Source organism: Thunnus albacares, chromosome 3 (genome assembly GCF_914725855.1).
Source record: "Thunnus albacares chromosome 3, fThuAlb1.1, whole genome shotgun sequence".
In the NCBI taxonomy this organism is placed as follows: domain Eukaryota; kingdom Metazoa; phylum Chordata; class Actinopteri; order Scombriformes; family Scombridae; genus Thunnus; species Thunnus albacares.
In genome coordinates, this window is record NC_058108.1 from 28637056 (window position 1) to 28780172 (window position 143117).

At 40.2% G+C, this 143117-nt stretch overlaps 7 protein-coding genes and 1 long non-coding RNA gene across 17 annotated transcripts; 3 read left to right on the forward strand and 5 right to left on the reverse strand.

Annotated features, from left to right (window-relative positions):
- Positions 1–7037: 7037 nt before the first annotated feature.
- On the reverse strand, positions 7038–42491 carry LOC122979779 (noelin-2-like). 6 transcript variants are annotated; one of them, XM_044347508.1, is made up of 10 exons: positions 42066–42491; positions 40523–40871; positions 36197–36341; positions 30261–30410; positions 27850–28005; positions 22168–22387; positions 19483–19589; positions 11766–11942; positions 11496–11669; positions 7038–7916 (listed from the first exon to the last, which is right to left on the reverse strand). In XM_044347508.1, exons 3-10 carry the CDS (start codon positions 36338–36340, stop codon positions 7596–7598), a joined length of 1449 nt encoding a protein of 482 aa, XP_044203443.1. In that variant the 5' UTR covers position 36341; positions 40523–40871; positions 42066–42491; the 3' UTR covers positions 7038–7595. The 6 variants fall into 6 exon arrangements, with proteins under 6 accessions (XP_044203443.1, XP_044203441.1, XP_044203442.1 ...); XM_044347506.1 differs by having other exon boundaries at positions 40523–40934; XM_044347507.1 differs by having other exon boundaries at positions 42062–42491.
- A 1799-nt stretch (positions 42492–44290) lies between these two features.
- On the reverse strand, positions 44291–90031 carry LOC122979780 (collagen alpha-1(XI) chain-like). 3 transcript variants are annotated; one of them, XM_044347511.1, is made up of 67 exons: positions 89944–90031; positions 87349–87499; positions 72558–72725; positions 72085–72176; positions 71552–71673; positions 71243–71405; positions 69990–70115; positions 68743–68862; positions 68508–68636; positions 68316–68363; positions 67298–67339; positions 67068–67130; positions 66903–66977; positions 66247–66330; positions 66075–66131; positions 65851–65904; positions 65619–65672; positions 65397–65450; positions 65254–65307; positions 65115–65168; positions 64984–65028; positions 64157–64210; positions 63411–63455; positions 63279–63332; positions 63160–63204; positions 63031–63084; positions 62849–62893; positions 62557–62610; positions 62121–62165; positions 61820–61981; positions 61667–61720; positions 61509–61562; positions 61376–61420; positions 60160–60213; positions 59985–60029; positions 59832–59885; positions 58746–58799; positions 58502–58555; positions 58289–58396; positions 58106–58195; positions 57967–58020; positions 57528–57635; positions 57187–57294; positions 57033–57086; positions 56878–56931; positions 54709–54816; positions 54544–54597; positions 54400–54453; positions 54252–54305; positions 54107–54160; positions 53853–53960; positions 53587–53640; positions 52147–52200; positions 51965–52018; positions 51686–51739; positions 51494–51601; positions 51337–51390; positions 51124–51177; positions 50932–51039; positions 48745–48798; positions 48597–48632; positions 48423–48476; positions 47826–48144; positions 47495–47607; positions 47226–47294; positions 45886–46119; positions 44291–45793 (listed from the first exon to the last, which is right to left on the reverse strand). In XM_044347511.1, the coding sequence occupies exons 2-67, from the start codon at positions 87425–87427 to the stop codon at positions 45647–45649; spliced, it is 5229 nt and encodes a 1742-aa protein (XP_044203446.1). In that variant the 5' UTR covers positions 87428–87499; positions 89944–90031; the 3' UTR covers positions 44291–45646. The 3 variants fall into 3 exon arrangements, with proteins under 3 accessions (XP_044203446.1, XP_044203448.1, XP_044203447.1); XM_044347513.1 differs by having other exon boundaries at positions 89956–90024; XM_044347512.1 differs by lacking the exon at positions 89944–90031 and having other exon boundaries at positions 87349–88122.
- On the forward strand, positions 53977–54702 carry LOC122979782. Its single transcript, XR_006402917.1, has 3 exons — positions 53977–54073; positions 54414–54463; positions 54586–54702. It is a non-coding gene; the product is annotated as an uncharacterized LOC122979782 (long non-coding RNA).
- A 4-nt stretch (positions 90032–90035) lies between the features above and the next one.
- LOC122979781 (retinol dehydrogenase 8-like) lies at positions 90036–98728 on the forward strand. The gene is made up of 6 exons (XM_044347514.1): positions 90036–90144; positions 95739–95900; positions 96007–96186; positions 96462–96555; positions 97557–97740; positions 97828–98728. Exons 1-6 carry the CDS (start codon positions 90039–90041, stop codon positions 98053–98055), a joined length of 954 nt encoding a protein of 317 aa, XP_044203449.1. The 5' UTR covers positions 90036–90038; the 3' UTR covers positions 98056–98728.
- Positions 98729–101666: 2938 nt separating this feature from the next.
- Positions 101667–111307, forward strand: palb2 (partner and localizer of BRCA2). 2 transcript variants are annotated; one of them, XM_044347515.1, is made up of 13 exons: positions 101667–101765; positions 102063–102146; positions 102232–102291; positions 102383–102569; positions 103610–104983; positions 105982–107414; positions 107570–107722; positions 108397–108479; positions 108691–108840; positions 108938–109054; positions 110116–110203; positions 110294–110508; positions 110595–111307. In XM_044347515.1, the coding sequence occupies exons 2-13, from the start codon at positions 102078–102080 to the stop codon at positions 110824–110826; spliced, it is 4161 nt and encodes a 1386-aa protein (XP_044203450.1). In that variant the 5' UTR covers positions 101667–101765; positions 102063–102077; the 3' UTR covers positions 110827–111307. The 2 variants fall into 2 exon arrangements, with proteins under 2 accessions (XP_044203450.1, XP_044203451.1); XM_044347516.1 differs by having other exon boundaries at positions 101709–101765; positions 102041–102146.
- Positions 111308–112585: 1278 nt separating this feature from the next.
- plk1 (polo-like kinase 1 (Drosophila)) lies at positions 112586–117366 on the reverse strand. 2 transcript variants are annotated; one of them, XM_044347518.1, is made up of 11 exons: positions 116619–117366; positions 116041–116209; positions 115464–115608; positions 115261–115354; positions 114891–115116; positions 114694–114733; positions 114441–114538; positions 114241–114318; positions 113974–114128; positions 113655–113837; positions 112586–113563 (listed from the first exon to the last, which is right to left on the reverse strand). In XM_044347518.1, the coding sequence occupies exons 1-11, from the start codon at positions 116979–116981 to the stop codon at positions 113369–113371; spliced, it is 1746 nt and encodes a 581-aa protein (XP_044203453.1). In that variant the 5' UTR covers positions 116982–117366; the 3' UTR covers positions 112586–113368. The 2 variants fall into 2 exon arrangements, with proteins under 2 accessions (XP_044203453.1, XP_044203452.1); XM_044347517.1 differs by having other exon boundaries at positions 114694–114736; positions 116619–117364.
- Positions 117367–121404: 4038 nt separating this feature from the next.
- rasd3 (RASD family member 3) lies at positions 121405–122611 on the reverse strand. Its single transcript, XM_044345504.1, has one exon. It carries the CDS (start codon positions 122290–122292, stop codon positions 121657–121659), a length of 636 nt encoding a protein of 211 aa, XP_044201439.1. The 5' UTR covers positions 122293–122611; the 3' UTR covers positions 121405–121656.
- Positions 122612–129119: 6508 nt separating this feature from the next.
- LOC122979785 (fascin-like) lies at positions 129120–138517 on the reverse strand. Its single transcript, XM_044347519.1, has 5 exons — positions 137452–138517; positions 134130–134286; positions 133436–133557; positions 132285–132455; positions 129120–130646 (listed from the first exon to the last, which is right to left on the reverse strand). The coding sequence occupies exons 1-5, from the start codon at positions 138281–138283 to the stop codon at positions 130441–130443; spliced, it is 1488 nt and encodes a 495-aa protein (XP_044203454.1). The 5' UTR covers positions 138284–138517; the 3' UTR covers positions 129120–130440.
- Positions 138518–143117: the final 4600 nt, after the last annotated feature.

The following is a 143117-nucleotide window of genomic DNA, read 5'->3' on the forward strand; positions in this document are numbered from 1 at the left end:
TTTATGTTTCACCAGCCATTTTGCAGTGCAAGCTGTGTGTAGTTAATTTTAAGTATGCATACTGTTTACATTTATACACTGTCATTTATACACTGTCACTGTCATTTAGGTTTAATTGCTTCTCAGATTCAAACGTCATCACAGGTAACTAATATGCCAAAGATGTGAATTTTGTTTGAGTGATTCAGTCGATTTCACTGAATTTTGTGGACAAAACCTTGACAAAACTCACATAAAGGGTTCTGTGTTTATTGTAATATTTTATGCAACCCTGGCAGCTTTCACATTAGTATGTTGCTTTTACTGATCAGAACCAAATGGCAGTGTTTCATTTCTTTTGAACATAGGAAAACAAGCTTTTATGCCTCTGACTTTGCTGACTTTGAAAAGATACTGTGAGAAACAATGCAGATGGCATCCAACAATAATTTGCAAAAACTGAGAAGACAAAAAGACATCAGTGATGGCCTTGTTAGAGGCTATTTCTTTAAAGTGTTCTTGACCAGATGTCTCAATGGTGTGCCGGAGCACTGAAGGAGCTCATTTTGATCTCTTGTACACTGAGTGCTGTATATGGAGAGAATGGCAATAAATTTGAATTATTACTTTGACTTTGACTTGTTGTAAACTTCTGAATTTTGATATCCTCACATGTTCAGAAAGTTCAACAGTCTTGAATCTGTCTAACAGGTACAGAGAGGCGAAAAACGAATGCAGATGTTTTATACTGTACAGAGCACGAGGGCTCACTGAAAGGTTTAATGAGTGTGAAAATGATGTGAATCAGATGCTATGAACCTCACAGGCATCAGAGATCAACTAAATTGAATGGCCACAGAGTGAGAGGTTTTGTACCGATGTGACAGACACAGACTGCAGATAAAGATGGACGTAGCGAGGTGTGACATCACTCATTGGTTTTCATTGGAGCCAGTTTGAAGCCCACAATTGCTGCTTATGCTCTGTGTCATCTTTTTCCATTTGGAGCCAGGACCTTCCAAGTAAAGACTGTTGTTTTTCAGGCCCTGGAAACTCACTACCTTGGACTGAAGTGAACACTAGTTCACTGGGAACACTGGGCGTTGCACATTTTAGCTGACGTTGGCTACTCTAGCTTAATTGTGCTAACCAAGTAACATTAAACTTACCAAAATGTTTGACAATAGTCTGACTCAGTGTGAGTCCCAGAGCCGGGGAGAGCAGCAGGCGAGCCAACTGTCAATCACAGCTGTCAATCAACGCCCACATGGCAGACATCAAAGCTGCGATAAGTCTTCAAATCTTATTATAGAAGCAATAATTTCCTAAATGACCACCAGCACACTTATTACAGAGCCCAAATTTAGCAATTGAGACCATAACGACTTGTTGAAAAAAAATATTGACTTAGCATTTCCAGAGAGAAATTCACAGGTTTTTTTGGAGTCATTTGGAGCCAGCATCTAGTGGCATCAAACTTTAAGGTACCTCAGCCTCAAGCTGGGTCAGACATCAGACTCTCAGAATCATCAAAACACCAAACGGTAGAATATCTTTTAAAACCATGGTGTTCGTCCGTCCAGTAGAGACTTGGAGAATCTATGCCCAGGAGCATTGAAGCTGCTGTGGAGACACATGATTTTTTTTCCTTTAATTAAATGGTAGGCGAGAAACAGACGTAATCTGCAATGCTGAGTGTTGTGTACCAATTTGTTACTTAATTGCTAAGAACACTGCTGCTTTGCATCACCTCTACCACAAAATCCCCAAGTGCATCGCAGCTTCTTAAGCTCAGCTGGGGGAACTTTTGCAGCAACGTTCCTGCGCAGAGCTTGGCCGACCTGAACAGCGACGAGGGCTGTTATCAGTTTTCCAAGGAGGACCCTGAAGAGATGATCCAGGTGACAATAAGTGACAAAGACAACAGCGAGCCTGACAGTTCTGTGAATGTGTGTCTGTGTGAGTGTATGAGTGAGTGAGAGTTTACCATTGGGAGTGCAGCTTGATTCTAATTGGTTGGTTTCCCCTCCCCAATGTGCTCTGACTGCTAATAATAGCACAGCAGACAAGCCCCGGTGGAACCTGATGCCTCTGTTTCTCTCTCAGACCCCCACATCCTTTCTCATTTACACTACTTTTTTTTCTCTCTCCACGTTCAACAAAGGAGAGCTGAGCAAACTATCAGCCACCTCCCTGGCTTGCTCCTACCACCCGCCCGTGTTTCCCTCCCAGGCTAGTCTTTCAGCCTGTGTCCTTGTTTAATTCCCTGATCACTCCACCATTAATTAAACATGATCACAGGCCATGTGTTTCCCACTGCACTCAGCTCTGCATCGACGTGCGATTACGCTACGCATCACTCTCTTCCTCTTTTCTCTCTCTCCCATCAACCAAAGGTCCTAACCTCTTTTTTTTAATCTGTCCTCCTTCACTTTCCGTCTCCTCTTTCTGTTTCCTCCTCTCCCTAAGGTGATCTCTTTTAACGGCAGTAAATTATTCATCAGGCTGATATCCGCCTCGGAGAAAAAAACCAATGGATAGACGGACAGATAGAGATGAATAAATAAAAAGGTAAAAATGATCTATCCGGTGTCTATTTCACGGCAAGCAACATTTTGTGCACAGCGTGTGTGTGTGCGTGACAGCGTATCCCCGTGTGGAATTCCGGCGGGCCTTCCGGAGGAGTGTTTCCACGATGCAGAAAATCAGAGCCAATGATGGTGATAGATGGAGTGAAGGGAACCTTGCAGCAGGGACTGTGCCAAACAGACTGGGGCCTCGCCAAGAGACAGCAGGGAGGTGAGCAAATAAAGAAGACCGAGAGACAGAAAAAGAGAGATAAAGGCGGAGAAGGATGAAGGGAAATCGCTGTAAATTCTCAGGGAGTCTATAGCGTTTGTGTTTGTGTAAGTAAATCGAACAATATGCTCACTTGTGTTAGAAAGCAAGAATCAAAATGTGTGCCAACTTGTTATGTAACTTGTCTGCAAGGATAACATCACAAGCTGCAATACTAGAAACGGACTATTAGAAACGGACTGATTGACTGTGTGCAATATGCTGCAATGAGATGCTACTGAAAGCAGAATCCATCAGTAAAAACACTAAAAAAGTGGATGGATGGACTAATTTGGCTGTTTGTTGGACTTTTAGGTACCACAAAATTACAAAAAAAAAGGCTTGTGGTTGACTGTGTGCAATATGCTGCAATGAGATGCTACTGAAAGCAGAATCCATCAGTAAAAACACCAGAAAAAAGGTGGCTGAATGGGCTAATTTGGCTGTTTGTTGGACTCTTAGGTAACACAAAATTACAGGTCGGTAATTTCTTAGTAATTCCTTGAGAGGTTTCCTGGAAAGAGCCACGCAATTACATGGAAAATGGACACTGTGTAGTTGGTGTAGTTGCTAATCTAGAGTGTATTTTAGTAACAAGATAGACAAGCATTCAATAAAACATATATGAAGTATCAGATATTAAATAATGAATATTTACTTGGGTTTAAATGGAGCAGCTCTTTCAAGGAAATTCCTCTTGATAAACCCAACATGACTAACTAATAAGATAAAGATAAACAAGATAAAATGTGTCCATTTTCCTTATAATTAGTAACTAATTACATGGTGCTTTCTTCCTCCGAAATTAGCTTTTTTTCTAAGGGTTACTGCAAGGCACACAAATAACTCCACACATTTAAGGTAATAGTTTAGAGCAAAGGTGTGTGTCCCCCACAAAAAAACAAAAACAACAACAGTTATTTTCATTCAGGAAGTCAGGGATATAATAGGACAATGGTGGAACACTGAGTGCATTATTATCCTGGTTTGGAGCCTTATCCTGTTTTGATTATATTCGGGATATGGTGTTAACATCAAATATGAAAACCCAGTTATTCATATCTTTGTATACATCATCATAACAGTATCCAGGTTTCTGACCGTCTGCCTGCAGGTGTGTCTTTATTTTTCACCATCTCAGCCACTATGAGATGGTTCAGAAACCTGGATAAGGTGTTTACATGCCACAGTATCCTGGTTTCTATTGAAGTACTCCAGGTAGCATATCCAGGTTTCTCAAAACCGGGATCATAACTAGGATACTAGTGTGCATGTAAGCATACTCGTTGTTCTTTATTTTTCTCCTTGATGATTGATTACCTTGTTAGTTCTATCTTGAAAGCTGTTTTAATGGTGCACTAAGAAATGTATTTTATTTTTCGATTAAGATGCCTGAACCCCCTGAAAGGAATCTGTAATGATGCTGAAAACATTACATGAGCAAGAGCTGCTAGAACCAATATATTTATAATAACAATGGAAGAATAAACAATTATATTAACTATGGATCACATACATTTACATTTTTAATGAACCACAAAAAATTATCACCTGACTCTGAAGTTAACTTTAGTTTAGGGCTGGGCGATATGGCCATAAAATAAAATCTATTTTTTTTATATGAGATGGGTAGACCTTAAGTCACCACAGTCTCCAGAGCATGGATGTATTATAAGAGCTGCATATTGGACTGAAAATGGTGCTTATTCAGTCCATTAAGAATTGCTCGCCTGGTGCATACACCGAAAAAAGTTTCTAGCTTCCAGGTTTACTTCTGAGGGTGTGTGGCCCACTGAGTACGTACAGTAGTGTTTCTCCCGCTGGCCACACTTGCAAGTTCCTGCTCAGCCCACAGACTTTACATTGTGGCGATGTCACAGATTTTTAAATTGCTTTTCTTGGCTCAAGGAAAGTTTTACAAATATAAAACCTCCATGGATCAAAAATTCATAATAGGAAGAGTCATAATTGACCTCGTTTACAGTCTGTGGTGTCCTGTCAACAGTTTTGCACATGTCTCTTTTACAATGGTGCTCCATGGGGAAAAGGATTTTTGGGCCGTAATAAGATGTTTCACTGCAATATCGCAAGTGGCCACTGGTAAAAATTGGCAGGAAGGCTGAGCAGCATCCATGCTCCAGAGTCCTGTAGACTGCAGCAGGTGTTCATGCAGTCACCGTCACGGTTTACGAGACTGTCGTGACTCAAATGCTGACAACCATCTGTTAATTTTCTGGCTAAAAATAACCTGATAACTTGAATTTCACGATTTAGACATTTTACACATCATGCAAATACAAAAATTTGAATGAATCACATGAATTCTATATATTGCCGAGCCCTACCTCTATGACGCACAGTATTCTACCTGCCCATCATGAAACAGCAGACGGAGAAGTTAGCAATTAGCTTGTGAACATACTGGAATTAGTAGCTGAAGAGCCAGATGTTTCCCTCAGGAGTTGATCCAAAACAGATTTAAGAGGAGAGTGAATACTGGACTTACATTCATCATTGTGTACAGAAACAGGAATCTAAACGTTGCTTCCTGTCTCCTGGTTGTGTAAACCAGCTTGTTTCTGCTGCCCCAAAGTTACCAAAACATGAGTCAATGCATTTTTAAGGTACAGTGATATTACATCTCCATCCTGTGAATATTTGCTTTGTCTTCCGTTCGCTTTAATTTAAGTCCGTACAACTGACATAATCAAACATGCATTTCCTGTTTCTGTGTGATCTAGCGGTTCCGGGGGACTTCAAATTGCGCGTTTGACCAATAGAATCAGTGAAAATTGTGTTTGGAAATGGAAAAGTACTTACTCACCTTGTTTTGTTCAATTTCACTCCACCAGACTATAAACTGCAGCATCACTCTCATACACTTTTTACTTTCAGTTATCAATCTGCTCAATATTAATTTATATCCCACATCAGAACCGTGACGTCACATACTTTTCTTTCAAGGTAAGGAGCAACGTTATTGAACAGAAAGCTGATGTGACTGTACCTTGATGCTTTGAAGTAGTTCTGTAAATCAAATTATGCTTCCTTTCGTTATGACCTTAATGCAAGAAAAAAAACTTAAGATGTTTATATAACAGTTGTAATCAACGGAGCATTACGTTATTCTGGTTATAATCAACTAATTAGTGTGTGTGTGTGTGTGTGTGTGTGTGTGTGTGTGTGTAGAGGAAATGAACGGGTGCAGCAGGTTCACACCTGCTCTATCTAATGGCTGTTGCTGGAAATCACACACAGTCTGTTTGCCTCAACAAGGCAGGCTGAGGAAAGCGTTAAAATGCCCTAAAATATTGTGAACTTCACAGATTATTGACATATTAAAGTTAATTGTTCCCTGAGGTATACAGTTTATGATGTGTCTGTGAATAGGAGTTATGTTTGCTTTCATTTTTGTGTAAAACAAGCTGTGTATAAATATTTCATCATTCTATTAATTAAATGTCACAAATGAAGAAAAATAGGTGGAGGATGAGGAGTTATATCTGGTTTTCTAAGCAGTGACCCATACTTGAGGCAGTTAGACACAACATCATCACAGTCACCATGGCAACACAATAGCCATTTGTGATGTTTCCACAATTAGATCCATACATAGCCAAGCTTCTTTATCATCCTCAATCGCTTTCTATCGATTCAGTGTTTTTCTTCATCTCATCAGCCTTGACACCTTGTTACAACCTCTTCTTCTTCTTTATATCTATACATCTTTTGTGTGTTTGTACAGTATGTATTGTGCGTATCTGTGAACTTAAATCTCAGCATTGATTGTCTGTGTGTGTGTGTGTGTTTTTGTGAGTTTGTCGGTCTCTTTATCGACTCTTCTCTGGGGATGTTACCCTCCATTTTCAGCTCATAATAGCCACTTAAGTAATAATGAGCAGGTTAAACTGTGCAGCTGCGCTTGACTCAAAACAACAGTCTCTCCTGAACTCCGTTCATCCATAGCACTGCTGAGATCAATCAGAGCCCATGAAAAAAACATTATTACACAAAGAAAGCTCACAATTAACACAGATCCATTTAATGATATAAAGAGATCTCTCAATCTTTAGCGTTAAATATTGTTTACTTTGAATAACTTTTTATGTTATGTCTCTGTTTTAGCCACTGTTGTGCAGAACACACATGCATGGACGAACACAGACACGCAGGTTTGTATTAAAAACACCTTTCCACTTTCCAAGACAGCAGAGTCTTAGTAAAGTTTGACAGTAAGTTTTATTGAATGAACAACCATGCTGACTGAACACGTCCACGATCACATCACAAACCCAGAATATCTCCCGTCAGGTCTCCACTGTCGTCGAGTTTTGAAGAGTTGAAATTCAGTTCACGTGCTGCGTTTTTCGACAATTCAACCTCAGCTTCCAAAAAATCACTTCTGAGACACGAGTGGAATGAAATGCAACAGAATATGGATGAGCTCAAACTGTCTTGACTTCCTTCTTTCAGCGTCCCTGTAGCAGAGGCAGTTAATTTTCATCTCTGCCGTGATGAATACTCTTGTCTGTGACCTTTAGACTTATGTTCGACAGCTGTGTATTGTGTCTAGTTATTAGCTCTGTGAGCTCTAGCAGTCCAGAAAACATTCAAATTCAAACACAGACAGTGCTCATTTTCTTGTTGATGTGAATGGTTATTTTTGTGTTTGTATGTGTGTGTGTGTGTTGTAAGATGCAGTACCCTTATACAACTTATCTCCTCCATCTCTACTTTAACTCTCTCTTTTTTTTTTCTACCACTCTCTACGTGTCGATCTATCCGTCACTCCGGATGACGTGAAACAGTGTGACATTGTAGAGGACCTGGTGTCCGTTGTTCCAGGTGTACAGCGCTCTCTCTCTGGGGTTGTAGTCCATCATGCTGATATGGGAGTACTGGTTGTGGAAGGGGATGTCGGTGTATTCGTACGTGGAGGAGTTGGTGTGGTAAGCGAAGTGGACCTTGGCTCCAGCCAGGTGAGAGTTGGTGACGTACAGGGTGCCACAGATCATGAAGGCTTCCCCTGCGCTGCGTTTAGGAAACCCCGTATCCCAGCTCCGGAGCACTTCCAGCGAGTGAGGGTCCAGACGACTCACCTGCAGACAGAGAGGGAGAGACGGTCACCGAGAATCCTTTTCAACGCATGTTATATAAAACTGCTTGCAGAGGTGAGCTGCTATCATGTGAGATTACTGGTGATATTTTTTGTCTTTTTTAATCCCACAATGTTTGTTTAATTGAATGTAAACAGGTTGCTGGTGTCTAACTACGTGTTGCCTACAACTATAGACAGTAACAAAGTGCATTTAATCAAAAACTGTGCTTAAAGGGGACATAACATGCACATTTCCAGGTCTATATTTATATTCTGGGGCTCTGCTGGAATATCTTTGCAAGATTTACAGTTAAAAAAAACTCCTTATTTATCTAATACTGGCCCTCTATGCAGCCCCTCACTTCAGCCTCTGTTTGAAACAGGCCGTTTTAGCTCCTGTCTCTTTAAGACCCGCCCTTAGTGAGCCTACTCTGTTCTGATTGGTTATCTTCCAGCAGACTTCCAGTGACTCCGGAGGCTACATAAACAAACAGATTTCACTTATTTTTCTCATTCTTTACCCAAATGGAAGCATCTCAAATACATCTGTACATGCCCGAGTTTGAATCTGATCCAAAATATGCAAGTGGACAGCACAAACAACCCAGTAAACAACCTGAAGTACCAATAACCTAAAACAACAAATCCTACAGGACAGACAGTGGTTTGTGTACATTGCTGATGTCATTACAAGGAGGAAGTAGAGGTAACTTTGCAAACAAAGTGTTCAGAGCAGGCAGAAGTCTGGGATTTTGACTTTCAGGGAACATTTTTGCATACGTTCACGTCAAGTTTTGAAACTTTGACCATGTTTAACATGGACATCCGACATTATCACAGTTTAAAAATAACAGAAAATGTTCCCCCTTTAAGTACAATTTTGATGTAAATTGTTGTTTCTGCTCTATACTTCATTCAAACACTACCTTTTTAAGAGTGAAATATTGTTCTAGTTATTTTGCAGATTCTGATTTTACATTCAAAACATCTGATCAGCTTGTAAAATATGAGGTACTGTCACATATTAAACTCCACAGCAGTACATAAAGTAGAGCCTGATAAATCTGCCAGGCGATATATTAGCCCTGCAACATAAACATAAACCATATATCCCAGCCAACAAGTAGCAAGAAAATGCAAAACAAAAATGCCAAAGATATGTTTAAGGTCATTTAGAAACATTGCCTCTGTTGGATGGCTTGTCCTCAGAACTTGAACAATTTTACTTTTATAATGTGTTTCTATATAAAAAAAAATCTTAATCTTATCTTTAAAAAAGGTGTCCTTGACAAACATGTTTGTTTATGTTTATGTAAAAAACCAATATTATGGAAAATCCAGTATTGTTCGGGCCACAATATAGAAATTACTGTAATTTTTTCTCTCCATTTCTTCTTTTTTTTGTCCTGTAACTGTGTTTCCGTCCCTCACTATTCTTTTTTAAAGAATAAGGTAAAGAGCCTTCTTCCACCTCTGGTTTTCTCTCACTGTGTTGTAAATTTCATACTGCCAGCACCACCAGGAAAAGGTTTTATTGTTGTGAGCATGTATAAAGGTGTTTTTTCTCTCTTTTAGTCTGCAGATTGAAGGTCAGAATAGATCAGTAAATGGAGTGCTGGAGCACCAGGGAAGAACTGCTGATCAGCTTATTCTAGTTTATGTTTAGGAAGAAGCTTTTTGGTCTCCTGTGTTCTCCCCCTGCTGTTGTAGCTTTGTGGTGTACTTTTTGTGGTTAACATATCTTTCTCAAGGCAGACATTTTGTCAGAAATGTGTGCAGATAAAAACATTAAAGGGGACATTACTATTTTTGTGATTTTCTGTGATTCATATATTGTTTCGGCTGATTTATCATTTTAAATGAAGTTGTTTTTGAAATAATGGGTCCTTGGCTCTCCATTTCCAACCGACTACAGTTGATTTTTCTGTCGGAAAGGAAGAATTTGATCTATCACAAACTACCATCAGTTGGTTGAAAATGTTTTTGCCGACTGCCTTTTAAATGTTTAAAGCTGACTGGTTTTAAAATAAGAGCCCTGTAAAAGGCATCTTAAACATGCACTTAATGGCTTCGTACAACGTATTGTGCTAAAAGGCCAAGGACAAAGCTACTAAAGCTGCATGACCCTGATAAAAACTCAACACTGTCACAAGTTGAGGATCCATGTAGAAGACACTGAAATAAACAACATTGTTCTTGTATTGCTGTGTAGAGCTAGTAGGTCTTACAGTAGTATTGTAAGGAAACATATAAGATCAGACTGTTATTTTGCTCTAACGTAACCTTGTTTGGCTGCTTATAGGTTACATATGTGTTTTTATTTTCAAACTACTAGAGAATCAACTTTTAGGGTGGGAACTAACTGATGAATTTGTCAAATGTAATACTGTCTCAAGCTGGGTTTCTGGAGTGTAAACTAACGATAAAGAGATGGACAGAACTGCTAATGCATAATGGACTGGCCTCCACACGGTGGATGTGCTGGGGTTTTTTGTTTGTTTGTTTGTTTGTTTTTGTTTTGTGTGTCTGTAACCTGTAACCCCACAAACTAATCGCCAAGTGCTCACTCATGGGGGGATGTTGGGTCTCTGTAGATTAAAGAATACGGTCTAAACCTGCTCTATATTAAAAGTGCCCTGAGATAACTTCTGTTGTGATTTGGCGCCATATAAATAAAATTGACTTGACTTGACTAATGTAGTCAGTTAATGAATGATAAGCTTCTTGGCCTTGGAAGTAATGCTCGATTAATACTTTAGGTAGTAAGCTACTTAGCTGGACTTGTTATTGATTGCAGCTTATGTTAGAGCAAATAAAAACACTGTTTAATCTATTCCTTAGAATTTTGCTCTAAGGGCTGGGAAAAAAGACACCACCCTCTTCTTTAAATGCAGAGAATCACTCTTACCACTGCCCCCAAACACACCACATCAGCAGGGATGCTGACGGTCAATTACATTATATAGTCGGCTTCCTGTTATTGTAAGCAGAAGTTGCGTAGGGATCGGCCTCCATTTTTACTTCGTTCTGCATTTCTTTTCTCCTGTGTTTGTTGAATTAAGGGATTTTGTATTTAAAATTCTGTTTGGGTGTAGTTTAGTTTTTTGTTTTGATGAATTGGGTTTTGTTTTTTTATTTCAGGCGATGTTTTGCTTCCGACTGAATTTTTAAAAGCTATGCATCAATCTTTTGATTTATGCCCCCCCCATGACAACTCCACTTGTCATCTAGGTGTAGGCAGCTGGTTGTAAAGTACACAGTAATACAGAAAATTAGCTGCATACTCATCATGTTATGAAAAACTGCAATACACATGATAGATTACATTATTCGATGGAGCAATGTGTCTCTGTCAACTTTTTAAATGGATTTTCTAAAAACTGTGGGAGTTTATGACTTCTGGAAGGCAAAGCAAAGCTGCTGACAGCTGCAGCTTCAGAGTGCAACAAATACATCACTGGGTTTGTATTTTTCCTGTTTATGTAAATGTCCCATATTCAAATACAGCGAGAAAACTTTTATTTCATGATCTCTGCCTGTTTTTTTTTAATTACAAAAAGAGCACACACGCAGACTTTACCATTATGTTTCCAGCATTTTGGATGGAGGTGTAGACGGCCCAGAGTCCTGTCTCATCAGCCATGAGATCAATGTCAGAGGATCCTCCCCAGCTGTAGGGGAAGGTGTTGTTGTATCCCGCTCCACTCAGGCTGCGCTGGACCATCACGCTACGAGAGCGGAAATGGTACTGAACCTGGAAAGACAAACGCACAAACATCTCTTGCTCCAGTCATCTGATTATCAAACTGTTTTTTTTTCTCCCATACTCGTATTCTAGCCGATCTCCTACCAGGATGTTGCTCTGGTGCTTGTTGTAGTAGAGTGACCCATTATAGACCACGTGGCCGGTTCCTGCCCAGGGGTGGGGCAACAGATGCTGCACGAAGTTCTGCCCCTTGGTGAAATCCCCCATGGTTCTGTACTCCAACACACGTCTGCCCTTATAGTAGCCATCCATCGACCACACCTGATGGAGAGAGGAGAGGAAAACAAAGGGTTTAAAGGTATAGTTCAACATTTTGGGAAATACGCTGATTCGAGAGTTAAGATGAGAAGAGTGATACAACTCTCATGTCTGAACAATAAATATGAAGCTTCATCCAGAAGAACAAACAAAATTGTGGATTAAACAAACAGATAACGTGTTAATTAGTGAACCTTAGAGGTGTTTGTTGTAGCCAGGCTAGTCGTTCCTTCTGTTTCCAGTCTTTGTGCTGAGCTAAGCTAACCAGCTGATGGGTCTTGCTTTACATCCATAAATTACATAAACGAGAGTAGTATCAATTTTCTCACTCAACTCTGCTAACTGCTTTTTCCAAAATTTCAACAACTTCCCTTGCAGGATCCAAAATGAACACCCACCAGAGAGAGCTTCCTTATAGTCAACTACTATGTTCACCAGCAACTTGATTAGATAATGACATGGTGTTTGGCTTTTGGCTGGTCAAATTTTCTCCCTGGTGGCCACCATACTTCAGCCAATCAAATCAAGGCAAGTCCAATAGTCAATCTGCTTTTAGCTCTGTTTTGGTCTCCACCAACTCCTGAAGGAAATATTTGGCTCTTAAGCTGCTAAACTCTCCACTATGTTCACAAGCTAGTCCCTTACTTTGTCTGTCTGCAGTTTGGTGTTGAATAAGTAGTGAATGAAGGATGAAAAGCTTCACTGAAAACAGCTGCCTGCTAAAGCCAAAAAACAATGCTATGAGAGAGATAGAGTGACCTGAAATAATAAAGTTGTGGGATAGACAGCTAAATGAGCTGAAACTCTCAATAAAGCTCCCCAGAGCTATGGGGAAGTGCAGAGTTGGGTGATAATTATGTACAGTCCAGACAGCAAGTATTTGGACAGTTACACATTTTTCAATCCTTTGGATTTTCCGAAAAATATTAAATATGATGATTTTGTTTGACTTCATGTGTATCTTTCCAATTACATTTTAACCTCGGAGCTTAGCGGTTTCTAGTGTTTCAGGCTTTTCTCAACATTTCAGCACACAGATTGGTCCATAATGAAAACTGCAGAGAGCACAAATTGTGCATCTTTAATTAGCAGAGGTGCACACAAACAGAGCTATCCACAATCACAAACCAACTTCCACGTATTTTGCTTCTTTTACTTAGTATTTCACATCTATAACATGATCTACTGAAATGTCCATCAGAATAGGCCACAGCTATTAATGTGACTCAGGCAGGTCTGAAATGTGTTAGATTAATGTCTGAATCTTACAATAATGTCGTTCAGGTCTCACTGAATGTATCAGGGATGCTGCAGAAACATTGACTGTATATAAAGAGGTCAGCTGTTACGCAGAGATTCCTGATTTATACAGTGGAATTGTTTGTAATAAAACAGCCTTTATGGATGAATCCTGCGCTCCATCAGAGCTGTCAGGACATTTTTATTTTTAAGTGGCTGAAAGTCCAAGATAAGTCTACCACCCCATATCACTTGATCCCCCCCCAATGTCTGACTGAAGATTTCGCCCTTGATATCATTCAATATCAATTCAATATCATTCAAGCCTCACAAGCTTGAAGAATTGAAGAGAGAGAGAGGGACAGAGAGAGGGAGTGAGTAAAGAGTGAGCGTACATGCAGATAACACCAACTAACCAACGCCGACGCTAATAACTCCACCCTAATTGCATCTGGCAATTAGTGCTGGTCTTTGAGGCTTATTTGCATATAAAGGGGCCAATTTTGCGCTGAATGTATGAATATTACCTAATTTACATGCATGCAAATGGAACATGCACACTATGACGCTATTTGCTTGGCAGCACAGTATGCGGTGCATTTCACCCTTTGCGGGTGATTTGTAAATGACACTTTTTACAATCCTTTTATGGATTTGGCTCTATGTGTTCAAAGGGCTATATCTCCCATGTTGGTCTTTTGATATCGACTAAAATGACTTAGTGTAGTATTCATTAACTTTATTTCAAATTGAATGTGATGAAGCACAGAGTCTGAGGAACAAAATACCTGTCCAAATACTTGGGACTGTATCTGTGGGTTAATCACTAAAAAAACATTCACATACAAGTCGCCATGTTGTGTGTGTGTGTCTGTGTCCATTGTCAATATAAAAATATTGATTGTACAAGAAGTGTTTTGATTTCGAAATAATGATTGTTTCTCTTGTGATGATAGCACGTATGATGGTGATGCTGCTGCTGAAAATGGAGGACTTTTCTGCTTGGTAATGCAAGGCTACATTTTTGTAATAAATATAGGTAATAAATTCAAATTTACCCCAGGTACGGAGAATTGATGTCCACCCTCCCCCACCTCCTAAATCAACCCGACCTAAATGGAAATAGCTGCCTGATGAAAAGTAAAACCAGATAATCTGAGAGTAATGAGAAGAGGTGTAAATATAGGACAGAGGAAGAGGGGGGAGGGGTGACCGTGGAAGAGAAAACCACCACCGCAGTAGCAAACGGACGACACAGAACGAAAAAAGACGAGGGGGAAAAAGAAACGAGAGAAGAGGAAAATTGAGCATCGACAGCGTGGAGCATTAATTACCCAAAGAGAGACAAGAGGTGAAACAGATGAAAGAAAGCAAAGAGTGCAGGTAAGAGAGAGCATTGTTGGCGGGAAAGATGCTCATTATTCCCTTGGCAATTACAGAGGGCAGGAATGAGGAAGCACATGAAAAGGATCTTTTTTTTCATGGGTCAAAGAAAAGAAGATCTCTCCTGCCGTGACAGTACCATTTTTTAAATTACAGTAAATTTGTAGTTGCAATACTTAAAATCCCCACTGAATGAGAGACTTCCAGACAAAGGTAAGTGATTGCAGTGATTCTGAAGTTCTTTAATTGAGACACAGCTTGTGGTTTGCAAAGACAATGAAACAGCCTGATTACTCTCTCTCTACCTCTAACACTCTCTTCTCTCCCTCATTTCTCCTCTAAATACTTCCCTTTCCTCCCTATTTTTCCCTGCTTCACCAGCTGATCTGATGAGGCTTTCTCTGTCTTAATTCCCTATAAAGTGGTGTTTCAAAGGAACACGAGTCCCTTTGTTTTCTGGCAGTTGTAATCTTCTCGCACTTGAGTGCACTATTTGCTTTATATAAACAAGCTCCAGACGCTGATTATAAAACAAACGGTGCATGCAAGAAAGTGACATTTTGCTTTATCTTGGACTTGCACCTTAGTTTTAGAGATTGTTACACTGTTTTCTTTCTGCTCCTTCCCCGATGGCCTAATCTATCATAATACAATACTCGCATGCTTTGAAACAGTCCCTTCCAAGTTTGACTACCCTGTAAAACATTAAAAAAAATCCACAGTCCTCATTATGTGCAAATATTTATTCGTAAAATAAATCAGTATCTCTAAATCAACAATGGATAACAAAACCTTTTCAGTTCACTCACTGCTCTTGTCCAGCCACATCAGGCAACTGTTTTCAGTAAAAACTTGTCAGTTAATCGACTGACAGACACCTAATCGATTTTTTTTTTAATGTGAAATGATTGATTAGTTATTTTTTAAGCAAAAATGCCAAATATTTGCTGATTCCAGCCTCTCAAATGTGAGGATATGAAGCTTTTCTGTGTCATACATCAGTAAAATATCTTTGGATCTTGGACTGCTAGTTAAACAGAACAAGGAAATGTCACTATGAGCTCTAAAAAAAATGATAACAGGCATTTTATAGTCAAAATGATTAATTGATTAATCAAGAAAATAATTGTTAGTTGCATTCCTAAACCCATTGTACACTACCTGTCCAGTGCCAAACAGAAAACTGATGAAATTAGCAACTAGCTGGTGAATGCAGTAGAGCGTTTAGCAGCTAAAGAGTCAGGAGTTGATGGAGACTAAAATAGGACTAAAATGTGACTGAATGTTGGACGTACAATCATCAGATGGCCAGAAATACAACTGTAAATGAATGCTAATGTTGCTTCATGTCTACTGGATGTGTAAATAGGCAACTGTTTGCTAATCTGGGGGCTGAATAATCAAGTAATACTGCTTTAACCTCAACCTAACTTTAAAACTAAGGCTGTGTTCAGAAAGATGATTGGACTCTGTGAACAAATGCAGCCGCCTCATTCATTCCAATGAGACCGTTATCTCATGTTGTCCAATCAAATATATAAAAGGCAAACTCCTGCTAGATTGCTTTTGTAATATGAACGGGGTAATTCTACTGTTTACCCGGCGATTGTCACTATGGAGGATAAAATTATTGCTGTTAAAACTTCTGAGTTGTATTATACATCACTGTGCAGTGTTTTGGCATCTGATTAACCTTTAAACACATGGATTTATTAATCAAACCAGCCTACCTTGATTGTATTTTAATGTCTCACCTGTACCTGAAGCAACACGCCCACACTGATGCAACCTCTTGCGTATTTTTTTTTAACTCAGTGCTGTTTTTTTGGTAACCCAAACCTCTTACCTCTGAAACAGCTAACCATAACCTAAATCTAACCCCAACCACAGCGGGCAGAGCTACAGGAAACACAATTTGAAGTGGAAACCGTCTTTGACACAAGACTGGCTGAGCGAGGAAATGAGGTCTGTGGACATAGAGAGAGGGAATTTCATGGTAAAAGGTCTTTGAACATATCCACTTGATTTGTCTAACTCAGCCTGTCAAAGCCTCGTAGTATTAGCTTTGTCTGAACTTAATGTATTTTTCACAGAATAGTGAGTAGACTACTGTGAATTTTTCCCCTCATTTCTGACAGTGTGTCCCTTCATGGCAAACGTGGGTAGAAGGGTTCATTGTAGTGACTCATTACTTAATGTACACATGTAGCCTTTAACGGCTCTGCTGACCTGTCTTATCTTCTTTATCTTTTTTCCCCATCTCCCCTTTTCAGTCTTCTTTTTCCATCGCCTCCTTTGCTTCTTTCATCCCATCCTGCTTGTCCTCCCCAACTATTGTCCTTTTGATCAACCTTCTCCCATTTCCGCCCTTCTCTCTTTGTTTCTTTCACTTCCTGTCCAACCCCCTCTTTCGTTTTTCTTGTTTCTCATCCCTGCTTCTCACCTTTTCACCAACATTCTTGCCCCATTCTTTCCCTCTCTCTTTTCTTATTTGCTGGGTCTCTCTCATCCTCTCTCTCTTTCTCACCCTATCAGTAGAGACATCTTGACAGATCAGGGGATATCCACACCTCAGCAGCTGTTCTCAAATACAGCGACAGGTGTGTGAATGCGTGTGCATGAGTGTGTGAAACATAATGCACGCACAAACACACATATTCACACACTAATGAGCTAATGAAGAATTCATAAATGCCAAACTGGGACCCTGTGAAGACACTGCAGTCATGGATACCGGAGGATGTATAAGAATGACTTTACATGTAGTGCTGGTGTTCTGTATATGTGGCACACTGATGGATTTATATGATTTATCTGACTTCATTTTCATTTACGGAGTTAAATATTTACAATAAAAAAAACAGATAAAAAGATGTAATTTTTTATCAGGTGGTAGATGATGTTTCTGATGGTCAATATCAGCTCTCCGACCAGACAAAACCTTATAATCATGAGTTTATAACATGTAAAATGCATCCAAGATCATCTGCACGTATGCACATACTAGAGATGTTCCAAGAAATCACTGTTCGTATCTGAATCTGTATTTACTGAGAGAAAAAAAAAAACTGCTGTTGTTGGAATATTAATGCGATAAGTTAATTGTTCTACAATCATCTAGTATAATAATGAAGTATAACAAAAGTAACAATAACGCAACAGCTGGCAAAGTCTCACAGTCTTTTTTAGCACCATCACCATGCAAATATATTACCACATTCTGAAAAAACAACAGAAAATATATTCTCTGTAATGGATTATCTGACTTAAACTCATTTACATGCAGGGATGTTCATTGTTATATTTATATACTGGATTAACTGAAAACCAGAAGTGATCCACAAACACCAACACTGTTGTGTGTTTTGGAAAATGTTCAGCAGTAAAGTGAAAAATATGTTCTGTTTATGCCTAGAATAGGCAAAAAACTTTAAACCTGCATTCAGTGATATATTTGATGTTAACACTAAAATAAATTAAAGTTCTTCAAACCCACTTTTTGCTCACTGTTTTGTCTCCAGTCCAGCAGCTAAAACATTATTTCTTAGAAGCTAAAAGAGAGACCTACAAGCAGAGTGACTATTGGACATTCATCAGGTGTAATCATGACTGTGATGGGTGTTGTTCTGTGTCTGCTGGATTTGTAACCACGAGCAGTGGCAACACATTAGCCACAACAACTGTATCTCTACAGTCTATATAGAGTCCAGACAGTAAGTATTTGTACAGTTACACATCGTTTGTTCTTCAGGTTCTGTGCATCAGCACATTCAATGTGAGATACAATAACAGATGCTACATTAAATTACCAAGTCTCAGCTTTAATTTAAGTAGGTTTACATCAATATAGAAAGAACTGTGTGGAAGATATAGCCCTTTTAACACATGGAGCCCAAAGTTTAGGGGTTCAAACTTAATTGGATTAGGGCTGCTAATGATTATTTTCATTATTGATTAATCTGTCGATCTGTTGTTTGATCTATACCACCACACAGGGACTCATACAGACACCTGTGTCATACAGTAACAGGATGAAGAGAGGTGACAGTAGCTGGAATTAATGTGTTAAAATTGCTGCTATTCTAGAGAATTGACACATCAATGCTGGGATATAGGGCAGTGGTGTGTAACAAGTTGGCGTGCATCACCAAGCAGGCTTTCATAAAAAAACAAAGTGTTTTGACAAGCATCATATCCTGCTGGTGCGTTTTGCCCTTTAGGTCTCATGGATACAAACAGTGCATTTTGCTTTTGAAACACAAAATATAAATATAAAAAGTCCACAGGGTTCCCTTAAGCTTGAAGAAAAGCAAAATAAAAGTGTTTTTAGTGGATTACAGAGTTTTATAGTTTCACTGGTTTAAATGCAGGAAGAACAGATACTGTTCTGTATTTAAATAAAATGCATTACTTTGCTGAGTGCTATACTTCTGATTCAGTAACATCTTGCATGCATCATGAATACAGAAAAGCTTCCTATTATTGGGACAAAGATGTAAACAGACACAGGTATCAGGAAAGCGCCACCAACCATAACCCCATAAGTGTAACAACAGTCACACTGGTTACTGGGAAACAGGCAGCAATAACTAGGATACTGCTGGTGGGTATAGCTCCCTCTCATCATCACGGAGAAGCTCTAATAGGGAACAGGCAAGGGTCACCATGGCGATATAAATCACACCTGGCAACTGGGAGACAGTCGCCTTGACAACTAACTTAATATGCGCTCCCTGAACAGAGAGGGTGTGTGTGTGTGTGTGTTGGAAATGGGCGAAACTGTTAAAAGCCAGAAAGAGACAGAAAAAATATATTAAGAAAAAATATAGAGCTTGGCTACTTTGTGACCACATTCACAACACCTGCTTCACTTGTCATACACACATACACACACACACACACACATACACTGTACACCTACCCTGCTATCAGAGCTGGGAATCATGGCGTCAGTCATCCAGGAGCCAAAACGGGACCCCGAGGCTCTCACGGTGATCGGGTTGCTAACTACTGTCAGACGCCCACAACCTGTTAACAAATGATGAACATATCCTAGAATGAGGATGCAAAAAAATGTGACTTTTATATATGTAAGTGAAGAAACAGTGTGTGTTTATGTTTTGTGGTTTGGACCGAGTGATGCTGGTTGTTGAGGTCACCTGCCAACTTGCTTACGATCACTTATCACCTTTCACCAGTCTCAACCGATGTTCAGGATTTTTTTTATCTAGATATATTTGTGTCCCAAGCATGAACTGTGAAAGAAATGTGTTTGGAGGAGACATGACTAGAAAAAGGATTTGAGATTGAAATAGTGTGTCAGAGTGGTTGGGTATGCATGTATCTTCCACTCTGACCACTCATATAACTGTCTTTATAAAATGAATCCTTTTTGACGGTACGTTTTCATTTTTAGTGAAAGGCTCTTTTTTGATGCATCAGCCGCTCCTTACCAACACCTTGACCTTGAAGTGTTTTAGCTGCGTAACTTTGACTAAACATTTGGTTTACTACACGCAACTGTTCCTTCACTGAGAACTGGAAGAGTGGCTGCAGTTACCCTACATATGGATTTCAATAGTCACACATGTTTACTGGAAAAATAGTATCAAAACATCTGCAGGTATATCTTGAACCGCTCCCCCCCAGCATAATCCACTTCTTCACTCTCCATCCATAAGCTCAGTGTGTCCCAACTATACATGGTTAAATAACACTGCTTTTGTTTTTATCCTCATGCATGACCCTGTCAAACTGATGTTAGAGCACCTGCCTCCTGCTTCTAACCCTAAACATAACCCTGTTAATTAAATCAGTTTGATACCTTTATACATAACCATTATCTGACCTTTCCATGTGCTTGAAAAGAAAAAACAGTCTAATTTGAGGCTATTGTCATAATCCATTCCTATTCAAGGAGCATGTTATTTGTGGTTATTTCACAAAATGTTATAAGATTGTGTCTCACTGGTTATCTAAAATGAATAAGATGTTTCTCCTTTTTTACTTCTAGTTTAGAGTTTGTATTATCAGTAGTGAGTTGTTTCTGTCATGTTTACTGTTTGAGAACCATCCATGACTTGACTGGAAATTTTCAGTTCACAAGTTGTTGTGACACACTGTACTATATGCTGATGTTTTTAAAAACGTTGGTTCCCCATAGACGTTACTTTGACATTATTTTATTAATTGCTTGTGTTGTCAACACTGCTCTTGTTCCTAGAAAGACACTGAATCATTGACTATTTTTACAAGGAAAAGTCTGTTTATCTTGTCAGTTATGAATCATCATTGTTCTCACAAAGGGATAAAACAGTGATTTAGTACTGCACAACATACATTTTGAGAGACAGATTTTTAATTTTTTTTTAAAAGGTCCAATTTGGCAAAGCAGTAGCTGAGATATCTCAACCCAGTTTCCAAAACATTGGATCCTACAACTCCTACCGGGATACAACTCAATAGTGCCTTCTGTTATGCAGCGTTCATATCATATCTGATTTACCTTACAGTTATTATGAGTTTCCGACTTGTAAATATAGCTCTGATATATCCGACTTGGTACTTATTAATACAGAAGTGCCTGCAAACCAGGAAAACATGGATGCCTCATGGCAGCCAAAGTCAGTCGTTCAAAGTAATTAAACCCAAGCTTAATGGATATATTGTAATTTGGTCAAATGCACAGCATTTTAGCCCTCATACTACCAACTCAGTTATCATAGAACCTTCCCGAGGCCTCGATCAGACAGAGTGCTTTTTAGCAGCCTAGGGAGGCTTTTTGCAATTGTTTTCAGTGAGAGTGAAGCTTTTTGATCGCAGCTTTTGTGTTGCTGAGTGCCTCACGTTTTTCTGCTCTATGTGCCTTGTGTTTTCGCAGGAACGCCCTGAACGCCTCTAGTTGAAAAAACTTAGAACTCAGAACAGAACAACACTCGATGTCATTTGCATTTTTTCCCATTGCCCAGTAGGATGAATTGAAAGGTGGGTGGTTGCCTAGCGAAAAAAAAAAAGATGCAGCAAGCTGCTCTTTTTTTTTAAATTGTAGGCTACAACAAAGAAGGCAGTGCAGTGCAATCTGCAAAAAGCGTTCTGTGTTATTGGGGCCTGAGTTGTCACATGACGTAAATGCCTACAACGTCCTTAACATGGAAATCTAACCAATCCTTCCCATCCATCCAACATAATGTGAACACAGCATTAGACCATCTCTGCCAGGTGAATTCCTGTGTGTTTTAAAACTTCACTGCCCTAGATCTTGACGCAGGTTTTCTGATAAAAATTTAAGGGCTCAAGTCCAGTTCATGATGACCTTGGTGACATCATCAGGGTTATTTTTCTTGGATTTTAAAAAGCTCCCTAAGAACCACAGAGGCCATTATACAACTGTTTTTTACTCAATAAGATTGAGTTGTACTTATTGTGACAAGTAAACTCATCTTCTTGTGTATAATTGGTAGAGTGCCTCTTTAAACCACTTGAATGTCATGCAGGCATTTTGTTTACTTGACTAGAAAACACAACCTCATGAGTTCCATTTGAAGGCAGTGTAAGTAACACGTTTACATTTATAACCGAGTATTACTGCCCATGCAGCAGCACGTACCCAGTTTGTTCATGCAGCTGTGTAGCCGGGTCTCCAGCAGTAAAACCCTCTGTTGAAGCTCCTCGTAGTCGTATGCTCCGATCTCTTCCTGAATAGCTGTCAGGATGATTGACAGGTTGAGCAGCTCCAGTCGAAGGGTGGCCAACGTCTGCAGGTCCAATCTGTACTGCTCCACCACTGACAGAAGAGGCCGTAGCTGAGACATCTGACCCTTTAACTCCTGAGAGAGAAAAAAATGAGTCAGAGAGAAGAGGGAGCGCACACTAATGTGGTTAAATCTGAAAACACATCTATCTTTGTCTCTCCTTCGGGTGAGGTAGCTTAGAGTAGAGCCATTGCTCCTTCTCAGCCATGTGAGGTAGTGCATCTGGTCAGGAGTGTGACTGCTTCCCTGTGGACGGATTCTGGGCTTGTCTGACTGGGAGAAGACCCCAGAGTAGACTCAGAGTGCTTTCTATCTAGCTAATTATGCTTTTTCCCATCCTCACTCGTCTGTCCTTTAGCCAGTGACACGGAAATTGATCGCCATCATCAAAGATGTTCCAATCCCTTAAATGCATCTCAGAGGAGATGAGGAGTGAGGAGAGAGAAGGCTCCCAGAGGAGCTTAGAGAGAGGAACCACAGGTGTGAACGAAGCATCCCGTTAATATGAATTTGTTTAGTGATTGTTCTGTTGATATAATGAGACTGTAAAAGGAAGGGCTGTTGTCTGTTGTGGAATCGGCGTTACTATAATATTAATTCTACAGCATTATTGCAGTAATTGTATACTGTGTACTGGGGCGGCTGTGGCTCAGGAGGTAGAGCAGTTCCTCCACTAATCAGACGGTTGGTGGTTCCATCCTCGTCTCCTTCAGTCTGCATGTCAAAGTGTCCTTGGGCAAGATACTGAATGCCAAATTGCTCCCAAAGGCTGTGCCATCAGTGTGTGAGTGTGTGAGTGTGTGTGTGTGTGTGAATAAGCGAACGAGAACTCTACTAGAAATTAGATCTCCTGATGAGCAGGTTGGCACCTTGCATGGCAGCCTCTGCCATCAGTTTATGAATGTGTGTGTGGATGGGTGAATGCTGGCATGTAGTGTAAAAGCACTAAAAGCACGGAAGACTGGAAAGGTGCTATATAAATGCAGCCTATTTATATATATTTATTTCAATTAGACAAATTCCCCTTTTGAAACAAGAATAATAGCACCAACAACAGCTCTAACGTTATCCATTATTCATAAAATAAAAATGATTCAATGAGGTTATTATCTGAATGATGAATGAATCATAAAAATCTTCATCAGCCAAAAGGCTTCTTTTCTTCTTTTTTTCTTATTTTTCATCTTAAGTGCATCTCAGCTCATTCAGGAAAAATATACAGCTATACAGTCCTATACAGTCACAGTTATTATTGTCCTGTAATATTAGCCTGAGCCAGCAGAGTATCCTACTTATTGTACCTGTGGTCTTTCACAGACAAATTATAGTTTTTATTTAAAACATTTATTGTAGGTTTTTTGCTTCCCTTATGTCTGTTCTGTTCTTTTAATACTAAACAAACTAAGTAACAAGTGAGGAATGACTCAGGAACGACCTGATAATTGAAAACTATATAGTAGATAATGATGAGTTATGTGACAACAGACTGGGAGATACTATATTAATGAATCATTAGGAAATTATTGGATATCTATGAATTGATCATACTAATCACTTTCTTGTAATGGGTAGTGAGTATCTATCACTTACATTCTGAATGCCTGTAATCACTACTGGAGTAGCGCTCATCAATTAATGTATTAATTATTATTAATTATTCCTACGCATTTGATGCTTGAGATGCTGTTCGTCATGAGTAATTGCCTTCTTCTAAAAATGATGCTGCAGTGAGCGAGGATGTCCCATTTGGTAAATATAATTACTCCATGCTTGCGTCTCTCTCTCTCTCTCGCATCTCGGCTTGGAGGAGCTAGGATGCGAGGACAACACAAAAGCGAGGGAGACCGAGAGCCTTGTTAGGCAAATGGAAAGCACCCCCAGAACTTGCCTGAGGGACAACATATCCCATCTGGCCTGGGAATGCCTCATAATCCCACAGGAGGAGATGGAAGATGTGGCCAGAGGAAAGTACGCCTGCATCATTTGCTACCAACGTGACCCAGTTAAACAACATAAAATTGGAGGAGCGATCTTTTTTCTGCATTTTGGCCTCCCAACCGCAGTAACAGACAGCTTTTTTTATGACTGAGAATTGATCTGTTGAAAAGTGCTCTCATACTGGATAAATTTGAGCCAGTGTGGAGAGAACAGGACTTTTTTCTGCGATCAATCTGAAGGAAGATCAATATGGTGTAAGAATTATGTGTATGACATAGCTGTGTGTTGCAGTGGGAGGTTAAAGGGTTGTTCTTATATGCTCGTTTTATCTTTGACACTTAAGATGTCTTTTCACCTTAAAATCCCGTCAAAAAACTCTATACTGGGTAGGGATAGGAGTTGGATTTGATATGGAAAAAAGGGATTAAGCAGAGTGTCAAAAGCGAATACAAAAACCTTATAATCTCCTCAGAACATCTCATACCCCCGCATACAACACAACAACACATCCAGGAAACCAGGGCTTGGCAAACAGTCAAACATTTTATGTGTCTAATCCCACCCCTGCTATCTTGAAATCAGGACCTAAATACATCTCTGACATCAGTTCATCTGTTTCCAGAACTGGTTCAGCATCACATTTTACATAAGAGCACAGCGATTCTTTTCTAATTGCTTGGTTTGAGATCTGACCGCTTCATTGTCATCATTATTTGTGTACAGTTGTTTTACTGTGACATTAAATAAGCTTTTAAAACGATCTCGACAAAATACCGTAAATGTCATGGCCTGTTGGACTGTAAACACTTTACCTGGCTAATCCCTCCCCTGACATGTCTGCTCCTTCATCTTCATCTCACTCTAATCTCTCCCCTCCTGGTTCACTCTTTTATCTCTCCCCTCTCTCCGCCCCAACCTTTTACCTCCTCACTTATTTCACTTTGCTCATTCCTCTCATCCACCCCACCCACGGGGAAAAATGGTAATATACAATAAGACCTCTCTTCTTTCTTTTATCCTCCATCTCTCCCAAGTCCTCTATCTGTGTCTGTCTGTCTGCCTTAATCTCTCTGTTTGACCCCATCTTCTCCATCTCCCTTGTTTCCTTCCCCCCAGGGGGCAAAAATGCTGTTAAGTTATTGATAAACTTACTGTAGTTGCACATAAATATTCACTAGCTCTGCCTCTGCCTCTCAGTGCAAAGGCAAAAGCCTATGACTGTGAAAACCCCAAAGGTGCAACACGCACACACACGCACACACACGCACACACACACACACACACGCATAAACTAACAGAATAAAAACTTAAAAACAGACCCCAAAGCCCTGTGATGTTGTTAAGAAGATGCTCGGCAAAAGATGAAAGGCAGAATGGATTTATGAGGAGGCGGTAACACTCTCTATTTGGGGAAGTAAGGGGTAATGTGTAGGGATGGGAATCGAGAACCGGTTACAGTCGAGAACTGGTTCCAAATTGTCCGATCTATCGTATGCCTCCGAGCTTATCAATTCCTTTAATCAATGCCGGCATGTTTTTCTGACAAACCCATGCATCTGTGCTGCTGGAAACTTGCAACAAGAGGGAGTCATGGCACAGAGGAAGAAAGGGTCCAAAGCGTGGTTTCATTTCACGAAGATGACAACAGTGTTTATTGTAATGTCTGTAATTGATCATTTCGAGTAAGGATGGAAAGACCAGCAATATGATGAAACATCTTTCTACGCAACATGGGCTTAAATTCAAGGAACGCCATGTATTTGATACTCTATGCATGAGTACCACAGCTTTCCATCCGAGCAGCTCGTCCATTGGGTAAATATCTTATGTTATAATAACATTAGCGCCATGCAGGCAGGCTTAGCAGATTTTCCCTTTGACCGAGAAAACCTAAATGAAAACGAATGCTGTACAAATATTCTCTCATTTCATCCGTTGTAGAAGATGACAGACTGTTGCTACAGCTAGCTCAACTCGCCCATCATCTCACCAGCCAGCAAAACCTTTCACGCTTGCTGCACAGGGAGGGAAAATTAGCTTTTGCACACCTGAGTCACATGCATGCCTTTTTTTCTACTCTGTTGCAACACTGTGTTCAGACTCAGAGGAAATAAAACAGTTGCACTGACGCTGAAAACCTGGCCTTGTCTTTGTCCATACAGAAAATTGATCATGAATCAATGAGGGAATCTATGAAGAATCAGACCGATAAGCAGAATCAATACTGACATTGGTATCAATAAAATCTCATCAATTCCCATCCCTAGTGATGTGAGTGTGTGTGTGTGTGTGTGTGTGTGTGTGTGTGTTCCTTGGGTACCACCTATGGCTCCTCTGTCTGTGTCATACAGCATCTCATGCATTTAAATAGTGGATATAATATTCTATACTGCTGGGACTACACGCCTCCAATGAATTATACAGCTTCATCTCAGAAACTTTATTTTCACTACCTGATATCATTGTCCTGACACTTAATGATATAAACAATCAATACTTCCCCAACAAGAGGTCAGTCCTACCCTCTTTCTCAAATTGGCTGGACACTGGGGAGCCTCGCTATTTCACAGGTCAAAGTTCAGTCAGAATGAGCTCTTATGTCAGTTGAAACAGGCGGGATCAATTCATGACCGGGCACAAACGGGAGGTGAATTTCAGTAAACCTGTGTCCCTTTAGCTGTGCACTCGTTACTAAGAATATTGTTTGATGTCTTTGTGTTGTCTGATTCTTGCCTGATGAAGGTCTTATGACCAAAAGTTTTTTATCAACCCAGTAAGAGCTGACTGGACGATTTGTGTGTGAAAATGTGTCTTGGTTAAAACTGGGCTAAATTTGGTTAAAAAAAAAAAAAAAAGAAAAAAATAGAAAAAGACTGTATCTCACTGTGAAGCAGATTCTAACTGCAGGCTGAAATAAAGTGACATGACAGTTACATGTAACCTAAATGTCTAAAAAACTTTCACTTTTCATCTCAATTTAGCTCAGTCTTCACCTACACAGCCACCAAGGCATAAATCCCCAAATCAGTGCTTACTGGCAAAATTACCAGTGACAGAGTACAGGATTTTATTACATTTAGGTCAGTGTCATTAGGAGTCTTGAGCTGCCAACTGCAGACATTTAAGACATTTCCCTCAATAAAAGGCAAGACTTATCCAGTGAGTTATCTTCTCTCCTGCAAATTTTAAAGCACCAACAACTAAAAAAACGAAGTTGCAAATGAGCTCCCTCTGCTTTTCTGTGCCAATATTATGTAAATTTCATCGTTAATCATCATCAGTCATATCAGACTCATTCAAGATTTTCGGACAGCTCTAAGTCTTAATATGTGCAGTGATGCTACAGCTTTGCTGGCACCTTCTGCACAAGGCTGTGTGACGCTTTTACACAGTGGACATGAAGCCAGCAAATTGACAGCTTCAAGACAATTTTTGTCCCCTTTCAGAAAGATGCTCGCGTGTCTGAGTGCAGGCAAGAAACTTCAGCTTGGCATGCGTGAAATCAATGTTTTCACACCAAAGGTTATGTGTTCCCTACAGCGACCGTCTTACACTGTGTCTATGTGTGTGTGTGTGTGTGTGTGTGTGTGTGTGTGTACCTGCAGGCCCTTAGCCGTCAGAGTGCGGGGGTTGGCCACATAAGTGTGTAAACGTCCATCCACTCCTCTCAGCAGGGGCTCAGAGTCTCGGACGTACTGCAGGTCTCTGGATGTCCTCAGGTCTACCACCTCCATGGACTGACTCACGTTCTGAACCTGACACACACACACACACACACACACACACACACACACACACACACACACATACACACACACACACACACGATTAATATTATGAGTGATTATTGTTAGTATCCTGCGTTGCCAGAAATGCTTATGATTTGTTTTGGATGCCACCTGTTATTTGTTTCCAAACACCTGTTGTGGTTTGGAATGGTATTAGATGAGAAACTTAAAGGGATAGTTCACCAGAATTACATAAAATATATTTTCTTACGTATACCTCATGGTATCTAGCCATGCAGATAAATTTGGGATCAATCTGACTGGGAGATATCCATCTTTCTGGCTCCACCCCGTTCCAGTGGAGATTACAGTTGCTACTTACAGCATTAAAAAAATGACATTTACTGTAGAAATTTCAACAGCAAAGTGTCCAGGAACGCTGTCCCAGTTACTCTACACTAACCTGCTTTTTGTGTGTGCATTCAAGATATGAATAACCAGGTGTCTCATGTTTCAAGTAAATGCTGTATCCAGAATGTGATTAAAACGCTGATAAGAGTAAAAACCAGGACACTCTTGTGCATGTAAATGCACTCAATGACAATGCCAACATGCTGATGTTTAGCAGGTCATATTTGCCAGGTTCACCATCTTATTATTGCGTGTTAGCATGCTAATATTTGCTAAGCTGAAACTGGTGGAAATGTAGTAAGTTTAGCAGGTATTGGTCATAAACCAAAGTACAGGTGAAGTAAAATTTTGACCTGAAGGAGGTGCCAGATGAAAAGTCAGGGGATCATCAAAGTCATTTGGATTCATCCTCGGGGGACCATGAATGTCTGTACAAAATCCCTGCCATAGCTGTTTCAGTGTGGACCAAAATGGTGAACAACCAACAGACATTGCCACCCATAGAGCGTGGCTAATACATATCACAAAAAACAAACTGTGTTCTTATAGGGACTATTTCTTTGGCAGAAAGTGGTTCCAGTCTAACCTGTTCACAGAGAGGTCTGTGGATGATCCAGAATAGAGACATTGATTCTGGAAAGACATGTGGCACCATAAACCTCAGATACTGATATCTCAAAATGGACTAATAAAGACAAAATACACACAATGATGATATTTCTCTTTGAAGGAAGTTCTCATTAGATCCATTTAAACAAGAAATTCTCACCTACACTATGTTGAGCTCTAAAGAAACTAACACTCCCACACTTCTTCTCATTAACCTTCCTGAATTGCTACCAGATACTTTGAATCTCTTTTGATATTGAACGGAAAAACAAATGTGAAAAAAAAAAATCCATCATAAAAATGACCCAGATATCCAGAAGTGATATGCAAGCAAACAAACAAACAAACAAACACTCAGGCAAAAACCCACCCACACATCCTCCTGCTGTAACACATGCTGGGGAGGACTGAGACGCGTGGAAAAATCAGAGCACAACACATGTAAACACACACACGCGCACACACGCACACACACACACACATACACGCACAGCAAGATCTACATGTCACTTCTAGAGACACGCTGAGTTAAATAATTTAAATAATTTATTTCTGATTGTGTTCATGTACATTTTCCTCACTCTTTATGTGTGAAGAGAATAGATTATGTAAAAAGAGTTGTATGTTATCATCAGTGTGCTGTGCTGGACTTGTACTTTGATGCCAATACAGGATATATATATATATGTCTCATGTGTGAGCCTTGCTGTAGTACCATGCTCAGAAAAATGTTTGCTGGCCTGAGGGTGTTCAATAATTCATCAACTTTTGTCATAAATCACTTTTATTTACCTCTGAGGACACATACATTACATTATGAGAAATGTGCTTACGCAATCGATGCATATCCTTACATAAACACACACACACACACATATATGCATATAAACATATATAAGAACACATGGACGTTCAAGCATACAAATAGTCATATAGAGAGCTGCGCTCTGCAATATGTAACAAAGTATTTCTTTCCCTCCCATCTGTCAGTATTTCCTTTGAGTTTAAACTCTTTTGGCATGTTGAATGACTGGGAGTCTGTAGAGGATACAGCTACTGATGTATCAGGAATACATCTGTCAGTGAAACCTGAGTGTGTGTGCGTGTGTATGTGTCTGTTCATGTGTGTTTCTGCAAGTGTCAAAACAAAGAGACAGTCCAGTGAATATTTCATTCCAGTACGCTGCCTTTCCCCTGCCACATTGTCATGCTGACCACTAAAACATGCAGGGATGCACTCACAAACACACACAAACACACACCTGTTCAGTCAGCAAGCGTAGTTGTCGACTCCGAGGGTCTCGTTTGCAGAGGTTCCGTGCAGGGGCGACCACCGTGCAAACACACCTGCCGTCAGGATCTGAAGCTGTGCTGTACACCTGCCAGCCCTCCTCTGAGCCCGGGTACAAACCCTGCACACAAACAGACTCTCTGTTAATGATATTACTGCATGAATATCATGAACGGATGAAGGTATTTACGCTATCAGTGAAATTCAAAGTAAATCATGTTTTTCTGTTTTGTTTTTCGCTGTAGCTCAAGGTTCAAGTTTTACACTGAATTGTGTGTTTTATACTGAATATATATTTGGCAGCGACTAATAATTCTTTTCTTTTTTTTCATTATTAATCTGTCTATCATCATTCCTGTCACAAATTTAAGAATCCAAGATAAGATAACGTCTTCAAATGTCTCATTTTATTCAATCAACAGTACAAAACCCAAAGATCAGCAGAGATATAAAACTGAGAAAAGCAGCAGATGCTCACATTTGAGAAGCTGGAGCGAGAGAATATTTTTTGGCATTTTTGTTTGATCAGTGATTTAAACGATTAATCGATTATCTAAATTGTTGCAGATTATTTTTCTGTTGACTGACTAATCAATCAATCATTTCAGCTCTAAATTTATATTACACTTCTTAAATGAATACTTAAATTCACATACGATTTTTATTGAACATAATCTGCGATTGCTCCAGCCACCCCTTATGACTTTTAAGGCATTTTTGTATATAAAAAAATCCACTCAATAATATAAAATTTTAAGGGTTTTTTGGGGGGTGTTTTTGCCTTTATTGGGCAGTCAACAGTGAAGTGGCAGGCAGGAAACAAGGGGAGGGAGCTGATATGACATGCAACAAATGTAGCATGCACAATATCCATTCAGCTACCAGGGTTTTAATGAGCCTGTAAAATCTATCTAGTACCCTCTTAATGTCCAAATTGCGCATTCTGTTGTGCATTTTCTAAATGTAACAAAAACATTTTTATAGGGAGCATTATATCGTTGGGACTCCTTGGGAAACAGAAACAAGACCTGGACAAGAATGATGAATGCACACACTTACTGTATGTTTCTATGTCTGTATGTATCACACACACGTTTTTATTAAGTTCCATGAACACTTGCAAGGATGTTATGGAATCCCTCAGGAAGTGCTTACCCTCAGGCTGCATACTAATCCTGCCTCCCACATACAGTATATGTTTTTAAAAAAAGATCCAGGAGTACAGTATATTCACTTTCATCATTTTATGTATATTGATATGAGGGTGAGATTGTAAAAATTGTAAGAATTAACATTAACATAGCAGTAAAGCATACTGTGCTTTTTTCACACATAATACAGTCACTGCTAAAACTACATTATATAACCCTTGAGGGTTTGCATGTTGCATTTTATCTTATTTTATTGTGTTTGCTTTGTTTTTGTTATTTTGTGTGAATCTGTTTTTCAAAGTGTAAAATGTGTGCTTCAAAGGGACCCAGTGACTCATACTACTGAAGCTGTTTCTTTTGTGCATTCTCTCAGCATGTTATTCAGGTCAGGCTTTAGTCAGAACGGTGGACACATATTTTCCTTAAAAACTGTTGCTGTCTAATTCTGTCATGCTGGTAAATCTCAGCAAGGTTTCATGATCTCTCAACTGGACAGGTATTGTGATTTAACTGTCCATTTACGTTTGCAAAAAGGACAGTGCACGCTCTTTGCACTTTATTGTACTTGAGTGCACCATAGATATCTGTGTGTAAATTGGATATTTCTTATTTGCAGCTGAAATCGGCTTTGACATCTCCCACATGTCTGTGTCCAGGAAAGCTAGCAGCATAACTGGAGAATTTCCACCCTCTGTATCAACAGCCGGAGCTGCTGTTCTCTCTGGCAAAAGTCACCGGCTCCCTAGAGCTCCCACAATTCTGCACACAAAATGATATCTACCCTATTCAAAGTCCAGAATTAATGAAGGACTTCTATTCTTGCTGCTACCATTTTATTTACATATTAAAAACGTGTCCAACTGACAGACAAGTTAATTTTTTTTAACCTTCATCATTTGATTTAAATGAAACAAAACATTTCTAAAATTAACTTTTTCTTCTTGAATATTATGTACGATTATCACTGACTCTGCACTTCACCTCAGGTCTGTGGAGCATTTTAGTGTCTTTGAGCTCATTGTTTTGGTTTCCTGGCCTGCAACTTTACTGTTTTGATTTACGCTAACTGCTCTCATTGCGTCGTTTTTGGCTGCAGCAGGAAGCTAAAAAAAAGCTAAAAGGTGTTTAAAAAAAAGACGGTATGCAGCATCATATGGTAAACATGGTGAACATGGTGGAGCCAGATATTTCTCCATACAGGTGGAGACCAAAAACAGCTACAAGAAATTAATGGATGGAAACACCAGAAACAAGACTTAAGATTAATGCTAATGTTGCTCCCTAGATGTGTTTGCTAACAAGTTTCCCATATTAACCTACTGGATGTCAGTGTTGTGTTTACAGCTTGTTTCTTCTGCCGCCAAGTGACCAAAAGTCAGTTATCGCTGGTGTTTAATCAAGGTGGATCGAGGTGATTTTTGGTCATTTTCACAATTTTTTATTAACATGCTTCTGATATTTAATTCTTATGGCCATGATTTTCATTTTTAAAATGTTTTGTTGCGTAAGCAATAATGCAAACACTTTTGAATAAGAGCAACATGGATTTGTTGAGGTGATTTTCAAGGCTGCAGCACACAGCAAGACACATGCATTTATGAGGTACTTATTAATTGTTCTAAAATACCACCTAGGTTGTTATATAATGACACGTGCGGAGGAACATTTTCTTTTTTAATTTTTTTCTTTTTTGGGGGGTTATTTGGGACCTCATTAAGTAGCACTGAGGCAAGTGCATTTTTTCCCTAGGGTGTGAGCGTCGGACCCAAGTCACAACACATTAAATTAGAGAACAAGTGGAATCATGAGCTAATTTCCGTGAGTTTTAACCAGGTCTCCAGTTTGACCTACTTGGTGTTAACATTTCAGAACAATGCAAAGGCACAGCTGAGCTCAATCTGACACACACCAACCTGCCACAGTAATCTGTCTGAGAAACGCCAGTAGACGAGCTGCCCTACAAACCCTGAAAAAGAATAACGACAAAGGAGGAATCTGGGAGGATGGAGGGAAGGGGAGGTGGAGGCCTGGAGGGAAACATCTGATAAATCAATCAGCTGGGTTTGGTGTGGTAACCTTGAAGTCTTGTTCACTATGAAGCTAATAGAGGAGGGGGGGGGGGGGGGGGGGGGGGGTTAAAGAAGAGGACATGCATGGGATGAGAATATAAGCATCGTTTGTGCCTACTGCTCGATGTAATTAAACACAGGAGGACATACGGCACCTAAGGGCTCATTTCACACAAGGGAAAAATAATAAAAATCTACTCAACTGATCGAGATCAGTGTAAATAGAGCGAGAGTACAGAGCTAAATTCCTGCGAAAGTTATTCAATTAGAGGCAGTAGGCAAAGGAAAACATACTATAGCCTACAAAAAATGTGCATAACAGCAATTTCATACACAAAAACCTAAATGTCTGTTTAAATGTTGTCATCTAGCTCAGTGATTTCCAACCAGGAGTACTTATAATTTGCCAGGAGGGACATGGAAAGATTGTGGAGTAGCTCAGCTAACTTGAAAAACTAAATCTACATAATGAGTCAGATGTAACACCTGAACACTACAGTACATTGTGTGTGATTGTAAGTGTGTTGCCAAGCAAGCAGGGAAATCTAAGCAATTAGCTAAAAGTAATAGAAAAACACTTAAAATAGTTAGCTCCAAGTAATGGATAAAAGGTTAAAAGACAGATCAAAGTAATGGATAAATAGTTCAAACATATAGCTAAAAGAAATGCATAAATAGCTCAAATAGGTAGCCAAAAGTAAAGAATAAATAGCTAAAATAGATGAGCTAAAAGTCATGGATAATGGTTAAAAGATAGGTACAGTAAAAGTAATGGATAAATAGTTGAAACATCCGGTTTCTGCCACGCCAAGTGCAGTTCAGTTTAAAACTGCGGTAGTAGTATGAACGCACACTTGACCAAACCAACCCAAATACTGACAGTTCAATTGTATGAAATGAATATTGTAACAATATACACTTTTAGTTAATCAATAGTGTTAAATAACATCCAGTTTAAAATCAGTTTGAATGAACACATTTTGAACTTGATGGGTGGTGTCAATGAAAGGGAGGAACTGTGTTTGTGAACCACAACTGTGAATAAAATCATACTTTTATTCACACGACATCAAACTGATGCACAATGTAACAGCTTCAGAACTGTGAGATTTTCATTCTATTAACTGTCAATCATCTCCTGAAATAGCAACACTGCATCTTTGACTACTCCATCTGTCCTCAGCTAGTTCTTGTGTGTGTGTGTGTGTCTTTGTGTGTGTGTGTGTGTGTGAGTGCGCCTGTTGTTGTGTGTAGGCGTCTACTTGCATGAGACTGCATGCACTTTGCTGAACTTGCAAAGTATTGCCACACAGCAGCTGTGAGTTGCCTCTCGAGCCAGAAAGCTAAATCATGCAAAGCCTGAGAAGGGACAAATACAAAAGCATTCACTCACACACCTATAGACCCTAGACCTGAGCAATTAATAGAAATTTTATTGAAATCGTAGTATAGCCTACTAAAATTTCGAAATTGCAGGAGGCACAATCTCTGTTCAAGTCAAAATACCATTTTAAATTAAATATTGTCATGTTGTAGTGTTGTCCTGACCTACACATTATATTCTACAGACTTAAGAAAACATCTTTGTTTGGTACAGATCTCAAATCAAAATCATACCATTTTAAAATGTTTTTCAATGAAAATGAGAATAATGATGTAAAAAGGATCATTCCCTCTAATATTGCAAATCATATCGCAATTGCAATATCAGTCTAAATAATCGCACTTAGATATTTTTTCAAAATCGTTCAGCCCTAATACACACACACACTCACACACACATATATATACAGAGTTAAGAGACCTGTGTGTGTATTGGTCCAGCATCTACATGTCTAGGGTTGCCAGGGTGTTGCTAGGGCAACAAATCGCTGGCTGTCCCATGGGTGAGTCAGCCTTCCCCAGGAGAAATATCACCCCAGTAAGTCAGAGAGAGAGCAATCCTATTACCCCTGGATGTGTGTGTGTGTGTGTGTGTGTGTGTGTGTGTGTGGGTATATACTATACATGTGTACTCTATGACTCATATTAACAGAAACAGTTATTTATTTATTTATTAGTACTATTTATTCTTCACATTAGCGACACACTGCTTTTTTTTCCAGCTTTGTTCTAAATCTGTTCCTCTGTGCATCTTTTCTTTTCTGTGCCTTCTGTGCTTTTCTGCACCAGTGAACAGATCAAATATCTGCTGCATGTAGGCTAAATGTTCCTCAATGTGTTGATCCCTAAATTTGACTCTTTTTCCTTCTAATTCTCGATCTTCTGTGCGTTTTCTTGCAACCACAAGCAGCAAATTTCTCAATATCAAATGCATTGCATGTCACATTAGAGAGATTATTCGATATGCACTGAGAGTGGGTGTTGATGTGTGCAAAACAGCTGACAGAAGCATGTGAGGGAACATTAAAAGAATAACTTCAGATGCGGGTTGCCAAAAAATCTGTGCTATTTAACTCACTGACTACAGATTTTAAAGAGTGTGAAAGATGAACTTCTGATGACAAAAAATATGTCCAAAACACATTTGTTCCATTTGTTTTGAAAATAAATAAATTATATATATATATATATATATATATATATATATATATATATATATATATATATATATATATGTGTGTGTGTGTGTGTGTGTGCGTGTGTGTGTGTGTGTGTTTGTATATATATATAGAGAGAATACATACACTGACGATCCGCTCATGTGTGCCGTCAGGGGAGATTACGGTTCCATTGAGTCCAACCAGGGATGGCAGAGTCTGGGACATCCAGTTAGTTACCATAGCCATAGTGCTGAGCACCGCGCCAATCTTTAACATGGGAACACTCATCCTGACACACACACATTCAGACACCACACACACACAAACAGAAACTGTGCCTGGCCCTCTCACACACAGTTCAAACTGTTGACAGCGGTCATGCTAAAAACGGCAGGTAGACAACATGATGCTACAGGTAAAACGTTGTATACAGTACATGCTCAACAGTTTTTCAGCTCAAAAATCCAAAATTCAGCGTTTTCTGATAAAAACCACAGCTTGGGTCGTCCCACTGCTGAAGTCTCTGCTCCTACACTGCCACAGGTTAAAGGATAAATCCTGGAGCACAAGACACTCCAGATGCCTCCATGTGAAGAGTCCAAACATCCAAAGCACAGCTCAGTCTGCAGGAGATGCTCCTGGAAACAGCTGGGTAGGTCCTTCTGAGCTGGAGCCTATGTGTGTGTGTGTGTGTGTGTCCTGGACTCCCTCCTCCGCCTGGCAGTAAGACGCTGAGGCTGAGCCAGAGCTGCTCTCTTATTTATCCACTAACTCTCTGGCGCTTCCTCCCTCCACCCTCCCTCTCTCTTTCTCCCTCTCTCAGACACACTCCTCCATCCCTCCCTCTCACTCATGCTCTCATCTATTCTCTCAACTTCTTAATAAAATGTGCACACTCTCCTCTTGAAAATATTTGCTTAAATGAACAAGCGCATAACATGAAATATGAAGTAATATCACAAAATCCCACACAACATTTATCCTGTTTTCTCGCTGTTACTCCTTTCCTCCTCATTTCCTTTCATCTAATTTTCCGTTTCACCTTCATTGCAGTCAGCCCCTCCCTTTCTTTTTCCTCCCTGTCCATTTTTCCCTTCCTTTCTTTGATATTGATTACATGCAAACGCCTACATGAAAGCACAATGCTGTGGATTGACCTGTCCCTGGTCTGTGTGTAGTTGTGCTTTACGCACATTGCAAATTGATGTAACACTGCCACCATGTGGCTCCCACCATCAAACTCTTCAAAGTCTGCAAGCTGATTCACACTAAATTTGATCAAAACTTGAGAGGAAGATGCTTTATTTGATCTGCAGCTGCAGCGTTTCCATGGAAGCAACACACTCCCAAAATAAAATAAAGACAGTGTTGACAGTTTTGAGAGGAATGTGTTTATGTTCCCAGAAAAATAAATTAAAATATTTTCTACCTGACAGAAAACTAGTTAGGAAGTATTTTGATAATCAATTAATGGCCAACCATTCTCTGGTTCCAGCTTCTCAGTTGTGAGGATTTGCTGCTCTTTTTTAATGAATATCTTTGGGTTTTATTGGGTGTTATTTGGACAAAGCAAAACATTTGATGACATCAATTGATCATGAAAAAATCGTTATTTGCAGCCCTAATAAATTATATTAAACAATTTTTTAAAATTGGGTTGCTGTGTAACTATAACATTGTTTTTCGGTTCCCACAGACCTGCTGTATATGCAAATATGTTATAATATATAATATAATATATAATCATAGTTTTTTGAATATTTCTTCTTCTGACCTCATTAAAACAGAATATGTTCAGTTTTCAATCAATCAATTTTTATTTATATAGCACCAAATCACAACTAAAGTCATCTCAGGGCACTTTTCACATAGAGCAGGTCGAGACCGTACTCTTTAATTTACAGAGACCCAACAATTCCCCCATGAGCAGCACTTGGCGACAGCAGTAAGGAAAAACTCCCCTTTAACGGATAGAAACCTCAAGCAGAACCTGGCTCTTGGTGGGCGGCCATCTGCTTTGACCGGTTGGGTTGAGAGAGAGATAGAAAGAGGGGGGAGGGAGAGAGGGAGGGGACAGACGGACAGAATAACAACAATCATAACAATAACAATAACAGCAGCAATAGCAGTAGCAATAGCCAGGGAGGGATGCCAACAGGACTTGCCCTTCCTTTTGCCACAAACTGAGTTTGTACTTTTGATGAAAGTGACAAAGTAATTAAATGTGCTAAAAGCATTGCTATAGAACTGCAGCAATTAGTCAAAATTAGTCGCCAGAATCAATTAATCGTCAACAATTTTCATAATTGAATCACCATTATAAGGACTAGTGTGTAGGATTTAGTGGAATCCTGGGTGAGGTTGTACATTGCAACCAATTGAATACCCCTGGTCTCACCCTCCCCTTCCAAGCGTGTAGGAGAACCTACTAATTAAAATATATGAACATTATATTCCATTTCTGCCAATAGAGCTCCCTAAATCTTACACACTGGTCCGTTCAGCTTTTTTAAAAGCAAAAATGGCAAAAATTCACTGGGTCCAGCTTCTGAAATGTGATTATTTGCTTGTTTTCTTCGTCTTCAATGACAGTAAACTGGTTGTTTGGGGTTTTGACTGTTGGTCAGAAAAACTAAGACATTTGAGGACATTAATTTGGACTCTGGGAACTTGTAATAGACTTTTTGACTATTAACTGATATTTTATAGAGCAAATGATGAACCAATTAATTAAGCAAATAATTGGCAGTGTGAGGTCCCTCTCTTTGCCTTCTGCTTGTGAGATTGGTTTGGCTTCCTGGCTTAGGAGCCGATAGGAAGTGTTAGAGAGGAATGTACCCAGGTGTAGGTAATATCAGGAAACTACCTACACCTGGGTAGTTTAGCCTTCAGCCAACTTAAGTGGCTTCCTTTCCAACCTTTTTCTCTTCTCTTCCTCCCAGGCCTCCACCAGCCATCTGGGTTAGGGTTTTGTGTTTTCTTTGCACACTACACTCATCCATACACTGCAGTCATTACTGACCTGGCTGACTAAGATTATTATTATGATATAATTTTATCTTAAGTTGACAATAATTGTCATTTTAGAGGCTTATGTGTGATTCCTGTTTTTATCACTGACTCTAAGCCAGTTCATTAAGTGATAATAAATGTACAATATGATAGACAGATATTGAGCATATGAAAATCACTGTGTTTTACAGCTGGGGTCTCATGAGACCCAGAACAGAAGTAATGAGTCATTTTCCACATCAGACTTGTGAAACATGTCATCAGGTCAAAATAATGTTCGTAAGCAGTTCTCCTACAATTAGGGAAAATAGTATCAAGCTTATAAAAAGTATGCTAAGTACAGTTTTTGAGCTGTTAAAGAAGGCCCTGGGTGTCCATGACCCAAAACAGAACATTAATTGCTGTGGCAAGATGAACAACTACAAAAGAACATGCCTGTTCTCTGCTTTACGCCTGAAGCGATTATGTGTCGACAATTTAACTAGCCAGTACTAAATGTTTTATTGTGCCTTTGTTCTCATCAGCGGTTACATGCACATGCCTTCTTGTTTCAGTAAAGAGCCCCCAGGATACACATGGATTATACATAAAACGCCCCTCAGCGAGTACGTTGAACTAACATGAATATTTCAATCAGCAGCACTTAGGGATAACACAGTCATCCAGAGATGGAGGGGCACAATAGAGGCGACATGACAACCTAGCTGTGTGAAACACCTTCAGGATATTTATGGTCACTAATTCAGGTAGTACCCTTTCTGTATTTCTATTTAAAATATATAATAATGATAATAAAAATAATAAGAAGAAGAAGACATTTTTAGAGAGCAAAACAGCAAAGCAAAGTTGTAAAATACACCATAGAACATAACTAAAAGAAAATAATCAACCATAACAATAAGCCATAAGAAGGCGCAGTAAAACCAACAATAAAAAACAAAAATGATGGTGATTTCTCTAAACACAGTTAAGAGGAACTGGAGGGAAGACTCTGAAGATGTCGGTCTGAAATATTATCTAGTCCTTTTTATGCTGTGGACCCATGAAGCATTTCATTTCTTTAGACATGCTGTAGTAGAGGCTCATATTTTCACCCTGGAAAGCCAAATTTCTATTTACTTTCCAGGGTGACAGTAAATGGAAATTTTAAACAAGACATGTTTTTTGAGAGATACAAATATCTTGCCCATGCAACAAAAAGGCATGCCTTAAATAAGAGAGAAGCTTTTTCTATGCTTTGAATTCCAGCACAGTTTAAAAATTGTCATCTGACAGAGAGCACTTTATCTCTCCATAGGGTAAGATTACAAATTAGTCTCCAAGAACTTTTTCCCTGGACATATGATGTAAAGTTGGACAACTGCAATCATTTTGGGAGGTCTGACATCAACAAGAGTCACACTCCATGCCTCAAGACAGGGATAAAGAGTTGGAGGTAGGGGCACAGTGTCTTCTTACCTTACATGAGCAGACAGTGAACAGCAGCTGGAGGAGCCAAAGGGCTTCAGGTGGACCCATCACCATCCTTCTCTCGCCTTCAGGTCTCCCTGATCTTTACCCAGGTTTGGCTCACACCAGGCATAAAAAATGAAGCACACACTTTGACCCCACAGAGCACTTCAGAGAGACTCCAGCGTCTACTTCAGGTACCACTGGGGCTGCACCCCTCCCTTGCTTAGCCTTGGGGTTGTGGACTACTGTAGTGCCTGGGCTGAAGTGACTGAATCCCCTCTGGCTGTGGAGGAACACAGTCCTGTTGTTGGATGCATGCTGAGGAGAGTCACTCTGGCGCTGACTGAAAGGACAACTGTCTCGGAGAAGGTGAAAGAGGGGGCGTAGGGGAGGAGGAGTTGCCAAAAAGGATGATTATCTGTTACGTCAACACAGGCAGTGGATATACAGTTAGTTAATGGGTGTGTGCATGCATTTGTGAGTGACAGATTACATGTGAGGTAGTGCTGTTGGTTTTGGCCTCATGAAGCTACACTATAGAACTAGTGTGGAAATAGATTATTGAAGATAAGTTTTAACAGTTTTGTTTAGAGTTCAGTGTTATACAGTGTAACAATAGGGCTTACTTATAATTTTTTGGAGCTGAAACAATCTGTCGAGTAATCGTTTAGTTGACTGACAGACAATAAATTGGCAACTACTTTAATAATCAATAATGTAAGTAATTTTTAAGGCAAAAATATCAAACATTCCCTAGTTCCACCGTCTATTTTATATTGTTTTCAATTATTTTTAGGTTTTGGACTGTTAACTTAAATTTTAAGAAATCGTATTGTATTTTTCACGATTTTTTTAACGACTAATCAATTAATCAAGTGAATAATTGACTCATAAAACAACAATGGAAGTAATCTTTAGTTGCAGTCTGATGGTTGTGCCTTCGTAAGCTGCTGGGCAATAACATTAAATCATTATATATTTAATGCAATATTTATTGTCTTTCAGTGGCATTATATCTTAATGATATGATTGTTGTGATATTGTTGTTGTTTTTTTTATTTCAGAAGTCCAAATTTGTAATTTCAAGCACATTGTAGCAACAAAATTTGAAATGTTGAAAAATCTAACAAAATTGAAAACTGCCTCCAAAAAAAAAAAAATTACAATAAGTGGACCTTATGCTAAGTTTTTTTGACAAAATAATTCAATATTGTTTTACACATGTTAAGAGTTTTGCCTGAAGTAAAGCTTGTCTGAACCCAACTCATCACACAGAACATCAGTTTGATTATTTTACATGACTTTTTAATACATTTAACATGCATGATATCATTATCAGGAAAAACATTGCTAAATATATTATTATCAATATCACAATATTAGTTGCAACCATATTGTTTTGTCCTAAATCCCTGTAACATAAGATGTGCATTAAGCTAATGCTAGCACCAGCATCTTAGGAGAGGACACTAACTTTCCCAGTAAACTAGTGAACATGCAGATCTTTCACATGTAACATTTAACATGTTTAAGTGAATTTTTTACCTACTGGTTGAAGTCAGGGAACCGCCAAGGTTATTCTTTCATCCTTTAAAGACTAGAAGTTTATGCTGCACTGTTCCCATCAAATTGACCGTTAGCTATGCCACGCCCCCTAGTTACTGTTGCTAGGCTTGCCAGGCTCATATGCAGTTAAAAATGATAATGGGTAGTTTTACCGTTAACATTTTGTTTATAATTTTTAGAATTATGAGTCCTTAATTTTAGACAGGGGTAGACAAATAGATGCTAATCATTTCTAGCTAGCCACTGTTAATTTGTTGGCTAAAGTGACAATTTTATTAGCTGTAGGTTAGCTTAAGACAGGGATTAGAGTGATGCTTTATTGTTTGTATCTTCAAATAGTATGCCTCACTTTTAACACTAGAAGAGCAAAAGCTTTTAGTATGAGGAGGACTAATATAACTACCTTTCATTTTTATATTTTCCCTGTGGGGATTGTCTTCTATTTTTCATACATAGACTGAAAAGGATAAAATTGAGTACTGCTGCAACAATTAATTGATTAGTTGCCAATTATTAACTATTTTGATAATTGATTAATAGTTTTGAATCATTTTTTACAAAAGAAATGTCCAAAAGCCTCTCAAATGTGAACATTTTCTTGTTTCTTTAGTCATCTGTGACAGTAAACTGAATATCTCTGAGTTGTGGACAAAACAAGACATTTGAAGACGTCACTTGGGCTTTGAGAAACCGTGATCGTCTTTTTTCACCATTTTCTGACATTTTATGGACCAAACAACTGATCGATCGAGAAAATAATCAAAAGATTAATTGACAATGAAAATCATTGTTAGTTGTTGCTCTAAAACTGAGTGATGTAGAACTTCCTCATGAAAGGTATAGGGTTAGCTGAAAGAGTAAAAATATGCTTGCTCCCACTCTGGGTGTAGTTAAAAATGATGGGACTGACTTTCATGTCATTCTATCTATATTTCATGGCTGAAAATTAGCGGCTAAACAATCCAGGATCAGCTGTGTTCATCTGCTCCCCCTCATTAAAGTTTTAGTATCATTGGAAATGTCCCTGTTAGATGTACTGCAGATGTCACGGCAGACAGCAGAACAGAGAGAGAGAGATATAAGGGTCACCAAATAGGGTGAATGAAGGAAGAGTGAGGCAGGGAGAGAGAAGTATTAATGATGTATGCTCAAGCTGCAGCGCACAATGAATACAGAATACTTGCACACTTCACACACACACACACACACATACACACACACACAGCCCCATACAATTCTACTTTGCGGAAACTAATGACAAACCTGGCTTCATGCCAACCAAAAGTCAGTCCTTTGCCCAAAATCTGGAGATCCTCTTTGACTCAATTTTTTTTTTTAATAATACCAATATCAAAAAGATCTCTGGTCCTGGTGACCTGGAAAAAAAGTTATTCATAGCTTAAATTAAACCTATCCTGACAATTTTAACTCCCCATATTGTACAAAAGCACTTTGGAGTTGGTTCAAAAAAGCAGTTGCTGGGCTTTTAGCTGAAAGTAAGAGCACATTGCAACCATTTTTTATCATCCCGCCACTGGCTTCCAGATGCTTTAAAAATATCATTTAAGATTAACTGATCAATTACAAGGCATTAAATGGATTGGCCCTAACCTTTTCCTGACCTTCAAGGATAAGGGTGCTTAAGAAGCCATCTGGTGCGGTCATATATCACTCTACTTACATCTTTTAAAAAATGCTTTTAATTGACATGCATTAATATGTGGTCATCAATCACCCTGTAACCATGTTAAGAATAGTGTAATTTAAATATTTGTAAAAACAGATCAAAGTGCAGACCTAACAAGACTAGAGTCTAGTGCCATACCAGCTCTGTGAGGCTGTAATGCGCAAAGTGGTGCTTTGAAGTAAATGCTAATGCCAGCATACTTACATGCTCACAATGACAACAAGAATCACCATCTTCGTTTAGCGTGTGTAGGGTTACAACTAACAGTTATTTTCATTATGGATTAATCCGCTGATCTTTTTTTTTGTGTATAAAATGTCAGAAAATAGACAAAATGTCTGATATGATTTCCCAGATTCTTCAGATGTCTTGTTTTGTCTGACCAACAGTCCAAACCCCAAAGATAATCATTTTTACAAAGAAAAGCATTACATTGTCACATTTGAAAAACTGAAACCAGGACATTTTTGGCATTTTTGTTAAAAAAAAACCAAACAAACAAACAGATTCTTCGATTATCAAAATTACATTTTTGATGGTGCTAGATGAAAAGTCAAGGAATCACCGGAGTCAGAAGGATTCATCCTCTGAGGGGCATGAATGTTTCAGTCTAGTTGATGTTGAGATATTTCATTGGGTAAGTGATATTTAGACTTGCTGGTGGTGCTAGATAAAAAGTCAGGGTATCACCAAAGTCATCAGGATTCATCCTCTGGACACCTTTGATATCTGTACCAAGTTTCATGGAAATACAGCCAAGATATTGAGACGTTTCACTAAAAAACAAAGTCAGTCTCATGGTGGCGCTAGAGAAAAAGTCAGGGGAATACAGTATGTAGAATCAGTGAACTTCATCCTCTGGGGACACTGAAAATTTGAACCAAATGTCATGGCAGTCCATCCAATAATGGTTAAGATATTTCAGTCTGTAGCAAAGTGGTGGACCGAGTGAGCAAACGACCAACATTCCCATCCAAACAGCGAAAGAAAGCTAATAAATAGAGCACACTCCCTGGGTGGAGAGCGTTAGCAGCTGTGTCTGTCTGCTCCTCAAACCTCTTTGTTGGCTTTGCTCAACAAATGCATTCAATAAAACTAAATCTCATCATATTAACTTAAATGTACATTATGTACTTTTATTAAAATATGTTACTCAGTCACTTGCCAATACAAATATGCATAGAAAGACCTTGAGGCAATCACATACCACAGTTTGGTTTATGTTGAAAAAATATAAAACACAGCTTCACAATATAAAAAAAATGCACTGCCCCAGTTCCCTTTTACAAAGAAATGCACTCTGCAAGGAGCTACATAATAGCACCGTGATGAATTACACTCCAATATACATCACATAACAGATAATTATAACAACAAAATGACAACAACAAACAAAAAAGTTAACAACACAACAAAATGAGGTTTGATAACACAGAACAACATGTTGCTGAAATATGGTGTATTTCTTAAGATGATTCACTTGTGTGTGATTATGTAAAAATGTGAACTAAGTGCATAGATCAACAAATGTGTAACCAGACATGGATGCTACCACTCACTCCTTCAAAGAGGAATGACAGAAAGAAAAAAACATGTGTAACTGAGGATATGGTTGACAGTCAATACATTTATGCACTGCTCTTGAAAACACAGTATGTGTGTCAGTGGTGAGAGGTGAATGTACCAGACAGTCTGAGTGAATCAATGTGTGTATGAAAGAATCAATGTTTAGATGAAGGAACACTGTTGTAGGTAAATCGACTTATAAATATGTGGCACCAGGTAAGTCTTGAATGTAGTTTTCTCCCTGCATGTAAAAAGTGTCCGTGGCTCTTTTTCCTATTAAATTACTCCTGTTGTTGGCTCCCATGGTTTGATTAACCGTTGTAGCAGACTGGGCCAACTTGGAAACCAAATTTCTGGTTCCCCTTTCCAAAATCGGATACAGCCACGTCGATGATGGGGAGCGTGGTGGACAGCGGAGCATCAAACTCCAACACCGTCCTCTCCTGCCCTGAGCGTGTCTACAGCAGAGAAACACAATTGAACAATCAAAAAAGACAAACAAAAGGCGTGTGTATGTTCACACTCAGACATATATATCCGTGTCACTCACCTGACACCCGTCGTACAGTGCACTAATGTAATGTGTGTTCTCGTGTGTCAGCTCCTCCCCGTTGCTGCCTCTGAAGCGCAGCGCGTGTTCGTGGCTGAATGTGGCAGCGTGCAGCCAGGCGGCGGAGTTGAGGCAGTGGTAGGTGAAGGTCTGCTTGGCTGTCGCGCTCAGCAGCTTCAGGAAGGTCAGCTGGACAATGTGGATTGGAACGCCGTCCGACCCAGAGTAGGAAAACTGGAGGGGAACACACACATACACAATAGTATAATGTCAAGTCCAAATTCAGTAAACAAGATTAAAAAAGTAAAAAAAGATATTTATTTATATTAAAACATGCAAGATTCAATCGGCCCCACTGACTACAAATAATGGTAAACAGAGGAAAAATCTCCCACAATTGCAACAAGGGTTTCAATGTAGCCCAGAATGGACCAGCACCTTTCTTCCTTCAGGCTTTGCTGGAGCAACACCCTTCCAATCTAACCTTGCCTGGAGCGTCTTTATAACATGTTTCCTGTTCTGGAGGCACCTGCCAACCCTTTGTTTTGTTGTTTTGTTTTACATAATAAGTAGTACTTATTATTATTTTAATTTGTGTCCCTCAGCTAACCAGTAACACTTCTTTCTCTCGCTTTAAAAAAATCTATTTATTTAGCAGTGGAGCAACAAGGATGAGAACCCTGACCCGCTTCCTACTCTTACATCACCTGTGTGTCCCGCGTTCTTCATTAAGTACTGTATGGCTTTCACGTGGATCTCAAATTTTGCAAATTTCACAAAAGTTTCACAAATGTTTGTCACTTGTTAACTACAGATAAATTTGTGAGTCTGAAGAAGTAAGGTGTTTCTTTTGACTAGTAAAACGTGTCCAAATTAACTCGAGAGGAGATCATCTCATGTTGCAAGTCGCTGCTTGTATTTTGCAAATTTGGTGAAACGAGCCTGTGTTCTACAACAGGGGGAGGTCTGTCTTTCCCAATATGGAAATCTGCATGAGGAAATTAGCTGAGGCTTGTGAGTAAATCAGAAAACGAGTCCCTGTAGCAGCTCCTGTACATCATCACTGACATGATCTGATTGCCACCAAATGTCTGTCTAGGTCTGTCATAATCATAAAAACTGAACAGCACTTTAAAAAACTCTGGATAGAAGCATCTGCCAAATGTTGTAAATGCTGCTTTGAAAACTCACACTATAAAGTGAAGAGCGCTTTTTTGATAATTCTACTCCTAATAGATAATTAAACTCCTAACTGTAATTAAGTTTTTTCACATATTAAGTCCTTTTTCATGAAGTATTCTATAAAAACACACTTACACACACTGAGAATCACACTATACCTGTTTTCCTTTCCTGAATTTACTGTACCAGGTGCCAGATTTTTCCCCTTTCCAGGCTGCTAGCTTCACCTGATGGCAAACAAACATGAATATCAGTGACACATTCATTGAATCAACACAAAGACGATGATTAAATAATGTTTAGTCTCTTTCTGAGAAATCATTGTAGCTTTTGGCAAAGGCTCCTGTTGGATTTGAACAGTTTATCAGATGGTCAACAATTGTGTGTGTATCTGTGTGTAAGTGTGTGTGTGGGCACGTATACTAACCGACTGGAACTTCTTGTCAGGGGACAGACACGTCTCTCCCTGTGCTGTGAAGTTACAAAACACCTTGAAGGAGTCTCTATGGCAACCCTGGTTGGGATCTATCCAATATTCACCTAGAGAGAGAGAGAGAGAAAGGAGAGGAGGGCAGAAGGGTCAAAAAACTCAAGGTTAAAAACACAGTCGACACCAAACACAACATACAAAGAAAAATCAAACAGATGCAGATATTAAAAGGAGAAGCAGACAGCTGGGAAGAGAGAGACGGGGAGAAAAAATGAATAATGCAGGCAGACAGCTAACAGATGGCCAGAGTCACAAGCTGATAAAGTACCGTTGGGGAGCTCTGGGTGGAGGAGCCAGAGCTCCTTGCAGGTGCGGGCGGGGCTGTGGTATGTTCCAAGAGGGTTACGCAGACCCTCCACCTCTACTTTCATAGAGGACAGAGATGCAAACACCTCCTCCATGCCTTGGCCCTCTTTCTCCTTCATCCATCCGTCCCGCTCCGCCTGATCCCCCTGCATCCATTCCTCCTCTCCTCCATCTATCGCCTCCTCCTCCTCTTCTTCAAGTGCAGCACCATCCACCAAGTTGTGGTTTCTCCTTCTTCGTCCTCGCTCTGGCAGAGGGGACATCCCAACCGCTGCCGATCCCTGAGGAAAGGAGAGGAGAGGAGGGGAGAGGAGAGGAGAGGAGAGGAGAGGAGAGGAGAGGAGAGGAGAGGAGAGGAGAGGAGAGGAGAGGAGAGGAGAGGAGAGGAGGAAAAAAGTGAAGGGAAGGAAGAGCAGACAGATACAGGTGGTTGAAAAGGTGAGAAAGAGAGAGGTGAAGTCAAACCGACAAAACACAGATGATGATGTTATAGCTTTTAGAGAGTAAATAGTGATTATATAGTGGTTGAATGTTTTATATTTCAGTATGCAGAACTCACTGGTGGTCCTGGAGGTCCTGCAGGTCCAATGTCTCCTCTGGGACCAATTGGACCCTACATACAAACAGACAGAAAGCAAGATGATCAGTTGAGGGTTGTAGTGGAGAGGTATGAAGCTCCAATGTGATAGCACTGAATGATTCAAATCAATAAAACAGTGAACATCACAGTTACCTGGTTTCCTTTAGAACCCTTTGAACCCATAGCACCCTGTGAGAGAGGAAACAGAGAGAGGATGAAAGATGTCCAAGTAATCTTCATGTTAACAGTGGTGTCATGTGTTTGTTCTACATCTAATACAAGGACTATCCTTTATACTTACAGATAGACCGGTGGGGCCAGGGGGGCCGGAAGGACCTGCTGGGCCAACTGGACCCTGATATTAAACACAAAAGACACAAAACTGTCAGATGAAGAGAATATCTGCTGGAAGTAACAAGGCATTAGTTGTTAGAATGAGATGGTGAAGATATGATGATGACAGCATTATTCAATATTTTCTTAATATCAACAGATGACCAAGAGCAAAACAAACAATATGTGTGTTAATGCGTCTCTCAAAACTTTCCAACTTCTTTTCCCTGCAAGTGGCATTCAGCCCCAACACCTAAGGCAATACATGTTGGAAAGATAAATTTATTGTTGTTTTCAACCGTTTCATGGGATTTTATGACAGAAAATAAGGAACACTGCCAACCTTATCCTTTAAAGATGTGCATGCGTGGTTTTAATTAACCTGCAAGACCCCCCCCCAAAAAAACAACAATCTACCACTTGTACATTATGCATAATGTGCACATGTCTCAAAGTTATTGTAACTTTCTGTAAAGTATCTGAAGCCTTTAATTGGATGATACCAAGGTGGGATCATTCCCAATTTATATAATCTCAGTAGCCTTATGATGGAATACTTGGCACCATGTTTATCGCGTGTCAAGCTGCTGTGCTTGTTTTTATTAACTTATTGATCTGAAATATGTTGAAATATGCATTATATAAACACAAACTTTCAGTAAGCTCTATTAATTAAATGATTACTTATTACCTTAATAAACTCTAATTACAGTCTACATGTCAGCATCTGTAAAAGCTTTGACAAATTGTCAGTTGTCTGTTAGCTAAACCATGCTGGTCAGTTAGCCCAGCCGCCTGCATATACTGTAGTCAGAGCTGGAAGAGCCTCTTATAACACCCCCTGTACGAGGACTGAGGGATCAGAACTGACACTATGTGTAGATATTGTCCATCCCAAAGAAGATAACATTAGGTCTGGAAACAGCTAAATGATATCAAACATGCTAATTATAAGGTTCTATGAAATTGAAGACATAAAGACAAATTGCCTTTTTTAAATTGCTGTAAAATTATTTTATTTTTGCAAGAATTACTGCCCATGAGCCAATTTTGTATTTATGCTCTGTTTACATTAATGTAGTTAAAGTGGCAATCTCGAAGATCTCCGGGGATTTTCATTAAATAAATGTCTGTTAAGTCACTGTCTATCACCGAATAAGGTAAAACAATGGTGATTGAGCCTCTAGCACACTGATGAAAGCCCTTGTATTTGCAGTATTATTAAAGAGTGTGATTATTACAAACCGGGTGTCGGTGGTGACTTTCCTGCCATGCATTCAAATCAGTGGATCTGATTAAACAAACTCGCTCTTCATTTGCTTGTGTGTGAATTGGCTTATTTTTTTAAAAGCTTACTCTTATTGACTTTTACTCACAAAGCTTTTATTGCATGTACAGTAACTGTCTCTCTTGTGCTGCGCTGTGTGTGCAGCACACACATGGAGGCCTGAGCCCCACCCCTCAGTGCTCCTCAGAGCAGAGGAGAAGAGACAATGTAGCGCGGCCATAAATGACAACAAAACATAGTAGAGACTCTCACACTGAGCTGAAATGAAACGGGTACACATACATTAGGTAAATAACAAAATAAACAGTCTCCGCTGCATTTTGCTGTCATTTATGGTCACGCTATATCCTCTCTATACTGCTCTCTTGTGTTTCAGTTCCTGCATACACAGCGGAGCAGAGGACAGTGAACCAGGTGAGTTGACAACAACTACACTTTTTACATTACTGTAAGTGCAATAAAAGGTTTGTGAGTAAAAAGCCAACAAGAGTAATTTGTTAACGTTATCCGCGCAAAAGAACGACACACCTGCAATTACCGATTATCGCCATATGGTGTCGCCAAAGAGAGTAAAACAGAGATCTTCAAGATTGCCACCACTGTACGTAAAACATACTGAACCATGACTCTAAAACCACAGTATGTAGCTAACTGTGAACTTTGCATACTGATACACACCTAACGTAATGACGGAGTCCTCTTAAGCCCCATGGTTTGATTTTGTGTTTCCATGGTGCATCATATCATATTACCACAGACAACTAATGAGGAAATCTGGGAACAGGTTGCCTACTTTGCCTGGTTGGTTGTGCAGGCTTGTGTGCATGTGTGTGTGTGTGTGTTTGTGCATGTGTATGTTTTCAGCACCTCATCTCCTTTTGGACCTGGTAGTCCCTGGTTTCCTGGAAGTCCTCTGTCGCCCTTCTCTCCGATGTCTCCTGGTGGCCCTATCAGACCTATCAGACCACCATGACCCTGCACAGGTGTCACAAATGAGATCAAACTCAAAGCTATGTCAACATCAGAGTGAGTGGTTATGTCTGTCTAGTATGAACGCACCTTGTCTCCTTTCTTGCCTGGGTCTCCCTTTAGTCCTGGTATTCCCGGTGGACCCTGAGAAAATGAGGATTATGACGAGATCAAACATAAATTCAAATGTGGCCAGTGCATAAAAAATCCACCAATTTCCTGCTCTCAGAGAAATAATTTAGAGATATTTATGCATTATATCATATATATTATGTAGAACTGATATTTGATGTATCATCTCACCATGGGACCTGGTGGTCCCGTCTGGCCAGGTGGTCCATTTAATCCCTGCTCACCCTAAGAGACAAACACAGAGATAGAAATTACTTTTTAAACTCCATCTTTTCATTTATGTTGCACTTCTATCAGTTAATTCTTCATTCTTGTTAAACTGTCTTACTGCAGGGCCTGGGATCCCTCTTAGACCCTGGAGGCCAGGCTTCCCAGGGTGTCCCTGGGCACCTACAGGCCCTGTCTTCCCTATGGGACCCTCCAATCCGGAAGCACCCTGAAATGGAAAGAAAAGAGTGTGACCTTCAGAAGCTGTGAGCTTTCAGAAGTTATTATTCAAAGAGTTGTTTCTAACTCTCACCTTTGCGCCTTTCAGGCCAGCCTTTCCTTCCTTCCCCGCTTTCCCCAAGTGGCCCTGAAGAACCGCATTTTAAAACATTTCAACCCAAATCTGTCATACAGATGCACTGATGCATAAACACACAATGTGAGAATCCACTGAAAAAACACCCCTACTTCATCCTAACAAGGGATGAGGTCTCAATATTGTTGTTAATTAAACAGGAATTATAAAATTCGGATTCTGAGTGCATCATAGCAACATGCAGGGACTGACACATGTACATAATAACACACATACCCTTCGCCCAGGAGCACCAGATGGTCCTGGTTCCCCTGCTGCTCCTGGTGGTCCCTAAAAATATCAAGCAACTGATTAAATTGTGAGCCAAGAATTATGATGAGAGCATCTTTAATGTTGAGTTTTATCAACGTCATTGGTGTCACAGTGTATGATGTGTGATGTAGAAGAGAGGAACTCACAGAGTTTCCAGGCTCTCCTGCGTCTCCTTTAGACCCAGGCAGACCATCCACACCCTGATGATGAGGAGAGAAAAAATGGTGGGCAAAGGAAAACTAAACTTCTTTTGTACCAGAAAATAAAGTTGAAGAGGTCTATTAATGATGCATTAAATTTATTAAGCATGACATCAACTGGTATTGATATTGATGATTCTGGCCCTAATTTCTTTTATTGCGAAGCGGTCGCAGGAAATGTAACATATTTGTCACCAATGTTAGAAAAATACAAAGATTTTTCATCATAAATACATCAACCAAGAAAGAAAAACATAATTTTCTGCACTTTTTCACAATTTTACATATTGCAATGTAACGGAACAAGAGCTGTTTGATGAGGAGTGGCAGGCGACAGGTTGCACATCTCCAATAACATGACACACCAGATGGTTTGTTACACAGAACCATCTGAGAAGTCGTCCTTGCTAACTGTTTGGAAAAGGGCAGGGACTTTAAAAAAATACAATGAACCATCTGTCTATCACAGTCTCACCTTGTGAGGCAGCTTGATTCGTGAGATCAAGAGATCACTTAAGAATCCTCATAGGATGCTGATTGGTCCGAACCACCGGTGGTTCAGACACAAGTGCATAACTTAAAGCCTCGTTGTCTCATTGTATCAACATTTGATACAATGAGACAACAAACCCAACATGTTACTTCAAATCAGCAGAAAATCCGTATAGTATAAAATATGTGTAGGATTTAGTGGCATCTAGTGGTGAGGTTGCAGATTGCAACCAACTGAATACCCCTCCCCTCAACCCCTGGTCCTCTCTAAAGCCAGTGTTTGGTTTGTCCATCCTGGGCTACTGTAGAAACATGGCGGTGCAACATGGTGGGCTCCGTGGAGGGGGACCCGCTCACTATGTAGATATAAAGGGCTCATTCTAAGGTAACTAAAACGCAACAATTCTTATTTTCATAGGATTATAAGCTAATTAAAACATACTTATGAATATTATATTCCGTTTCTGTCAAGTCTGTTCCGCTAGATGCCACTAAACTCTTTCTTAAAACATCCTACTTTAACTCTGAGAGGCAAAGCACCAGCTATTAAATGAGCACAAGAGAATGTTAAATGTCAGGTTCTGTGTATTTATCTTTGATTTATGTAATTGCATATTCCATCTTCACTCCTATCATTGTTTCTAATAAGTCTTCTTTACTAATTTTTGTTTGACTATGTTTATATTACACAGGAAATTGTTCCTGTAAATACAATACAGGTCAAAATAATACAATGCATGACATCCTTAGACCAAGAAAAATCACACGCTCTATCTCCTTGATCTCTTTGTTTTAGCCTCTCCTCTGGTAAATGGCAAGACATTTCCACAACTGCCAAAGGTATTTGAATTAGAGATGAAAATGATGAGGAAGGTAGTAGAAAGGCACACTTACATTGGGTCCAGCCTCTCCTTGCTGTCCAAGGTCCCCAGTGAGACCTATAGGACCCTGTGGAGAGACAGAGAGAGTGAGCTTGTATAGTCCTGTATTCTAATGTATTTTGAATCATATACTACTGTGCTGTGCGCTACGTAAAAACATGATAAGGTACCACATAATGCATATTGTACAGTATCATATAAATTCATATTGTATTAGAGTGCAGTACAGTATTGAAGAGTATTATGGTTTTTAGTATGAGTGTTTCTGATGCTCCTCACAGAGTTGCCCTTGGCTCCATCCTCCCCTGGGGCACCCCTAGCTCCTGGAGGACCAGCAGCTCCTGAAGGGCCCGTGTCTCCCTTCTCCCCCTGGTCGCCCTTGTCTCCCTAAAGCAGCAACAGATCAGAGCGAAACATAAAGAACAGTGAGGAAGTGAAGAACAAGAGAAGCTTAAAAATGGAAGATGGTGGGAGCAAGTCTGAGGATATCTTCGATTAAGGTGCGCCCAAAAATAGAAAACAGACAAACTTACTAGCTTTCCTGGAAAACCGACTAATCCAGGGTCACCAGACTCGCCATCCTCCCCCTAAAAGAGAAGGAAATTATGTGTCAGAAGTACAGAAAGAGATAAATTATTTAAGAACACATCTAAAAAGTGTTATTATTGGTTTATTTACCTTCTCACCGACAACACCAGGCTGTCCTATCATCCCTGGTCGACCTGTCTGCCCCTGCGCAGCACAGAAGAGATCACAGTATTACCTCAGAATATCAAAACAGATGCTCGACTGAATGAGGAGGCATAAATATGTCTGTGGAACTTACCTGTCCCCCAATAGGTCCTTGAGAACCAGTCGGGCCTTGTTGCCCAGGTGGACCCTAAAACCATGTAAGACATCAATTTATTAATTTGTGTAACTGAAGGAAAAATGTGATGTAAATAAATCTTTAAACAGGACATGAGCTCACCATTAGTCCCACGTGTCCACTCTCACCCTTTTCTCCTGGTAGGCCGGGCATGCCCTTGGAAAAGTCAACACACATGCGGGATTAGAGGATTAGAGTGTACAACACAATGTTCTCCCTTCCTTTTCACTTCAATGATCTGCAACCTGACCGGTGTCCAAATCTCACCTGTAATCCTATTGGTCCCCTGGCACCCTTGAAGCCACGTAGTCCCTCATCTCCTTTTGGACCGTACATGCCCTGCTGGCCTGGGGGGCCCAGCAATCCATCTGCACCCTACAACACAGTAGAGGAGGATGAAAAGACAAAGAGTGAGAGATTCTTTGTAATTTTAAAATGATTTAAGGTCACATGAAATGATATCTTTACTTAATGGTCTGTTAATTCCTGAGGTTTGTGGGAGCTGACCATGACCATCCCCAGTTCAAGTCCAGCCGCAGACCTTTGTTTACATGTCATTCCTAATCTCTCTTTACCCTTGTTTCATCCCTCAACTGTAAAAATATCTAATAAATTGCCCCAAAAATACTAAAAAAAAGACATTGGGCCTCATGCATGAACCACTTGTACGAACAGATTTGCTCTTAAATTGCATGTATAATGTTTTCGTTGGGTGAAGACACCTGTTTGACCGTTTGAAGGCCTTAAGGAAATGAAATGACATATTTTTGACAGAAAAAAGTGTCACTCGACACTTTTCTTTCATGTTGTGCACCTGGAGAATTTTATTATGCCGTGTGCACCGTCAATTTTGTTGCACAATGTGATTGGGTAGTGTCACTATCATCGTCATGGAGATTGTAATTTTTACTGAACTTCCTTATTGATATTTTGGTTTGTAAGTTTAGATAACTTGTAACATCTTTGTTTAATTAGTTTAATTAGTTAGCTAGCTTGCTGAAGCATACATTGAAAACAACGTGCAACTTTTTAATTTCTGTTGAGCGACACTTATCATGTGTCAAGTGATCAACCACAAATCAGCCTCTAAATTACCAAAAATAAATAACAAAAATAAACTGTTTACCATATAATCATAATTATAGTTTGATCAATTTGTGAGCTTCACTTTAGCAAAGTGTAATAGTTTAGCTGAAAGTTTATTTATAACAAGTTATTTACAAAAAGTTAGTGCAGTTAAGAGAGTTCGGTGAATCTGACTTGGATTACTTTTATGAGCAAACATCTCAGACAAAGCAAGAGAGAGATTTAGGATTAGAATACGGACATTTTCTTGCATTAAGCTCACTATAATTTGATATGATGATGCAGAGAAAGGCAATTAAACAATTTGTGATGTCATTTTTGATCAGACTTTTTTGATTAAACCTAGTTGGGAAGCATAAGGTCACATTATACTACTGTCCTGCTGCATCAAGTTGCTTCCTCTCCCATTCATTTCATTTGAATCTCACATAACTGCCAGAGTTGCGTGCCAATGTTTTCCTCTGTTCAACAAATTTGAATATTTCGAAATACTGAGGCACTAGTTCAGTTCAGTTCAGATCTTTATTGCCCCTCGAGGGGAAATTTGATTTGCAGTGGAGGGCAACAACACAAACACATCATACAAGAGGACATGGGACATTAATCACAACAGTTACAGAAAACAACCAAAAAAAAAGTATCTATTCCTTAAAACTATCAAACCACTATGTTTGGAAATCAAGAAGTCATTACTCTAGCAACGTGCCATCACAATATCACCAGACTACAAAAAGCAGCATAACAGTTATACACTGTTTAGAGATTGTGACTATTCTGTTCAATGTTTATTTAATACCCACATGGGAACCATGATTTCACTTCCTTTTTTGGGACTGAGTGCATTTTTGTTGAACAGAAGGCTAATATGACCGAACATTTGGATGTACAGTGTTCCAGGAAGTTACTGTTTTACAGGAAGTTCAAGTACCCGATGGGGTCTTTAAATGCACGTATACAAAAGATTACTAATATCCAATGAATTCTAGGTTTTTTTTTTTTCATTTTTGGGGTATTTTATGCCTTTAGTTGTGAGCCACTGTAGAGTGATAAGAGGAAATTAGGGGAAAGAGAGAAAGGAATGAAATGTGAACTGCGGATGTTCATGTTTGCCACGTTAACCCCTAAGCCACCAGTACTTCTCAAAGTTAAAGTTAAGTTAAATTCATTTGTAAGTCCTAGTGCATAATTCAAGACTGTATACTCAAAAAATACATGGCAAAGTAAAAAAACAGAATTTTTACTTTTGGGATTTAGATGTTTCTCATGATATTTGTGCTATAGGGTGATTTGAGGTCTTTCAGTTCTCAAGACACTGAACAAAAATAAACAGAATACAAAGAGCTGACTCACCGGAAGTCCTGGCTGACCGACAGGCCCTTGAGTGCCAGTTGGACCTGGGGGGCCCTGCAGAGAGAAAGAGAGAGAGAGAGATTGAGACATGATCAGAGCTGCTCTGGTTATGGAGCACTGGCCATGTTGATGTACTTCTCCAGCTCCAGACTCACTGCTTCCCCTTTGTCTCCTTTGCTGCCTTTCTGCCCGGGTCCTCCTTGCTCTCCCTGCAGACAAACGCACACAGAGAGGACAAACAATTTATCGCCACAGTACAAATGCCCACTCATACCCAGCCTCTCTGACTCACAGACACACACAGATTACCTTGTCCCCGTCATCTCCTGGAGGTCCCGCAGGGCCCGTAGCCCCAGGCATGCCTCCAGGTCCCTGCTCTCCATCCTGACCTGCAGGTCCAATTGGACCCTTATCTCCCTGGAACACACACACACATTTAACACCTGTCATTGTGTGCACAACCTACTAACACAAACACAATAAAAATCTAAAGAAAATAACTTAACATGGTTTTCTTTCCATCTGTACTTGCTTTTAATGGAATAATAAAGGGATGTCAATGTATTCTGATGTCACAGAAAATGAATCAAGTCTAATGGAAAGCAGACAAACTGCCAAGAAACAAAGAAATATGAGCTAGATGTAATTACAGGCTCGCCCTTCTCTCCCATCGGTCCCGGTCCTCCAATCAATCCAGCCCTCCCAGGCTGTCCAATGGCACCAGCCGATCCTGGAGGACCTCTCTCACCTGTCGGCCCCTACAAACAGGAAGTATACCCTATTAAACTTCTCCACAAATAAAAGTACTGAGGCAGTGAAGATTAAATATGGATGCATTAAAACTGCTGGAATCATTATAGTGTCTAACACTGGTTTCAATTTTAAGATCAATCAGAAAATGTTTTTGAAAAATGTAATTTTTTAATGTGGATTTCTTCAGAGGAAATTAGTTGATCATGGTTTAACTGGACTTGTTACAAAATTTATACACAGCTGTAGAAATATGCTTTCACTTCACAAATAAAAAACAGATTTTTGAAACATACTGGACATGAACTGCAGAAACAAAGGAGGTGTACAGTAACTCACTATGGCTCCTGGGGCTCCATTAGGTCCTGATCCACCTTTCAGACCAGGAGGTCCCTGCAAAGATCACACATTACTTGTGCTATCTTATATTATTGAGAATATTAAGAAGTCAAGTCATTTCTATGGAGTTTGGTGTTACCATAATTCCAGGCGCTCCTCTGCTCCCTCTGAACCCTTTCAGTCCTGCAGGACCGTTCTTCCCAGATGTGCCGGGTAAACCTGGATCACCCTGAGGAGAAAAGAAAAACAACATGTACCATCAAAACACAAAAGATGACTTTGTGATGATGATGATCAGTGGAAACAGTGTGTGCAGACCCACCTTTCCACCTTCCTTCCCAGCAGATCCAGGTAAACCGTGCTCCCCAGGTCCACCTGGTGCCCCCGGGTGGCCTCGGTCCCCTGTTGGGCCAGGCTCACCTGATTTGCCCTGAAACACACACACAAGTGATCAGGTCAAATAGATCAATATAAATATGAAGAACAATGCAAGAGAAATATTACATTACAGAACATATTCACATGTTGTGCTCACCTGTGGCCCAACAACACCTGCAGGTCCTGGAGGTCCCGTCTTCCCTTGGAATCCCTGCAGGTACAGAGAGAAAATGTATGCTGATGTGAGTCTGTTTGTGTATTGAAGACCATTTCTCTAAGCAAAAACGCAGTAAGACACTGATGACATGAAAGGTCACTGAGGCAAATTAGTGATTTCAAGCTATATAAATACACTTGACTTGACTTGACCTCTTATGAATTATGAATTTCTCCTCACTCACCGGCTCTCCTCTTTGACCTGGGTGACCTGGAAGTCCATCCTTCCCAGCTTGACCCTACATAAACATACATGCATGCACACGCACACACACACACACACGCCAAGATCAAGAGAGAAATTAATGGGAGCTCAGGATAAAAACTGGCATTGAAAGCTCATGTTATGCCTGAGAAGTTAAAAATGAGGGAGTAAAAAAATGGCTGAATAATCACAAGTTTTTTTTTGACATTTCACCCTGCTTTTTTCATTGAGCTGTCAAATATTCACACATGACTGCAGAAATTGTCCCCTGCAGGCCACTGTAGGTGATTCTCAACATATTATTACATTTTTTTCCAGTGGATTCACAGCCAGGAAAATGTAACAATGCTGTCCAGAAACTGACAAGGTGTGACAGTTGATGGAGCACAAAATGTCAGCAGCACAACAGAACATCACCAAGTTATCAACAATAATCAATATTTAATTTCCCTCTCACTCCGCCTTTTAGACATAGGGTCATGGACTTGTTACCTTCTCCGGAAAAGGAGAGAATCAAATACTCGCTCAGTGGTCAATATCATCTGTTCACTAAGGTTTGAAATGTTTAAAAATGTAAGATTGTGTTTTCACTGTGAAGGCTTGTAGATGATGCTTTTGCTTTTTTCTGTATACAATGGTAACATTTTATATCCATGGACTTGATTTGTTTTTGTTTTGTTCCTTTCTTTACTGAGTTTATGGAAAAGTAATAATTTTGAAAAATAAATCAATTGATCAATGGAAGATGGAATAGCTCATTTTCCAGCAGTGAGAAAGATGCATGGTCTATTAAAAATATCTTACAATATACTTATTTATCTGAAAAAATATATTTAGTGGTACAATACAACTGTAATCTTTTACATTTCAATGATTTTACTAAGAAAAAGAACAATTATCACATTAGGTGAGAACTGAGTTATTTATTTATTATTTACACAGTATATGTGGTCACAAATACAGATTATGACTAATGAATCAAATCTAAATTTGTGTGTACGTATGTGTGTGTGTGTGTGTGTGTGTGTGTGTGTGTGTGTCTGTGAATTTATATTTTGTCACTCACAACTGATCCTTTAGGTCCTGGTTCTCCATTCCTTCCTTGCGGCCCTTGAGGTCCCTAAAAAAAACATAACTGGCCAATGTAACAGGGGAACAATCTGCCAATCAACTGATCAATCAATGAATTCACTGAATATTGTTACAGTGTCTACCTTACCCTATCTCCAGGAGATCCTGGGGGGCCATCATGTCCTGAGGTGCCCTAAGAAAAAAGGGAAGGAGAACATAGAGGCAGTGATGAGTAGAAACTGTTGAAGCACAGCTAGGGGGTTAATCTTATTCGCCCATCAGTAATGACCGACAACTATTCGGTGAGAGGAGAGTCAGCTGACCTTTTCTCCTGGTTTCCCTGTAGGCCCTCTTGCCCCTCTGCCACCTCGTGCACCCTGATGTAGAGGAAACATGAGTGAGACCAAAACCAGGACAGCAATGAACTTTTACTGACCTGAGACAGCAGGTGTGGATCAATAGGAAGTTACTCTCAGTACAGTGAACGTACAGGCATTGATTAGGTTACTGGTGTGATAAATGCAGGGAAATTCATGAGCCAATGACCTGCAACATTGTGATTTTGCAGCTAACATCAACAACATATCTCCCTGAACTCAAGTAAACTGTGAAAAGTCTTATAAAATGCCTTCACAATCACTACAATCATTATATTTGTAGGTGTAGTGATGCTAAAGTGTAGTTACACTACATATTTCATATACTTATATATACTTATGTATATATATATATATATATATATATATATACATATACATTTCACACACACTCCATATTTCACACATTCATATTTCAAAAAAATATCTAAAAAGCTATCTACTCCTCTACTGGCCAGTAAAATTTTGAGTACTGCATCATTTAAACTGGATAAAATTACAGTCATCATTTGACAATAGGGCTGGAACTAACAATTGTTTTTATTATTGATTCATCTGTTGATTGATCTGTTTCCTAAAGCTCAAGGTGATGTCCTTAAATGTCTTCTTTTGTCCTGACCAACAGTCCTTACCCCATAGATATTTAGTTCATTATCATAGAGGACTAAAGAAACCAGAAAATGTTCACATTTGAGGAGTAAGAATCAGAGAATTTGGACATTTTTTCTTTTCTTTTCTCAAAATGATTAATCGATAATCAAAGTAGTAGACGATTAATTTGTCAACTAATGGATTAATCGTTGCAGCTCTATTTGACAACAACATATCACACAAGTCCTTACTACACTGCCAAAGCCTCGTGGAAGCTGTGGCTGAATGCTGACAAAATGATCCTTTTATCTTTTTTAACATGGCATGGTGGTAAAATTTTACTTGTCAGTACAGTTAAAGTGCAATTTAGCTCACAATATGGTCAGGCAAAATGTTGCAGATTTTAAGAAATATCAATGAAAGAGTCTCTACAAGAAAACCATTGAGTTAAAAACACTAACGGATGGTTACAGTCAAACAATTTTGTCATTGTTACGCTATTGAATGATCAGACTCACTGTGCAGTCTGTTACCTACTGTACTAGGAAATGTTTTGAGACACAGTACTCACATTTGGACCCCTCTGGCCTGCACTTCCTGGTTGTCCTGCAGGACCCTGAGTAAGAGCACACAAGAAAGGGCATTACAGGAAAAATCCTGATTTCCAAATGTAACATCATCATGATTTTAAATCATATACTCACTTTCTTCCCTTTCTCTCCTGCAGTTCCCAGTGCACCAGTGAAGCCATCAGAGCCCTGGGAAAGAGGAAGGCACATACATTCACTTCATATTAATAAAGTATCTACAACATGTCTTTTTTTAACATTAATTAATTAATACAATCATTTATTTCTTTTACCTTTGGCCCTTGTCGCCCAGGATATCCTGGCAGCCCGGGAACTCCCAGTTTCCCCTGAAAAAGAGAGACAGTGTGACTCTTCTTGTAAAAGTTCACCATTTCTGATATTTTTTATAATTTTTTTGTACTTTACATGTTAACTCAGCGCTGTACCTTTTCTCCAGCAATGCCAGCAGGGCCAGTGTCTCCTTGAGGCCCCGTCTGGCCTTTGGGCCCCTCAGGCCCATCTTCTCCTCGGCCACCTGGAGCTCCGTTGTCCCCAAGGTCCCCCTTCCCTCCCATCTCCCCCTTGGCCCCTGGAAACCCGTCTTCTCCCTGCAGACAGGCGCAGAAAATCCAGTTTTATAGACAACATAAAAACACAGGTGGTAGTAAAAACACATAGCATGCATACTGTAGTTGATCTCCAGGGTAACATGACAGCCTGGATCTTGACGTTTTCTTCCTCTCTCACCTTCTCGCCTTTGCTTCCCTTTAATCCCCTGATTCCATCCGCTCCCTGTCACACAGGAAGAGAGACACAGCAAAACAGGAAGTCAACAACAAAATAGAACGAACAATACTACTTAGTATTCATGGCGTCTTCATGAGGTTGCACACATTTCAAACTGTTCATTTGTTTTGCCATTAAACCCGACTGTTGGCAGTGTAAAACAAACATCAGCTCAATACTTTGGCAAGAAGAAGGCTAGGTGGCGATGTCTGGGGAAAAAGTACACTTTTTACAAGGCATGGACAAAAACGTTATTCTTTTACTTTATTGAACTGGGTTTAAAAAGATTCCCTAAAACAATAGAGGACCACAAAATCCATTCCAGAAGAATGAATGCTCCAGAAGAACAAGTTGTGAGGTTATTACATAATTGCAAGAATATTTTTGCATTTCCTACCTTAACTCCTCGTTGTCCGGGGTATCCAACAGGCCCCTGCACTCCTGGTGGTCCCTACAAATTAACACACACACACACACATTAAAGGAATTATTACCTAAGGAACTAATTAACATATTATATTTTGCTTGAAAAATTACAAGTATATATGTGTTGGACTTTTTCTTGGCCGGTAGCACTCTTGGCAAGACAGGGAATAAGTGTATTTATTTAAGATGACTCATCCCTTATAGTTAACTATAACAAACGAAACACAGACACAGACAAAGACAGATCAATGAAACACACTCACCGGCAGTCCTTTTTCACCTGGAGCTCCTTCTCTTCCGGGGTGACCCTGTTGACAAGAGGGCATGTTGATATCAGCTGTTAGGCATGTAGTTGTGATGTTAAGGTAAGGATTAGGTGCTAGGGAATGCATTATGTCAATAAGAGTTCTCAGAAGTATTAAAGTACAAACATGCATTTGCTTACCGGAGGCCCGTCGTTTCCAGGTAAGCCCTGCATCCCTTTCTTCCCTTGAGGCCCCTATGAGACAAAAATCAGTGAATCAATCAAGCCTCCTTTACTCTAAGGTGTTAAATTCGACTAAAACTCTCTTACCTTCTCTCCTGGCAGCCCTACTAATCCCTGAGGACCAGGGAAACCCTGTAGGAGAGATGGAGCGTTAGTATTTCTCTGTGTGCATTTATGCTGTTGTGTTATTTTTATGTGTTTCGTACCAGGATTCCAGGGTTGCCTTGCTGTCCAGGTGCTCCAACATCTCCCGGGGGTCCCTGTTACAAACATAAAATTATGTCATGGTAACTAAACTGTCATCAGGCTCTGTTTTCTGCTTTCTGCACTATACTTACTATGTTTCCCTTAGAACCTTGGACACCATCAATTCCTCGAATGCCCTGTAGGTAAAGAGTGGAAGACGGTTATTGTATGACACACATCCTTTCTTCTGAGTACGTGACCGCACTCGTGTGGTTTTACATTTCCTGTCTGACTGAAGGGAAAAACAAAAAGTGGTGTGTATTACAGACTGTCTTTAAGGTTATAGAAAATTTCCTGAGGCATGTTACAGGAGACTTGTGGGACAACCGCTAAATGAAACTAAAAAATGATGAGCTACCCCGTGGATTTTGGCTATATCATCTCCATGCTTGAGGCGTTTAATGCTTAATTAACCAACAGCAAGCATTAATATGTAATTTAAACAAATGAACAAGTGCTTCCTCAGTGTGTTAACAGATGCTAACAAGTGTTAACTTGTGCTTCTACAATGTTATGTAAACTAGAAAGAAATCGCTTCAGGTGTTGATGTTGTATTTGGCAGAGTGACAAGTGACACAGAGAGATGAAAAATTACATTACATCATGTTGACAAATGGAGAACTATAATAACATTATAAGGCATTGTTATGCAGCATAATCTGATAGTGACACCACAGCTGGATTTATGTTGGTGGGGGAAAAAAACTCATTTTTGCTGCATGAATAAACACAGAGACGAGATAGCAGCATAATTACTTCTATCTTATGCCTTTTACTGTTGTAATGTGAGTTAAGCGGGAATGTTTCTGTGTGTAGAAAGTGGAAAGTTCACACTCACAGGCTGGCCTGGGGGTCCAGGACGACCTCTGGGGCCATTTAGACCTCTGGAACCCTGAAATACACATCACAGTTACATATAATGAAATATGATAACATGCAATTGACTGTTTTTGCTGTTATATTTTTGGGTTTCAGATCCTAAGAGTGAGGACATTTTTTGGAAAGTCTGAACATTTTGGCCAGTCCTCACTTCTTTAAAGAGTTGTTTGAGGATCAAGACTTAGTTTTAGGGTTAAGGTTATAATTTGGGTTTAGGTTAGAGGCTATGAGAGACCTCATAAATATAGAAGTATAGTATGTGCATATTTCTCTTTGATAGGGTATAAGACATAATTAAACAGAAAGCTGAATATATTTTGGACTCTATGAACATTAAAAGACATGTGAGCTATTAAATTTTAACTCTTACTTGTTAATATAATAGTAGTGGATTTAAAGGGGTACTCCAGCAATTTAATATTATACTGTAAATTGGGGAACTTACAAGAGACAGATTAAAACAAGAATGGTCAAAATCTGTGCAGCAGAGGCTGAGATACCCTGACCTTTAGCCCCTGGCTCACACTCAAAAAATATAAAAATAAGAATAATAATAATAATGCCTTTTGATAAAATTTTAAATTAGATTTACATGACTGTGAAACATCCACGTCATTAAAACTTCACAATCCCAGTTTGTAAAAGGTGCTTTCTGTTGTAAATTTGAAGTTTCAAGTCAAATCTGAGATATATTCAGACTCCTTTCCGGCTGAGTTGTACTTAACATGACCAGTAAACTGACTTTCATGTAAAATCAGAGGAGTACTTTTAATAGGTAACACTCACAGCATCGCCTGGTTGTCCTCTTGGTCCAGGTGGCCCCTCAGAGCCCTGTGCAAAACACATACATTAAAAGCTACAATCAGAAACACAAACCTGCATCAAAATGAAAACCCACAACAAAAGTGACTTCTCACCTTTTCTCCTAGCTCTCCTGGCGGACCTACAGGGCCCGGCTTCCCCCTGTCCCCCTGAGATAATACACACATGGAAGTTAGTAATTGGTGAAATATCTGCTTAAAACCGCTCACTCACTGATTCGGTCAGTTCACTTACTTGATGTCCTTTGTTTCCAGGGAGACCGGGCAATCCATCAAACCCTCGATCCCCCTGAGAGAAACACAGAGATGAGTTCATATTTTAAGACGACAGAGCAGTCAGTAGTGAACAGTGTGAGTGTGACACCAACTCTTCCTCACCTTTGCTCCTGTCTCTCCTATTGCACCTCGACCCCCATCTGCACCCCCTCGACCCTAATGAACACACACACACACACACACACACACAAAAAAAGTTAGGCATGATAGATTCCTCACTGACATACTGTAAATATTTGAATTTATGAGTAAAGACTATTTTATGGTTATTCTGATTACATAAGATGCATTTTATTGAGAAAAGAGTGCAGCAAACAGTCTCACCCTTTTTCCAATTCGTCCGTTCTGACCCGAGATACCTGGCAGTCCCGGAGGACCCTGGGAAGCAGGTGACAGTAGAGAGATAGTGTTGAAAAAAAGGAGCAGAGAAACATGTGTGAGAAATGTTGGTGAAGCAGAAGAGTCCAGCTGGTTCTCCAGTGTTCTCCAGTGAGATCTATTGTTATCCAGGGGAGTGTGGTGCTGAGTGTGTTGCCATGACAACCAGCTAACTTACCGGTGGCCCCATCTCTCCACTGCTCCCCTTCAGCCCAGAGGGGCCTGGTGCACCCTGAGAAGAAAAAAAAAAGTTCAGTTGTTCAAATAAGTCTGCATTTTGATCCATTGTCTGCATGTGTGTGTGTGTGTGTGTGTGTGTGTGTGTGTGTGTGTGGATGTACTGTAGGAATCTACTTGATAAAAACCAAAAGAAAAAGAAAAAAAACATGTGATCTCACTCACCAGTGGTCCAGGTCTTCCCCTGAGGCCGAGCGGCCCCGGAGGTCCCTTCATAGCCAGCTAGAGCAGGAGGAAGGAGGGAGACGGAGGATTTAGACAGGAAATATTCATCCTCACTTACTTAACTTCTATGTGTTTTAGCTGTGTGACAGTGAGGTTTCAGATGTTTCTGTACCTTTGTCTGCTGCAGGATGGCCTGAGCCTGCGCCTCCTGCGCTGAAACCACAGTACCTGTCTTTGGATCCCCACCTGACTGAAACTACACACACACACACACACACACACACACACAAACACAAACACATAAGATGTTTTCAATTCAAACTCAATACCCCACCCAGTGGCCAATATGTGGCACTGCTACTTGACAAATTAGTGGGGAAACATGACTAATGCAGAAGCTTCTGTCACCGAATGGTTTAATGAGTATGGAAATTAAGTGAATTATATGTCATGGCCTTTACAGTCACCAGATCTCAACCCAAGTAAACACACAATTAAGTTTTCCTGAAGTCAGTAGAACAATAGATCATGCCTCATGTCTCCTGACTACAGTGGACTGATTTGACACATAAACTGGACCTCACAAATACATCTTGTAACACTCTAAAGAGCTAAATTGAATGTTTGTTTGAAAATTTGATGTACAAAAGTCAAACAAATGGTTAATTTGTGTAACAATCCTGAGCCAGCCCATTTCTCAGTTACGAATTTCAAACATCCCCGTGTTCCTCGAGGCTCCTTTAAGGGTTAATAGGGACAAATAACTGCCAAAGCAACATCACTGCAGCTCATAAGGCCGAAGGCAACACAGAAGTATCTTCATGTTACCGGGATGAGCATGATGTTTCCTGGGGGTCCTGGTATCCCATCAGCTCCATTAAGACCTGGCCGCCCTGGAGGGCCCTGAGAGGAGACAGAGGAGGACAGTAATGGTGAGACGCCAACTTGTGGTGGACTCAGTCACTCAGACAGAAAACAGAGAAGAGTCCTCACCAGCTCCCCGGGGTCTCCTCGAGGTCCCACTGGTCCTGTGATTCCAGGAGGTCCTGACTCTCCCTGCACACACATAGACAAAAACATAAACAGCCAGTTAAGACTGAGCTTCCATTTCCATATTAAATAAAAGTCATAGCCAGTTTCCCACATGCAAAACAGATTATTTACCTGAATATTGAGGAAAAAAAATGTTTTTTGTTACATGTCATAGAGCAAAAATCACTAACCTCAGGTCCTGGAAGCCCGTGTGATCCCACAATCTGTGTTCCCTGCAGAAATGTCACAGAAATTAACATTTACCTCGGTGTGGTGCCAATGCCATTCAATACCTGAGTTCCTGTAATGCTGACAAATACTGTCTTTTTGAGGCCAAAAACAGATAGTAATGTATAGCCAAAGATGTTTTGTTTAACATTAAAAATACATAATATATACAAACATGTTTGATAAGGATCTCCCCTTAATTAGGTTGTTAAAGAACTGTGAGCAAGATATGTACTGACCAGGACATTTAACAGTTTAAAAGTGTATTTGTCAGTAGCTATGAGCAATATGGATATAATCATCTATCATTATATATTTAATTTCACATCAAAGTATCAGTATATATTGAGATATGGTACATTTCATCTAATATATCCTGAGATATAAAAGGGATAGTTACCCTGGTATAAACACTATGGCAAAACATATTATCTTTGGCACATCTGTACAGCAATGTCTTATTCCTTATACAACTACACGATATATTTGTGACAATCAGTACTTATTAGATTCCTACATCTCTTTCAACATTAAGCTGAGAAATTTAAACTGTTTTTCTACAAAACCTCCTTTTCATTTATAAAAATCCACTCAATGTATCAGTGCTTAATATCTTAACACGTACAAGTAGCCATACAAGAACTTTAGCCGAAGAAAATAGTCTGAAAAAGTCAAAAAATAACTATGATGTCCTGATTTATGTCAGGATAGATCTGGTCAACACCACAACCCAGCACAGGACAAGTGGTTATAGATGACGGACGGATGGTTGAAATTATTCTGATCAAAGAATAAGTAAACAAGACAAAGAATAATACCAAGCATTCGATGAATAGATGATACTTGACAGTTTTTTAAAATTTCAGCCAGAACTCAAAACATTTTGAGAAATAAATATCAAGCTCTAATGTGGTGTGTGTGTGTGTGTGTGTGTGTGTATGTGTGTGTGTGTGTGTTTAAGCCGTTGTGTGTTTTCCTCACCACTCCCAAGTAGCCCGGCTCTCCCTTCTCTCCTTTCTCTGGTATATCCTAATGACAGGAAGTGGTAAAGAGATATGAATTAATTAATGTAGGTGAAAAAAAAGGGACAGCGGTTTATTTTTCTGCTCTCTACAAAAGATCCATTCATGTAATCCTGAATCAAATCTTGGTGCATGATAGTTTGGATTGTACCTGTGTGTTAAGAGTGAAATCCTGTTCTCTCTCTGCCGGTCCGTAGCGCTCATCGTATTCTTCCTCGTACTCGTACTCGTTCACCTGGTCGTAATCAGTTGTGTTGTCGTAGTCTTCATACTCTACAATCTGTCCAACACACACACAAACAATAAACAAATAATGAGAGACAGGAATAGAAGAAACACAAACAGAGAGCTGAGCTTATGCTGCTGCTCTTTCTGCTGAGTCTCACCTCATACTCGGTGACATTAGGACCTGCAGTCACCGTGGAGACAGAGATGTCGTCAAAGAAGTTGCTGTAGTCGAACTCATCGAACTCTTCAACTATATGTTTCTTAGGTGCTCTCTCCACCTGAAGGCCATAAAAGAAATTGATGCATGATGGAAGCACATGTAACTCTGTAGATTATAGAAACACAGAACTTCCAAAAGTAAAGATATAAATGGAAGTTTTAGGACATTAAGGATGCATACTGAGATACCAGATGCACTTCCTCTACCATCCCTGTCTGGCTAAGTGCTCTGCTACATGAAAAATATCATGAAAAAGCCCAGAAATACTTGGCATGGCTCACACATGGCGTAGCTATGGTTGGCCTCAGTTTGGTGTTTATATTTTGGCTTCTTCAGTCTATCCATTTTAGCATGACGGCTTCATCGGTGTATCATTAGAATGCACAAGAGTGTCTAAATTCTATGTTTCCCATTGGCTTCTTCATTGCCACTACATTTATCGTGGTGTCATAATAAATAACTGAACACAGGAATCCTGGAGTGTTTCGAGCTGTGAGCCAGATGATAAATCAAACAGCAGTAGCAGCAGCAGCGGAAGAGGATTTAAAACCTTTCCTGGGCGTGTGGAGCATTGGCACAAAGAACATGGCAAAGTGCATTGGACCACAAAACCGTGTTTTACCATGAGGGGCAAGAGATACAGAGAAATAGAGAAATGAAGCAAGAGAAGGAGTTGAGTTTGTGAGATGTGAAATGGCCATTTGGAGGGGGGATGCTTCTAAAACCACGACTAGTGATAGATATTTATGAGTGTGTGTGTGTGTGTGTGTGTGAGAGAGAGAGAGACAATAGATTCAATCCACACATGTAAATATTGGTGACAGCAGCCAAATAGCTGGCTAAATCCTTGAGAAGGATTTGTGTAAATACATGACTGAAAATAATTAAACGATTCATCTTTTTGTCATATCTGCCTTCATAAATTCCTGCAATATTTTTCCTTTTAGAATAGAAACCTCGGGGGCTCCTTCGCATTTTAAATGACAGTCTGGATTTACAACATTTAACACCTGAGAGGCCTCGCGGTGTGTGTTATGTGTGATTCGTGTTATGTGTGGAATGGACCTGGTAGACCGAATGACTTTAACTGGGTGGCTGACATGCTTTGCTCTTCTTGTCTTCATGTTAACCTGTCGTTCAACTCTCTCTCTGCCCTCTCTGATTGGCTGTTAGACGGGGACTTACTTCTTCAAGCTCCGATAATATGCTGTCGTAGGGCAGAGTCATAGAGTCACAGTCTGGGATGAAGTCCTGACAGTACATCTCTGCTGCTCTGGGGTCTTCGACAATCAGCAGCTGCTGGATGTCTCCCTGCGTCACAAAACGACACACACAAACAAAACTGTAAAAATCTGTGACTCTACATTAGTGAAACCATATGATCACCAGGAACACACATGAAGTGTCGCCTCAAATTACGGATGTCATTAGTGGTCCTGACTGCAGAATATGTCATTAATTACACGAATGACATGTCACATGCATCTGTCTCCCATGTTTTTATCTTTGACAGTATGTGTCCATTTAGTCAGATCAAAGTAACTTAACAGACCGTTTTTATCGTTGCTCTGCAGTTAATCGTCTCCAGAGCTTTAGTCTCAAGTGGCGCCAGCACATTAAGCCCAAAGACAGACAAACTCTTTTCACCCTTTCTCTCTATTTTTACACATACGCACACATCCACACACATGGAAGACTCCAAGCCAGACACGTTGTCCAGTTAAACAGATGGACCACCTGACATTACACAGAACACAAAGGTCAAAGTTCACACTTCAAGATCTGTCAAAGTCACCTCACATTGCTGCAGACATGAAGAAACAGAACTCATAAAAGTCTACAAAGCTACGGATTCGGAGAGGATTTTTCCAGGGCTTATTGTGAATAATGGGCAGGATATTGCGACTTTAAGTACAGTATGCATTCCTGTATTTGCTACTGATAAGCTCAGCAAATAAATATTCATATTATAAGAAATCTATCTGTACTTATATTTGTCATGAGCATGCATTTAAATCCTCAGGCACTCTGGGTTTGGAGGAGTTGGAAAATGTGCAGTATATCCTCTCCGCCACAGGAGGGCAGTGTAGGGAGACAAGCCTGAAGGTTTATCCATTTGTTACCATTTGATGGATAATTCAAACAAGCAGCAACAGGCAGAGATACTTCCTTACCACAAACAAGGAATCTATTGTCTGTTCTTATTCGTTGTGTTTTCGGTATTTTTTTAGTGTTTAACCAAAACCACATAGACCACATTTTGACGCTTGGTGATGGTTTGGAGGTGATGATCCTGGTTCTTTCATTGAACATCTGCCACTATCTCTCTTTCACCTCAATACAGTTCATCTTTTGTTCTTAACTCACTCCATGTCTTACTACATCACATCCTCAGACAAACACACATATAATCAGATGCACAAATTTTATATTCCCACCTCAAACACGTCATCGTCCAGCAGGCGCGTTCCAAACACGGTAACCCCGTCGATGCTGACCTGGGGGTCATAACCTCTGAGCAGGTCCAGGGTGTCCTGCTTGACACAGTCCAGGTAGAGAGTCACTGACGGACCCTCCACACTGTAGGCCACTCTGTGCCACCTGGCAGTGATGAAAGAAGAAGTTTTTTTCCCAGATGTTCTTTTTTAAGAGAAGCTTGTGTCTCAATGTTTTAATTATCACGTGACAGCAGTTCACGATTTTAAGTGTGTGTAACAGGTGCCTGTGTGTGTGTGTGTATTACCCACTTGCCATCAGCCAGGTTGATCTTTCTAAAGGTGGGGTAGAGTTCTGGAGGCGGCTGACCCTCGTGGTCTTCATACAGGAAGACAGGAGAGCGGCCAACCTCTATACCCAGCTGCTGTGTGCCCTGAGACACAGAGAGACAAAGAGGACGAGAGGAAAGAGGGACAGAAACAGTGACAAAGGGACAGAAGTGATGAGGGGGAGTGAAATATATCAACACATTCCAGCCACAAAAAAAAAAAAAAACACAACATAATCCCGTTTTGAGGACAAACTGTGATGTGATGGATATTTTGTAGGGAGTGCAAGTCTGCTCTTTTAGGGCTTAGCAGTTTAGTATGGTGGATATTTAGCTTAATTATCTAATTAAACGCATGGATGGTAATGAAAATGTATGGTAGACGCAGAGAAAAGACTGAATAGGCCAAGTGGCAAACAGCAGAGTGGTTGAACAAACACTCAGCATGCTGTAGGCAATGTGAGAGTTTAGGATGAATATCTTGGTGCAGCTGTGATGTGCAGTTGTGATGCGTACCTGTGCGTCGTACAGGGAGAGGAGAAAGACCTGTGAGCCCTTTACAGCTCTAACTGTTGTCATCACTGAAAAGTCCACTGGGAATGGTGAATCTAGAGGGGATGCATACATATAAATTAGGGCACAAGCTCTCAGTGAGAAAATAGTCACTCACAAACATGAGAACACACACAGTGATACTGAGACTAGGGATGTGCAGACGGCCCAGTATTTGTATTTGTATTTGTATTTGTTGAGGCAGCAAAATTATTTGTATTTGTGTTCAAATAAAAGTGGAAAGAGGCTTAAAAATCCTGTTTTTGTTTTTATTACACTTTTAATTTTAGATCTGCCAGATCATAGATGACTGTGCTGACTACTGAGCTAAAACTTTACTCATTGCCTCATTGCAGAGAGACCTCTACCTATTTATACATCCATAACACAGAGACAACACAGTGAGTAACATGTAGAGAAGAACTCTTTTTATTTACCAGGGAAAAGCTGCTTGGTTGGAGCACTCAGTTGAATCTTCCTGTCGATCTTATAGGAGAGGTCCGTCTCCTCTCTGCTCTTCCTGCTGGTGCACAGTCCTGCCTCCAACGACACACCCTCCATGTCATCTGACAGCTCCAGGATCTTCAGGACATCAACGGGATCGGCTACAAAAAGACAAGACACACTACGACTTAGAGGATTGGTGGGTTTGATGATGAGCTGATTTGAGGTTGCTCATCAAGTTGTTCACCGGCCAGCACCTTTATTTGTCTGTATACTGAGCATTTAATTCAAGGTTTAAGCTATTGAAAGTGCAAAAAGCCAAGTTCCTATCCCTTTCAGGCCCAAAAATGTCAATCTAATCCTGCACAGGGCTATCCAGAATCACACTTCAGCAAGCACAGTTTGTTCTGCCTCAGGCATCGAGCGGCAGCAAAAAATGGTACTATCTGCGCTTGTTTGTGGCAACTACATCCTCCTTCATTTTATGCTGCTGTTGCCACTGAGCTTCCTGATTCCCATTTTGATAGAGCCTTTAGTCAGCACAGCCTCTGCGGCCTCCTCTCCCTGTCTCAGCTCTACACAGAACCTGTAGGAGTGTGGGAGCACCTGGATCAGCCTATCAGAGGCAGTTCTCCTTCACGAAAGAGAAAACACAGAAAGATGCATTCACTCAACATGTTTATAGCCACACACAAACTGCATTCATATGAGAAATAACAGACATTTAAAAGCCTATGAGCAAAAATATGTTTTAAGTTGTCTGTCAAAGGCATTACTGGTTTGAGATAATCAAATAAACGGAGGGAGGGCTTTCAATAATTTTGGCTTGGCCACTGACAAAACTGTCACCATATGACTTTTTATTTGACTGAGGGATATACCACCAAGGGAAAACTGAGTGGAACCAGAGTATAGAGAGTAGCAGTAGTTGAGATATGGGGACAGGAGTTAATTTCTCCAGATTGAAGATTGAAGGTAATATTTTTGAGTTAAAACCTGAACTGTATGAAGTGTTTATCAGCATGTTTCAAACTATCACACTCATACCATGACCACTTATCCCAGAGTTAACTAGTAAAAAACATCACATACTTTGCCTACTAATTCAGAACATTCAAAACTTTTTCAAGTCATCCTATTAATTGTTCTTAAAGCTGTGCTAATCAACATTGTTTATAGTAACAACTGATCAAATGCTCCACAGAGTTTTTGAGCCTGAACCCCCAAATTTTTGTCAATTTACAACAGCACAAGCAAAGACTTTCCCTGGCAAAAGTATAAATACATAAAACAAACTGACAGATTTCTATAAATGCACAAATTTTTTGTGTGATGTTACCTCTAAGACATGTGGGTCATGTTGGCCCTCTAATTAAGCTACATTGTAAACAAACTAATGAAATACTTTATCAGTCAGAGCATGTGCTCTCTCCCTCTCTGTCTCTCTGTCTTTGTAGTACTTGTTGCAGAAACTTGGTGTAATCACATGAGAATGCCCAGCTTGGCACTGACAACGGTCTGCATCACAAAACAAAAACTAATACCAGGGGGCAACATGTGTTCTGACAATGATTCAGCCCTACAGCAACAAGCACACACAAAGAAACACGCAAAGTAAAAGGAGACGTTTGGAATTCAAAAGAAGTGGCCTGAGCTGTAGTTTAAACAGAAATGCATAACATATGCATGCACTCCTTCCCCTGAGCAGTGTGGACACAATGGTCACAAAGCTCTGTTGGATGGACTAAGCAGAAAAAGATGGGATGTAAAGGAGGAGACTGGAGGAGAGACAGGAGAGAAATGTGTAACATGTTAAAAGTGAAAAGGGAGAGAATGGGGTAAAGAGGGAAAATAGAGGAAATAATAGATGGTAGGGGAGAGGAGGGCATGCCTCTACTGGCGTGGCTCCTTTTCACACGTATTTTTGAGGCTTACGTAACCTCTCCATCTGCCTCGCACTTTCAATACACACACACACACACGTGCATGTGTATGCACAGGAGAGGTTGGCACAGTGTCTGTGTCTGAACGCCAGATGTATTTGTTGCCCATTTTTTTCAGTTTGTCCGGCTGTTTGTCTGTCTGTCAGCCAGCCTGCCTGCTGGCTCTCTGTCAGCTTGTAACTTTGCCTTTCATGTGCTTGGCATTGTATTATTTACTGATATAGCTTTTACTGTGTTATAAACTTCCAGTGATATGGTACCCTGCTCATACTATTAAAAAAAAAAAAATCATGATAGTGCCATTTTTGTTGTTTTGTTGGCTGAGAAACATCTGTGAGAAGTTGACACAAAACATAATTATAATGCAAAATAATTACCTTTCTTATAAAGGGTGAAGTTTGTTTTTGAGACTGCAACTGGGTGAGTGTTGTGGTATTGGACTGCATTACATTGAAAGGTGCGTTAATATTTTGTGCATTTCAGTTACGTATATAAAGGAGTAATAATATTAGAAAAGCTGTACAATATAATGCTTTTATATACACAATACAGCCTCAAAAATTACCACAGAGCTGAGGTGGTGTTGAAAACCGTGCACACTGATTGCTGAACAGTACACTCAATGTGATTACGTCATGTCCTGAGGTTTTAGATCAGAGGTGGGGAATTATAAATGTGTAAAATAAGTTTTTAAGAAATGCAGTGCAGTATTTAATTGTCATGGCAGTTTAAAGGTGCAGTGTGTAGAATTTAGTGGCATCTAGTGGAACAGACTTGGCAGAAATGGAATACAATATTCATAAGTATGTTTTAATTAGTGTATAATCACCTGAAAATAATATTTTTTGTGTTTTTGTTACCTTAGAATGAGCCCTTTATATCTACATAGGGAGCGGGTCCCTGTCCAGGAAGGCTGCCATGTTATATCGTCATGTTTTGTACAGTGGCCCAGAATGGACAAACCAAACTCTAGAGAGAGTCTTGCGCATTTTTCCCAAGTTTAATGGCAATCTGCAGCCTCCTACACACTGCACCGTTAAAGGAATCGTTTGACATGTCAGGAAATACACTTCTTCGCTTTTTTTGCAGAGAATTAGATGAGAAGATCGATACCACTCTCATGTCTGTATGCTAAATACAAAGCTAGGGCCAGGACACCGTTAGCTTTAGTTTAGCATAAAGACTATATACAGGAGAAAACCTCTAAAGTTCACTAATTAACATGTTATATGCTGTTTAATATGCAGAAAAACTGCAGTGTAAAAAGGCTAGCTAAACTAAATTAAATGGCTTCGGGTTGTAGCTGCAACAGGGTGAATAAGCCTATTTCCCAAAATGTCAAACTACTCCTTTAAAACCCTCCCACCCATTTTATTCTATATCAGAGGTCCAGATGTCTTTCCCAGTAAATACATTTTGAATGAACAATCATTCATGTGCAGATTACCAAACTGTGTACACAATTTATAAATCTGTGTGCTTGATTCATAAATCTGTGTGCATAAACTTTAATAGTATGTTTTTTGTACTCTATGACCCCTGGGGGACTCTGTAGAATTGCATTACAATATACAGTGGCAATATTTCTAAATGTTAGCATGACTAGCTGGTAGCAGACTCTTCTTAAAGCCACTTATAGGCTACAAGGTAGCTGCTGGTGTTCACACCCTTAGTCCCATAGTAAGACTTAAGGTGACTGCTCCAGACATCATAAGCAGTGCAGTACAAGAAGAGGGGCTTCAGTCAGTCGTACCGAGAAATGATCGGCAGAGCTGACATCTGAATGCAGCAGAGGACAAGACGAGACATGGAAGCTTTGCTCTTACACTACATGCGCTTAAACACATCAGATGATGTTTCCCTATGCTGTTGGTGCATGAGTATGTCCAAGCACAAAACAACATCCACATGATGTACATGCATGCGCACACACATACATGCACACGCATACATGCACACACACACTTACATGCACATACACACACACACACACACGCACAACCATACACACAGAGTACGTATACTGTGTTGTATATACACAAGGAGGTGTTCTGGTCTCCATCAGTTGCTGCTGTTATCCTGAGGGGCACCATGATCAACAAGCACACACATGCAGAGTATGTCAAATGTAAGCCTCAACATAAAGCAGAGCGACTATAGTTTGAACAGACAGATGCACAACAAGAATGAACTATTCAACTATAACGCTGAGATAGATATAGTAACAGATCTTCGCAATTACTTTGAGGAGTACAACTTTATCATAACTGATAGAAATTATGAGAAAAGCTGAAAAAATAAGACCCAACTTGTAATAAATCATAATTAAAATATTAACTCTCAGCTTTAAGGATCTTTGAAGGTGTTTAGTTCATATTGGATGAACAGAGCAGGATTTATAGCCATTTTTATGCACAGTCCCCAAAGTTTAGAACAATACATCAAGTCAATGATCCTAAACATATAAAGGCAACCAAAAGGTTTTTATGACCAAGCAGTAAAATGTTATTGCTCAGCCAACTCATTCACCTGACCCCGAATCCAACTGATTATGTGGTTTTCCTGCTGAAGAACCAGCCTAAGGGCAAAAACTGAAAAAACCTATTAAACATTATGACTGTTCTAGGTTATGTTTACTTGGCAATAATCAGTATTTTCATATTACCAATGGATATACCAATATATACCAATTTATCTGAGATAGGGATATATCAGCTCTAACTTGTACCCACAGAGAATTATCACCTGACTCTTTTTTCACTGAGCTCTATCTCTTTACGGAGCTTTATAGCATCCTTCAATCAATTGTTAATTGGCTTTTATAAGTGGTGCTCCCATCAGCATTGTTTTTGGCTGCAGCAGACAGATGTTTGCTCTAAAAAACCCACCGTACACTACCTACCCAAACGTGGTGAACATAGTGGAGCATTTAGCAACCAGATATTTCCCTCATGAGTTGGTGGAGACCAAAAACAGAGCTAAAAACAGAGTGAATAGTGGACTTACATTCGCTAGGTAGCCAGAAACACGACTCCAAATTAATTCTAATGTTGCTCTGTATCTAAATGATGTGTAAATATGCAGCTGTTTGCAAGCAACAGATAACATGTCAGTGTTTTTTTATGGCTTGTTCTGCTGCCCCAAAAAGTGGCCAAAAAAAGCAGTAATTTGAGGTTTTACTTGTCCAGTTAATCTTTGTGTCCTAAAACTGGGAGACTGTGTGTATAAAATTCCAACACGTAAAAAGTTATATCTATAAAATCTAAAAAAAAAGCTACATCTTAAAAAGCTAAAAGGCAGCACTTGGTTTAACATTGTTTCATTTCAGATCCAATGTGCTGGAGGAAAGCCAAGACAACGCTACTTTCTGAATGCACATTCAATAGATAGATTCATAGAAAACACACGTGGAGCATTGAATGAAGCAGACTCACACACACACACACACACACACACACACACACACACACACACACAGACAACTTAACGGGTACCATATTGCAAAGACTATGGATTTTCTGGAAACCAGATGTGTGTGTGTGTGTGTGTGTGTGTGTATGTGTGTGTGTGTGTGTGTGAGTGAGGACTTGTTAGGTATTTTTTTTGATGTGTGGTTGTTTTTTGTGTTCATGTGGGGTTGTGTGTGTGTTTGTGATTAGTCTGTCATTATCTAAGTAGTGGTGAAGAATGCAATAACACGCCTTTATTCAGAAACAAAAAACTAATGTTTAGTCAAGACTCCTACACACACACACACACACACACACACACACACAGGGGTTCAAATCCCCCACAGAGTATTTGCCCTCGGAGCCTGTCATTACACTCCTTTACCTCTTTTACTCTTTCTCCTGCTCGCTCTCTCTTTATGCTGCTTTTATCGAAGGTCTCTCTCGAACATCTGACATGGCTCTCGTCAGAGACTAAACCAAGCGAATGATAAAAAGGGGGAGATGAAAAGCAGAGAGAAGAAGAGACAAGAAGGAGAGAAAGAGTGCAGAGGGAAGAATAGGATGGAGGGACCATATGTTTTCCTTCTTCCAAGTTCAGCTGTCTCAAGAAACACACTGGATAGTCTCTCCTGCTGTCTGATTCACACACAATAGTCTGTGACACACACACATTTACTTAGATGAATACTTAATATCAGCGACAGAGAAAGAGAATAAGAAGCCTGCATACTGACAGACATGTGCTCCTTATTTCCTTCTAGGAATCTGTGGCACTCGTGTGGAAATCACAGCTCATCTCAAGTCTCAACATCTCAGTCATAATCTTTTCTCCTCTTGATCCAAAGGAAAGATAGACAGCTTCACATACATTCCAACAAAGCTACTCTTCCTCTAAAACACAGATCAAAGACTACATCAATATTTGTCAGTCAGAGGGCTCCAAAACTTCTTAGACAGCTTCACATTGCTTTTTGTGGCAGTGTGCTCTATTATTTTTGGATGTTGCATCATACAGTGACTTTGATTTTTGAGATCAAAGAGCGAGTGTATTTTCAGACATAAAAAACAGTTATAACCTACTACGTCAGGGTGTTAAGTCTGACAAAATTATATAAATTACAATAAAGCTATTGTAATTGTCATCTCCATTTTAATGGTGCTTCATGTTTTTTTTGTTCTGCATGACATGTTTGATATATAACAGAAATTAGAAGTTTACAAGCCAGCAAATCATGCATCAAGTGGTGACTTTACTTGATCAATGAAATGAGTTCTGAAAGCAACACATTACGTTCTGTGTCAAGTTAGGTTCATCACATACAGTGCAGAGCTGGATGAGATGTTTTAACTGATTGCAAGCTCAACATCAAGCAAACAGCCAATCACACGCTACAAAGATGCACCCCTGCTATTATTAATTTTCGTGCTTGTAGTGGCTGATGACAACAATTATCTTAGGTATGTTTTGCAGGTAGCCAAAAAGTTAATGTCTTGCTTCACCATGGTTGCACCTGAGTGAATGTATCAAAGTAAAACAGTGCAGAATGTTATATAATCATTTGAAACACTGGGCATTACCATTAATAAAATAAAGAAGTGTTGACTGACACAAAGCCAGATGGTCCTTTTGGTTCCTTCTGGAAACAATCAAAGAAATAACAAAAGAACCAACTAAAGCCCTTCACATGGCTGAGCTGTCCAGTTAAATCACTTGCTCACTACATCAAATGATAACTGCTGCTTCGATGTTATTTTTGCTGCCAATGGCCATTTTCTGGTTAGTGGCTGTCACTTTATTACAAGCTGAAAAAACGCCCAGATGACAGTTAATTTGAGACAATTCATGTATTATTAGTTAACTGATTACCACATCTATGATTTAACAGGCTTTTGTACGAGTTAGTTCTGTCACATATGTTTTGCTCTGTTCACTCTATTCCCACTTTCCCGCTTCTCTGATTGAGCAGAGAAACACTGGACATTACACCAGAGTCCACTCTATTTGGAGTAAACTGGGACAAAAATGATTGAATCCAAATTATAGTAAGGAACAATACTATACAGAAACAAGACTAGAATCTACAGCAGTGCTTGCAAACCAGTATCACACCAAAGCATGTAATACACCTGTTGGTCCACCATGTCAGTGTCAGGTTTTGCCTCACTTAAGTGTGAAAAGAACATGTGTGTATGTTAGGAGCACTTTCTAATATGGCACCTCTATCAGCATTTGTCTGTGCTTTCCAAAACTGTTACAAATCATTGTTAAAAAATAATGATGTTTTATGGTGTGACAACGCTGTGGTTAAGGTCTGGTTAGATTTAGGCACTAAAAACACTTGGTTCGGGTTGGGGAAAGATCATGGTTTGGGTTAAAATGATCACTTGAAACATGGTTGTGAGTTAAAGTTACTGCCTTAAAGTTACACAACCTTCGTCATCATGGCAACAGAAAACACCATGACAATTGTAGTTATGGTTTTTGAAAAACTGTCCCCACTTGTGATCTCATCTATCTAGCCATTCACCCAACCCACCTCCTCTTAATAAGGATATTTCTCACCTTATATAGACGTCATCTGAACTGCACTATTTCTCCGGGTTATAATTACAACCGCTAGTTGGAGTTGTTGGCATTGAGTGTACACACGTGTACTTTTCACACCTGGGTGAGGCAAAACATGACACTGACAATGTATCCTCTAGTGGATCGGCGGGTGTACTACACGCTTCGGCGTGTTACTGGGCTGATAATTCCACTATGATAACATGTCCAATCTTTAAATACTGATGTTTGGCAAGTAAAGAGATAAGATGGTGAATATAGGGGTGACAGAGGGATGTTAACATTGGCACCAAAACCAACTATAATATAGGACTAATCAAAATGCTGACATGATGATGGCGCTAGATGAAAAGTGAATTATTGTATTGTTGCATCGATGCTTTGCTTCTTCGTGTTGCTCTCAATCATTTTGCAGGCTGATTTTGTTGCTTCTATATCATTTTAGTGAATTACTGTTTTTACTCTTATTTCTTAAGCTGTCCCTTTATTGGTTATGGAACATCTTGCTCATTACTGCAGCTGAAAACTAGCCAGCTGGCTAACACTAGCACATTTGCAGAAATACTGATTAATGTGCATTGTTCTTCTAAATAAAGAAATAAAATAAATGGATCCCCAAAGATGTTGCATTTCATGAGGAGAGCATAAATTTAATGGCAATCCATTTAATGGTTGTCAAGGCATTCAACTAATAAAACAAAAATGTCATCCTCATGATGGTGCTGGGGGGGAAAGGTCAGAAGGTCACCAAAGTCAGTGGAATTCATTCTCTGGAAACCACCGATGTCCGCACAAACTTTCATGGAAATCCATCCTTTAGTTGTTGAGATTTTCAGTTTGGACCAAGGTGGCGGACCAACCAACCGATCAACCAACAGACTGACAGACACCAGTATTTGTAGAACCACGGCGCTAGAGTTTCTAAAAATCGTTTGATAAATGGCACTAACTCCACTTTAAATGCTCTTGCTGCATGACTTTATTATTGTTACAAGTGCAAGGGGTTATCATTGCCAAAAAGAGCTTATACATGCAGCACTACTTTTTCCATTCAGACACATTAAGTATCCCAACACACACTGTGGACAAAGAAAATTAAGGGCCACTGAACCATAAAAGTACAATGGAAAAAGCACCGTTGCCAACATATTTTAGGAGCTCAAATCTCTTGCCTACATGTCATTATCAGGTTGTCACCTTCGCACATTCCATAGTGCTCTAACTGTCTGACCTAAAAACCTACTCTAAACAGCTCTGCACAAACTGTCAAGTACAAAGACCCCTCTCATCCATCACTGCACAAAAACTTTTCCAGATCTCTCATTTGGACGCAGTAAACAAGCAGCTTAAAACAAGTTGTTTAGGTAAGCGGAGGAAATCATTATCCCCTCTGCTACAATACAACCCCACAATAAAGGGTTATTTTCTTTCACCTGCATTTTGTTCTTTCCTATATACACTAGCACTATGCTTCTTTCTTTATGCCACTGACACAGACATGAATGTGATGATTATGGAGAGAAACATATTTGTTCAATTACCGAAAAATATACAATCCAGTCAAGATTCTGCCTCCACTGTGTACTTATAGTTGCTTATAGAAACTAGGCTATCTAATTGCTTGAGAGAGAATTTAGAGAACTGCTTGTTGGAAAACATTTAAAGGTCCAACTCTTTCAAAACCTTATGCACCATAAACAATGTATGTCAGTAATATTTATCTAAAGGGGAGTGGGAGCTCAACATTTGACCACTAACACCACAGGTATTTGGGTTAAATATATGGTAGTGGCGCACTTCCATTTTGATTTTGCATTTAATCAAACAGGGCTGTCGGTGTGTTTCAACTCAAGGTTTACTTACAAGCTCCTGCAGAGCTATCACCTGCATCTCACAGTCTTCACCAGTGAAAACCTAAGCTGACTTGTGCTTGTGGGTGGGAAGCTGTTGAGGGATCATGTCGCTTTCGTTGCTCTACACACATTACAGTCCTTTTCTGGCAGGTAAAAAAAAGGTGAGGCACGTGGGTGTCAACGCCATCCCAAGGTCAACAGTGGAATTATTAGTGACAAAAGTCAACAGCACAGAGGAGCTGGCCATTTCAAAGTGGGGAGAAAAAGTTAGGAAATGTCATAAAATATAAGCTGAATCCATACTACATCGCACGTGGTAGAAAAATGCTCCTGCACCGCTCTGCTATGGGTTGAAAATCTCTATCATATTGCGCCTCTGGCCACATCCCAATCAATGATGTCACAGCAGGTGTTTCCTATCAGCTGTCAAATCAAAAACACCTGCTGTTACATCACTGATTGGGGTGTGACCAGAAGCGCACCGTTCTTTACATTTTCAACCTATACAGACCGATCAATGCAGACAGAGGTTTTACTTTATGCCATTCAATGTTGCACTGAGGATAAAAATGTAAAGCTCTGTTGTTGTTGATTCCAGACAGAACTAGAGGTAACACATGTTGGGGAACTCAGCCAGGTATCTTCTACTTAATAACATGTGTCCATCTGGCAGAGAGCTTCAATGGATAAATCTTAAACCAAGATTCTCACCGAGCGGCGCTGATATTACTTTTCACTGCACTACATGACCATCACATTACTCGGAAGGATTCGCACATTGCCCTAAGCATAAACTGTGACCTGCAGAATCATCAAATATGAACATAAATGTATAGGAGACTGGGCTGCTGATTTAATCTTGACAGCTGTAGCTCTGGATGCAACTAGTTCAGAATGTAGCAGGAGGGCTTTAAACCAAACAAATTGGCTAACAGATGATTTTAGAATCTGTTTTTTTGAATCCTGAATACTTTGAATACTTTGAAAGTAATAAATAGTTTAGGTCAAGCTTACAGCTACCTGAACGTACAAGTTACACACAGACAGTGAGCCAGGAAAGTGACTGAAACACCTGAGGCCAGACTGTGACATGCTTGACCGTAACTTCACCACATTGCTCAAACGTCTATGATCATAATTCACAACCAACCCTGCTGACAGCCAGGTGTGTGACCGCAGTTGACAGTAAGCAAAATATTACGAGTGACGTGTAACTGAAGAAAGTTAAATAATTGGTGTTATGCAACAGTTTGTCCACTAGCTGAAGAGAAATATAAGAGTAAGAGTAAGTATGTGTGTTAGCGAATCTGTCTTTCTCTTTACCAGGAGGGTTATTTACGAATATATTCTTACAAGGACATCCTCTGTAACCACCAGGTGTGAGAGACCCTACAGCGTTCACACCCTGCCCTAGTTTGACCCCTGATGACCCTAAAGGTCCAGAGGTCACATTAGTCACTTCAGTAATGACCTTCACAGACAGACTGATGGAGAAATGGCTCATGAGGTTTGACCAAGTATGTGTCTCTGTTACTACATGATATAGTGTGATAATATTTCAAAGAGCTTAACAACCTCTCAAAAACTGTCTTCATTTTGTTTTCACTGTTCTAAATCTAAGTTTTCTATATATTATTGACACATGCTGATATTAACTTTAATCAATAGTCGATAGTAGGGCTGAATGATGATGATGATATTAGAGAGAATTATAATTTTTACATCATTATTCTCATTTTCATTGAAAAACATTAAAATGATTATGGTGTGATTTTTGCAGGGATCTGTAACAAATGAAGATGTTTTCTTAAGTCTGTATAACATGATGTGTAGGCCAGTGCAGCACGACAATATTTAATTTAAAATGGTATTTTGACACACATTTCGCCTTTAACAAATATTGCGCCTCTTGCAATCTGAAAATGGCACTAGGCAATATTATGATACCAATAAAGTTTCAAATTGTTCAGCTCTAGCTGACGAGCACATTTTTTTATCATCAGTACAAAGCCAGATTATTAATAAGGACTGAATGGCTTGTGGGACATAACATAAATACTTTTTGGCTTTCTCAGCATATTCTCAGACAGAGCAGGTGGAGGCAACATGGTGGAGTCTTTGCCAAGTCTTTCACAGCAAACTGCTGATGTTGTCCTGAAAAATGCCAGTGGATGTTGACTTGTAAATAAAACAGCTGTTAAATGAGAAAAAATGCAGATGTAATGAAGTTAAGATGAAGGAGTGGATTAAAGGCTTTTCTTTGTTTTTTGGCACACTTACATAGAAGCTGTTGATGATGTGGGCCTGTGAAGCCCATTGAGGTATTATATATGATTGACTAAACAACCTCACCTCTGTGTCCATTTAGTAGCTGCTCTGGAGCTTTCGATCATATCGCATTATCTTCGTTGGCAGATCTATACTAGAGGTGAGATAGTTTTAACAACTCTTTCAAAGGTCAAGAATGAACTCTGAGGCTCATCTTTTAAAGGAACAGTTTGACATTTTGGGAAATTTGCTTATTTGCTTGCTTGCCGAGAGTTATTTTCCGAGTAAGCAGGAATTTTCTGAGCCTGGCTAAGAAACAGTCTGGCACATAATCCCTTGTAATAACTCAACATGTCGTTTTTGTACAAACATATATATATATATATATATATATATATTAACGTGTTAATTAGTGAGTTTTAGAGTGATAGTAGGCAGATTGTGTTACCTTTGTACAGAGCCAGGCTAGCTGTTTCCCCCTGTCTCCAGCCTCTGTGCTAAGCTAAGCTAACTAGCTGTTGGCTCCAGCTTCATATTTATCATACAAACATAAGAGCGGTATCAATCCTCTCATTTAACTCTTGGACCAAAAATCCTACATCCCAACATGTTTAAAGGACCAGTGTGTAAGATTTAGTGGCACCTAGCAGAGCAGACTTGGCAGAAATGGAATATAATATTCATAAGTATGTTTTAATTTGTATATAATCCCATGAAAATAAGAATTGTTTTGTGTGTTTGTTACCATAGAATGAGCCCTTTATATCTACATAGGGAGCAGGTCCCCTTCCATGGAGGCCACCATTTTGCACCGCCATGTAGCTACAGTAGCCCAGAACAGACAAACCAAACACTGGCTCTAGAGAGGACCTTTCTCTTTTTTCGTGAGTTTCGCAGCCACTGCGGTTTCTTCTACATGCTTGGAAGGAGAGGGTGAGGGGTATTTGTTGGTTTCAATCTGCAACCTCACTGGTAGATGCCACTAAATCCTACACACTGGTCCTTTAACTGTTCCTTTAAGCTAACATGGACAAGAACTCTTTAAAGAGCTCAGAAATGTAAACCTCTACAATTCAATGACAACCCACAAACTCCATCTGCTGATGAAGATCATTGGACGTGACTGAGGTGAGACTGTTTTGTCAACTGCTGTTTCCCAGGTCAAGAATGAACTTTAAAACCATATGTGTCACATCCTGCCAGGATTTTCTGTTTCTGTTTGTGTCTTATTTTGAAATGTCTTCTCCTTGTGTTTTGTTACCTTTACTTCCTGTGTTTTCCCGCCTTTGTTGATTGCCTCATGTGTTTCAACTGTGTCCTTGTTTCACTCACCTGTGTTCAGTTTGTAATCAGACCAGGTGTATTTAAAGTCCAGTTTTCAGTTCAGTCTTTGTCAAGTCGTCTGCATTGTTTGTTCAGTCCTGTTAAGTCTTGTTCTGCATTCAGCTCTGTGCAGCTCTGCTACCTTTTTGTTTTCGCCTGCACAAGGATTAAATAAAAGTTTTTCTCAGCCCTGCTTTTGGTCTCTGCACTTGGGTCCAACTGCTCTGCAATTCATGACAATATGTTATATTGGGCTAAACAAATAAACTTGTCTCGAAACTTGACTTGAAAATTCAAGTCAAAATCAATCAATCAAAAGAAAATATTTGAAAGTCAATTTAATATTTGAGATTGAACTGACCCATGTGTAAGGTCTAGTTAATCTGGTCCTAGCAGGTTAAAACTGACACTAGGTAGGCTCATAGTATTATGGTTCCTCAGGGGGGCTGAGTTAGGTTAGTGACCTTATAATGGACTACTAGATTTTCTGTAGTTTTAAGGGTTTCACTTTCTAAAATCAGACAATAAATCAGCATAGTCATTCATAAAATGTACCTACTTAAACACATCGATGCACACATGCACTTATCCCCATAAACAATGACACTAGGCTCTAAAAGCCTTTAAAGTCCTGCTCAAGTGGTTCCAGCGCAGCTCTAGGGGCTGCTGTATGTACCCAACCATTCCCAGTACAGTTCAGCACAGCTCACTTTAATTTGCCTCAGTCTGTTCCCCATTACCCAGCTGCACAGGTTAAATATCCTGTATGCTGCTGTATGAGAGCACAGACTGATGCAGCAGGTATGGCAGAACAAGTCTAGGCATATAGGCCTGTGCCTTTTAACTGTCTAGTAAATGTGCAGTGGGCTCAAGGAACCCAGAACGAGCCAGTTCAGTTCAGTAAGCTTTAGTCCCGCATGACCTGGCATGACAAAATCATCTGTCAAAATGAAGGTAAAAAGCCAATTTTTCTGGAGGTTACATGAAAAATGAGTAGGGGAACTTTTTTTTTGTGGGGGGAGAGGGGGGTGTTTCAAGGGACTGGCCTTTCCCTGACATAAATCAAGTTCATATCATCATACCAAACATAGGCTTGAGACACAGATGTTACCAATAGTGAGTGTGTTTGCAAAAAAAAAAAATTAAAATGTACAATGTCAAGGATGGGTAGGAGCAGTTTAACTAGGTTTCCATCAGCTCATGAGGGCCTCCAGCAGAGGTGATGACAACTGATGTGACCCAATAAGCAAGGAAGGAAAGGAGGGAAGAAGCATAATTAAACTTCTTCTTCTTCTTCTTTACAGAGCAGCAGATAGAATATGATTAGACAATAAGCGACATAATTATTTGCACTGACTTAAATAAACATTTCGTCTTACCTGCCCTTGAGGTGTAAAACACCGTGAGGAACAGAAGCAGCAGCCATGTCTCGCGCACTGAGCTCCATCGATCCATCATATTGCATTAGAGCCTGTCGATACGGTGGCCAATAATTCCCTCGTGGCTCTCCTCCTGCGCTCCGCTGGACACCTGCAGTCAAAAGAGGAACTTGGAATCTGCACGCGAGAGATAACAGTCTAGGGTCTGCCTCGAGCCTGTGCGTCTTAACGCGCACTCCAGCTGGCAATTAAGAGCGCGCATGCATCAAATTTGCAGATTAATTTGCTGATAAAAGAAATTCACCAGCCCCTATAGTCCCGATTTCTGTGTTTTTATTCTAGGGTGGACGGATGAAGAAGGGAGACCAGCGAGGGAAATAAAATCGGAAGGTCTTTCCTTCACCCTCTGAGAACTTTCCTCACTTTCTCTCCCCTCCTCTCCTCCCCTCCTCCCCTCCCCTCCTATCCTGGATGAGCCCTCCCTCCCCAGAGAGAACTTGTGGGTGTAAGAGGCGTAATTACCGCCCGTGTAATTATTAACATCATCATTGTCTGAGTGATTTAAGGGACCGAGTCACGTCTCTCTTTCTGTGACGCGCACAGCGACATTGTCACGCTGTCACGCACATGTTCATAAGTTTGTAGCGCTTAGATATAAATCTGCCAGCAAAGTTTCTCACTATGGGAACTAATACAAAACATCCAACATGAACAATGAATACTTGTGATATTTCATTTGCTGCTTGCTCTATCACACACACACACCCACGCATACACACACACACACACACACACACACACACACACACACACACACACACACACACACACATAAAGCATGCTAGGACAGGACAACTCTGCTGTCCAACTAATAAAAATATGCTGCTGCAGATTCCAAATTCCAGTGCCTGTCTGTCTTTGCCCACCCCACTCTACACACACACACACACACACACACACACACACACACACACACACACACACACACACACACACACACACACACCATACTCTTCCTATAGGCACAATAAAAATCTAAATGTGCTCCCTGCCTTCTACTTTGAGGTTTTATCATTCTTTATTCCTTAAGTGGAAAAGTTAAGCCAGCAGCTCTCACAAGGAGGCATCAGAAACCTTTTTAGGAGTTTTTAGGAGATGTTTATGGGGTGAAAGAGGCCGACAGAGTCTGAGTGCAGTACATGCACACACATGCATACGTACACATGTATACCTCTATATGAGCAGGTCTCCACTGTAGTAGTGCTGCAGCTTTCCTTTAAGATAATCTGCACTGACAAGGAAGACATTTATGTACCCTTTTTTATTTAGATCACATGTAGCGTAGGAGCAGGTGACTCATGACTGAATGCAATTGTATAATCAAATAAAATAATATGAAATCTAAATGTACTTATATAGCGTAGTAGCATGTTTTATACATACAATTGTAATAAAATGCACTTCATATAAGAGCAAGTTAAAATCTAAGAGTGATATATGTTTTAAATCTAAATGAATTAAGGGAAATAGATTGAAGACAACTGAAAGAAATGTCTAAAATTGCATTAACAAGAGACATTATGAAACTTGCATATAAAAGAGAGAGCCAGGTTAAAGATGTTGATTTGTGCACAGTTTCAACTAGATAAACTCTTACGAAATTAAATGGAAGCCTGATTAAATCCTGGGTAATCTGGATAATCCTGTATAACTAAAGAAAAGTGTCAGTGGATATATTGCTTGATAAGGAACTTTACATAGTTGTATGTGAGGAAGGAAATACTGTTTCTGTGAATAATAATAATAATAATAATAATAATAATAATAATAATCTTCAGGTAGTAAAACAATGCAGATTATGATCTGTGTTTTATGATTAAGACCATTTAAATCTACTGTATAATAGTTATTAAAGGGTGTTTTGGTAACAGCATTAGATTGTTTTCAGGCACTTAAACAGAGTGACTTTTTTTAAGAAGAAGAAAACAGATTCCAGGCATTTTTCCAAAGACCCTTCCTCCTGCTTCAGGTAGGTTGTCTCACACTTATGACTGGCAGCTATACTTTTGTGTCTAAGTGTGTGTGTGTGTGTGTGTGTGCGTGTGCGTGCGCAAAAGCGAGATTGTATCTGTGTATGTAGCAGTTGTTTAATCCTTTATACCAGTGGTTCTCAAAGTGGGGTCCAGGGACCCCCAGGGGTCCTTGAGGTTGGCTCCAGCAAAAAGGGTAAAAAAAAATGTACCCTGATTTTCTCTTGGCCAGAAGAAATCTCATTCATATTTACAGCAAATTGAAGAATCATATTGACCACTGGGCGGCGCCAAATCTATTTACCGGTTAGAGGCTGACTTTTAAATAACAATGTAACTCCAAATTGTTCCTTACGTGTTTGTCCTTATAAATATATATATAACCACTCAGTGCACAGTTGGTGGGGAAACAAAGGTCAGGTCAGATGTGTAAGAGTTTTAAGTATTGTCCCGTCATGGAACAAAATACTACTATAGGACCAACCGGGGCGACAGACCGGTTAGATAATCTCAGTCTTGTTGCGTTGTGGCTATGTGTCCATGTGACTCTCTCTTATCCTCTTACAGTGGCTTTCACCTCAGATCCACACTCATCCTGCAGAGCTGGTTGTCCGCTGGTGTCTCACTTTACCAACAGAGCAGGCAACAGGCAGCGGAGATATGGCGAGTCCCGGGCAGAAAGTGGTGCTCATCACCGGCTGCTCCTCCGGTATCGGCCTGAGGATGGCCGTGATGCTGGCCAATGATGAGCAGAAGCGCTACCACGGTAAATGTGTGTGTGTGTGTGTGTGTGTGTGTGTGTGTGTGTGTGTGTGTGAGAGAGAGAGAGAGAGAGAGAGAGAGAAATTAATATTGATAAAACAATATAAATAGGCAAATCCTCCATGATTTGTTTAACTTTCAGTTCATTTGATATACTGTATAAGACTCTTACATCATGACTTCAGTGTGCATAAGAGTATTACAAAGTCCACATGATTATGTAGATTAATGCTATCTCTGTTTGTGCTCATCTAATTGCAGATGATGTTCTTACAGCTGACTGAAGCTGTATTTGCAGTGGTTTAAATGTTAAAAACATGTATATTCCTATCTATCGCTTCTTATACTGTAGCACTGAACAGGCGTTTCGTTGTGTGTTTAAGGGACACACTCCCAATTTCAGACGACATCTAGCTCTCACTCCTACATGGTTTGGATGCTTTTATGCCAAATAAATGTAGTGTAATGTCTTTTTTAAAAAAACATCTGCACCAGATTAGGGGAAAATGAGGATTCAGGTCAAACATAACGAATGAGATGAACTGGAAATTAAAAAAAAATAAGAAAAAGACACAGTGAATCAGATTCAAGAAGGTGTTTTACACCTATTTTGTGATGTTCTCTACTGACCTCTGAAGAGGAAACTCTGTCACCTACAGTATTTCCTCTCTCCACAGGGAGGTCAGAGGTCACAGACAGCTTTCTTGTGGACACTTCAGAGGCAGATCTGCCCTTTGCTTTTTGGTGTCTTGCAGTAAAAATGATTCGGAGATCTCACAGTAACAAACACTGTATCATATTTTGTCTGATAATATTAACTTTATTGCTTCTGTGTATTGATTCTTAGCTTTCAAGACATACAGAACCTAGAAATTCAACCTACATCCAGTCAGGGAGAGACATAATTTAAATGTGTCTCAATTTTACAGGAAAAGGTTCAACGCCTTTCTTTTATCTTTATCCATGATATGTTGCTATATTTTTCACACCATCCACAACACATAAATCTAAGCTTTTTTAGATGCTGAATCACTTCCCTCAGTCATAAAATGAGACAGAGCTGTTGCAGATGTTTGTGGTTTAGGAAGAATTATCCTGCAATATATTAGAGTGACAAACGCTGTAGGCTAATTATGTATTTAAATAATTTTCAGACAAGAAATATTGCTATCATTGTATCAAATTATGTTGCTTGACCACAAAATATCTAATGGAAAACAGAACTCGAAAACATGAGTGCCAAGGAGACAAGAAGCAGAATCCTCTGCTCACAAATAGAGTCAACATTGAAATACAGTTTGCTACGTTTCACTGCAGAAAAATTAAATCAGTGTAACATCAGACCATGTCGAATATGAACTGAGACTGTGTGTGTTGTAGGCTTCCTTCCACTGCTCATCTAATATAACCAACCCCAAATCCTCCTCCAAAGCAGCTTTAAGCTACACGCTGTCTATTTTTGACATTAAAAAGACTACACCATTTATATAATTGTATTCCTCTTCAGCACAATAGCTCATGTGCTATTTAAAAGACCTTGAGGCTTCTGAGCATAACCAACATGTCTTCCATCTCTTCATCTTTATTTCATCTCTGTATTAAAATGCTTCAGCCCCTAAAGAGTTTTACATTTGACTTATTCTTTCATATAACATAACATGAAGTAAATAATAAGGATGGTGACAAAAGGAAGGAGCAAAATCGATCCAGATCCAGTTTTCATTTAACCTTATTTCCCTATTTTTAGCCAATTTCCCCAATTGTTGATGGTTCTCTTAAAGGACCATACCAGTGTTTTAGCCCATTACTAGCACAAATCATTTATATTTAAACCATTTTGCAAAACATACTGCTGTGTTTTGGAAATATTAGTCTCCATTTATTTCCGCACTGTATTGAATTTGTTGTCTTTTGCAATATTTTCATGAGTGACTGACATTTCTAATCAGGCTGCACTACTATGCAATGATAACGTTACACTGACAAAAATGACAAAACTCAAGCAAGTTTTACTGCTAATTGATTTTCACCCATGCAGAATTAATGGGAACAAATGTATATCAGGGTATATATATATGTAAGAATATATCAAATGTAAAACTCTGTAGGGGCTGAAGCATTTTAACACAGAGATGAAATAAAGATGAAGAGATGGAAGACATGTTGGTTATGCTCAGAAGCCTCAATGATTTTTAATCATATAGTCCTGAGTTTTAGATTTCCAGATTAAGGATAAACCTCCTGCCATACACATAGTTATGTCTCTGATCCCAACTTAACCTTAAGTCATCTTTAAGATACATGTAACATCACACAATAGCTAAAGCCTTAGTACAGCCTTACTTAGGCTAATTATCATCCAACTCACTTATCTCCATTGTGGATGAAAGGCTGGCCAGAGGGTTTGCTGGTGAGGGCTATTCCTGGAGGAAGCAGGTGACATGAGCACCAGGGAGAGACACTAATGCTGATATGTAAACTGGTTGCCGTAACGACAGAGTGTCTATGTTAAGGCTGCTTAAGATTATCTTTACTACGCTGACTATCTTTAGCACCAGCTTTTCTATTTTTTGTGTTATTTCAGCCAGTTTTTCAGAAAGTGAATTCATGAAGAAGAAAAAAAAACAGCCCATAGGGGTGAGTCAGGAAGGGATGTATATGAACACAGGTTCCTTTGTGTGTGTTTGTGTTTGCTTTACCCTCCATTCTCACCTATAAATGCCTTTCCGCCCTGGACAATATTTTTGTTGCGTCTCCTTCGCAGTTCTCCATGACCTTTACTCCTTTGTTTCCGTTCATTCCTATGACAGGAAATATACACAAAGACAGGATCACTGACGTTAGAAATTCTCAACTTAAACTCTACAAACATACATGTGTGCAGACAGACAGAACATGTATTGATGCCGCACCAGGAGCAAGAATCTGGTACTTGATGTTGTTTTTGTATATGTAGTACACACATAATATAATAATAATAATAATCTTTATTTATAGAGCAAAATCCACATTAAAAAGTGTATATAAGGGCGGCAAAACAGGCAAATCATAAAATCATTAAAACCAATTTAGTGTAAGATAAATCAAGAGAAAATCTTCTGCCCAAAGATCTCAAAGTATGTACTGGCTTGTATGGTGCTTAGAGGTCTGAGATATAGCAGGGAGAGAGGCCATGAAGAGCCTTAAAGGTAATCAGTAAGATCTTAAAATCTATTCTAAAACATGCTGGGAGCCAGCATGAAGAGGCTACAACAGGAGTGAAGTGATCACGTCTGTCAGCTGAGGTCTGTATAGTCTGGCATCAATCAATAGATTTTTGGCACAGGCAAGTAAAAAGTATCAGGACACATGAGTCTACACAACATAACATGACGTTTGTGTTTATTTGTATCTTGTGTGAGTCTACACACAGTCTGATCCAGTGAACTCAGTGTGACCCGCCAGATAGTAATATTGTCTTTTTGTAACCGCATTTACCTGAGCTGGTTGCCTAATCACATTTCTATTTACAGCAGCAGCCTGAAGGCGTAGTGCTGGAGTTGCAGGGAGGGAAAGAGTGTTACATCCTTTCATGAACGCACTTGGAAGCTGCCCATAGAAATAAGAGCATAATTACCTGCACATTTGCTAATAGATCAACAGCACTGATGAAAAGAGTGACGTCTGCACACAATACAAAATCTAGTGTGGATGTCAGTAAATTCATTTGGAGTCTGAGGTGTTACTGCTTGTGCTGTACAGTTGTGAGTTTCTAATGAGTTGTTTTCTTTAAGTGCCTTGCTCAAGGGCACTTTGATGGTAGATGCTGAGCAGGTGATAATATTGATTCACTGCCTCCTGTGGAATAGAAATTTAGTCCCAGACTGCTGCCTCCCTAACAAGGTTTCTGTAACAGCAGAAAAAAACATATATTTTTTTGTGTTTTATATCAACAATCTATTATCCTCTGTCCTTGTCTCATAGACCATACAAATCTGAGTTAATAAACTTATAATACTTATAAATGTACCTTTTAAGTGAACAAGTATAAAATAAGACAAAGAGTCTACAGCCATGACGGCAGCTCTGTGAGGCTGACCTTTGGCCTATCAATGCTTCGAGCTAAATCCTAATATCAGCATGCTAACATGCTCACAATGACAATGCTAACATGTTGCATGTTTATCAGGTATAATGTCTACTATGGTCACCATTTTGGTTGCACATGTTGTGCTTGGTGCTAATTAGCACTAAACACAAAGTACAGCAGAGGATAATGAGAATGTCATAGTTTTGCAGGTATGTGGTCATAAACTAAAGAATTGGACACATTTTTAAAATTGGGGGTGGGGGTTACTATAGAGATAGTTGAGAGGTGACAGTAAAACGAGGGGAGAGAGGGATGGGTAATAACATACAGCAAAGGTCCATCAAAATTTTGCTTAACATTGTGGTTGTGTGGTATGAGACTTAACCAGAAGGCTACTGGGGTGTGCCCAAATTAATTTTTTAACCTGATGGTGGCGCTCTATGAAAAATAAAGGATCGCCAAATTTCTTACAATCCTTCCTGAGGGGAACATAATAACATCTTTGCCAAATTTCATGGCAATCCATCCAAGTTTGCAGGACATTTAGCTCAAAACCACAAGTAAACCTCAAGGTGGCACTAGACAAAAGGTCAGGGGATCACCAAAGTCAGTAGTCTTTGTTGTCTGGGAACCATGAAAAGTAGATATTGAGATATTTCACTGGATAAGTCAAAACTTTGACCTGATGATGGCACTAGATGAAGTCAGTGGATCACCAGAATTTTAACAATTCATCCTCCTCTAAAGTCTGTTCCAAATTTCATGGCAATCTATCCAATAGTTGTCGAGACATTTCATTAAAAACCAAAAATGTCAACCTCATGACGATGCTAGAGGAAAAGTTAGTAGGATTCATCTTCTGGGGACCATGAATGCTTGTACAAAATTTCATGGCAATTCATCCAGTTGTTGAGATAATTCAGTCTGGCGCAAAGTGGCGGACCAACAGACCAACATTGCTATCCATAGAACCACACTAATAGTATGGCTAAAAATATAGAGATTAAAAAGCAATGTTTTGCACCACTGTTGATTCATCTTCAGCTAAATGTATATCTACCACTGTGCTGGATACTAAAATAACTTCTCAGGATCCTAAAACAATAAAAAAAATAATTTTGACTGTGTGCTATTAGCTAAAGATCATAGAATATGCTGTTAAACGCTCACAAAACAATTATTATTTAATCTTAGTTGATATAAAATGGTGTTCAGACATTAATAGCTAATACAGTAAGTACCAATTAAGGTCAGAATGTGCCCATAAAACCGCAGGAACCTTTTTCAGCTTTTCAAAGAGTAATTTAAACACACTTCAGCTTTCAGCTTTATTCAGATCCTTTCACATGGTTAATTGTTGTGGCAAGGAGCCCTATTTTTTCCCATTCGTATATCATCTTACCTCAGCATGTAGTTACAGGCCCGACAGAGATAAAGCATGTGTTGCCAAAACAAATCACTACACAAATGATCTCTTTCACACTCACGCTTTTCTTTTTTTTCCTCCCTTGTCACTCATCTGTCCACAGTCATAGCCACGATGCGTGATCTGAAACGTAAAGATAAACTGGTGGAAGCTGCTGGGGATGCATATGGGAAAACTCTGTCTCTGGCTGTACTGGACGTCTGCAGCGACGAGTCTGTCAAACAGTGTATTAACGGCATCAAAGATCGTCATGTCGATGTCCTCAGTAAGTAAAAGTGAATGCATCCACAACATGCTGCATAATGCATTGCTATATTATAGAGGTGATGTTGAACATTCAGTGTCTTCCCTTTCCCTCCTCTCTTAACCAGTCAATAACGCAGGTATCGGCCTGGTGGGTCCAGTGGAGAGCATCCCTATCGCAGAGATGCAGAAAGTGTTTGAGACCAATTTCTTTGGAGTGATCCGCATGATCAAGGAGGTGATGCCTGATATGAAGAAAAGGAAAGGAGGACACATCATCGTGGTCAGCAGCGTCATGGGACTGCAAGGTGAGCAGAGCCAGAGGCGTGAAAGGGACAGGGGGCGGGTTGGGGCGTTAATGTTAAGGGGAGAAATAACAGGTTTGTCGGCCTCAGGTTGACGGATAAATGGGTGGATGATGGACGAATGGACGAGTTGTTCATAACACAGTGACTAATGGAGTTTAAGTACTAGTGTATGTCTTCACAGAATATATTTACAAAATGAATGAACAAGAAGAATGGATGTAAAATTGTTCATGTAGTCTGGAAGTAAAATTCAAACATGTATTTTCTTTCTGCAGGAGTGGTATTTAATGACGTGTACGCAGCTTCCAAGTTTGCCATGGAGGGTTTCTGTGAGAGTTTGGCTGTGCAGCTCTTGAAGTTTAATGTCACGTGAGTATTGTTGCTAATGCCATTGTTATTTACAAAGCAGTGACAGAGATACAAATTGTCTCATATTTAACAGCAAGCCTTAATCCTGTCAGCTGCTTTCCTCCTCACCAGTAGCTGATCCCCCCAGTTCATCAGGCTCCAAATGATAATGTTTTTCAATACTGATGCATCTCTCGGTTATTTTTTCAATTAATTGATACGTTTTTTAGTTTATAAAAGAAGGACAAATGGTCATCAAGTCCTAAGAGACCAAAGTCTCGTCTTCTAGTTGCTTATTTTGTCTCAGGAGCAGTTTTAAAAAACCCCAAACAGTTTCTGTTTGTACAAGATAGAGGAAATCGAACCCACAGTAATTTGTATTTGTCAAGTTAATTAAAATGACTGCGTACCACCCGTGTACCACCCACTGTTCTAGCCTGCATTCAGATCTCTTAATTGCTGCCCTTATCTCAGATTTTTTTTCAACTAGTAAAACAAATGTCTATTGAGTCTGAATATCAGGCTAATACAGTCCTGCCTGCGAGACACAGGCTGATAGAAAAGTTGACATCCACAGTGTGTATCAACAGATTAGAGTCTTATCTTTTCATTTTCAAAAGAACACCTGGTGTTAAAAGAATCCAAAATCCAATCAGTGGCAGAATATTCAGCGAAAACCTTTAGAATAGGACATTTCAAAGCAGTATGGCAGTCCAACAATATAAGAAATGTGACCAAATTCAATGCAAGAGTCAAAGTAAAACAGTCCATTTATTTTGGGCTGACTGCATCCAGAAGGGGGTAGGTGTTGGGGGGTTACTGACTTATTTAAGTTGTTGTTGATTAATGATTAATTATTTCAGCACTAGTTTTATCCTCCACATAAAGAAACTCTGTTGTTGAGTTCTAGCGTTCTTGTTCTCCTCATTTAGTTCACAGTTTAACTTGTTGGTTGTCGGTTGGTTTGTTGGTGTGTTCCTCTCTCCCAGCGCCTTCAGTTTACCGTGTTTTTCTCTCCTCAGTTTGTCTCTGATTGAGCCGGGCCCGGTCCACACAGAATTTGAGGCAAAGATGATTCAGGATGTGAGACAGAAGGAGTTCCCCGGAGCCGATCCTGACACAGTGCATTACTTCAAGAACGTTTATCTTCCTTCTTCTGTGGACATCTTTGAGACGCTGGGACAAACACCTGATGACATCGCCAGAGTAAGTTCACAAGCAGCTCACTGCCTCAATGTGTCATTGTGTCTATATCTGTAAGTCTAACCGTTAAATCTTTTCTGCTCTCTGCAGTGCACCAAGAAAGTGATTGAAGCAAGCAGTCCACGTTTCCGTAATCTGACCAACCCCTTGTACACGCCCATCGTAGCGCTGAAATATGCTGATGAAACTGGAGGCCTGTCAGTCCACGCTTTCTACCACATGCTCTTTAACCTTGGCCCTCTCATGCATGTCAGCATGACCGCCATGAAGTACCTCACCTGTGGATGTCTGAGGAGCAGGACGGTTTCACCAAACTAGAAAACTGCTGAAACTGTACTCCTGTACACACATTTGAACAATACAATCTCACTGAGCATGTAGACCAGAATAAAGACCCATGCTACCTGGACTGAGGTTGTCAGACGATCACAAATAATGTGTCATACTAACATTCAAAACCTGCCCAAGGTGATGTAGCAAAAGTTCCTTTGTCACAGGTTTTTTGAAAAATAATTCAATAATACAGTACATACAATACAATGCATGCAGACTTTCAAAATGTTTATCCTTTGTGATCTGCCAATTTCCTGCTGTATATATGCAGTCTCTGTTGTAATGAACTGTTCTCTTCATGTTCTTTTCTCTTTATAAAACTGTAGCTTATGAATGTTTAGATACCAAGATGCCACACCTGGGTCCAGTTGAGTTGAAATACCGTCTGCAACAGTTTTAAGATTTGTTTTAGCCCACCCAGAGTGCCAAATGAGTAGGGTTTGCACTGTACAACACACTTTAGCCTGATTTTATTATTTCATCCATACCAGTCCCAGACAACTTGGTATTTCACTTAGTTTTAAACTCTAATTTGTTCAGAAAAATTGTTCAACACCCTGTTCATTTGAAGCCTATGTATTTGCATGTATGTACAGATTTTTAAAATACTGTCAGTGTACTGGAACAACTATTTTGGCATTAAAATGTGTAAAATTTATAACTTCCACGAGTTTCATTAATGCTTCTGATAGTTTTCAGTAAATACATGAACGTTATTCATGATGGCAAGGCTTTATTAGCTACATACACACAAAATCACTCACTTTGTCTCTCTGCAGAAAAGACTCATATCTGACAGTCTGTCATTTCTTTTAGGTTGACATTATAGCGAGACAGATACTGGATTTTTGAGGCTGATACAGAGAGTTTAAAAATTCTGATACCACTGTATTGGCTGATTCAAAAATAATTTTATTTAAATTTAAAAGAATTATAACCAAAACACGAGAGCAAGACTTTTTACAGCTGAAAAATAAACTTGTCAGTGCTTTCTGATGGACAAACTATGTAATGTCTTTGTTTCTAAACCACGGCCGAGCCAATTTATATAGTTTGGGCTCTAGATGACATGAACCCACATGTGAAGAAAGGTGTTTGTCTCTGTAGCTACTGTAAAATGATGGAAAACCTCCATTCTGTCCATAAAACAAGGCACTGGTATGTTATGGTCCTATAAGATACAACAATAAAACCAAAATTTATATAAATTCTTATTAAAATTCCAATCAAAGTTATCTGCCTAATTAGGCATAACCAGAGTGTATTATTTTGATATCATAAGGGAATATAGATAAAGGAAAATTTCTCAGAAACTCATTATGGGAAGTGAAGAGATTGCAGAAGCAATGTCTCAAAGTTTATGACTAACTTCACTGACAACTTTAGTCAATTTTTTTTTCTTAGGTCATTTGTCAGGGATAATGCAAAAACCATTGTATTATTGTATTATTATTATTAACCATTGGTTACAATAACATGATACAGATGTGTTACATATAGGATTTCTAGCCAAGGCTAATCTGCGACCCCTGTCTCTGCTTAGACTTTTCTACTTAAAAATGGTCATAACATATCATCATTACCAAAAGTACATTAGTTAAATTGATTTTCATTCATTATGTTTGTAATGAATGAAACTCTTAAGACTTTTCTTTGTTCGAGCTGATTTTTTATCTGCTGGCCTTCAGTAAGTTTGTTCCTGACATTTATTCAGCTGTTTCTCTGCTGTGGAACCGGATAAACGATAAGAGATGATATTTTATCTCTGAATTTATGTCATATTCATAACATAACCTTTTCGATAATCTCTCCATGCGATAACACTTGTAATATTAATTAGTAATAACAACAACGAACAACAACAGCTGCTTTGTCTCCTGTATTTGTGACTGACAGTAAACCACTGTAGCTTTATTGTCTGTGATGTAGTCAGACTGATAAACTGATTCAGATAAACAAACCCACACCAGGCTCTGCCAGATAAACAGTAGACAGTTTTGTAGATGAAGTGTGAGTTATATAAATAACTTGTGTGGGAATTCTGCACCTTGTTGTCTGAGCTGTGAGAAATTGATCTGGAATCTTTAAAGACTGACACAAGACAGAAGAGATAGTTTGTTTTTCCTGTTTTGGAATACACGTTCACACAGAGATTTAACTAAATTATTGACCTTTTACACTGAAATGTGTTATTTTCATCTCATCTCTCTCCTGCTTACACCCTACCCCCTAATCTCGTCTGTCTCCTGTCTAATAACAGACATCCAGAATTCAGACAGAAATCCAGATTTCTTTAGTTTTGCCTTTCTCTGTCTGAAATCAGTGCAGTTCTGGTTTATTCAGCTGCTGAAGAACTATGAGGCAGCATGTGGAGCAGCAGGACTGATTGATATGTTATATATGTTATATTTTTACTTGGTAAAAGCAGAGTCACAGACAGCAGGATGAAATAGCTACAGCTGCAGCTACGGAAACAGCAGATACGTGCTCAGCCTTCTCATCATGACCTCTGACCCTCAGCAGTGGTCTTCACTCAGGCCTCTAATCCTGCAGGTCTGATGGCTCCAGGATGAGGATGAGGATCACGCACTGGGTGAGTACATAGTTTCAGTTCAGTATCATGCTTTTTCCATAGCTGATCTGTACTGATGAGTGTCAGTAATCTCACTGGGGTGTGCATATTTTCTTTACAGTCAGCAGAGACTCAGCCTGATCTGAACTGAAAGGTTCTCTGTGATCACAGCGGATAGATACGTCTATAATTCTGTGACATCATCAGGAGATCTGGATCAACAGACCCTATGCTGCTTGTCAAGTAAATATGCACTTGTGTTTATTTCATAGTGCAAAGTTGTTTTTAGTTAAGTAATATTTATTTTGCTTCCCTGTTTTTTTATTTAGCCCTGTAAAAGCTCCTGTGTCTCCTTGAACTGGTCTCATCTTACATACATCCCTCCTCTGGTCAGACTGCAGCCTCAGCTCTGACAGGACCACAACCAGCCAGACTTTTTGTTTGCCATGTCTGTATTAACTTTGTGTATTCATCAAAATCATTAACAAGTGCATAAGACAGTCATATTGGCTGTGTTATGTATGATTTGATCAAATGTATTGAATTATATATAAATATATAATAAATGTCTTGAATCTATCTATTGTCTGCCTTGATTAGTTGTGTGAATAACATGCAGACTATATAATGTTTATCAAAAATGACAAAGTTAAGAAAATGTGTGTATGAAAAGAAGAGAACCTAATAATATTCAATTATAAAGATTGTCAATCTCAATGAAGCTTTCCAGGTCAAATAAGGGTTAAGTAAAAATAAATTAAAAGCAATAACAATAATGTATTTAAACAGTAAATGCCATAACTGTTGGTCAGACTGCCTTTTATTCAAGTTAGAGCAGTCCTCTACATTTTACAGAACATAATTTTACTATGTGAGTGTTTGAAACATTGGAAATGGTCTGAAAAAGAGTAATTTGGACTATTTTTTTTTTATTAATTTAGTTATCAAAGTTATATTTACACAAAACGCATCGATAAAAGTAAATAATAAATCAGACTGATCGACTCATCTGAGTTCGACTGATCGAGCCTGTTTGGAGAGTCGCGGGAAATTGGAAGTAAATCGATCCTCGTCTAATCGAACATCAAAATGAAATTTACATGGACACCCCAGCAGAGTCACTGTAAGTCTGCCATTAATATTAACTCCATTAAATCACAGCTAAGCATTTCAGCGGAATAGATGCGTTAGTGTGTAAACAACTTTAACTTTTGTTGTTTACTCTTGACGTTAATGTTTCTGTGCTAAAAGTTTACCGAGTAGTTAGAACTGTAACTTACCGTTAGCTCTCTAAGTAATGTTATTTCACACGTTGAGTCAAAATACACGCAGGTTACGGTGCTTTGTACCTCACAAAACCACCTTAATGTAGCTGTGCTGCTTTACAAATAACTATAGTCGTGTGTGTGCTGGATGTTAGGGGCGAGTGAGCAGGATGGAGGACAATACTCTGCACTGTGAGGAGCAGCTGAAGACAACACTGCACTGTGACGACAAGGAGAAGGTAATGTTACATTTGTCTGCATGAACATTTAGCTCATTTATCACCTCAGACTGCTGCTGACCTGTTAAACATTTCCCTCATTCAGCTGCGCAGGAAGTTGGCTCTGTTACAAAGGGAATATCTCAGGACAGCCCAGAAACTACAGGTAACACAGTTACACTCCTTCATGTTGCTTCTAAAAGCCCAGTTCAGAAACTGTCTGTCTATCACACACACACATGTTGATCTGCTTGCAGCGTGCTGAGCGTTTGGATGCAGTGCGGAAACATGTGAGGAGCAGGATCACACAACAGAACAACCAGGACCAGAGAGACCCAGAGGTGACATCTGACCCCTATCCCAACCCGTCGACATCTTCACCCACACTGGTCACTCGCAATGGGACTGCTCCAGGTGTACCTCAGCGCCAAGAGAACACTGGACGTGAGTCTATCTTAACCAGTAGTTAACCAGTTAAACTACTCCATCCAAACCCATCGACATCTTCACCCACACTGGACGCTCTCAGTTGGGAGAGTTCCAGGTGTACCTCAGTACCAGGAAAACATTGGACATGAGTCCATCTTAATCTTTAAGTACAGGTAGATAACATCTTATACAGAATACACAGCACATATCTGCAGTTATAATTAGGATTCAATTGAAGTGTAGGTGTAGACATACAGTATGTATGTAGTGACCTATAAAAAAAGGAGGTAGCAGGGAAGGTGAGAGGGAAGAAAGACAAAAAGGACTTTGTTTATGAAGATTTACTAAAGTGTAATCTTTTGTCATGGTGCCTGATTTCTTCAGGAAAAGAGCATTTATTATTGAATGTAAATGTGTACAATAATATATTATAAGTTATAAGGTAGAGTTAGTTATAAAGTAAGGTAGTTATAAAGTGTTATTTATTGTGTCACGCACATACAATTATATAAGACAACAAAAAAAAAAAATATTTTCAATGGTGAAACATTAGTCGGACATGAATCTAACTTCCTACACAAAACATTATGTAGCAAAAGTCTTTGGCAGTTGTCAGCACTTCTATCACAAAAAATTAACCTTTAAATCATCATATAATGAACAATAAAACATGAAATGGACTCTCACTTAAATTACATAACAAACAAAGTATTTTCTCTTCAGTGAGACCACCAAGCCTGTTTCTATAGTTAATGGTAATGTACCTGAATGTTTGTCTGAGTATCCACCCAAAGATCTTTGATTTATAGTTAAATTCTGCTTCATATAAGACTCTACACTGTAGCTGTTTTTCATGAGACAGTATGTTTGTAATTTATATTTGTACCAAACATTAACAGGCCATCTTTCCTTATACATGGAGAACAATTTGTGCTGAGCATCATGAATATTACACTGTAACCTGCTTTGAACAGGTCACAGATCACTCACTTACTATTCCAGGAATTTACATATATGAGTGTATATGTAATATGTATGTATATGTGTTTCACCAGGGCCAGCAGACTCTGATGGCTCCAGGATCAGGTTCCTGCTCCCCACCGATGTCACTTGCCCGTCGACCCCAGACTCAGGCCATGACGCAGCCAGATGCCACAGACCCAATCCCGCCCTGCGCCTCAGGTCACGAAGCAGCCGCCTGCGCTGGGAAAGGAGGAGCGCCGAGGCCGGCAGGAGCACAGACAACAGCGAGGAAGGACAAGAGCAGAGTGAGAGGATGGAGGGTGGAACAGAGAGAGACGAGGAGACGGTTAAATCGGAGGGAACGGAGGTTGTGAATGAAAGTGAGGAGCTATTTTCTCCTTCAGAATCTGAGTCTCCCTCTCTGCTGCTGTCACACTGGAACACACAAGGACACTCTGAAACGGGTGAGATGCAAGAAGGTGAAGGGAAAAGGGAGTTGAGAGATGAAGGGAACGAACACTCAAGCCCTGCTATACACACTAAAGGAGGGAGACAAGATTTCACACAAGATCGAGGGAAAGAGGAGACAAATGGAGGAGAAGAGGATGAGAACAGGAGAGTACAGAGAGATGGTAGGCCGTGTGGAGAGAACAGTAATAATGATACTGAACAACACGCAGGAGAGAAAACAGACAGTGAACAAACTCATGATGTGGAAGAAAAACGTGGGATGGGAGGAGATGAAAAGGGTGTGGGCCTCCTGGACTCTTGTACGCTAGTGGAAGGACTACTTTTCCCAGTGGAATACTATATCCGAACCACAAGACGTATGACATCTTCACAGAGCCAGCCCGACATCCAGGCCATCAACCTCTCCCAGTTTATCACGGGACGACGTCGCAGGAGCCGGGGACGTGGCGGACAGACACGCAACGCTGAACGTTCAGATCAACGCGCAGATTTGCAGTCACAGGCCGCAGACACGTCCGCTGAGCTCAGTCAGACCTCCAGTGAGATATCGGATCAGATCTCGGTTAGTGAGACCAACACGGATGCCTTTTCATCCCCAGCTGCCCGCACTGCTCGTCCAGGGAGAGGCAGGGGGAGGAGGAGGGGGAGAGGTAGGGGCAGAGGGAGACCTCAGACCCCACAATGCTCTCTTAGTTTAGACACCCATCATCCAGGCCTTGAACAAACCTCAGATGATCCTCAGCCCACCAGCGCTCCACTCTCCTCCGACCAGTATGTCCATGGAGCTGATAGAGCAAAGCCTTGCCTCAATCCAGAAGAAACTGTTCCAGTGCCAGAAGACGCCCAGAATGCATCCACCCACAGCGCAGCTACACAGTCTTCCTCTCAGGTTAACGGAGCTCAGCCCGGCCCTGCGTCTGGACAGCAGGGGAAGGTCTATCCCATCTTTCTTAAGAGCAGCGACAAGACTAATAGATCCACACAGAGGAACACAAGTAAGACTTGTATAGAGAATATATACATATGTTTGTTTGTGTGTGTGTGTGTGTGTGTGTGTGTGTGTGTGTGTGTGTGTGTGTGTGTGTGTGTGTGTGTGTGTGTGTGTGTGTGTCAATGACAGAGACAGATCTTTTGGTTATTTTCTCAATTAATCAATTAGTCATTTGGTGTATAAAATGTCAGAAAATGGTGAAAAATGTTGATCACTGTCCCCCAAAAGCCGAGATGACGTCTTCAAATGTCTTCTTTTGTCCCGACCAACAGCCCACAACCCAAAGATATTCAGTTTACTGTCATAGAAGACTGAAGAAACCAGAAAATATTCACATTTGAGAAGCTGGAATAAGAGAATTCAAAGAAATTCAAAATTATTAATTATGTATAAAAATAGCTCATGACTTTGTGCTGTTGAAGTCTGTTGTAGTCTGTAACAAGAATTAGAAACACATGAAAGAACCAAACTGTTGCACATGTTCTTTCATCGCGGTCAACACAGAGATCACACTTTGATGCACTCAGCTCGTGAAACAAACAGCAAAGTAATCAACGATCTGCATGCCCACACCTGTCAGACACGGAGCAACACTCAGGAAATGAATCACAGATTAGTTGTTTTTTTTTTTTTAAAAAAACGACTCTTGCTCGTTGTAATAAAGGAATATGTCAACTAGACCTGTAATGATTTCTCTGCATCCTGTTTAGTTTGAAGATTTGCTTCTTTTCTATGTTTTATATCATAGTAAACTGAAAATCTTCCTGGTTTTGACTGTTGATTGAACAAAAAAGATATGAGGTTTGGAGACTGGGATGAACATCTTTCACTATTTTTTTGACATCTTATCAACCAAAGAATTAATAAATTACTCAAGTAAATAATCAGCATATTAATTGATAATGAAAACTATCATTAGTAAGGAGCATGTTGATGAAGGAGTGCCTTTTTCATTTTTTTTAAAATCATGTCACATTTCTTTTTTTTAAATGCGTCCTGCAGGTGCAGAGAGCTGGCGATCTCTCCTCCTGCCCTCCTCTCCAGCCGCACAAACGTCTCCGCTTCCTCTCCCGTCTTTATTCCCCGGCCCGCTGGTCAACGACCTGGCGAACTTCGACATGCATCAAGATTTCCATCTCCCCGATGACCAGTTTGCTTCCCTGAAACTTCACAAACTTCGCCGAGTCGCTGTGGAATCAGGAGTAGAACATTTCTCATCGCCGTCTCATAACACGCGTGGCAGCAACCGGCGCTCCGACACCCACTACGGTAGCGACTCAGCGACGCCTCTACCGCTCCCGCTCAGCCTCACACCCACAGTCGACAAATCACCCCATCCCTATAAAGACAAAGAGGCACGGCCTGTTGACCTCCAGAACAAGCTCACAGATAAACTGACAAGCCCGTCCTTAGCTGAAGAGTCGTTTGATACGACAGAAACCCCCGGAGAGCAGCAGACTGACAACCTTAATACAGAGTGCCAGAGTGACACAAACTCAACAGAATCAGCTTTTAACTATGTAGATAAATATACAGAGCAAGACCCTGTGACTCTGAACACTCACAGTAAGAGTGATGTCTCAGCCGGCGACACACACAGACCTGTGGACCACCCTGTTAAATCTCAGACCTCTATGAACTTCGCAGACAAACTTGTAGGCAAAGAGAGCGATAAACCTAAAATTAAACAACCAGCATCAGAGGAACAAACAGATTGTTCTGGTGTGGTCCATCCTTTGGAGGATCAGAGGCCTACAAACCACCAAAAAGAAGATAAAGCTTTCAACGAGACTCTTCCCTTCTCTGATCACCCTCCACAGGAATCCCCCGAGGGCGCTTCTAACAACTGCTCCGCTGCACAGGCATGCAGCGATACTGAAGAGTCTCCTGTGAAACTGCCGAAATCTTGCGTCAAAGATTCAAAGGAACCTTCTGAACCCGCGACAAATCTTCTAACAGAGAGATTAGTGGAAAATAAAAATCAGGAGAAGCTTTTACCGCAGCACAGCGTCCACTCTCAGCTCTTATTAAGCCCCCCTCCAGCCTCAGCACCCTGCCCCCTCATAACCCCACACCTGCCCTCATCCGCTCTCCTCTCCAGCCCCACGCTACCGTCCCTAGGATTCACCCCGCACCCCGTCGCCGCCGCCTTCCCACTCACCTCCTCTCCCTCCGCCCCTTCTCTCACCCTGCCTCCCCCTCACAGCCTGTCCACCCAGGCCCTCTCCCCTCCGGCTCTCTCTCCCTGTGCATCCCTCACTTCCCTACCTCCCGTCTCGCCCTTCGCTCAGATCCGAGCCCTCTCAGAGATTCCAGCTACAGATGATCGGTTCCAGACCGCCTCCGACATCCAGGTGCAGGGCACGGGTGGGCAGGTGGGGGCAAGAACAGAGGAAACAGCAGATGAACGCATGAGTTGCACACAGTTATTAAAGGTAAAAAAAAAAGGATGTTTCATGTGTTGTGCAAGAATTTAGGTGTGTATCTGCAGTATCCATAGAGATCACTGTGTGTGTGTGTGCGTGTGTGTGCGTGTGTGTGCGTGTGTGTGCGTGTGTGTGCGTGTGTGTGTGTGTGTGTGTGTGTGCAGGCCCCAGCAGGAGGCTGTCTGGTGGACGCGTGCTGTCTGTTCGGATCCTCAGGCAGTTTGTTTGTAGCAGCAGCAGGAAAGTGGGCCGTGTGTTTGTGGAGTCAGACTTCAGCATCCGAATGGTGCCTAACACACACATGGACCTTCAATGAGGTGAGTGTTTTGTGTTTGTGTGTGTGTGTGTGTGTGTGTGTGTGTGTGTGTGTGTGTCTCCATATGCACGCCTTCATATCAAGAGTAGCAATACACCAATAAAAGGCAAGAGAGCAGAAGACTGCTGTTAGGCAAACATGGATGTAAACAATGTAGGTTTCAAATTCTTCCAAAAAATAATCTCTGCAAATGTATTATGGTTAAGGAAAAGCATTCAGAATCTTTATGAGGATACACACAGTATGTTTGGTAAGAAAGAGAGAATTTAAAAGTGAGTTAACCAAAAAACTACACAGCGTACCTCGTTAAACAGAAATTAATGCTGAAACAATGACAAAATGTGTCATTTGTCATAAAAGAGTGTGGAAAACCTTGGCTCTGGGAACTTGTGAGGGACATTTTTCACTATATCACTTATAGATTCAGTGAATAATTGATTAATCAAAAAAAGAATCCATTAATCTAAGAAAATGTATTAGTAATGGAAATCATTAGCTGCAGCTCTAACAGAACTACAATTAAAACTGAGACATTTAGTGGTATGTACATTTAAAATAAAATAAAAACCCCTCTTGGACGGGACATGAGGCTCTTGATGGACACTTTGGGGACACTTTGGTCCCTTTAATTCAGTCATACATATGAAAATGTTTCATTTTTGTGTTTGCTTACAGCCGGTGATCAACGTGTTTCCTGTCCCGGATGCTGCCGGACTGATGTGTGTGACTCTGGGTCAGCTGGAGATCAGAGAAGTGAGGTGAATACAACGCTGTCAACTAGTGATATTTAAACATTTGGGCTGTATTTGTGGATAGCCTGGAGCTACACCAGAGATATTTTTCAACGAGCATCTCCGAATTTGTTTTAGTCTTGCACCAAGATGAATTATGCCCGAGGAAACCAGCTGTTGAAGTTTGCAAAGCTTCAGTGTTTTCAGCAGTTAAACGTATCAGTGTTCGTGTGTGCAGGATGCTGTCGTGCTCCAGCCTCTCACATGTGCTGCTGTGCGAGGGCGTCATCCAGGCTGTTGTGGCTGTTCCCGGGTCCAGAGTGGTCAGCTCCTCCTACTCAGCGTGTGGTTCCACGCTGCAGGTGTTCACACTGTCAGACAGCAACAGGTAACTCAGCAGCATCGGTGTTGTATTTATTCTTTCTCAGCTGTTTTCTCAGCGCGTTGGTATCTCGGTGCATCATCTCTCTCCTTCTCTCTGTCAGCACACAGAACTCTCAGCCTCTCGCGTCTCCTGGTGTTTGTGTCGGGGCCATTGCTCCAGTGGACGGACTTTCAGATGCTCTGATCGGCACTGATGAGGGCGGATGCCTCTTTGTTTGGTGAGAAAGATTGGAGCAATGAGAGGAAGGTTCAATTTAAATACTGATAGTCACCTCAGAGGAAGGGGTCCGTGCATTGAATGTTGACTCTGGTCCTTCCTGTTTGGAGTTTTCCTCTGTTTGCTTTGCTTACGTGGTATGTACAACAGACTAGTGCCCACTTGTGGCCCTTTAGACCAGTACGCTGACAGATACACTTGATTCAAACTCTTGCCTTTATGTGACAGTTCACAGTGTAGATACAGACAGGACTCATGAGGAGAAAGAGAGGAGATATGACATGAAACAAAGGTCTCTGGAAAACGTGTCTGAAGCTGCCTCTATACTTCTTCAGAAGTGCTTGTTGGATGGTCTAATAGCTTCAGAAACGCCTTCCCCTCTGCACGTTTCCAATGTCAGCTTATCTGACCGTTTCTGTAACTTTCTGAAACAGACAATCTGACCTTCACACTCACTTTGTGCTGTGATTGGCTAGCTGCGGGTAGCCAGGGTTTCATCTGCTTTTTCCAGCCGTTTTGAACAACTATAAACACTTTTGATTTCCGACATGTTTGGATAAAACATTATACAAACCAGTTCTGATCGAGTATAAACCGACTTTTAGATCACTAAGCTACCAGGACGCCTGTCAGAAGCAACTCTAAAACATCAAGTTTTTATTTAATTTAGGCAAAAGTTTTAGATTTAGTGATAAGATGCAAGTCACACAATTAACAAAGGTGATCTTTTTAATCTTTGTGTCTTTTGTTCTTTCTGTGTGTTCTGAGAAGGAGCGCTGATCATCTTTTAGCTGATCATAAAACTCATTAAACACCTTCCTTGGCTTTGTTGAACGTATCACTGTAAGCACTCCATTCCTCTTTGAGAGAAAGAAGCTGTATAAATGTTCACTGTAGTCATTTACACATGAATATACAGTAGTTAGCAAAGAATCCTTCACACTGTAAGCCACAAGGGGGCACTAGACCGACACCAGACCTCAGATCATCATCAGGAACATTTTGCAGGATTCTTTAATTTCTCTAGTCAAGATTTTTTTTTAACTCTTATGTGTGTTACAGGAATTTAAAGACTGGACAACTGCTGCGGAGAATCGTCCTCGGAGACGGTTTATCACACACGGCCTGTCTCAGAGGATACTCCTACTGTGTAAGTCTAAGTTTAAGTGTCTCACTCTTGAGATGATTTTAACGCAGTCTTTATTTATGCGTGTTTGTTTGTGCACACGCTCTTTCACAGGGAGTGTTATTAGTCCTGCTGCAGCATCACTTTCTCAGCTCCCTGGAGGAAGAAGAAAAAGAGGCCAAAGCAAAAGATCAAAGGTTTTTGAAGGAGGAGGAGAAGGAAGAAGAGAGGAGGAAGACAGCGCTGTTCTCCTTGGTCGCCGTTAACCCTCTGAGCGGAAAATCTGCTCTGGCTACCCGGCTGTATCCGCCCAAAGCCTGGTCCGGCAGGTGAGACGATGACCGACGACAGATGAAGTGCGTGTTCCTGTGCGTTAATGTAACCTAACAGTCCCATCTGCCTCTGTGTCCTGCAGGCTGTGCGAGGCCGACGTTAACAGTTCCAGCGTGGTGGGCCTGAGTCAGAGCGGCTGCGTGTGCGTGTGGGAGCTCGGGCGCCGGGGGGAATCGAGGATGGTTTGGGCTCCTGAGAGCGAAGGCTGGCAGCTGGCTCGATGGGGATGCGGGGACACGCTGATGACCGGCCATCACAACGGAGACGTCACGCTACACTTGTGCAGAAGGAGTCAGACTTCACAGACAGTGTAGTCTCTCGAATTACTTTCTGTCACTGTTTGACTGTTTACAGGAAGAGTTTAACTGAGCATCAGCTGACAGACGCCTTTAAAATACTACAACATCACACTCGGTCATTGCACTTATACAGTTTTAAGTTAAATTTCTGTCTTCAATTAGTTGGCACTACTCCTACAGCTAAGATATGGGAGTTATTGTTCTGGAAACTGAACATATCCTATAAGTCAGTGTTCTGCTGGTTTCCTCCAACATTTAGAGATGATGTGACTGATGTTTTTAGAGCACCAGTGTAACAAACTGGATGTCGACTGTATGTCAGATTTCCACTTTTTTAGACTACTGTAACCCCAGACTGAAAACCAAATTTGTATTTTTTTACTGCTGCTGCTGCTATTTCAACTGTTCTTTATTGTGCTTACTTGAAAACAAATTGTTATATTTAAAGAAAAAAAAAGTTTGTTTTTATAATTTACATTAAACATTTGTGAATTCAGTTTTATTTTTTGTGTATTTTCACACTTCTAAGGTTTTCTAAAACCATTATGTCAGTTATATTTTTACGCACTTGAACAAAATAAGAAGTAATGTGTGTGTAAATGCACTCATGTAGGTTTGGTGTGTCGGGTTTTCTACCACACACGCTGTAGGTCTGCATAACTCTGGTTTGTGAACAGTTAAGTGTAATTATCACACATAGTTTCATCAAAGGAAACAACTGTTCATCCTGCCAACATTTCCTTTAGCGAGGAAACAAACAGCTGATTCACACCTGTTTTAAGCCAAACAAACATCTGCTGAATACAGATACTGTGGATGTTTTTCAGAACTCCACACAGTCGGCGTAGCAGTCTGTGGACTAAACATAACTCTTCATTTAGCTGCATCTACATACAAGTGGACCACAGCTGGTTCCCCAGTTGATCCTGCAATTCAGTTTCAACATATTGATTTATTTCTGTAACAAAGCTGTAAAGTTCTATAGGTGAGAGGTGACATTCTTGTTTTGTAATTAGATGTTTTATGCAAAAAAAATCAAAGCTATTTCAAAGACAGATGATAAATATTGTAATTTCACCTGATTCTGGATGTCAGATATATTTTTTCCAAGCTGCATGTTGGCAAAGAGAAGTGTGTCAAGAGGTTTGAAGAAGTAAACAAGTTTTGACCAAAAAAAAAAAAGTCAAAAGGAGTTGTAATGGCTGTGTGTGTCCGGTAGGTGGCGCCAAAAGATTACAATTTTCTGAGATTTGGCATCTTTCAAAAGTTTAAATTGCTTCCAGCTGATGTTGTTAGAGACACAGCTTGGAAAGGCAAATTAATCCATAATTGTTACTTTCTACTAAGAAATTACCACGTACTAAACACAGTTTAGTAAACTACCATCCATGACTCCTCATTGTGAGTTTGAGATTGCTGATCTAGTTTCCAAATAGTAACCTGCCATGAACCTGACACCTCTGCAGTTTGTAAAACACAAATCCTGAAGGATTTTCCTGCAAAATCCCTGCTTTACCTGCTCAGTGAAGCAGGTGGATTCATCCAAATTACTGCTACAAAACTGGTATATATGCAGATATTTGTTTTACTAGCACGTGTCAAAACATATCTGCATTCGATAGACAGTGTGTTTTTTTTTGAGTCAACCAAACCTTTTCTTTCAGCTACAAAAGTTGATGCACACTGAAGGGCTTCTGCAGGCAAACAGAATAATAAATTGAGGTCTTTGTTATGACAAGAGTCAGAATGCAAACAGGCATTAAAACCACAATGATTTTGTCTTGATCAGAGAATCTTTATTTAAACTTGGGTAAAATCTTTACAACCTGTATGGATACTCAGCAGTATGTACAAGTTTGTACATCTTGTTGAAAGAGACAAGACACCTAAAACACTTATAAAAAGAGTAAAAAGTAAACTAGAGAAAAGAATGTACATGATGAAGACATATTAACATGGTCCATTTCTCTACACACACACACATACAACCAAATAAAACAGACGAAACAGACAAACTAGAGAACCAGACCAGAAAAGCTTTTTTTCCACACAGCCAGACTGAGCCTCAATCCCCCACAACACATTTGTCCACTAGGCTTTAGGTTTAAATGCATGACTGACAAGAATAAATGCAAACAAACCATTAGCACGGAGAGTAAGGGAGGCGTACTGAACATGCATCTTTCCCTCCTTGACTTATTTCACTGTACGGGGTCAACTCGCCTGCTGCGCTGCCGGCGATGCGGCCGGCTACGATTGCATCAGCAGGAACGTGTTTGTCAAGAGCAATCGTCACCAAGGAAAGTTAAGATAGTGAGTTTCTATTAACAGCAGGAACAACGATAAAAATCGGTGGGTGAAACACGGCGCTGAGAGACTGAAATTCAACATTCATGTACAAAATATATAGATAGAGAGATAAATTTTCATAGTACATGTCAAAGCCTCAAAAGATGACCCTTCAATAAAACACAGGAAAAATCCCGTCCTGTTAGGAGGCTGGCAGACCGGAAGGAGTGGTCGGTGATTAAAAGACTGTGGTGAGAAAAAAAGTGGTCTAATGTGCGGCGGGGGAAGGCTTGCTGTCCAGCAGTTTCTCCACCATGAGCTTGGCGTAGCGAATGCGGCTGGCCAGCTCCTTACTGCAGCCGAACTCTTCCAGAAGAGACAACTTGTACGTGCGGAAGTCTCGCTTCTCGTCGATGTAGGTCACCGCAGCCATCAGCGGGCACAGGATCAGCTTGGTGTGGTCCTGACGGAAAAAAAAATGTGGGTTAAGAAACTGACAATTGTTGAGGCAAAAAGGTAAGCGAAGACGCCGCTGGGAGAAAGATGTGTCTAACCTGGAAGAAGTTGATTTGAACGGTGCCGTTGGTGAGGTGCAGGACGATGGCGCTCTTTGTTCTGAACCAGAGGGAGAGGTAGGGCAGCCGCGCCAGCTCGTCTCCTTCCCGCCGTGCCATGTTGGCGCCGGCCTTCAGCAGGTGCTCGCTCATGTAATTGCGGAAGTATTTCAGCAGCGTTATCTACAAGGGAGAGACAGAGAACAAATGTGAGAACTACAAGTGAGAAGTGATCTCAAAGAAAAAGCAAGGACAAGTCCTAAAAAATTAAATCAAAGGCTCACAATCATCTTTGCAGAAATAAGTATCGGCTACCAACCTTCTTGTTGAGTGTTGTGGGGTAAGAGCGCACGCTGAGGTAGGATTCAGCTGCTGCCTTGTCGATGTACTGCAGACTGTCTCCGTCGGCGTACATTATCATGCGTGTGTAGTCGTTGAACAGCACGCCCACGCTGTTGTCACAGAGCTGGTAGCCTGAAATACACATTCGACGACTTTTCTAAATATAAAATATGCAACAGCAACTGCATAACGGCACAAACAGATCGTACCTCTCTTTATGAATGTGGAAGCATCTAATTCTTACCTAATCCATATTTGTCAGAGTAGTCTACCCATTTGCTGATCCAGAAGATGGGGATACATGCAGGATCCTCTGCCTCTTCTGGAAATATAAAAAAAGAACAAAATCTTTGTATGCAGTGTATTAAGGGGAAAAAAGCACTACAATTCACTCTACAAAACACTGAAATTCTTTGTCAACACAACTGAAAAGTCTGCACTCACCTTGGCGTATGATGGCCTTCTCAGAGGGTTTGGCAGCAATGATGGTGTTGAGCTGCTGAAGCATGTCTTTCAGGTGGTTTTCTGCAGGCTCAGGCTCCCTGCACAGAGGAATACACACAACATTTATTATCTACAGTCCATAACAAACATAAATCTTCTGATGAACATTGAAACACTTAATCCCAAACATCTGGTCAGTTAAATAATTCAGTGAGAGAACATTTTTGGCTGAGGTTTCACCAACATCTCTCACCTTTGCCCAGGCTCGTCCTTCACGTCCACCTTCTCTGTCTCTGCTAGAAAACAGAACAAAAAGTCATTAACACCCTTACGTGGACCACAAAATGTCAACTCTGATCTGTAATTATCCACCCAAACCAAATACTTTGTGGTTATTTTAATAATCTGCAGACTAAACTAAAGGCAGTCATGCACTGCTGGGATCATTACCCTTGTTGTTAATAGCAGTCAGCGGGCGTCTCTGGCTGAGCTCCACAGCTGAGGAGGGGGCGATGGAGAACCTCGGAGGCACTGTGAGGCAGGTAGTGGGCAGACGTAAGGGGATGTAGCCAGTTGTGAAGAACTCGTCCGTGTGCAGCTCGGCGATGGTGGGCCTCTGAGTGGGATCAGCGTGCAACATCCGCTTGATGAGAGAGGACGCTGCCGGGTTGATGTGCTGCAGGGAGAAGTTGTGAATTCAGAAAAAAAAAGGGGATGGAAGAGATTGTGTGAGGCAGGAATTCATCAAATGTGGAGAAAAAAAAAAATTGAAAAAATAAGTTTTGAGGGAGTTATTGTGTGCTATGTTATTCCAGCTTACCCAAGGGATGGTGTAGTTGTTTTTCTTGATGCGGTTGTAGGTCTCCTTCAGACAGGAGGTCTCGAATGGGGGCTTACCCACCAACAAAGTGTACCTGAGAGAGTAGAGACAGGGCAGGGATTGAACGGACCAGGCTGGATGGTGTGGAAATGTGTCATTCTAAAATAAAGCATATTCCCAGGTGTGTTTGTGTTCAAACTTACAATATACACCCGAGGGACCAGACGTCCACTTCATAGCTGTGGCCTTTCTTGCAAAGCACTTCAGGTGCAATGTAGTTGGGTGTTCCACACAAGGTCTTCTTCCTCTCGCCATCAAACTCAATCTTAGTGGCCAAACCAAAGTCCCCTAGAGGAGAAAAAAGGGAACTTTTTGTAAAAACAGCTGACTTAACATGTCTATTAGTTTTAGAGGAAATTCCAGCACACATTAAAGCTCTTAAATGTTCTGTTTTTACAAATGAAAACTGTTAGTTTCATATTCTAGGGACAAAGATGACAAGTACACTTCCTCTTACAAGGAAACCAGGTATACAAATGATCAGGGTTGAATGAAATGGTACTAGAAAACTCCCAGTGTAGATGCACCATCACACCAGTGCAGTGTTTGGTCATCGGATCCAGGAAGTCTGAGTTTATGACAGATTCCTGATGTGAGGGCTGGGCTGTGTCCTATCCGTTATCACTGGACAAACAGGTTTGCCTCCGGTGTTTATTACTAATTTCTCAGGTATTGCAAGATAACCAAAGTCATCATTTGCGATCTAACAGCTCAAATTACCTATCTTGACGTCCATGTCATCATTGAGGAAGATGTTGCCCAGTTTCAGATCTCTGTGGATAACCCTGTTGTTGTGCAAGTACTGGATACCCTTGAGCAGCTGCATCATGTAATACCGAGCCTCGGGCTCAGTCACAGCCTTACGACGCTTGTGCAGCTCCAGTAAGGACTGAATAAGAATAAAAAAGGAAATGACTGGATTAGTAGGCATTTCATCAAGGAAACGACAGCTATTATAAACACTCAAGACCAAACTTGTAACGTATTTTCTTGTGTTTACTATTATAATCATGCCACCTTGATACAGAAAGAGATTTAAAATGGATTAATTATTAAAAAACAAAAACGTCAGTGGATAGATTGTCAATGAATCCAAAGCAAATGTAAAAATGGATAAAAAAGTAAACATCGGTAAATGATTTCTGCTTGTAATGAATAGTTTAACGTTACATTTGTGAGGATTTTCTCACAGTTTAAGCAGCAGCCACCACTGACACTGACAGGACAACGGGCGAGACCGCCGTGTTAACCGTTGGCCGTGAGCAGTGAGTTCACTAATGTTTTCCATGCACACTCACCCTTCTCCTGCAGATCTCCAGGACAACAAAGACAAAGTCCTCATCTTCGAAAAAACCGTGGAAGCCCACGACATTTGGGTGGTTGAGACTCTTGTGAATGGCGATTTCGGAGGTCATTTTCTCCCTCTGGTGTTGCTTCAGGATCAGGGATTTGGGCACGATTTTTCCGGCGAAAACCTGCTTCGTCTCCACATCTGTGATTTCGTAGCATTTGGCGAAACCACCTTTTCCGAGGAACCTTCCCCTCGTGTATCTTCTCATGGTGCGTGGGTCAACCAGGACATCTGGGATTTCTTTGAGAGGAGCCGATTTTGGGTCGACATGTGCCGACGGGTTCGCCGGCTTCGCAATACCCGCACTCATTTCGGATTAAAGTGCTCGTCGACGTCTTTAAAATAAACGTTTTAAAAATTCTTCAGCAGGCCAGGTATTGATGGTAGCTGGAAGGGTCAAACTATTGTTAACCCGACCCTCAACCGACGTTAGCTCAGCTCTGGACGCTCGTTTGCTCGTCAGGTTGCAAACACGTATGAATTCAAATCAAAACTAACGTTAATCACCTTTGAACGCGAACGTTATTCAAACCTTTGGTTTTACGACAAAAAATATAGTGCATGCGAATCTCAAGATTTAAAAAAAAAATGAGGTTGACATCAAATTAGTCGGCAAACCTGTCCCCCGGTGGCTGCTGCGTTTCCCTGTCCTGCCTTTTAACAACAGTCTCTGCTACAAGTTTAAAATGCTGCCTCGGTCGTTACGACGCTCTCTGATTGGTCCGCTTGATTTGAATTCTAAGGCAGCGCAGCAAAGCATCTTGGGAAAAACGGTGCAAAAACAGCCAATCACTGACCGAGAAAGTCACGTTCCGCCATGTGATTGGCTGAATGGCTATTGTTGGTCGCTGACTACAGTACTGACGGGAAATGTAGTCAGAGTGGGATTTAATCAAACAGTTGATGAAGAGGGAGTTCTGCTCATTTAATGGCTGTCGAGAAAAGGTTTTTAAGCTCTATACTCAAGTAAAAGTCGAGATATCACTGTAAAAAATACCCAGTGCAACTTTAACTAAAACATTCAATGCTATTTAACATTCTAAAATACATATTGTAGCCTACTGAAGTATTAAAAGTGAAAGTACTCATAAGAATCTAGCCTACTGGTTTTCAGTGGTAAAATGTAGCATACATCCTCTCAAGCACAATTTGAGGTGGTATTTCAATTTCAACACTACCTTATACTCCACTACATATTGGTCGGAAATATACAGTGTACAATTTATTTAATCATTTATTTGACAGCTGTAAATACAAGTTACTCCTCAGATGTAGCCTATTAAACCTATGAACTTATGAAATGATGATATATTTAAAGTTTATTAACTGGATCTTAACCAAATACAACATTAAAATGTTGCCTTTATACACCCATGTGATCCAATAATATAATATGTGATAACACTGAAGGGGTTATTCTGCCACATAATGAGTAGGCTTCTTTCACTTTCGATCCTTTCTAAGTATTTTGCTAATAGTACTTCTGTACTTTTAATTAAGTTACATTTCTAAATGCAGGGCATTTAGTGCTTAATAGAGTTTTAAAATTGTAGTATTCCTACTTTCATTTAAATAAGAGGTACCCCTTCCACCATCGCTGCATTTCAGTATGAACATTTTGAATAGTGTTGATTTGTTTTCTCATCATTGAGTGGCAGCATTTCACAAAATACAATGTGAAGAGCACATGGTTATCTTGCATATCTTCAAACCTACCGCTAGCTTTGACTTGTACAACACTAGCCGACCACCACTCCTACTCCCTCTACTTTTGTCTTTAGCATATTAGATTGTTATTTAGCTAATATGTTGTCTTTGTTTCTTTCTTATTGTCTCTCTTTGTTCCTTATCAGTCTCTCTCACACACAGACTCCCCTTCTTTATTTTTCCCTTTACAGTTAAGGTTTGGCTCATGCTCTTGTCTGTGCTTCCTTGTTCATAGATATAAAACACACATACAATAACTTAATAATAAATCATTATGTCATGTTTTTCATCATTGTTGTTTCAGATTATCTTAAACTCCTAAAATAGCTTTTTGCTTTATAGGCTACTTGAAATAAGAGCAGGTATCAAGTCGAAGTGCATACAGAGGGTTATGACCTGCTTTTAGCAGTAGTTTTCAGTGGAGGATGATTTCATCAAAGTAAAAAACATATTTTTTCACCAAGGGAACATACACATACATAGCATTTCTTTCCTATATAACTACATCACTATATATTGTCCACGGTATATTGTCATACAGTGTTATTTTACATAATACTGTATGAAATATATAATCATACTATCGTGTTTATCTATATAGTCTCAGGAAATAGAATATATACATATGGTTTAGATCTCATTTACTCCTGATGCAGTAAAACGACCCAAATGGTCCATGTCTTATAGTGCTCACTCGAGTTCACCCGCAAATACCAGACACACTGTATGTAATTTATGTGACTGTATTTCTATTTCTGTTGATTTTTTTTAACTTGTTACTTCAAAATGACCTATATGTCCTTTTGTTTCTTCTTTTTGATCCAGTTTGTCAGTCTCTTATTGTTCTTTTCCTTCTTTATATGACTGAAAAAATGTATTCAAGGAATCCAGTTTCTTTGTATTCTGTACTTGTGCAAATGACAAATAAAGTCACTTGAACTTGATGTTGTTTGACTTCTTTCTCACAGCATACAGTACTAAAGTCATGTAGCTTATTCCACTCACTCTATTAAAAGATAGTGCTCCAACAGTACAATGTTGTTAGCATCAGCCTGGCATGTCTAAAAAACATAAAACAGATGTATTATCGTGTTACATCAGCAGTATTGGGAACATCTTTCTCAGTGCAGCACACAATTTCAGGGGCCTCATCTATATTTTACCAATGAATGTGCTCCCGGAAGCACTACTCCTCTTCCTCACTAATGATTTTGTGCCCAAAGGAGTGTTATATTTGTTTTCAGTAGCACATTATTATTGGAGCTGAAAGGAGGATATGACTAAGTAGAGGAAGATAAGAGGCAAATAAGTGGATGTGGAGTGGACAGATGAATGAAAAGAGAAAGACATCTGTGGGTTTGTTTATCCTCTTTGTTCCATTTGACATGATGAGTGTGTGTATGTGTGTGTTTAACATCCAAAATAGCATGATGTGGCTTTATGCTGAGAGAGGAGCTATTTTTATAAAGCAGCATCTAAATTTTATCTGCATATATCAGCTGAGGTTAACAATAGAAGCATGACGTTCATCTTTATCAGAATAAAGAAGAAAGAATGAGAGTATATGGCTGCATGGATTTATTTATTGAGCCATGATAACAATTTAAAAATGTGAATTATGGTATTACATGTCTTATTTGAGAATTAGTGTTGAACATTGTCAAAGGGTTGATGGTGCAATTATTAATAATAATAATAACAATAAATTTTATTAATATAGCACTTTTCTTAACAATGTTACAAAGTGCTTTACAAAAGAAAATAAAACCAACAAGGCAGATAAAATAAGCAAAGAGGAACAAAGAGGTAAAGGCAGAAGTACATAGTAACAATAGAAGATGCACAACAATAGTAATAATAGGACAATAGAATGCACAGGAGTAAAATAATGATAAAAAATAAGATAAAATAACATCAATTAATAGGTGTAAAAAACAGTAATGAAAACATATCAAACATTTCCAAAAGCTTTCACAAAGAAAAAAGTTTTAAGACGAGTTTTAAAAGAAGCTAGAGACCTAATGTGTCAGTGGGCAAGGAGTTCCAGAGAGTGGGGGACTCTGACAGCAAAAGCCCGACCATCCTTTGTCACAAGCTGTGACCTGGGAATGACCAACAGGGCTCCATCTGTGGATCTTAAGGGTCGAGAGGGCACATACCAGTTCAGTAGTCCAGATATGTAACTGGGAGCAAGGCCGTTTAATGCCTTAAAGGTAAGTAATAAGATTTTAAAATCAATATGAAGGCTAACTGGGAGCCAGTGCAGGGAGGCAAGCACAGGGATGATGTGCTCATATCTTTTTGTCCCAGTAATGAGACGAGCAGCAGCATTTTGGACCAGCTGGAGACGGTGAAGGGAGCCCTGGCTAATACCTGAATAAAGTGCGTTGCAATAGTCGAGTCGAGAATATATAAAAGCATATATACTTTTTTGAAGATCAGCAAAAGATAAAAATGACCTAATTTTAGAGATGATCTTCAACTGGTAAAAACACAACTTTCGACTTGATTCTCAAAACAGAGGTTGGAGTCAAATATGACCCCCAGATTCCTAGAAGCCTGTGTAATGATTAGGGGACCAATCATCACAAAGTTGCTGGGCAGAATCCCTGGAGGCACCATAATCAATCCTCAAACGATGTGCATGTTTTACGCTCACTGTAAATACACCTGGGTCCAACTTTTCTGTATTTCATGCCTCTAAGTCCTTCAGCTGACAGGGCAGTCAGGGATGAGTGAGATTTAATGAGACCCTAAGAACTTTCTCTTTACTAAATACAGCTTTGAAATCACTAAAAAATAAAAGGCGAAGTTGAACTTTGGTCAAAGATCCTCTAAACTAGGCACACTGAGCAGGACTGAGGTGGGGGCAGCAAAGTTTCATAATTTCATTGATATTTTTCAAAAGGAACAAAAATCTTTAGAATGAATTATACTCACTCTTTCATTGGAGGAAATAAACTCAGTTTAGGTTTCGTTATTCAGATTGAAATGTATGGATTGAACATATGAAACAGCAGACAATATCACAATAATGTATTTTATTGACAAAAGATAAAAAATGTACACAAAAATGTGAATCACATGGGATACAGATGTGGGTATATCCCATATGCCAGTTGAGTCTCTCATTAAACAGTGAGGGCTGTCTGATGTTGATTATTTCGGAGACATATTTTCATATTGTCCTCTTTCCACCTCTGTAGACTAACTGTCTTGACCAGCAACATATGCACGAGCAGTCCAGCTGCAGAGTCCTTATAGGCATAGAAATGTTCCTATGACAGGATACAGCTGTTGTTCTTCTTCAGTGGTGGTCTTTTCTTGACCGCCGGTCTGGGCAGCGTGTCTCTGCGCCTCCCCACCGCAGGGCTCAACCCGTGCGGCAGGTTCACCTGTTGCAGCAGCGCGCTGAACACCCCGACCGTGTTGGAACCGGTGCGCGCGGACGCCTCCACGAAGTTGGCGTCCCACTCACCCTCCACCGTGGTCATGACATCAACTGCAAGCAGAACCCGGCCTTCGGTCTCGGTCAGATCAGCCTTACTGCCGACCACGGTGATGAGCGAGCTCTTGTCGCCCCTCAGCTGCAGAATCTCGTCGCGCAGCCGCCGCACTTCTTCGAACGACCCCGGGTCGTCCACCGCGTACACCAGGGCGAAGGCGTCACTGTGTCGGATGCAGAGCTCACGCATAGCCGGGAAGGAGTAACTGCCGCTCGTGTCCAAGACCTCCAGATGCATCTTCCCGGAGCTCGCAGTGTCGTACTCCAGCACGTGAAGCTCCTCGACTGTGCGCGTGTACTTGTGCTCGAAGCTTTGGTGGAGGAAACGGCGGATGAGCGCGCTCTTCCCGACCCCCGCTGCCCCGAGGAACACCAGCCGGACCGTATTGCGACGCTCGGACGGAGACATGCTGATCTGACGAGTGTGTCCCGGAGCGAGCAGCTGTCCCCTCCAGAGAAGATGCGGTGGATCCTGCAGCCTCCGGTGCTGTCAGACGCTCTGCACTCCTCCACGAGCACGTATGTGAATTTATAGGCTGGGCAAATCTGCTCTCCACCAATAAGAGCCCTCTCTCTGCGTGAATGAAGGTAAGGGAGGAACACCCAAATAGCAGATCAAATTGAGACTGCAGTTAAATTAAAGACCAGCATGAGCAGCATGTAGACATAAATCAATTGTATGCCTTTCATCGGTAAGCCTAAATCAACAGTCACGTGCATTTGTTTTCAGCACCAATGAGTCAGGGAGGTTTACACAAGTTCATTAGAAACCTGGAAAACAAATGAATACGTGAGAAATTATTAGTCCGGTAGTTTCCACATCATGTTTGCTAATGTGTTCATCATATTCATATTTGAGTATATACATGGATTTCTCAGCTTAACAAATACTTTCATTATGGTTGAAGAATTCAGATTCTTGACTGCTTTCAATTTTTTATTTGGGCTGAGGAACAGTAAAAATAGAGTAAAATACATTTTGCAGGAAGTGTTAGGTTATTAATATTGCATGTAGCCTATTATGGTTATATTGCATCACTGAGTAGCTAAATGGGATTTTAATGCTGTTGAGATGAAGTTAATTCTAACTACATTACTCACTGTTGGGTAGTTTCACCTATAATTCCCAAATAGGGGTACTTTGGGGGTAATTCTGCATTTACAAGGGGGTACTTGGAAATATTGTGTAGTAACTCAGCTACTCTGAAAAAAAAACTATGATTATAGCTGTCATTCATGCAGCATGACAATGACCCCAAACATACAGCCAGAGTCATAAGACCTTCCTTTAGTGACAAGAAGAAGAAGAAGAGGGAGTCCTGCAACAGATCACATGGCATCATGGAGTCAGTCTGGGATTACATGAAATGACGGAAGCAGCTGAGACGCCTAAATCCACAGAAGAACTTTACTTTGGCAACTTCTCCAAGATGCTTGAGACAACCTACCTGCCAAATACCTTGGAAAACTGTGTGCACGTGCACCGAGAACCGGTTCTGGTTTACTGGCAAAGTGGTCACACCAAATATTGATTCGATTTAAGTTTCTTCTGTTTACTTCACTTTGTATGAAGGTAATTGATAAATAAAAAATATTTATGGCATTATTCTTTTTAAAGCATCATCACTTTACTTTAGTGCCTAAAACCTTTGTACAGTATATATAGTATCTATATCAACATATTTGTGTTCAGGATGAAAGTAACAACATAATTAATATATAGCTGTAGTATGTAGCTGTCAAACAAATGCAGTGGAGTAATATGTGCATGTTCCTTGAGTAAATATACTTAATGACTCTCCATCACTGATGCTACTTTATTGCCAAGTCATAACTGACCTACTTTGCATCATCAGACCTCAATATGTATCACCAGTCAAACTCCACATCACAAGTAAGTACGGCTGGTCAAGATCGCCAACCGTACATGGTGACCTTCAAGGAAAATACCTTTGTTTTGCATTTTTTTGGCTCATTTCCCTCATTGGTTTCACTCTTGGTCCATTATCCCCACATGGCTTTGTCATCATCTTCCTAGAAGCCCAAAGCCTGAAGTCTGGCAGTCATAAAGGGATGGTCAGTCATGCACACACAACCAAGATACAGACACGTGCAGTCATATTTACACTTGGCATGAGTCACGGAAGGTTTCTCTCCAACAAAGAGCTGCTGTTTGACACAAACAGGGATATTGTATACACACATACTGCTGCACACTTCCCGTAAAAAAAAAACAAAACAGGATGGTTTTGGTCTATATTTTTGATTATTCAGGAGTAGATTTATAATTTGCGGAGTCACAATAGACTAATTTCTACCTGAGTGGACCACACCTACATGGATTTCTTGAGAAGTAATTAGTGGTCTGATAAAGTCAAATAGCACAGCAGATGTGCAGCCAGAGTAAGATTTTGACGTACTAGTCATCAATAGAGTTTTGGAGAAAATCCTCTTTCTCCTGAAGTGTATCGTGTGACATAATGAATAAAACTCTCCCTCTTTGGCTCTTGCCCGCTCACACTCTGCCTGGAAGTGGCTATCGTTGGGTAAACAGATACTGTGATAATTTGTCAGTAGGTGCGTACATTTGTGTGCGTGCAATAGTATGTTCTGTGTCTTATCGCTACCCTTGAAGAAGGTCAGTACCCCCTGTTTAATATAAGGGAGCAAAGAAAACAGGAACAAATTAAATAAAAAGGAACAAACCTGCCAACAAACTCACCTGAGCCAAAGATAACGATAGCACCTTCATTGAATGCCGCTGTCAGTGATTATTTAATGTGCACATGTCCACTGTTTATGACATTTTTGTGTTGGTCTTTAATTAAGTCATGTTCATCCACACCAAACTGGGAAAACAAGGAAAACTTTATGGACCCTGCTTTGTGTGTGGGAGCATTGTCATGTTGAAACAGGAGAGGGTCTCTCCCAAACTGTTGCCACAAGGTTTCAGGTGCACTATTGGCTAAAATATCATTAGACACTGTAGTGTTAAGGTTTCCTGTACTAAAGGGGCCTAGCCCAAACTATAAAAAACAGACATGTCCACATACTTTTGGCCATATAGTGCACATACTGAAATCAAATGAGAATCATCTTACCTACACTAGATGGCAGCAGTAGACACATTAGGACAACTGTACATGGCAATAGGGTTAAGATAGTTATGTAGTTCAAATATACACTGGAAAATTAACATTGTTTATTAGAGGTGGCAGTGTTACAGTCACACAGTGAGATGCAATCCTGTAAAACAGATTAACAAAGAAACTACCAATTGGAAATCTTTATAAGTTATCATGCCCAACATTTGTGAGTGAGTTATGGCCTCATCAAAATAGTATTCAAACTGTTTTGGTCTTGAGTGTGAATGTTCTTACTTTTCCTTGGTCACAGTCGAACTTTAACTCGAGATGATGTGCTGATCTGATCTGCTGATGAAGACTGTGAAATGCAGTTGAAACCTCCTATAAAAGCTAGTAAGTGAAGCATGAGTCAAACTGTTTTGGCCTATTTCTTCCAATCCTCTAAACTTACTGAGTGCTAAAACTAACAGGTCACAACACTTTCATCACTTTCCCTACGTGTTCTATTCTATCTCATGTTCAATTAAATGAAGTATTTAGTAGCATGAATCAACATGATCAAATACATGTTGTCAAAGAATACATAAACAGAGCAAATGATACATACAATGAATACAGAAAGAGTCGTCACATACCACACAGTAAAGAAAGAAGGTATATTTGGTGCATTGCACAAAAAAGCACATCTTGACCCATGACATGCAAATTTTGTCATTGTCCTTTGAAAACAATGCATCTCCAAAATACAACACTTTCATCTAGTGAGAAAAACTGGCCCATTTAAATCTTTGTGAAAATGCATTTTTTAGGAAAATCCATTGGGGGTTATAGCCGCTGACAGCAACATAGTTCCAAGGATGGAAAAGTTCATCTGTGAACCTCTTTGGTCCACACTATCTCAAAAATTAGGCCTACTGAATGGATGGCTGTGACATTTTGTGCAGACAGTCATGGAGCCCAGAGAAGCCTCATGAATTTGGTGAGACGAGCTCCTCTTGCACCACTGTGGCATTTTTGGTTGTCAGTGAAATGTCTCTACAACTATTGGATGCATTGACATGACATTTGGTACAGACATGTTCCTTTGACCTTTCATATAGCCCCATCATCAGACTCACATCGTCAGACTTTCAATACATGTAATACTTGGACAAATGCCTGCAAATGACAGTCCCATCAGCCTCAGATGTACTGTTGTTTAAAGTGCTGATTAGCAAATATTTGCTTGCTAACATGCTAAACTAAGATGGTTAACATGATAAACATTTTACCTGTTAACATCAGCATTTTAGTATTGTCATTGTGAGCATGTTAGCTTGTTGATGTTAGTATTTAGCTAAAAGCATTGCTGTGCTTAAATAGCCTACAGCCTCACAGAGCCACGAGTAGACTCTTATTCTTGAGTTATTTAGCCTCAGATGTCAATAAAGGAATATTTAATCTTTAAAATCACCTAATTCAGAGAGACACGAGTGGTTTTTACCAGACAGCAACAATATTCTCCTGCCAGTTCTGTCACAAGAAAAGTTTCACCAAGGACATTTTGAATAAACTCTTTATTCTTCGTCACCTTTAGGACTCAGGACTCTCTTATCTCATGCATGAATGCATAAAAAAAAACAACATCTACCCTACTTTCAAGGTCAGTGAAACCCCTTTTTGCGGCACATTTTCTCTTTTCATCTCCCATCTCATTAATTTCCTTTCCTTTGTCTTTGTCTCCTCTGCTTATTATTTGCTACTTCCATTCAAGTGCCATATTAGCTTTTTCTGGCAGACAAATTTGGCAAGACTCTGCCATCTGTTTTCTCTTACAAACGATAGGGGCTTTTCACACACAGCACACAACACACAGACTGTCCAAAAAAAGACGTGGGAATGGGGGTACTAGTGTATTAACGTGAGCTCCAATTCATTTAGGGACTATCACATGTCTGTGCTTATCTTGGGGTTTTTATTTACAAAGTCGTTGTTCAGACACACAGCGGAAGTGCCAGAGAAACTGTATCTTAAATATGTGACTGTTTGACTCAGAGTGTTACAAAGTTATTGAGATTATTGATCTATGTGTGTCTGTTAAATCTCCGAACATCCATCCTCCTCGAGCCCCATCCCTGCCACTTACCTGTTACCATGGCAACATGCAGAGATCCTGCACTGAAGAATGAAGGATGTCTGTTGGTCTATTCCTGTGTTTCTATCAAAGCCCACATTCAAAGTTTAACACACATTTGAATGACTGGGTGTTGTTTTCCGAGAAGGAAAGGTGAGTCTTCTCTGCAGAAGGACAGAGAAAGTGGAGTAGGTTACCGCCCTCGCCTTCTCTTCTCTTGTACAGTTTTGGCACAGTGGAATCTCAAGGGGACATGATGCAGACTCTTCCTTCCTCATCTCCCACACACAACATTTTTTGCAAAAATCATGACAATGGGTTTTTATTATGAGAACAAGATGGTTGCTACATGATTATGAACTGATATTCTAATCATTTTTAGGTATTCACTGTATGAAATACCCAAGACAGTGGAAGCTTTTAACCACCATTTTATCACTGCTGGGCACTTAACCTGTCCTCTTCACCAAGCAGCACTTTTTCCCTTTGGCTGTCACCATATTTGAAGTATTTAATGCACTCGATCATTTAAAAACTAAAACAATCAGCTAAAGCCGACAATCTGGATCCTTACCTCTAGTGCTCATTCAATCACAACCTGCACTACACATATATTTAGTTGATTACTGTTAAGGTCCCAACTGAATGGAAATGAGCTCAGGTTATTCCACTGCATAAGTGGGGTTCAACTGACAACATGAGCAACTATTGCCCAATTTAAAAAATCTCACCCCACAGTTAACACTGTAATCTCTGGTTAACTGGCAACTTTGTGTTTATCAAGACAAAATCTGTATTCTCTAGCAACAGCATTCAGGATTTAGGCCACAACATGGTGCAATCCCAGGCTACACTTGTATTAAATGATATCACACATTCTCTGGAAATTGCAGTGTGCTGTACCATATGTTGATCTTTCTAAGGCCTTTGATGCTGTTAACCACTGCATTTTACAAAACAGATCATGCCGCCTTGGTTGGGATGATTATGCTCAGAAGTGATGTCATGCATATTATGTTATGTTATGTTATGTTATAAAACAGGCAATCTGAATTGTCTCACATTACCCTCCCTTTCAATAACAAAGGGGGTACCACAAGGTTCTGTGTTTGGCCCATTATTATTTGCAATCTACATTAACAATATTATTACTCCAACACAGACTTATAAGATCAAATCTTATGCAGATGATACAATCTTTTATGCACATGGCTCTTCGTCAGCTCAAGCCATGTCTAGATTACAGTTTGTCTTACGAGTTATACCGACATCACTGCAGAACCTCAAACTTGTACTGGATGCTGAAGAGTCAAAGTGGGAGATATTCACTAAGCCTGTTGCAAATTACAGTCAGGGGTGCAAACTTAGCTGAGTTTTTACTAAGACTACATGTGATTTGCATAAAGTGCCCCTAAATGAGATCTTTTCTGGGCTGTTTAAGACATGTTTGGTGTGTGTTTGGAAAGGAATGGACGGTAAACAAAGTGTTTTCTGCTGTTGAACTTGGAATATTAGTTGAAGAAAAGATGTATTTATCCCACATGAGGAACACTATGTGAGGAAGTGAGTTAAATATGAGTTAAATATCCTGATGTTGTCAGCTCAACAAAAAGAGCAGTGATTGATTTGGTTTCATTTTTCCAGGTTTTGCAACTTCTGCTGTCATCCCAGCATATTGGGGATGAAGAAACATTGTTTGTGGTGCTTAAGCTTTTAAAAATGATGTCCCGGTTTCTGTGGATAATCCACAGACCTATTTATTTACTGTTTTTATTGGAACTACTTTAAACTAAATAAATCGCCCCAATGAAACTGTTCATGATGAGGTTTGTGGATTGTTGAGAGACATTGTTCCTGAAAAGACACATTGCTGTTGAAATCAATTTACCTCCATTGTTTTTAGGGTAGAGTGGAGGAGAAAAAATTCAAAGAATCTTTAAATCCTGGACAGACAAACCCAAAAATATCTGTATCTACTGACCATCTACTGACCATCTACTGACCATTTTTTTCGCAGAAAAGAAAGATTCAAGAAGGTCATTTGTCAAGAAGGAAAACTTTATTGGGGTTTTTACTCATTTGAGGTCAAATGTATAAGAACATGAAAAAAAGAGGCTGAAATGGAAGGCACAGCCACAACGTTCGCCAGAGAGATGACTCCGTCATTGTGTTTACACACCAGCAGCAGGACCCAATCTAAGGCAGACATTTCATCACAAAAAACATGTGCTTTTAACTTCTTTCAAATCGACATAAACTACATTATTGTGCAGATTTTGAATCACTGACTTTTCACAGTTGGAATTAATGTATCTATGACTGCATATTTTTGTCTATCTAATGTGCTTTTGAGTGTATAGTGTGTGGTGACAACTAGGTCCTACACATCACCTCCTTTTTACAGAAAAGATGATCATTTGAACTAATAAGGCTCCTTCAGTTGCTGGGTGAATTTCAACGCTTCTTTTACTCATCCAATCCTTTCTTTTGTTTCCTTAAAACCTTACAATCATTTAAGGAACCAGAAAGAACTTAGTGGATGTAGTCTTGAAGGAAAACTTTTGACTATTGACTACTGACGATGCATCTGTCTATTTACAGATTTAGTCTGTCTGCACATCGAAGACTGAGGAGAGAAAACTGGAAAGGTGCAGTAAGTAGCGCACAAGCAAAGAGCATGTTAGATCTGCCAGCCACATCCCATTTCTTTCTTAGGAGACACACTTTTTCACATAAAAGTTTCCATGGTTACTATGTTTTTGAAGCATTCTGTGCTAAATAAAGCATTATTTACAGCTGAAACATGTAAATCAGTAACATCCCTTTATCTAATGTGTGTTATGCTTTATAGTTTGAAAGAGAAGAGGAGATGAAAGCGGAGCAATAGAGCCAGCAGGACACTGAACAGGAAAAGGTTAGATATTGTGAATTATGAGTTATAGCATCTATATGTTCGTTTACACCAGTAGTTACCACAGATAGGCTCGACTAATAAACGCAGTAATCATCCTGACGTACATCAGGTACAGCTTGTGTAAAGTTGACTGCAAGTGAAACAAATAATGCGCAACCACACAATGATTCATTCATTAAACAGCAAGTCATTGGAAATCCAAATCTCCAGTAAAAAGCACAGTAAGAAGAGATAATGATTGAGACAGAAAAATAATAAAACACCTGTAGTGCTTTGGTGCCATAACTTCCAGTTTATCAGCTTTCAATTCAGCCACACGTCCATCCAGACTAATTCACAGTTACACACACGCACACACACATTATGCAAAAAACAGCTACCTACAGTATCTATCAATAGTTAGAAGCATTGTGTCAGATATTGGTGAAGTCCGGCTGTGCTCTCTCAGTATTCCCAGAGGGTGGCACTATCCATGGAGTCGGCGCTGGCCTTTAGCCCCCCAGCGTGGTCTCCTTTAAGGTACTTCCCTCCAAGAGCACGGATTGCCATCTTGTTGAGGTCACAGAACTCAAAGAGGAACTGGACAGGTGTGGCGCTGCTGCACGCCACTGCAGTGTCATCTCCAACACACCAATACTTCCCCTGGGAGTCTGGACAAACAACACACACTTAATGAAGCCTTACAGTACACGTAGGGCTGGGTGATGTTTATATAATGTGTTAAGACATCAAATTTACCCTAACTGTACTCTATGTCAAGGTTGCTATGCTAATGCTAAAGGAATAATATTTTGGGAAATATTTTTACGCTTTCTTGCCATGAGATAAGGCTATAGCCTGCAGCCAGTTAGCTTAGCTTAGCATAAAAAGTGGAAACAGGGGGTAACAGCTGGCCTGGCTCTATCCAAAGGAAACAAAATCCACCTACCAGCACATATCATCACGATATGTCTTGTTTGTTTAATCCATAAAAAAATGAAGTGTTAAAATGTCAAGTTGCAGATTTATGGTTATGGTTATGTGTTGGACTATTTCTTTGCCAGAAGCAGTGATTACTCCAGCACATGAACCTTGTAAAACTGCAGCTTGTTGTTTTTACACTTTTTGTACAGACAAAAGAAATAAGATATATCATATTAATACTGTAATAATAAGTGAGCTTTAGAGCTGCTTGCAGCTGGATTTTGCTAAAGTAAGATAAGCCAAGCTAACTGGCTAGTTGCTATAGCTTTATATTTACTGTACAGACATGAGAGTGATATCAATCTTCTCCTCTCACTCATGGAAAGAAAGTGAATAACTTATTTCCAAAAATGTCAAACAGTTCCTTTAAGCTCCTTTATTTCTTTGATATGAAAAAACCTTTTCACATTATTTCAATTGAAATGGTTTTGTTTTTAGATCAGATTTGCTTACTGTCAACATTGCAATATCCTCATGAAGATGAACAATAATAGATAATATTGATTAATTTTTCAGCCTTAACTAGGTGTGTTGGTGAAAATGATAAAAGAGTTTCAGATGATTTACAATAGTTGATACATATGGCCATGATAATATTCCAATAGGATGTTTCATATATTGACTTAAACAGCTCTGTGGTGAGCGCTACTTTAAAGGACCATATCGAACCGCACTGCATTCACAAGCTGTGCTGTTGATTAAACCCACAAGACAAAATCAAATATGGACATTGTGCACAAGTTAAGCTTTGGTTTCAACTCTGATATCATGCAATGATTGTATATTATTGAGAACGTAATAAAAGATGAATACATCAGTCTAATGGTACACCTGCAACATACTTGGTATTGGTAAATACCCTGCCCAAATAGAGATTTTAGAACTGGCATTGGGAGACAAAAAGTCAGATTGCAGCATCCCTCAATATTGTACATATTGTACACAATCATGACTCCAAATGAATGCTAATGTTTCCCTGTATTTGCTTGATGTGTAAATTATGCAATAGTTTTTGCTAACGAGTTCACATAATCCACTTTATAAGTTGATAAAATGTCCAAGTTGTGTTCATAGCTTGTTTCCACTGCCCCTGTCTGGCCAAAAGAATCAGGTAAAGCAGGTTTAACATCTATAAGTGTAAGATTTGAACATTTCTAACGTTGGTGCCCCCTAGTGGAAGTATCAAAAAAGACACAGGAGGACTGCAGAACACAGACTGCTCATTGTCCTAGTTGGGTGAACTAAGTGACTTGAAGTAAATTGGTAAAGCATACAAAAACAACATCAATGGTCGGTAAACTTTGTCCTCTAACATGACTGCCTACCTTTGAGGGCGTACGCTCCATTGTGGAACTCCAGCTGGAAAACGTCATAGGATGCTCGGTTGGAATCCAGGTTCGCAATTCCTGCTTTACGAGCCCCGATGAAACCATGTTCTCCACGAAGGACAATGATTGGGCGGTTGATCAGCTTCATCAGGAACTGCTCGGCCTCCCCTGAAGACACAGACTGGTCAGGGTTGGTCTGGGTCTTTTATTTCCCCTCTTCAGGGATGTAGAAAGTACTAGGATACCATCCTCAAGAGGAAGTACTGACACTTGACATAAAGGGGACATATCATGCTTTTTGTGATTTTCTGTCCTTTATATACTGTTATAATGTTGGATGTCCTGAAACTCCAAGACTTGAGGAGAAAGTTTGTAAAAATACTACTTGAAAATCAAAAGCAAGGGCTTAAGCCTGCTCTGAACACTTCGTTTGCAAAGTTATCTCTACTTCCCCATCGAACTGACATCAGATCAGACATCTGTTGTTCCATGGGTTGTTGCCTTTGTTTACTAGCATATTTCGGATCAGATTTTGGCTCGAACATGTACGGATGTATCTGAGAAGTTGACATTTTGAGTAAAGAACGACGAAAAGAAGAAAAATCCTGCTACTATTTTTTTTTTTACATAGCCTCTGCAGCCAGCAGAAGAGGGTCAGCTTCTGGCAGCTCTGACCAATCAGAACAGTGGGCTCATTGGGAAGGGGGCCTTAAAGAGACAGGAGCTGTTTCAGTCTGTTTCAGAGGGGAGCTGCATAAAGGTAAATGAGGAGTTTTTTAAAACTATATTATGCAAATATGTACCAGTGAGCCCTGAATAAATATCTAAATATAAAATATAGACCTGGAAATGTGCATGATATGTCCCCTTTAGAAAGTTTGTAATTCTGATTTTGGCCTGACCTATTAAAGGTAACTTTAATTCTTTGCCAAGCTAAAAATACTTTTGGCTCAGCAAAACTACACTTCAGTACTCTACAGCTCAGCAAAACTACACCTCAGCACTCTGCGACTCAGCAAAACTACACTTCAGTACTCTACGTTGTAAAAGTAAAATTAAGATTCAAGAAATTATTTAAAAACATACAAATGAAAAATACTTGGTTATAATATTCTCATCAGTTCAGCAACATCTGAAACATGACTGACCTTGGTTGTCAACAGTAGCAGATAACTGTCCGTTCTTCTTGGCGACCACATACTTGCCGTTAGCTGCACGTACACACACGCGACCATCACGCCACTCCAGTTCAAAGAAACTGTTGGCAGACCTGACACACACACACGATGCCAAACTCAATGAGCAGACTGTGAGGGACGTTCATGTGTTGACATAAGTGTGTGATCTTCACCATGATGCAGTGTGTGTGTGTGTATGTGTGCAGGGGCAGCATGTGGCATAGGACACATAGGAAAATGAGCAGGATATGTTTTGTTTTGTTTTTTGTCTACCAACAGGTGTGCTTGTATGCAGCTATTGGAAATATGCACCTGTTCTCCCCTTTTAACATTTTCCTCTCTTTTTCTTTATAGACTTGCATGGGTTTTCATCTGGTTTGATTTTCTTTTGGTCAGTTTTTGCCCAACAGCCACCAAACACTCATAGGATGATGCCTTGACCCCCATTTGCCTTTTTGTCTGGAGGACTGGGAGGACTTTGTCTGGGCTGGAGGTATCATTGTTGTGCTTTACTTTACTGTGAGTTCATTTTTGAAGTTTTAGGACTGGAGGTACTATTGGTGCACTCTTTTGGGGGCTCCAAACTATAATCTCACCGAGGGCATCAACATAGTCAAGGCCAGCCTGTATGTGTGTGTGTGTGTGTGTGTGTGTGTGTGGTTACTTGGTGGAGGCAGTGCACTGCAGTCCTCCAGTTGCTGTTAGGGTCCAGTATTTTCCCGCAGCAGTTCTGAAGGCACACTTCCTGTCCTCACGGCTCATCTCCATTTGGAACACTTCCTGATCCCCTTCTTCGTCCTGATTGGCTGACAGGTCCATGCCTAGAGAAGTGGGGCAGTCTGCTGTCAGATTTCATTTGTCTCCGGAGGTTTTCCTCCTTGTCTGAAACTCATCTACCCTCTAATTCATGAACGTCCCCTGATGGATTCTTAAAGGGACAGGATGTCCTGAACTGTCTCGCTGTGTCCCAAATCCATACGACACTACACTAAGAGTAAGCAGGTTTTCAGTCTATAGTGTGTTCACACTGGAAAACTGACAAACCAGACAGTGTGCATAGAATATAGTTGGTCACTGTTGCCCTGCAATGCAACGCACAGCGGAAACAGATTAGGGAACAGCTGGAAAAAAAACGGCAGAAGAGGAGACGGTAGTTCCTCCCATTTTCAAATATGCTGGTTGTCTGAGGTTGCAGCTATGACATCACCGGAGGTTTTGCATTGTTTCCGTTTAGTATGAGACATGTAGCAGGCGTCATTTGTTGTACACTAACTGCAAAAACAGTATATTGTGATTAGTGGTATATGGTAAATACTGTATAGAATTTGTGTGTAGTATGGATTTGGGACACAGCATTTGTGTTCAGCTGTTGAAGGCCAAACTGATTTATTGTGTTATAGTAGGGCTGAAGCTAATGATTCCATTATCAATTAATCAGTCAATTAGTTTCTTGATTAATCAATTAATCATTTGGTCTTAAAAAAGTGAGAAAATGTTGAAAATGTTGATGACTGTTTGCAAAAGCCCAACACGCAATCTAAAATTTCATGTTTTGTCCAGACCAAAGTCCACAACCCAAAGATATTCAGTTTACTATCATAGAGGAAGAAACCAGAAAATATTCACATTTAAGAAGGTGGAATCAGAGAATTTTAGCATTTATTCTTCAAAACATTACCCAAAATGATTACCCAATTATCAAAATAGCTGCCAATTAATGATAGCTCCCACACAGAGGATGTGCCAGTCCTGGATGAGGCTAGGTGACAGAAGTAATAGTTGTGGTGATGACAGCAGATTAGTCAAAAATGCAACAAATCTTTTAGCTGCATTGCATTCTGGTCTGCAGAAACATACACATCTCTGCTTCCTCTGTGGTGAATTTCCAAAGCTGTAGACTTGAGACTTGGACTTTAAACACACGTACGATAAGTCACAAAAATGATGACTTGACACTTGCAAGCAAAAACATTCAAGTCTGAATTGTTTGATAAAATCATGGGAAAAAAAACATGCAAGCTTTGCATAGCTATACACTTTGAATACTTAATTTATCAGACACACATTAAAGAGGTATTCCAGCAATTTAGTGTTAAATTTCCATTAAGTTGTGGGATTCACAATGGACAGATTAAAAAAAAAAACAAATGTCAAAATCTGTGCAGCAGAGGTGAGATATCCTCACTTTTAAGGCCCAGTTCAGACGTTTCAGCTGCACGCACGTCTGATGGAACATATTCATTTTTTAAGCAACAAAGCTGCCCACAACAGCTGCGCAATGACTCCCATTTCATTCTTGTTGCTCCAACCTGAAGCTTTTTTGGGCTTTAAGTACATTTTCTTGCACTTTACACGTGTAGCTAACTACAGTAATTGTGTACTGGTCTCTAAGCACTGCCAAAACCCCGGCAGCCTACACAGCAATACTGTGCCCGAACGCACCCTGCATAGATGCTGACGGAGGACTGAGGAAGTTGCTGCTGCACTACTGATGCTGTTTTTACAATGCTGCCCGTGAAGAAACATTGTTAGCTTGTAGTGTGAGTCACAAACCAAAAACGCTGGATCCTTCACTTTTATGAAGCTCTCCCTGCCTTCTAATTACCCGCTTTATTCAAACCCCACAACCTCCAGTTTGTGATGCAGGCTCTGTTAAAACTTTAAGTCTAAATGCCAAGCCGGGATAACCCTGATCAAGGTTATTTTTTTTCAAACTTTTCAAAAGCTCCTCCAGAACCACAGAGGACATTATACAACTGATTTCACAAGCTGAGTCATACTCCATCTGACGAGTAAACTGAACTTCATGAGTACAATTGGTGAAGTACCCCTTAACGAGGACTAGGTTTCAATTATGCAAGAACTATAATAACACAGCTCTGACAGAAAAATGTTCTCATTGCAGACATGAAAGATTTGCATCCAGACCTGCAAAGTGCTTGAAACTTGACCTAGACTTGTCTCAAATGATTTATAAAAAGCACTGTTCATTTATCCAACATAGAAGAGTTCAGAAAAAAAAAAAAACTCTTGTTATTCAATTAAAAGATTGACATCAAAACCTAATTTTTTTCCCATGTCCCATTTGGAGTTATCTGGCTAAAAGCGCCGAACTGTCTGAATGTTCAACTGCCTCTACTGTGTTAAACTTTAGTCTTACCATGATGCTCCTAACTTTAATGACATACCAATCAGGTCACAAGTCATGGCTCTAAACGGACCTAATTCAAACAAAGATTATCTTTCTTCTTCTGCAATTCATCTCTCCTGGAATGCTCTCTCTCTCTCTCTCTCTCACACACACACACACACACAGACCACATTTCCACATGCATTGATGCATATTGACTACGTGGATAAACTGCTGTCAGTGATCAGTCCCAGGATGGCAGCACAGACTCAAACTGAGACTGAGTGGCGTCAAGACAAAGAGGTTGCATGTAAAAGCCACATTCAGCAGGACAATCTGAGTCACACCTCCTTCTCTGCAATTCATCTACCTTCTACCTCCATTTGATCTCCTTTGTCTCCCTCCCTTGTTTTCTGTCTATTCAGTCTATTCTGAGATAAAGAGTGATGGATAACTGTAGGCTGGAGCTGACCCTGAGCCAGCCACAATGCAGGGGTAGAATTACTGCAGAAAAATGTGAAGCTAGGCAGAGACCGGCCAAAAAGGAGGGAGGGAGGGAGGGAGAGAAGAGGGGGAGGGAGGGGGGAGAAAGTGAGAGCATGATAATGAATAACACATGGTGGGGAAAATGAAGTAACAGGACTCTCTAATTCTGTTCTGCTATCTATCTATCCATCTCTCTCTCTCTCTCTCTCTCTCTCACACACACACACATAGACACACACACACCAAAATCATGTAACAGCTGCTTGTGGTTTGTGCCCAGTTATGCAGTGACTTCATCAGCATAGTGAAATGTGATTTTTTTTTTTTTTTTTTTTTTAAATTCTGGCTCTGAGTGGATGCGGAGCCTCACCTTGCCTCGTGGAGACGTTTCTCTCGTTGCCCGCAGTCAGCACGACCTGCGCGTGGCTGCGCTCCAGGCCAAACAGTTCATCCTTCCCGACCCGGGTGCCCTTCCCGGACTTCATTGTGCCGGTGGGGCCCATGGGTGCGAGGTAGCGACCGTTGCAGTCGCGGAATGCCACTTTCCCGGATCGGAACTCCAGCATGTAGCCGGTGTCTTTGTCCGTTTGTGTGGACAGGCTGCCGTCATTGCGGAGGAAACGGTTGTCGGACGTCTCGAGGTGGTAGCGCTGGTCACGGTAGACCAGTGTCACAAGCGAGTCGACCCCCCAGGGGACATCCCGGTCTATTGACACTTCCTGCCGCTCCCCATGCGCGCTCAGGTGGGCGAAGCGTTTGCGCGCGAAGCTGTACAGGATGACCTGCGGGTGCACGGCCAGGTGTACGCTCCATCTCTCCGCCGGTGAGGCGGTCTGCGCAAAGCAGGTGATCCGGTCCTGGCTTCCGCCGAGGTACCGCCCGTGCGGTTCGGACTGCAGCGACCACCGCCCGTCCTCATGCGCTGTGATAACGAAGCGGCAGTCCCTGCCGCGCGTCTCGCTGTCCGCAGTAACGTTGCCGTCTTTGTCCGTGGCAAGGTAGCGGCCCAGGTGGGAGAGGAGGAACACGACGCTGCCGTCCTCCCCGGTCTGCTCCAGGGTCCAGGTCTGCTTCTTCTTCAGGCTGCTCGCCGAGGCGTTGATTTTGAAGCCGAAGGTCTCCGCGGTCAGATACTTCCCCTCGCTGTTGATGAGCCCCAGAGGGATCTGCAGCAGGTCCCCGTCGGCGCCGTTTGCGGACATGTTTGCCTTGTGATAAGAAGAGAGGAGAAAAGAAGATGCTGTGCTTGTTCAGACAGACGGACAGGGCGAGAAAAGTGTGGGGGTGTCTGAGGGTGGGACAGAGAGAGAGAGAGAGTGAGAGAGAGAGCTGCTCTGTGACTGATGATGATGATGATGATGAGTGTCCCCTGACTGCAAACCCAGACTGCCTCGCTGGAGCTGCAGGAGTTGCAGAACTGGGAGGTTTTTTTTTTTTATAACGGCAGTACACGCCCCAGATACAGCCAGCTAGAGTACAGCTGGAGGGAGATGACTGCAATTTTGGCAAACTATACCCCACCCCTGCAACCCCACTGCTCACCTACACATGTAATACCCTATAAACCATATAACTGATTTCATTCACATCAATATTTCATTTCCCCCTGTTTCCCCTCTCTCTAGACTAATTGAGATCTGCTCACCATCAGTTCCACATGGATAGAGCCTTTCATCAACTGACAGACCAGTGTTTGTCTTCAGCGTTGTGCGTGTGCGTGTGTGAGTGTGCCGGTTGGCTTCAAAGAAAATTGAGGAAAAGTTTATTAGAAAGTGACCGAAACATATGATCAAGGTGGAGCTATCAAGGGCACATGACAGAGTGAGCAAGCTGCTATAAGAACATTCATTTATCTGTCATAAAGTGTGTCTGTTCACACTTTAAGGCTACTTTTGATCTGTTTTTCATGCTTTGGCAGAGAACCCTTAGTTGCAGTGAAGGGAAGTCTTAACGTGATAGCAAACAAAGACATTTCAGACAATTTCAGAGTTTGGGGAAGGTCTTTTCCTGTTTCAACATTCAACATTACAGTGCCCTGTGCACAAAGCCAGGTCCATAAAGTAATGCCTTCCCAGTTTGGTTTGGAAGAATTTGACTGGCCTGACCTCAACCCAGTTCAATCCCTTTGGGATGAATTTGAAACAGATATTAGAAACACACCAAACTACTTAACGGATAGGTTTACAATTTCAAGTCTGTTATAGTGGCAATTTAGAGATCCCTTCATAGTGCAGTTTCATTGTAAATGACCGGGGACAAAATCCACAGCAGTCCTCCTGTACAAAAATGTTGTTTATTTGAAGCTAATATGAAGCTTCATCCATCCAAATTAGTCAAATCAAGTCAGCATGTCTTCTTTGTTACAATCCTTCTACTGCAGCTCAACAGGGAAACACTGTCCGTGACACAAACTAAAAAGTAAATATGTAAGAGATCCTCTTTATTTCATTAACTCAGATGATTGAATCCACATATTAACCTCAGATAAACTTTTAAATAAATTTTTTTTCTTGAAACTTACATTGTGAGCACATTCAGAGGGGATCTTCTAATGATCGGTTATGAACAGGAGGAATAATTACAGCAAGAAAACCTGTTTTAACGTTCACACAGACACCTGACTGTTGTTTTAAGATAGACTCGTCGTTTAAGCTTTCTCTCCTGCAGGCGGTGGGCCTCTCCTCACTCTTTCTCTCTCTCTCTACTTTTGCCCCTGGTGACATCTTGTCATGGTAACGTATGTGTGCTGTAGGGTGAGAGGTTATGTCTGTTATAATGTTCTTTCCCCGCCCCCCTCTTTCTCCCTTCGTCTCACAGTGTAAGAAAACATCACCAGTATGATTTCAGCACTGGAAGTACTGAAAATACTGCAAGAACTAGTAGAGTAAACATTGTGCAGTAGTGCAGGCAATTAAAAATATTCTGTTTTTGGACTACACAATAGAAATCAGATGACCAAAGCAAGTTCAGCTTCACTTGTTTCCTGATCTTGTTCCCTTCTGTGTGATTCACACGTTTCCCTCCACTGGTCTGACTGGTCAACCCTCCCTGCCTCTTCCGTCCTCCTCCCCTGGGCTCAGTCATGACTCCTGCCTGCACATCCACCTTTATTTATTCTGGAGAGAGCGCTGACATGTGTGTGCGCTTATCTTTTCCTCATACCTTAATACAATAATATTAGCGGGTTGATGCAAAGCCCCATGAGAAGCCACTTTATCCAGTTTAGCTGTTTTGTTTGTCTCTTCCCCTGCAGCAACGTTTAACTATGGATGTGATTATGTTAATGATTCTGTTATGACTAAATGTCTGAGTAGGGTGATTTATCCAGCTGGCTTTTACAAAGTTATCTGGGTAATACTTTATTTTACAGGTCCCTTAATTTTATACCAATTTGCAGTAATTTGCAGGTATTTAACAGTTGATCTTTGCGACATTTGACAGAGAAGGCGCTGCAAATTATAAGAAAATTAATTTAATTCTTGGTTTTCAATGTCTTACTGTTAATTCTTAGGACGTTGCTTTGAAAAGGTTATGTAATTTGATAGTCAACAGGAAATGTGCTCATTATAGAGTTTTTAAGAAACAAGCTCATATGCTACTATGTAATTTGACACACAAAACTACACTCTGAAAAAGAAGTATTTTCTGTCAGTTAAAGATTTAAGAGTCTAGCTTATTAAGATTTTTTGCAAATTAACAATTAGGTATGAATTGAGATATAATGAATTAGCACTTATCAACTAAACCGACTTAACTCAGCTTCTGTTTTTTTATTTTGTGTATTTATTTATTGGGAGCATGTACAGTGTTAAACATAAATGTTACCATTTGATGTACTGTACCAGAGTTAACTCATAGCTAATTTTCATCTGCACACAACAGCCCAATAATAAACAGTACAAAGCAAAAAATATACAGGACACATAATACAAAATACAAAGCTACACACAATAACACATCACACACACCAACAATGTCAACTAGAAATTTTCTTATAGTTTGTACCAAATCTCTGTAAAATGTCCTAAAAAATAACCATTAAATACCTGCAAATTAATCAGAAAACAAAGCCTTACTGTTATCTGCTCCAATAGACTAATACCAGAGGACTGGTACTGACGCAGTTATAACTACCTCACTGTAGCGTCCTGTAATGTCCCTCCTGCACACAGACACGTTACCTGATTGTAGTTCTCAGTCTCTGTGGAGCACCTTGGTCTACAGAGATTACATTCAGATGGTAAGATGGGTAGTTGCAGCAAGTTCATTTACATATGTTTGCATGTACATGTTTGTGTTGTCTTCTAATAATAAAGCTATGAGTGGGTGCCTGCATGTCTGCTAATGTATGTTTATGGATTGTCTTAAAACACAAGATACATTTCATTCAGGAGTTGCCTAGAATATTAAAATATAGGTTTTGCTTTCAAATCACTGTAAAATCAATACCTTTGGATTTTTTTGACAGTTGTTCAAACAAAAAAGGGTAAATCTAAGACATCACTTTGAGCTACTGACCTTTGCTTTGTCATTAGCTTTTACATTTTACAGATAACGTTTTTAGCAATTGATAAAAACAAAACAAAACAAAACAGATGATCAGCTATTAGAATAATTTCCAGATGCAAGCCTGGCATGTTGTCATCTTGATAGCCTGAAGAAGAAAGAGGGGCAGCAACAGAAAGCAGCATGTCCCTAATTTAGATTTGTCCTATTTGCCCAATGAAATCAAGACACTGACACTGAACAGAAGCAGCAAATGAAGAGCTGTGTGTCCACAGGACTTTTGTTTTGGCTCTCTTCTCTCTCTCTTGTTCACATCTCTCTTGCTAAAGTCTAAAGTTTCTCAAAACTTGAGTGTAATGTGTTTATTTGACTGATATTAAATGACAAAATTCCTGGTTATTTAAATTTTGGGAGCTTCTTGCTGCCATTATACTGCTGTAAATGGTAGCAGCATCTTATAAAATGGTAATTCATTGGCGAGTTGAGTTTAAAGCCTGAATACAAGAGATAGTTGAAGCTGAAATGTGAAAACGAACATTTGGTAGCCTACGTGCTGCTAGTGAAGTGGAGACACTTGTGATGGGGGGTCAAGAGGGCATGATAAGTATACAACTGTAAAACAGTACTCCATTTGAAAGAGAAAAATTGTGAGTGTGGGACTGGCAAATAATGCAAACAGACTACAAGTGGGACTAGGGGCTGAGGGCAGGAAGTGGGACTTGCAAGGAGAGTCTGATAGTGGACAGGACATGCAGACTGGCTGGAACTGGGTCTGTTGAGGGAATCTGGAGGTGGAGCTTTTAGAAAAAGCCTGGGCTATTTGATGCTGGATAACACTCAGCTCAGAACACATTGCCCCCATCTGGGCATTTAAAGAATAACAGCAAGGACGTGGTTCTGTGTGACTTATGACAAAAACATAAACAAATCGTTCTTTTAAATATGATCAAACCTGCCAGGAGCAACTACAGGGGCAAGACCACCAGGCAACCATCAGGACTGAAGCTGGTCACTGAGATCTGCTGACTCTGAAGGATGACTCAGTGTTTTGTGATGGAATATTTTTACATTGTGGTATTGTTTACTTATGTAAAGTACTTTGACTTTACTTTCTTAGTACTTCTACCACCACTGTTCAACACAACAGTCTTATTCACAGTAGACATTTTGTCTTGTCATGGTAGGAAAAGCACAGTGTTACTGATAACATTAATGATGACTCTGTTCCATTCAAGTGTCCCAGTAAACTATGACAGTGTGACAGTTAGCCAACATGCATAATAACAGCAGGACCCTGAAACTGAAACAGCTAATTAATTTTATTATGTGCACCTGTGCTTTTCCTATTATTATTTTTAGTGTAGCAATTTTAATTTACTTATTCATGGTGTGTTTTATACATTTATTCCAGGAATTGTTTTACATTCTCATATAATTCTCTTATATTATAATTAAGGTATGGTTAAATTAGTGAATAACTGAGACACAGGTTTAATAATGATAATGTTTATTTGTATTGCACACCAATGT

What these genes read in the sequence shown, in the direction of transcription:
- LOC122979779 (XM_044347508.1), bottom strand. Translation starts at nt 36,340, where the DNA reads ATGAGTGTTCCCATGTTAAAGATTGGCGCGGTGCTCAGCACTATGGCT. An exon ending in CACATGAGCGGATCGTCAGT is followed by an intron (nt 30,411 to 36,196) that starts GTATGTATTCTC and finishes GTTTGTGTGCAG; the next exon opens with GGTTTGTACCCGGGCTCAGA. An exon ending in CAGCTGCATGAACAAACTGG is followed by an intron (nt 19,590 to 22,167) that starts GTACGTGCTGCT and finishes ATTTGTTAACAG; the next exon opens with GTTGTGGGCGTCTGACAGTA.
- LOC122979785 (XM_044347519.1), bottom strand. Translation starts at nt 138,283, where the DNA reads ATGTCCGCAAACGGCGCCGACGGGGACCTGCTGCAGATCCCTCTGGGG. An exon ending in TGCTACTGTTGACAACCAAG is followed by an intron (nt 132,456 to 133,435) that starts GTCAGTCATGTT and finishes CTGTGTCTTCAG; the next exon opens with GGGAGGCCGAGCAGTTCCTG. An exon ending in TGGAGCGTACGCCCTCAAAG is followed by an intron (nt 130,647 to 132,284) that starts GTAGGCAGTCAT and finishes TTGTTTGTCCAG; the next exon opens with ACTCCCAGGGGAAGTATTGG.
- LOC122979780 (XM_044347511.1), bottom strand. Translation starts at nt 87,427, where the DNA reads ATGATGGATCGATGGAGCTCAGTGCGCGAGACATGGCTGCTGCTTCTG. An exon ending in GGGGAAGACCTGGACCACTG is followed by an intron (nt 65,905 to 66,074) that starts GTGAGTGAGATC and finishes TTTTCTTCTCAG; the next exon opens with GGTGCACCAGGCCCCTCTGG. An exon ending in CTGGTGCTCCTGGGCGAAGG is followed by an intron (nt 51,740 to 51,964) that starts GTATGTGTGTTA and finishes GCGGTTCTTCAG; the next exon opens with GGCCACTTGGGGAAAGCGGG.
- palb2 (XM_044347515.1), top strand. Translation starts at nt 102,078, where the DNA reads ATGGAGGACAATACTCTGCACTGTGAGGAGCAGCTGAAGACAACACTG. An exon ending in ACTGTGACGACAAGGAGAAG is followed by an intron (nt 102,147 to 102,231) that starts GTAATGTTACAT and finishes TCCCTCATTCAG; the next exon opens with CTGCGCAGGAAGTTGGCTCT. An exon ending in GGACAGCCCAGAAACTACAG is followed by an intron (nt 102,292 to 102,382) that starts GTAACACAGTTA and finishes ATCTGCTTGCAG; the next exon opens with CGTGCTGAGCGTTTGGATGC.
- plk1 (XM_044347517.1), bottom strand. Translation starts at nt 116,981, where the DNA reads ATGAGTGCGGGTATTGCGAAGCCGGCGAACCCGTCGGCACATGTCGAC. An exon ending in TGGAGATCTGCAGGAGAAGG is followed by an intron (nt 116,210 to 116,618) that starts GTGAGTGTGCAT and finishes ATTCTTATTCAG; the next exon opens with TCCTTACTGGAGCTGCACAA. An exon ending in AAGGACGAGCCTGGGCAAAG is followed by an intron (nt 114,539 to 114,693) that starts GTGAGAGATGTT and finishes TCCTCTGTGCAG; the next exon opens with GGAGCCTGAGCCTGCAGAAA.
- rasd3 (XM_044345504.1), bottom strand. Translation starts at nt 122,292, where the DNA reads ATGTCTCCGTCCGAGCGTCGCAATACGGTCCGGCTGGTGTTCCTCGGG.
- LOC122979781 (XM_044347514.1), top strand. Translation starts at nt 90,039, where the DNA reads ATGGCGAGTCCCGGGCAGAAAGTGGTGCTCATCACCGGCTGCTCCTCC. An exon ending in TGAGCAGAAGCGCTACCACG is followed by an intron (nt 90,145 to 95,738) that starts GTAAATGTGTGT and finishes ATCTGTCCACAG; the next exon opens with TCATAGCCACGATGCGTGAT. An exon ending in TCGTCATGTCGATGTCCTCA is followed by an intron (nt 95,901 to 96,006) that starts GTAAGTAAAAGT and finishes TCTCTTAACCAG; the next exon opens with TCAATAACGCAGGTATCGGC.